The sequence below is a fragment of the Perna viridis genome, chromosome 14, assembly GCF_037379345.1.
Source record: "Perna viridis isolate PV_CMFRI_1.1 ecotype Kerala chromosome 14, ASM3737934v1, whole genome shotgun sequence".
NCBI lineage: Eukaryota > Metazoa > Mollusca > Bivalvia > Mytilida > Mytilidae > Perna > Perna viridis.
Window position 1 is genome coordinate 2,581,630 of NC_142458.1, and position 144,179 is coordinate 2,725,808.

The 144,179-nt window shown below is 33.3% G+C and overlaps 1 protein-coding gene, 2 long non-coding RNA genes and 1 pseudogene across 7 annotated transcripts; 1 reads left to right on the plus strand and 3 right to left on the minus strand.

The window, feature by feature from the left end:
- Positions 1-8,202: 8,202 nt before the first annotated feature.
- LOC148597735 (uncharacterized) lies at positions 8,203-12,649 on the minus strand. The gene is made up of 2 exons (XR_015918294.1): positions 12,422-12,649; positions 8,203-8,456 (listed from the first exon to the last, which is right to left on the minus strand). It is a non-coding gene; the product is annotated as an uncharacterized LOC148597735 (long non-coding RNA).
- A 1,886-nt stretch (positions 12,650-14,535) lies between these two features.
- LOC148597736 (cadherin EGF LAG seven-pass G-type receptor 2-like) lies at positions 14,536-44,413 on the minus strand (annotated as a pseudogene). The gene is made up of 12 exons (XR_015918293.1): positions 43,183-44,413; positions 40,566-40,739; positions 39,659-39,810; positions 37,393-37,542; positions 36,558-36,683; positions 26,760-26,945; positions 25,699-25,892; positions 24,434-24,791; positions 22,771-23,152; positions 19,363-19,403; positions 18,525-18,612; positions 14,536-17,152 (listed from the first exon to the last, which is right to left on the minus strand). The product of XR_015918293.1 is annotated as a cadherin EGF LAG seven-pass G-type receptor 2-like (transcript).
- On the plus strand, positions 25,775-34,167 carry LOC148597737 (uncharacterized). Of its 2 annotated transcripts, none has more exons than XR_015918295.1 (4): positions 25,775-25,914; positions 31,478-31,549; positions 32,091-32,489; positions 34,075-34,167. It is a non-coding gene; the product is annotated as an uncharacterized LOC148597737 (long non-coding RNA). The 2 variants fall into 2 exon arrangements; XR_015918296.1 differs by having other exon boundaries at positions 32,393-32,489.
- A 3,973-nt stretch (positions 44,414-48,386) lies between the features above and the next one.
- On the minus strand, positions 48,387-68,747 carry LOC148597738 (uncharacterized). Of its 3 annotated transcripts, XM_088559895.1 has the most exons (9): positions 68,659-68,747; positions 64,820-66,377; positions 63,725-63,820; positions 62,724-63,026; positions 59,846-59,961; positions 58,104-58,278; positions 54,543-54,677; positions 54,108-54,164; positions 48,387-51,797 (listed from the first exon to the last, which is right to left on the minus strand). In XM_088559895.1, exons 2-9 carry the CDS (start codon positions 66,351-66,353, stop codon positions 51,736-51,738), a joined length of 2,478 nt encoding a protein of 825 aa, XP_088416021.1. In that variant the 5' UTR covers positions 66,354-66,377; positions 68,659-68,747; the 3' UTR covers positions 48,387-51,735. The 3 variants fall into 3 exon arrangements, with proteins under 3 accessions (XP_088416021.1, XP_088416022.1, XP_088416023.1); XM_088559896.1 differs by lacking the exon at positions 54,108-54,164; XM_088559897.1 differs by lacking the exons at positions 54,108-54,164; positions 54,543-54,677.
- Between the last annotated feature and the right edge of the window lie 75,432 nt (positions 68,748-144,179).

Sequence of the window (144,179 nt, forward strand, 5' to 3'; positions counted from 1 at the left end):
TTTTGTGGTGTTACGTTGTAAACAAAGCCATCTGTTTTGTGGTGTTACGTTGTAAACAAAGCCATCTGTTTTGTGGTGTTACGTTGTAAACAAAGCCATCTGTTTTGTGGTGTTACGTTGTAAACAAAGCCATCTGTTTTGTGGTGTTACGTTGTAAACAAAGCCATCTGTTTTGTGGTGTTACGTTGTAAACAAAGCCATCTGTTTTGTGGTGTTACGTTGTAAACAAAGCCATCTGTTTTGTGGTGTTACGTTGTAAACAAAGCCATCTGTTTTGTGGTGATACGTTGTAAACAAAGCCATCTGTTTTGTGGTGTTACGTTGTAAACAAAGCCATCTGTTTTGTGGTGTTACGTTGTAAACAAAGCCATCTGTTTTGTGGTGATACGTTGTAAACAAAGCCATCTGTTTTGTGGTGTTACGTTGTAAACAAAGCCATCTGTTTTGTGGTGTTACGTTGTAAACAAAGCCATCTGTTTTGTGGTGTTACGTTGTAAACAAAGCCATCTGTTTTGTGGTGTTACGTTGTAAACAAAGCCATCTGTTTTGTGGTGTTACGTTGTAAACAAAGCCATCTGTTTTGTGGTGTTACGTTGTAAACAAAGCCATCTGTTTTGTGGTGTTACGTTGTAAACAAAGCCATCTGTTTTGTGGTGTTACGTTGTAAACAAAGCCATCTGTTTTGTGGTGATACGTTGTAAACAAAGCCATCTGTTTTGTGGTGTTACGTTGTAAACAAAGCCATCTGTATTGTGGTGTTACGTTGTAAACAAAGCCATCTGTTTTGTGGTGTTACGTTGTAAACAAAGCCATCTGTTTTGTGGTGTTACGTTGTAAACAAAGCCATCTGTTTTGTGGTGTTACGTTGTAAACAAAGCCATCTGTTTTGTGGTGTTACGTTGTAAACAAAGCCATCTGTTTTGTGGTGTTACGTTGTAAACAAAGCCATCTGTTTTGTGGTGTTACGTTGTAAACAAAGCCATCTGTATTGTGGTGTTACGTTGTAAACAAAGCCATCTGTTTTGTGGTGTTACGTTGTAAACAAAGCCATCTGTTTTGTGGTGTTACGTTGTAAACAAAGCCATCTGTTTTGTGGTGTTACGTTGTAAACAAAGCCATCTGTTTTGTGGTGTTACGTTGTAAACAAAGCCATCTGTATTGTGGTGTTACGTTGTAAACAAAGCCATCTGTTTTGTGGTGTTACGTTGTAAACAAAGCCATCTGTTTTGTGGTGTTACGTTGTAAACAAAGCCATCTGTATTGTGGTGTTACGTTGTAAACAAAGCCATCTGTTTTGTGGTGTTACGTTGTAAACAAAGCCATCTGTTTTGTGGTGTTACGTTGTAAACAAAGCCATCTGTTTTGTGGTGTTACGTTGTAAACAAAGCCATCTGTTTTGTGGTGTTACGTTGTAAACAAAGCCATCTGTTTTGTGGTGTTACGTTGTAAACAAAGCCATCTGTTTTGTGGTGTTACGTTGTAAACAAAGCCATCTGTATTGTGGTGTTACGTTGTAAACAAAGCCATCTGTTTTGTGGTGTTACGTTGTAAACAAAGCCATCTGTTTTGTGGTGTTACGTTGTAAACAAAGCCATCTGTTTTGTGGTGTTACGTTGTAAACAAAGCCATCTGTTTTGTGGTGTTACGTTGTAAACAAAGCCATCTGTATTGTGGTGTTACGTTGTAAACAAAGCCATCTGTTTTGTGGTGTTACGTTGTAAACAAAGCCATCTGTTTTGTGGTGTTACGTTGTAAACAAAGCCATCTGTATTGTGGTGTTACGTTGTAAACAAAGCCATCTGTTTTGTGGTGTTACGTTGTAAACAAAGCCATCTGTATTGTGGTGTTACGTTGTAAACAAAGCCATCTGTTTTGTGGTGTTACGTTGTAAACAAAGCCATCTGTTTTGTGGTGTTACGTTGTAAACAAAGCCATCTGTTTTGTGGTGTTACGTTGTAAACAAAGCCATCTGTTTTGTGGTGTTACGTTGTAAACAAAGCCATCTGTTTTGTGGTGTTACGTTGTAAACAAAGCCATCTGTTTTGTGGTGTTACGTTGTAAACAAAGCCATCTGTATTGTGGTGTTACGTTGTAAACAAAGCCATCTGTTTTGTGGTGTTACGTTGTAAACAAAGCCATCTGTTTTGTGGTGTTACGTTGTAAACAAAGCCATCTGTTTTGTGGTGTTACGTTGTAAACAAAGCCATCTGTATTGTGGTGTTACGTTGTAAACAAAGCCATCTGTTTTGTGGTGTTACGTTGTAAACAAAGCCATCTGTTTTGTGGTGTTACGTTGTAAACAAAGCCATCTGTATTGTGGTGTTACGTTGTAAACAAAGCCATCTGTATTGTGGTGTTACGTTGTAAACAAAGCCATCTGTTTTGTGGTGTTACGTTGTAAACAAAGCCATCTGTTTTGTGGTGTTACGTTGTAAACAAAGCCATCTGTTTTGTGGTGTTACGTTGTAAACAAAGCCATCTGTTTTGTGGTGTTACGTTGTAAACAAAGCCATCTGTATTGTGGTGTTACGTTGTAAACAAAGCCATCTGTTTTGTGGTGTTACGTTGTAAACAAAGCCATCTGTTTTGTGGTGTTACGTTGTAAACAAAGCCATCTGTATTGTGGTGTTACGTTGTAAACAAAGCCATCTGTTTTGTGGTGTTACGTTGTAAACAAAGCCATCTGTTTTGTGGTGTTACGTTGTAAACAAAGCCATCTGTTTTGTGGTGTTACGTTGTAAACAAAGCCATCTGTATTGTGGTGTTACGTTGTAAACAAAGCCATCTGTTTTGAATGCGGTTGGAAGACATATTGATGGTTTATAGAAAGTAAAGTGAAAACTGATTAAACCGAACCGATATCAAACTTTTGTTTGCTTTAAGCACGTGTTCGGATAATATAGCATTTAATTGAAGTATAGAACTGACACAAAGGATAATGTCTTTTTAGACCAGTTTACAATTTGTTCAGGTCTTAGTCTTCACTGTATTTCATGTAGAAAAGATGCCAAAAAAATGAAAGACAAAAACCTATTGAATTACATCAAGATCTCCAACGTGAGTTGATAGTTGACTTCCTTGGAATAAAACAAGCAACATAGCATGTATCCGTTCCTTGCACTAATTAAAGGCAGTTGTATACTTAAATGACAAAACAATAACTGTGTAACGGAGACAGCTTTTCCGGAGTTGTGCACGTAGAAGTAACTAAATGACGTATGAATTAAATTAATTCGTTAATTTTAAGCAATAAATCATCAACTTTGTCAGAGAAAGATATAAATCGCTCGCAGAAAATACAGTAAGGAGTTTAGCTATAGAACATAACTAAATACGGTCAACTTCTATCATAAAACCATTAAATAGATCCATGTATAGTTGGTTGTGTCTTGTGTGTCTTCTAGACACCATGGGTACTGTTATCATATAGAAATGATTAAGCAATAACCAACAAAGTTAAATTAACGTCTACACTCATAGAAAAAATAACAATTCGGTGTAAACGGATTTAAATGTTAACTTGAGCTGAAAAATTGTTGTCCTTTGAATGTCTTTGTCAGATATTGTGGAAAAAATTATTTCACAGACATGATTTGACAATTACTAATGAAATGAATTATAATCGTAAAAAAACATGACGGATTCTTTCTAAATAAAAAGATACCAATCATATAGTATTGCACATTTCGATATACTGTACAATTGTTACAAGGAGTAACTTGTCATCAGCAGCGATATACTGTACACTTGTTACAAGGAGTAACCTTTCGTCAACAGCAGTATTTAGAATCAACATGGGCTAAGATCGGTCAAAGACAAAGAATTAAAAGTGGACTATAATTATCCGCGGAGTGAAACAATGAACGTTTATTTTATTAACGTTGCAAATTAATAGTTACGTATTTCATCATTACTGAGGCAACATATTTGAACTCGTAACAAAATATTGTTATCATATGAGAACAATAAAACAGCACAAGATCCAGAAAATTACTTTGATTGGAAAGGTTTTAAGAAGAAGTAGACACAACCTTTGTGATATGCGAAGTTTACTGTTGGTACATGTAATATCACTTTGAAATAGTTTAAAAATAGATTGTTTGAATATTTCTTTATTTCATTTGAGTTAAAATGAGATGGATAGTAATAGCAGCGCTCTGTGCCATACTTTTTGGAGTTCACGTTTGTGCCATTCTAGTTCTCGCAAAAAATAAATCTCTTTTCCAAAACAAGTTCATACGGTTGGCTCTCTATTTAAGCTTTAGCGATGCTTGTATGCTAGTGGAATACATATGGCACATGTCAGTTTTTAACTTGAAAGGAGAGGATGATCGCAACGAGTTTCAGTATCAGTGCATCATTCTAAAATATCTACTTGGAGGAACTATTGTATTTTCAGCGCTACAAATGTTTTTGATATGTTTAGAGAGATTGAAATCAACGTTTGCTGCTCCTCATAAAATTTTCCGGATTTTGACCGGTAATGTATCGGTCCTTATTTGTCTGGCAGGTACCCACAGCATTGCAGTTACAATGGCAATAGTTGACATCCTCCAAGGAAAGGGAGAAGATGAGCCAAAAGGGTGTAGCCCTGATTTCTCCCTTCAGGGGCACTTTTTGTTGACATTTGATGTACCAATTATCCTGTTCGTCTTACTTATTGTGATCTGTTACTCATACACAATGCTTAAAATTTATAAACAGATAAAAAAGGTGCGTGTGGAAAATTTGACAGAGATCCAAAAAGCTCAACGAAAAAGTGCAAATCGAAAAATGAAAAGAAACATGATTACACTAACGAGTATAATCGTTGTTAACTTGCTTGCCATATTGCCTAGAAGTGTGTATGGTCTCTATATAAATATGACAGGATTTAGTGAGAATTCTAAAGACATTATTAGAGTAACAAGTAATTTCTTACTCTTAAACGCGCTTGTCGATCCTTTCATTTACATTTTCCATATTCAAAGATTTCGAACAACGTTATTTAACATTATCTGCAGGAACAGACGTAATAGAATACACGTTGTAAACGTAGCAACAGTTCAAGAAGATGTTAGCTATCTCACCACCGTCAGATCTCTTTAAAATCTCGCGTGAATAACTGATGCACACCGTTATTTGAAGGTGTTTTAATTTAGCATTGCATGCATCCGGTTTTTTTGTACTAATTACATGTAGAAGCATGTTTACTAAAATGACAAATCATTGCCTGTGTAAAGTGGAAAGCTGTTCCGGATTTTTGAACGTAGGAGTAATTTAATGACGTGTGAATTGATTTCAAGCTTGAGTTTTAGGCAATACATCATTAACATGCATTGACTACTAGAGAAACCTATGAATCGTCTCGGAATAATAATGTAAAGGCAGAATATATACCGTAGTATATGTTTTCCAGCGTATTTAGATGATGTACATTTTCTTTTGAAAACGTTTTTGAAATTTATTTGTATATTTTTGTACCATATACAGAACTTCCCATTCTATAGTATAAGGGATGAGGAGTGTGGATGGTGTATTGGGGTGGGGAGTTTGAACGAGGAAGATGGGAATTTAAGATTTGATTTGAACAGTATATTAAATAAAATTAAGAATAATAGTTTAAATGTCAAAAAATGTAAAAATATAAGATTCAGTTGGATAATTTGAATACTTGATAAAGAAAAATACCATGCAGATTCTATAGGGAGTGGGTATTTTGGGCGAATGGGGATTTTTCTTTGGGGATGGAGGCATGGGGAGTGGTACATGGTATTAATGGAAAGTTTATACCATTCAAGAGCTGTTGTCAAAAATCATTTTGATATTGCAGATAACCTTTTGGTCCCTTAATAGCATTGTGTTTAATGAGAATGTGTTAATCGTGCTCAAAATTGACAAGTACAGCGAAACATACCTGAGGAAAACCCCTTTGTTTTTTAAATAGCACTCCAGGCAAGAATCATGCAAAATGTAATTCATGGTAACAAGCGTACATACTTTTATTTTTGATATTTTGTTTCAAATGTGGCTTTTCATACAACCCTTGTTCTTAGGGGATAACAATTATATAGAATGTACTGTATAACTCAAATTAAGGGAGATAACTCTGTAAATGACGCTAAATACAATAGAAACTGTTGGATTTTCAATATGGATTATTTCCTAAGAGCTGACAGGTTGGAATGAATAATTATACATTTTATCATATAGCCTTACATGCATAAAGCAACTTAATAACAAAAATAAAAAATTGCCTTTTTGGGGGGTATATCGCATATTACAGAATTTGCATAATTTTTTACAGACTACTATCTAAAAGATGCTGTTAAGATTAAAAAATATTTGCTATAAAGGGAGTGTAGAAAGTGTCTGGTTTAGACAGGGTTTAATTTAGACAGGTTTGGACCATTCAAGGTTTGGTTTGGACATTTCTTTGGATCATTCAGGGTTTGGTTTAGGAAGGTTTTGGATTATTCAGGATTTGGTTTAGACCGGTTCTGGATCATTCAGTGTTTGGTTTAGACAGGTTTATTCGGTCGTTCAAGGCGTGGTCTTAACAGATTTCATTCTATAGTTACAAATATTTCTTGTGTTCGTTCATTGTTTATGGTAATTTACGTCAATATAAGGAAATAAACATTTACAATGTATATTTACTATTTGAGTATAATACAAACATAATCATTTTCGATGTTATTTTCCAGCCTACTTTAATACCAATTTCAGGTTGGTTGTCTGTGGTTTTGTATGTTTGTTATATGCCTCTCGACGAATGGTCGGTATATTGTAATCACCTTGTCCGTCCGTCTACTATAAGTCACTTAAAAAATATTTAAGCGTATTTTTCTTTAAAATTGAATATTAGGACGTATAAAAGTAAATAAAATAACGTCATATTCGCTCAGCCAATCAAAAGACAAAAGACGTCAATGGTGCTTAAAATCATAAACGAAGCTAAGATCGGGAAAATGATAAAGGGCTATTATCTCAATAATAATAATAATATATATACTATGATTTATCTACGTTAGTATCCGTAGATGTAGAGATTGTAAACACCTGAAGTACGTTAGTACATCCTGAGGCGAAGCAACACAGCAACTAGGTTGTGTGCCCCAGGTGATGGAATGGGGTACCCCTGGCGTGTTACATACTGGGGTTGTCAGGCTATAATACGGAAAACCTGGCCGTAAACCATAGTGGTGCACCGTGTTGGGAAAGATGCCACGTTCCTCGCACGTTAAAGAACGCTGCTGTAGTATTCGATAGGAGTAGGAATTTAGCGCTCCGCCACAGGAGGCTAAATTGCCCGACCCTACCCACCTTTCCCTATTTCTAGTGGCAATCAAAATTTGTCGATCCCATTATCCTTGTGTCCCATCCAATTTTTCATGTCATCATCATTTCATGTTCATTTTATCATCTATGTTATGTTCATCGCCTGAATATAGCTGAAACATTGCTGCTCGGGCGTTTAACCCCAATAATCAATCAATTAATCTATCAACACTCCATTCTACTTTCGGTTCAGATGACCTTTTCGGAATCCTCGGGGTTTTCCCCTTGAATAATGTTTTAAAAATTACGACAGATGAAATCTGGTCGGCTCATCAAATAAGAATATCATCTGAACAGTAAGTAGAATGGCGTGTTGTAAGATTCTACGTGCAGTGACTATCAGATTGACTAGACTATCGCATGAAGAAAGATTATTGTTTCAGACGAGGTCGAGGGAAATATTCTTTTCTGAGTGTAGGGATCTGGAAAACCACCTGCAACTTCAGTCCGCATGTTTATTTTATACTGAATGTACCTACATGTAAGTTCATGTTACATGTAGATAAATCCTCTGAACTATATGATGCACCGCTTAAAGCAGAAACTAGCGGAACAATATCACCCCTCTTTTTAAGTACAATGTAGAAACAAAATAACCTCTCTTTTTGCACAATTGCTGTCTTCTTTGCGCCCCTATTTGCGACAACTACTGATAATACTGAAAAGAATATACAAAATTAAATTCCGGTTCGACGATGGTGCGTTTTGCATTCTTGACGAAAGGGAGGTATATCCTGAATTTGTTGAGGAAGAGATCGAGGTATACATAATAATTTATCTTTGTAAACCAATGAAACACGTAGAATTGTATATGAAGTTTGATAATATTATATGCTCATTGGTTGAAACTAAGTCAGTAAACCATAGGTTATGGCAGAAAAGTCAAGACTTCGAAAAATTTAATCAATGCAGTTCTTCATGCACGTTAGCATCTCCATATCACAAAAGTCAGCTTTTACTTTTATGAATACAGCATCCATTGCTTCATTCATTTGTGGAACTGTATTTTGGATACATGTCAATTTGGCATCTTCACATGCACAGAAACATGGTTTGTCTTGGTTCCATCCGCTACAGGCGTAAACTGTTGTTACCAGGCAACAAATGAGAGAGACAAGTGCTATTCTGGATGTCATCTATAATGAAAAACAACAAAAAACGAAAATTATAGAAATATCAATATCTTACAGAGGAGAAATTCATTGTGATCCCGATGTGAAGCAAAGGTGACAAGTGGTAACAAACTCTCTATCATCCTCTTACATGTAGCTATAAGATACTGAATGTTCCATTTTCTTTAAAAAGAAAAAAAAACAATAAGCTTTGTTAAGCTTTTTTTTTAATGATTTGTCTTTTGTTTTATTGATATTGGTTTGCATTCAAATATTTGTTAGCGATTATTTCTTTAAAGGCATTACACTAGTTTTACACAAAGAAGACAAGAAAAATCTGAGTTTTTCATATTATAATAAGTTTCCTTTGAAAACCTGTCAAATTCCAAATCCTGGGTTTCGAATCTTCACCTAGAAATTTCTAAAACAATTTACACCTCGTGTTACTCTTCGTTTCGTTGATTTTGAATCTTTAAAAGATCATTTATTTCGTCCTCATTGATTTCTGCTACATTTTGTTAATTGTACGTCTCCTGTTTCGTGTTAATGGTACGTGTGTTACATTTTGTTAATTGTACGTCTCCTGTTTCGTGTTAATGGTACGTGTGTTACATTTTGTTAATTAAACGTCTGCTGTTTCGTGTTAATGGTACGTCTGTTACATTTTGTTAATTGTACGTCTGCTGTTTCGATCACTGTAATTCCATTTATTTAAATGGAAAATTCTCATATGCATTCATTCAAGCTCAAAACTGACTCAAATTGAGCTTGTATCTAATGTTAACGGTACCACCTTAGGGTCTTTACTAGCTATAGGGGGATAATTTGTGCTAACTGTAGACTGCTCGATGAGCATTCTCAAGACACACTTCCGCGAGGAAACTTCATTTTCAGGAGCTGAAAACAGCAAAATGGCAGCTTCATTTGCGTATACTTGTATATGTGCGATTGAGAACCAAACCAGTCTCAGAAAATATTTGATAGTTTAGATAATTAAATACAAATCGAATCATAGCTTTTCCAAGATAGGTTTGGCCGTAATAGTCTGCAGTATGGCGCCAAGATGTTTACGAATAGTACGTAATCAATATTACCAATACTTCTCGGGTCATAAAAATTACGAAACGAAAACCAAACGAAACGAAAGTAATTGATAAAAGAAAGAATCAAAACAAAACAATTCGATAAATTGAATCAAATCTTAATTATACGATACAAATCAAAACAAAATGAAGCAAAATTAAATTGTATAAAAAAAATTTTTTTGAAGACTTTCGCAAATTATAAGAACCATAATGTTTACCAGTGCCAGACAATTCGACCCAAAGACATTTCGGACCATGACAACCAATAATGCCTAACGAATGCCGGTCATTTCGGCCAGAAGACATCAGACCATAGGCCACTTCTATCAAATGTTGTTTCGGTTTAAGGAGGTAGACTAAGGGTAAGGGTAAGGGGCATAACTCATGAAATCAGTGATATGTGTTTATTGTATTCAATTTCACCAAAGCCTCTCAAGCTTTCGTTTGAAGCAGAATAAAATGAATCCAAGTTAATAAGATGCTTACTTAAGATTGATGTAAAATGCTGAATACAAACGTTCCAATGATTTTTAAGAATTGTGTCCCTTACCCTAGGTTTACCTCCTTAAATGAAACGCAGATTTGTTTTCGAACACAACGTAAACTACGGGAAAATTCAAACATTTAATTTATATTTTCACGTGTCGTTCCTAAACACAATTTAGCGTTATTTTGCCTTGAAACTTTATCCAGTGTACACAAATATTGTAAAAGAATTTCTCCGATTTCTGATTTGATAAAAAATAAACGTAAGAAATGTAGTTGCGAAAGTAGAAAAAAATATTGAAAAAAATCAATGAGATTCGTTCGACAGTTTATTTCAGACTTGGTACGTGCATGCCTCTCTGTACATGTATGTATACTTTTAAATCAATGCCAGTACTAATGCTCATCCACTCTCCATCTGCAATATAGTCCAATTGCCGTCTTGGGACGCTAATTTTTATTTTGATTGGTCGCCTCCTTTCGTTTTATACCTGATATTTGCTACCAACCTCCTTAATCGGACATAATAACCGCTTCCTTGATTACTGCGTAACCCTTGGCCAACTAATTATCACTATCCCTCTCTGCACTGCAGATAATCATCATGACGTTCGCTGGTCAAGGTATTTTTCTAAATCTGACATCAGTAAGGCATAAACGACAGGTCTAAAAATATGTCCTGTTCAAAATAGTTTTCGACCGACTGAACCGTTTTTGTTTTTGCATGGTTCTGAGATGAACCTGTATTTTAGCGACCTTGTACATGCACATGTATAGATTGCATGAATGCTATAAATACCATTCTGTGTAAGAATCAAGCAATGGGTAGCACATCATATTTCTCAGTTTGGTCTTTTTTTTGCCTCAAATACATGAAATACATCTAAAAAAAGAACTGAAAAGCTGAAGCATCTGTGTCGTAGATATTTTACTGCTTATATAGGGAGGAAGCGTGGGAAAGTTTTTCCCCCCATTTTTCCATAAAACATTTCAACTCAATTTGATCTCTCAATATCTTAAAAAGGCAAACTTTACAGACAGCTTGACAGATACTTCTAGAGGTTATGAGGTATACAGTCAAACCAGTATTAGCGACCACCTGTATTCAGCAATAACCTGATTTAGATATCCTTGTATATCGATGTATCCATCTGCACCAAGATGATAGTTTTCATTTCCTATATCTTCTACCTCGGACTTTTTATAAGCAACTCGGTGAGTGTTTCTAGAAAAGCAGAGGACACTTAATATCCTACCGGTGCAACTGTTCAATGCTCCCAGTTTTTAGTGGAGTCCGAGTTCCTCATTTACTTCTGTTACTTTGTATGTTTTATTTTAGTATATGTTCTTCGTTTCATTCCTGATCTTTGTCCCTGGATTACCTTATTTTGATTTCTAGAATCTTGGTGCCCTTGATTACTCTTTGAGAGGAAAAATAGTTGTGCCTGTACAAAAGTCAAAGTACTGTGTAACAGCTTTTGAATGATATAAACAACCTCTTTTACACTATATTCCCCATTGTGAATTTCCCATTCCCCATAGAAAAAATCCCATCCCCCACAGAATCCCCATTGCATTTTTCTTTATCAAGTTTAATTTGATATTTATGAATTCTTCAACATTAAAAATGTTAATTTAATTATATTGAATGCATTTTTTTTATCAATAAATAATTTTTAAAATGATTTCCCCATCCTCCCAATCAAAATCCAAATGCCCCATGCACTATTCCCATCCCCTATATGCCATAGAATGGAGAGTTTTCCCCATACAAGTACTATAATGTATATAACTAAAAAGTACCGTCTATTTTATGTAATTATGATTTAACTCCTCCCACTGAGGGTCACTCGGGAAAGGTTTGACTGTATTTATAATCATACTATATGAACGTAGTTATTTGTTATTAGTTGTACCTGAAAACTATGATATTGATACCTTTATCTTGTAAGCAATCACTACAGTGTAAATGCACCCAGTTTGCCCCATATATGTACATGTATAATTTGATGGCAAATGAAGTATTTGGCAGGGTCGAGGAAGGAGAGAAACAAATCGACTTGTTATATATAACTGAATTGTAGCAATGGACATTAACGGGGTTGACCTTCTCTCCCTTTTCTTGGAAATATTTTGCTAATATAATCGATATTTGAGGATGAATTAACAATGATAGCCGGGGCCCGTTTTTTTTCCAAAATCTCTGGATCACCCCGATCTCTGCATAGTTTAGAAGAAACATTGGCCACAAATTATTAAGAGTAGCATTCTATCAGTTTTGTCTCCTTTCATTTCACTTTCAAAAACTGTAATCATAATGCTTTAGAAAAAAAATGGATTTGGTGATACAAATATACATGTCAAAACTGAAACGCTTATGTAGAAATTGATTATGGCACAGTAAAACTATAAACTTACCTTGAGGTATGACTGTGTATTTCTGTCAGTGATTTCTGTGCTGATAAGGCGCACCTTATCATTAAATGGACCACCTCGTTTGTTCTAAGGTTAGACGGTTATATAGTATGCCCTTGTGAACAGGAACTGCGTAGATTATCAAACAATTTTACTAGAAAAACTATGAGCAAGTCTCTCTATGTGATACTCCTGCTCCTCTGACAAACCGTCAAGGAAACACCAAAACTCATTCTAATTGAAAAAATAAAACGATAGGAGCGGGAAGGCGCTATGTGATAAAGAATTGTAAAAACAATCATCAATACCAATTCATAGAACTGTTTAGGAGTTTGCGATCGGAAATGAGGGCGGACAGACAGACGAAGTTACGGACGAATGGACAGCTTGTTCATTCTATAAATACCTCCTAAGTTGCGGAAGTGGGGTATAACAATTTGTGACCCAAGTAGGATAAATTTGTAAGCATGATTTATGCATGTATCGCGGATGGATACTACAGTAGTTTGTAAGCATGATTTATGCATATATCGCGGATGGATACTGCAGGAGTTTGTAAGCATGATGTATGCATATATCGCGGTTGGATACTACAGTAGTTGTTTTTATTTGTTTTGTTTTAACTGTAGAAAAATAGAACAAACAAATAAATAGTGAATAGTTAAATAATTTGATAAAATCCAGATAACTATTTTCTCTTTAATTACTTTTATTTTACTATTTATTTGTTTTGTTTTTTTTTCTTCATCTATTTCTGTGACAGTACATGTAGTCATAAACTAAAATTAAAAAAAAAAACTTTATTATTAAGCCCTAATAACTGGGTCGTCCGTGCGAGACTGGTAAGAATAATCACGGACGTTAAAAACCCTTATATTCGGCGTCACATAGATAAGCTACTTTTAAAATTTGAATAAAAATACTTTCTACGACTTGCTCATTCGTTTAGCCAAACGGCTTCTCCCTAAACATTGAATCGTTAAATTCCGGTGAGATTTTAATTCTCGGTCCCGATATTTACATTGTCAAAAGTCGGCCATGTTTACAGTGATTGGGTTCCTAGGAGAAGTTGTTTAGTTTAAATGGTTTGTTCAAAAAACCGAAGAACCCAGAATGCATATCGGCGTAAGTTCGGATATTTCGGATTTATTATATGCGAACAAAGTACAATACGAGAAGTTTATCAAGCAGACGAATGTCACCGGAGTTCGACGGGAACTAACGAACTTCGTTTGCAAACAAATCGTCCCGTAGAAACCAATATGGCGGATATTAGTACGGGATTTTCCCGTAAGGATTTGTTACGCACGATTTAAGCCAATAAGCGACTCGTTGGTGCTAATACGTCATGCATATATATACGAACTATCTTCAGAATAAATAAAAGAGAGACAACTCTAGCGGTAAGTCCCGACAGTTTAAAAAATAGGGCTTCAATTTGAAAATGTGCTGTTTGTGACGTCGAGTATAGTAGTAGTTTGTTTGTTTTGTGTTTTTAACTCTTAAATTGTTTTTCTTTTCAGAAATTGTATAAATTGCCAATATTTGATTCTATAATGATGGTTTCCACTTTGATTTGCTGTTCGTGTTGAATCGTTTTGACTTCGATTCAATTTTCGTGTTGGATCATTTTCACCTCGATTCAATGTTTGTGTTGGATCGTCTTAACTTCGATTCAATGTGTTAGTTGGATTATTTTGACTGGACTTGCTGTTCGTGTTTGATTATCTTGACTTCGATTCAATGTTCGTGTTGGATTGTTTTCAATTCGAATCAATGTTTGTTTTGGATTATTTTGACGTCGATTCAATGCTCGAGTTGGATCGTTATGACTTCGATTCAATGTTCGTGTTGGATCGTTTTGACTTCGATCCAATGTGTTAGTTTGATTATTTTGACCTGATTTGCTGTTCTTGTTGGATCTTTTTGACTTCGATTCAATGTTCGTGTTGGATCGTTTTCACTTCGATCCAATGTGTTAGTTGAATTATTTTGAGTTGATTTGTTGTTCGTGCTAGATCGTTTGGACTTCGATTTGATATTCGTGTTAGACACATGGAGTATGTAAGGGGACTCTTACAGTAAAACCAAATCTGAAATTCAAAAACCAGGGAACAATAGAACATCAATACATAAAAATTTTTTTTTAAAAAAACCTGATACATATAGAATCATACCTAGAGTCCATTGTCAAGTAGTAAAATGACCCAGAGGTGCTTGAGTAGTAAAAGATGGTGAAATTCGAGATTGATTCTAAGACAGAAGTATGTTACATATTCGCAAAAGCGCGCATGTCGTAGAATGCTAATTTAAGGTTCATCATTACTTAATATGGCCTAAATTTTACCACAAAATTCACTCTGACTATACACAAACCTGAGAACTTTTTTTGTTGCATGCCCTTGATATGGCTACAGCAATGTGATGTAAGATCAACAACTGATCTAACTTTTGTTATTTATTTTTTTATCAATTCTGTAGAGAGTTCCATGATAAATTAATTTAAAACTAAAGTAACATATAATGCAATAACTACATGTACCTTGAACCATGCGCCTTTTGATGAGCGAGTTGCACCGGAAGAGTCATTCATACATTATATTATTTAATATTTCTGTCATCCAATTGATACTAAACGTATAGTCTTGTTATATTGTATATGGACAATGAATGTATTTTCACAAATAAAACCAAGAACAGCAATCATCGAAGTATTTATTTGTGCAAAATCAAGTCAACAACAAGAGACACAGATCAAACAGGGATAAAAAGACGAACATACTAGGATAAAGGGGCCCAAAAAAACTACACGTAATTTATCAACCTACAGTCCATCACAAAATAGAAAAAACCAGGTGCATGGGTAGGACAAGAAAACTGAGAGCAGCCATGTGAATTTAAGAATATTTCTTTGAACAATATGCGTTTCTAATTCTATATTCGGTATGTTAATGTATTATATAATAGGCAACACATTATGAATCTTTACTTAAAATGGCATTCATCGTCGAACTACAGTATATATGTATATCTACAGCTCATAATAGCAACTTATCATTGTGACAATACATGTACATGTACCATATTCCCCCATTAACCGTGCCCTATCAGATTCGCAATTTTTTCATTAAAACCCATTAAAGGGAAAGACCACCTTTGCATTAAGTTAGGCTCTTATGATAAATCATACCTACGTAAACAAAAATAAATAACCTTTAATGCAAAATGCGCTTTTATAAAATGCTCAAGGCTACGCAAAGTTCGAAATCCTTGAAATATAAGTTGAATGCCATCTTGCAGAACTCTCCTATCTGAAAGAAGATCATAGCCAGATTTTATTGATTTTTACCGATAGCTTTCGATTGGCTCGTGACGTCACTAAGTCGGTTTGGTACTGATACAAGTACCGTTTAACTGCAAATGATATGTAAACAAAGAATATTCCGTAAATATTTCTATGATCCTGTTTATTTAATCACCAAAACACGATGACTTATCAAGCTGACGATTGCACGAATGATAAAAGAGAAATGTTCTAAAAGTTTTGTTTTTACCAGCAACACGAACATTCTTCGTTAGTCATGGAAGTAGCCATAAGATTATCTTTACAAAAACTAGCCATCTGGCTGCAAATCCCGTTGTTCGTCAATGATGTCTGACATTTGCTTACATGTTGTGCCTTAATCTCTTCTTCTGTATTTAATTTGTGTTGAATATATAGGAAAAAGTCCCAAATTTGTGATTTCTTCGGACATCGTAATCAATTACCTATTTACTTCCACTTTACAAACCGACTTCGTAACGTCACAGTTCAACCGATCATGATGGCACTCATAGGCGCGGAAAATTCATATTTCCTAATAATAAATCTCGATTAATTAATTAAGAAAAGGAAATTATTTTGTTTCAATTTAATTTTCGTGAATATTTAACAGATTAGTTTCGATATTTATGACTTGCACAATAACATGGTCTTCTCCTTTAACTCTTAAAGATTCCTCGTTGCAATTTTCACTTTTTGCAATTTCGTGTCCTGAACATTTCTTCGTATTGATTTCATATGTTTTTAACTTTCAAAAATATTTAATGCCAAACCTGTAGGTCAAAAATATACCCAATCCTTATTGTACGGAGGCCAAGAAAAGAGGTACAGAATTAATATCGTTATCTCGCCGTAATTATAATATCCCTATAGGAAGCCTGGTGTCCTGCCCAGCTCATCGTACATGTATCATAGTGCAGAGCTATCCATATAGGGTGTGTAGATCGCGTCACCTAACTCCATCATATCATGCCAATTACGGGGTATTAAGTTCAATATTTAAAGCAAACATCTTTCTGTGTAAAAATACCGAATTTGATTTATACAAAATGGTCAATATCTGTTTCTACATGATAACATCGTTAATAAAGGAAATAAATAGCAGATTTTACATTATAATGCATCGTTTCGACATCACAGAAATAAACACTAAAAAGAGGATAAGTCTTCGGATTTCAATACGTTCCGGTTAGAAATGAAACTAAAACAAGACTTACAAACCCTACCTTTGTATTTCAAAATAACTAAATCAAAATAATGCGACAGTTGCTATCTGGGCTTCTGTACATTTATGTCACCAAGGTATAAGACGTTTGCCAGCATTCAAATGATATAACATGTAGTAAAATAAAATAATACACAGAATAGGTTGAATTAATTCGGAATCGACGATCGACTGTTGCTAGAACATCCTGAAACAAAGGAATTATTCAACTTTAATAACAATGATATTGACTAAGATTAAGCAAAATCAAATTACATGCAACAAGAAACATGTATTATACATGACTGCACATGTATAGGCAGGAGCGGATCCAGACACTTTGAAAAGGAGGAGTGACAGCCGGGTTCCAAAGAATAAAGGGGGGGGTGCTGAGGCATTACAAATAAAAATGACATATATATGACAAATGATAAACAAGGGTTACCTCCCCCTGTATCCCTCCCCTAGATCCTCCACTGTACTAACCCCCTGTATCCTTCCCCTAGATCCTCCACTGTACCAACCCCCTGTATCCTTCCCCTAGATCCTCCACTGTACCAACCCCCTGTATCCCTCCCCTAGATCCTCCACTGTACCAACCCCCTGTATCCTTCCCCTAGATCCTCCACTGTGTGCCATTTATTAGTACCTTTTTGTATAGGTGTGAATTTAACGAGTTCATGGTTAGAAACAATTGCCTTTTTTAAAAATCCACGGTTTTACACGTTTTCTGTTAGTACGGTTTGATTGATTGAATCATTGACTTTTGATTTACGTCCTACAAATATAGTTTCTGTCTGTCATGATGTGTGTAGTTTTTCTACACGCTGATCCGAATTATGCTGCAGTATACTTATACAAAACATGTACATGTACATGTGTGTGCATGATGGCGACATGAAATCGAATCAACAGTCTACAGGAAGAGTAATCAAGGGAACAAAAGTTATAGCGGTAATCAAAAGAATGTGATCCAGGGACAAAGACCAGACATGGAAAACAGACATACACAACAAAGAACATAAAGTAACTAAAATCATACATACAAAAATAACAAAAGCAAATGAGCAACTCAGACTCCACTAAAAACTCGGAGCATGGACCAGGTGCACCGGTAGGGTAAGCGTCAAGTAAACACCCGCCAAGTTGCTCATAAAAAGTCAAGTCCGGGTTAGACAAACGAGGAAAGGAAAACTATGACCCGTTGAATAAATCAGTATTCATAGTGCAGATGGATACACCATAACGATCCACGAGTTCATGATGAGGACCATAAAACTTCTGTAGTGATGACTTCAATCTTGTAGCAACATAACCTTGTCCTAGAAGCCTATTTGTTAGAGTTCTAGCGCGATAGCGCGTTTCGGCAAGCTCTGGCATAAGGAAGGCTTATGACCTCACTCCAGTACATCATTCTGTCACAAAGACATGCATCAGCGGCTCCTCAATTTCATATTTGCCGTGCGCTACATCGTAAAAGCAATGATAACCAGTTTAAATGTCAGGTGTGGCGTGGTCGAAGGTCGAACCAAGGACCAGGTGTGTACAGGATCAACGCATACAAAGTTACGTGGACTTACCCTTTTTGGCTGGTGTTCCATGCCTCCCATCCAAGGTCAGCATTCGCACTTTTCACGGGAGAAGGCAGGGGTGTCTTAGGAAGTGATTCTAAAAAAATACATGTACATCTACATGCAGCGTTATACTGTAGAGTTAGGGTCCTAAATACTTGTCAATTAATATTTCACGTACATTTGTTCATGTATCAATTATTTTAAGTTTTTGTTTTATTTTTTCAGGTATTATTATTAAGTACTACTCCATTTAAGAATCATGCAAAATGTGATACATAGTCGGAAAGCCTACATATTTTCAATGGGGTGTATCGCATATTTCAGAATTTGCTTGATTCTGTCTCCATGGTTTTGGTGTTTAAAGTTCAATAAAATGACAATAGTAAGAAAAGTGTGACAAGAAAAATGATGCTTTCATCCGATGTAGAACAATTAAATATGGGCATAAAAAATATCGAAGCCTCAGCAAATTAGTCAAAATAAAAACAAGAACAAAAAAACATGACATAAACGTGAACACATGGAAAAGAGACGACCTACACACGATGTACACAATGTAGCGACCGAATAAAAAAGATTACACATAAAAACTGAAGATAAGGAAAACAAGACGTCACACAAAAAATCTATTTAGTTAGCACTATCAATATGAACTCCTACAAAAAAACGGGGTGACATAAGGGGCCCCAAAAGTGTAAGCATGTCTTAATCTTACCGTCTTCGTAGTCGTCAACAGTGTAAGCATGTCTAAATCTTACTGTCTTCATAGTCGTCAACAGTGTAAGCATGTCTTAATCTTACCGTCTTCGTAGTCGTCAACAGTGTAAGCATGTCTTAATCTTACCGTCTTCGTAGTCGTCAAAATCCTGTTCATCGTCATACTGTCTGAAATTAAAATAAATAATAAATGAATATTATATCAACAAAATATCACTAAAATGACAATAAGAGGCTCCTAGGAGCCTGAATTGCTCACCTGGTTAAATTTGCAATGCAATGAATTTAACAATAAGTTTCCTAATAATTTTGACTCAAGAAGACTTTGGTAGGACTTATCATAAGAATCATTTCAACAATCGAAAGTTTCGTTCTTTCTATTATAGTTTCCAAGATATTGGCTGAAAACTGTAAAAAGAAGAAAACAAGAGGCTCCCAGGAGCCTGAATCGCTCACCTCGTCGAATTTTGCCGTTCAAAGGCAATAAATTAAACAAGAAGTTGTCCAACAATTTTGATTCAAGTAGTATTTGATAGGACTTATCACAAGATCTTTTCAAAAATTGAAAGTTTCTTTTAATCTGTCATAGTTTTCAAGATATTGACTGAAAACTATTAAAAAAGTCATTTTCCCCTTTCAAGGGCAATAATTCTTACAAGGAGTCTGAAGACTTTTGTAGTCCTAATAATATGGATCATTTCAGCTATTGAAAGAATTTGGATAAACCTAACGGTTTTGGTGATATAAGTGAAAAACTACTGTCTGACCCCTATGTTCTATTTTTAGTAACGGCTGCCATGTTTTTCGACGAATCAAAAATCCCCACATCAGTTCTATGCAGTATACACCAAAAAATATTCATACCAAGTTTGGTTTCAATTGGTCAAGCAGTGTCAGAGGAGAAGATTTTTGAAAGAAATAACATTAAAAATAGCAAAAATCGTTGAAAAAAGGCAATAACTCTAACATGGCTTAACGGATTAAAACCAAAAGAGATAGATCTGATCATGCTGAACACTTTTACCATGTCAAAATTCAGCTAAACCTAGCGATTTAGGAGATATAAGTGAAAAACTACTGTCTGACCCCTATGTTCTGTTTTTAGTAATGGCTGCCAATTTTTCGACGAATCAAAAATCCCCACATCAGTTCTATGCAGTATACCCCAAGAAACATTCATACCAAGTTTGGTTTCAATTGGTCAAGTAGTGTCAGAGGAGAAGATGTTTGAACGAAATAACATTAAATATAGCAACAACAAAAAAGAAAAAATATACGTAAGGGAACATTCATCATCCATACCAAGTTAAGTTCCAATTGGTCTAGTAGTGTTAGACGAGTAGATTTTTTAAAGAAATAACATTAAAAATAGCAACAACAAAAAAGAAAAAAAAACGTCGAAAAGGGGCAATAACTCCATCATAACAGATTAAAATGAAATATGACCACAGACAGATATCATCATGTTGAACCCTATTTTTTCCCTTTTCAGTATTTGGCTAAACCTAACGGTTTAAGAGATATATGCGAATACCTACTGTCTTACCCCTATGTTTTATTTTTAGTAATGGGGGAGGGGTGGGGGTGGGTAAGTTTTTTGACGGATCAAATATCTAAATATATTTTTTGCAAGAAACCCGAAGGAACATCTGTGCAAAGTTTCATATAATTCCGCTTAGTAGTTTAAGAGGAGAATTTTTTTTAAAAAGATTGTTAACGGAACACGACGACGGACGTCAAGTGATGGCAATAGCTCACCTGGCCTTCCACCAGGTGAGCTTAACAGTATAAAACTTTTGAGACAACAAAGAACAAATCACACGAGCTTATTCATGAACATGTACAGAATTGTACAGTATTAATTTTTTTATCGCTTGAAGAAATACACACGTGAAGGCCTAAATGTCTCTTTGAGAAACTCTAAATGTAAATTTCTATACATGTACATTCTCTACAGCAAATACTATATAGCCAGTCTATATAGGAAATGGACAATCACAGAAACACAATCAGGGAAGTAACATCACGGAAGTAATAAAAATCAAAAGCAGAACTTAAGTAACAGTCTTTTTATAAAAATTAAATTGGAGGCGATTCATGAATCTAAAAAATAAGGATAAATTGACTTCTGTTTCAGAAAGTTACAGACCACATAACTAGTCTCAAAATATATAGTTGGCACTTCGCAAGAGTTATCGTTCTTGATTTCGCTTGTTTTGGTTAATGCTAAAGAGAGATGTAAATGTATGCAAGGTTTTTCTCAAAAATACAGGTCTAAATGCAGATATCAAATCTCACGTAAAAATATAGCATTGCTTATTTGGTGTTTTTTTTACCATGATTCACCTCTTACTAATTAAAAGCAGATCTAAATTTGTAAACGACTAATACATAAATGTGTTTTGTCATATGTATAAATTATATAGTAGTTGTTGACAAACTGGCCAATATCGTGGTATTTAGCCTGCCCACAGGACAGTGCTATTGACTTACACAGCGATAATGACCGAGCTGCAGGCGAGGTCATTATCGCTGTCGCAGTCAATACCACTGTCCTACGGGCTGTCTAAATATCACGATATTGTCCAGTTTATCAACAACTGTTACGTTTATTTCATTGAGGTTCCGTGCAGGTCCGGAGGTCAGAAGAATATGCCTGCAGCAGCGCTAAGATTGTCGTAAAAGGCGACTAAATGGTGCTCAGAAACCTAGCCGGGGGCTATAGGCGCTCTGCCCACAGAGCAACTTGGATGTATGCCCCAGGTGGTAGAATGGGTTATCCCTGGCGTGTTACATGCTGGGGTTGTCAGGCTATAATACGGAAAACCTGACCGCAAACCATAGTGGAGCACCGTGTTGGGAAAGATGCCACGTTCCGCGCACGTTAAAGAACCTTGCTGTGATATTCGATAGGAGTAGAAACCTTTGCGCTCCGCCACAGGAGGTTAAATTGCCCGACCCTACCCATCCCCCCTTTCATCTTGTGGCAATCAAAAATTCTCGACCTTATCATCAATGTGTCCCATCCCATTTTATATTTCATGTTCATTTTATCGTCCATTTCATGTTCATCGTCTGAATAAAGCTGGAATATTGCTGCTCGGATGTGAAACCCCAACAATTAATCAATCAATCATATTTCATTGAGGAATCATATCCTTGATTTTATTTTTCCTTTTTTTTTGTTTTGTTTCAGAAAGCGATGCAAATCGTGTTTCTAAGTCAGGAGCAGACATGCGGCTCGCCATATTTACATTGATAACTGCTTGATCACGAATGCGTTTCAATAAGGGGGATTAAATTCTAAATTGGTAACCGGGCATTATCACATCATGGTATTGACTAGAAAACTTTTTACTGCAGGTTAATTATTACCAAGTGAAAAAGGTTTTTCCCAATTGAAATTACTGATTTTTCACTGATATGAAAAAAAAATGATATGTTCGGCTTGGGTGTCACATGTATCTTTCAGTGTACTTTGCGGTTTAAAGAAATAATTATGATATGTTATAAATGCATACACATGTGTTTGTACCTTTTTGGACATTTACAGTCATTGCAAGATGAACACATTGTAAAGAAGAATTTCGATCTGTACATCTCGATCGCCAAGAACACTGCTAGTCCAGCCATTATCACCATAAGTGTCGAGAACCAGGCTACGTTTGCTGGGGCATCGAAGAACGACATTGATCGATCGGTTGTTGTCGTTGTCGAAACTGTCGTCGTCATCGAAATCAACAGATTGACATTCGCTGTGTCGGCTTGATTAGCCTCGTCATACGCTCTCAGTGTCATAGTTGTTGTTAGACCAGATATCGTCCCATTTATCGATCTTTTGACGTAGATGTTCCCGGATGTGTCAATTCCAAAATAATCCATGTAGGTCCCAGATGTAATGGAATAGGAAACAGTTCCTGGTAATATAATCTAAACGTACATACATTTGTAATTGCACACGTACACGTAAGTCTGTAATATTCAATCCGCCCTTTCCATTTACGGAATGACTTCTATATTTTTTTCGGTTTATGTGGAAATTACCTCATTCTCGTGGTGCACACTAAAAAACCTGCGTAGCAGGTTATTTTCAAGTGTGCATCATCTCATTGGCCAAATTTTGTAATGCGACTATGACGTCATCAACATTTTTTTGTAATCGGAACACCTTGAGCAGCCTTCCTAGTTACACAAAAAGGAGGAATAAGGCGGATGGATCTGTCCGGAATTTGACCGATCCGATTCTATAGTTATAGTTAAACAGGTTGAATTTTTTACCGTTACTTTTTTCTTAGCTCCTCGCTTCGCGCCAAACATTTTGGAAAGTTGTTGTTCTTTATTTCTAGTACTATCCAACCAAACTTTTTAGCGTCACCTGGTGGAAAGAACTACTTTGATTCGCGTAAGACTACAATGCCGGCAAATTTTTTAGGAAGAAATTCTTCTTTCTGCATCCGAGATTATTTTTTTAGTGTAGCGGAAATGGCCGAGTAGTTCCGATTGCATTTTTTGCTGGTTTAGTCCTTAAATTTTGATACTAAAATTAACTTATAAGGAATGACTTTTATATCTTTTTGGTCTACTTGGAATAACCTCAGTACCCGTGGTGTATACATGAAAATAACCTGCCACGCAGGTGACCTGATGACGTCACAGTCGCATTACAAAATATGCTACGGAGAAGGAAGGTTATTTAGTGTGCACCACGGGGCCCGGCACTGAGGTTATTTCAAATCGACCGAAAAGATATAGAAGTTATTCCTTATAATTTAATCCTCTATCCTGTACCCAAACGACGCGGTGAAAAATTTTTGTGACGAACCGCCACATTCGACACAAACATACATCTACATGTATATTGGGGCCGGACAATTTTAGCATAGTGTTTACTTATGTGTGTATTGATGTGCATGTTCTGGCGTAACCAGTTTCAGGACTGAGTAATCTTATTTGATATTTTTTTTCCTTTCGAGAAGCAGATGAACTGACAACGAATATTTATATCATTGTACACTTAAAAACTCTCATGCATCAATCATCGCAGACGATACATGACTATACTCGAATTCACCTCAGCCAGTTCTCAGTTTTTTTACTCGAATAAACTTGTTACTTTTAAAAAACTGAAAACAGGCTGAGGTGAACTCGAGTATACATTTGTACACTGAACAATTCATTTTTCTCATTTTTGTTCTTACCATGATATCCCAGATCCCCGTCCGTCGCAGAAACCGTTCCTACGATAGTCCCGACGTCAGTGTAAGGCGACAAATTGTAAGAATAAAAGTTCTGGGTAAACGCTGGAGTGTTGTCATTAATTTCATAGATAAATACTTGTAGCATTGCAGTTGACGTCAATATTCCGTCGGTAACAGTTACGTCACATGTAAAGGTAGACGCTGAAGATGCGTCATCTCTATCGAAATTCACGGAGAGACTGACTTCTCCCGTGCCAGAATTTATGTTCAGTGAGGGACAACTGACTCCGTATGTTTTAGTGTCCCCAGTGTCGGGGTCAGTGACGCCATAGTTTGGTGTTCCAAGACTTGTACCAGCCTGAAATAGAATTTGTCAAGTTATATAAGCATTGATATTTAAGGTATGGGTTTCATTTTTTTATGGTAAGTTGAGAATTTCTTCAAATTCTGAGTTTTTCTCACAACTTTAATTTTAAGTGGTCAGATTGGTCGAAAGTCGAGTGGGGGGAGCCGAAGGACTTCAGGAAATATTGCTAAAATATTGCTATGAAACCGGGCACAGAAGACCTAATCATCACGTGCATGGCCTTATGATTGATTGATTGATTGATTGATTGATTGTTGGGATTTAACGCCCGAGCAGCAATATTTCAGCTATATTCAGGCGATGAACATGAAATGGATGATAAAATGAACATGAATGATGATGAAACGAAACAAGGGATGGGACACAAGGACAATAGGGACAAATTTTGGTTGCCACTAGAAAAAGGGGGGGGTTGGGTTGGGTCGGGCAATTTAGCCTCCTGTGGTGGAGCACAAAGGTTCCTACTCATATCGAGTACCACAGCAAGGTTCTTTAACGTGCGCGGAACGTGCCATCTTTCCCAATTACAGAATTAAATAAATTAAATACTTACGTGTGTCATATAATGTAGCAATGATAATTTTGCATGTATATGTATACATGTTACATAACTGTTGAATGAACATGATAGTGAATGTATAACATTAATTGAAATTCTACATTTAAAAAAAACTAGTTTATATTTTAAAAGGTTATATTTAAATGTATGATAATACAACTACAGGTTGATTCATGTATAAATGTACGTAACTTTGTACACTTCACGGCATACGGCACTTACATGTATACATGTGTACGTGTCAATCCTGAACGTTTATCTTACTTACATTGATGAATTTTACATTGACTTCCTGCCATTGCGCATCAGACAGATGACGTCATATATATGCATACTTACAGCGGCTTCGGGTCCACGCAACGAGTACATAGATTTGGAGAACACGGGAGCCTCGTTATCATTTACAATATTGATCGTCAAGGCTTTGGTGTCGGATGCCTCTCCATCAGACACTGTGACATTGGCGATTAAAGACGTTATAGCTAGACTGTCGTAATCGATATTCGTAGTCGTCGAAGTACTTATCAGGCCAGCTAAATAAAATATACAAAAACGGTAAGTCATGTATTAACAATCATCCGTAGTTTGCTTTGTTTGTGCGAAAATAGTTCGTGCGAAAATAAATTAATTTTCACTTTACCAAAGACTTTTTATACCCAGCCTCACGAAGTGGTGAGGTATTTTGTGATACCATCAGAAAAGTTGCTTGTACCCGGCGTTTTTCAAATGTAGTTTTAACAGTATTTTTCGTCATCCCTCTTTTTTCACCTTTATACGGCGCGGCGTTACAAAATATTCCATTTATGACCACTTTTAGTATTTGTCACGGGAAGCAAATGGAGGTTTTCCTACACTTACAGCGTCTACGAAAAAGGCTAATATGACTATTTTTGTCTGTTTAATAGTGCGGTTCATTAAAGGCTTGTTTGTTTTCTTTATCATGTATTGTTTTTAAAGGCATACAAGTACCAACACAACATGTACATCTAGTCTCAGTGTCTCAAAACAAGACTGCTAGTGGCTGATCCAGGGGGAGGATTCTCATTGTTGGAATGTATCCCTTAATTGGAATGTTTTGTTAATCGTGTGCAATGTTTTTTTTTAAATTAGACAAAATTAATTATAGTCTCCCCGGCCATTTTATTAGCTTTTGGGTGGAAATACCCGCTTTTTATAACTTAATTTCTCGATCTGCCTCTAACTGTTAAAAAACGAGAAAACGAGTTTTAAAATGAAATTACCATTAATTCAAAATACGTACTACATTCAAGAACGATCATTAATTTAGAAAGTTTATTCAGCAATGTAAGGGAGTGATCGACAAGTTAACAAAATGTAATGTATCATGTAAATTTGCACGAAATTCAAACAAAGCTCAATTAAAGTTTGATTAAATGTACTTTTTGAATTGATCCAGAAGAAGTTGACAAATGACGTCGGCTCGAATGTTGCCATATATGTCCACGTGTCTACATCCGGGTCTGATATCGTTACTTGGTAAACGGAAGAACCAAGTGGACTGTTTTCTTGCACAACCGGAATGAAAGTCTGTATGCTGCTATCGATAACTGGTGCTGTATTCAAGTCTATAGAAGAAAGTTACAAGTCGAACATTTAAAAAAAAAAAGATGCATGATTAAGAGCACATTGGGTGTCGCCTAAATATGTTTTGTACTATATGTTGATAAATATGTAATTTCATATTAACCTTGTTATAGGTGTAAAGTCTGTCATATTGGTCGAGGCGGTCGTGTTGGTCCCGAGGTATCGCCGAGGGCCAATACGGCTGTCGAGGCCAATATAATTGACCGAAACCTATAACAGGGCCAATATGAAATTACATATTTATTGACAATTTTATTAACCAACTCAACTAGATGATTTGTAGAACAGTTGTTTTCGTGTTTTACCAAGAACATGTACGTTTATTTGCATTAATCAGTCTTACACTGCATTAGCTGTCAAATTGGTTCAGTTTTGATTCCACTGAATTTTGCTGATTCATTGCGATATGTTTGTAGTAATGCAATTGAAGCAATAAATGGCGATAATACCTACAGAATATTGTGAAAACAAGGTTTTTTTTCAATTAGAGAAGAGCGATAGCTCTGATCTAATTATTTTTCGTCATCACTTCCGAAGATTGCCGACAGGACATTCACCTGGGTTAAACATACTTTAACCTTGGTGAAAAAAAAAAAACAATAACGAATACACGTGTCATTTCATCTATTTTTTTTTATTAGTTTTGAAATAAATAATGACCATATTTGAACCACATTATATCACAATACGTAAATTTCAAAATGATCCTTGCATTACATTCAAAGGTTTTTTCCTTTACGTCGGTCTTCCTTACCGTTGAATAACTACTTTCGCTTTGCAATCAGATTTATTATTAAATTAGCAACCCTTACAGCACTTGCGCGGATTAAGGTCACGAAAAGTCACATGCATACGAATATATCTAGGTCGATTTTTTTGTCTTGCAAGACGATAAATACACAGACACCTATTTCATGTATTTAGTGCGTTTTATTTGTGGATATCAAATGAAATTATACAAGAAAAGTACAATTTAGTAGAAATAATTCAAAGTTAAGGTATATTTCAGCAGAATTTTTTTACGAAAAGACAGCTTATGCAGCTTTAAATATCCTTTTTGTATAAAATTGAAGATTCTTTTGTGTTTCTGCAGCTTTTAGATTCGGGCATCAATTAAAATTCATAAATACCAATTCTAACTCAAAATGGCGGTCAAACAACCGGAAGTTATGGTGCGGTATTGGCCCTGGTTTGATCCATATTGGTCCCGTACAGATGCCCGGTTTGAATTCATACCAATTGTTCAGATTTTGACATATTTTAACGTATTTTGGGTAGTTGGTTAATAAAAAGCCATATAACTCTGGATCTATAATGATACGAGTTAAGTTTTTCACAATGTGTATATTTTTTTCTCTCGCTGGCTGTACATGTATGGACGGACTCAATGCGCCAGTTTTGCGTAGACACTAAAGGGTGTTAAAGGAATTTCAAGTATTTTTGTATTGATTCGCATCAATAGATTGGCTTTCACGTGGCAAATGATGAATAATTTGTCTTTAACGGCTTGCTATACAAACCGGGACGGTCTAAAACTAATTAACGATTACATCTACGTACTTTAAACTCAATAACGATCACATTTAGTGTAAACATATTTAATTTAGAAATTCAAATAATAGTATAATAACATAAATACAATGCAAGCAAAGGATTCGGAAACAAGCTTTAAGCTTTTATAAATCCGTTTCCTAGGTAAATATATGACAATTTTGTATAAATAGTGCATGCTCGTACTCTAATATTTACGAACAATTAAATAAAATATGATGAAAACTTAGATTTTTGGTATACAATATGGAATTGAAAATGAAGATGAAAAAAAGAGAGAAAATGACTTGCTGTGCAAAAGTACAGTGAATATTAGCTTTAAAATATACATAACAGTGAAGTAAATCTCTTACTTTTGATAATAAACAACTGCGTGGAGTTGAAAATTGCAATGTTTGATCATCATTCAGTTGGTTAGATCCAAAGATTAGAAGATTTGTATTGATATCAACAGGGATTTCAGCTAGCGAGGCTAGAAGTTCAGTTCTTAGAGTTCGATATTTTGAACAGTGGAATAGACAGTGATTAGTGGTTTCTATTCGCTACAAGTACAAGTAGGTGAATTGACAAGATTTTAAAAAAATAAATGGGAATTAAGGGCGCTAGAATGCAATGGCAGTTGTGAATGTAGTATTTGTCCTAAACTTGTACCGGTATAATAGTAAGCTGGTACTTTATCATTTTGACTATGGATTAGGCGCTTAAAGATTGCAGTAGAATCTACTGTCTTGACATTCACATCTAATTCGTTCCACAATTTTACTGTTGAAGGTAAAAAATAGTCTGCGTAAAGATTAGTGCGAGTAAAAATGTTAGCGATATTATTTGTTTGTCTAGTATTATGATCGTGGCGATTTGCAATTGTATCAGGGACAAGATCTGATAGGTAATTGGGTGTTTTTGTTATTTAAAATTTTATGGAAAAGAACAAGTTTATGAATTTTACGTCCAGAGGCCAAAGTTTCCCATTTAGTTTCTTCATAAAGTTTTTGTAAAGAAGTGTCCCATCAATTACAATTCTTGCTGCATCAATTTGAACATTTTCTGACTTATCTATCAAAGTTGGATTTTGAGTATCCCAAATGATTGCGGCATATTCTAAAGTGGGTCGAATGAAAGGCATACATAACTTTCCCAAAGTAAATTTATCAAGAATCATTCTACATTTCCTTAGAACATTTAATCGGTTATATGCTTTTTTGATAATGTAATCGGTATGATCATGCCAAGAGCCATTGTTCGAAATCATTAGACCAAGACGCTTATGATTGTCTACAGACTGAATAGGCTGATTATTCAAATATAACGTGGGGTGAACATGTTGTTTTTTTTCCCGAGAAATAGAAATAGTCTCTGTTTTTCTGGCGTTGAAGTTTATTAACCATTGTTTAGACCATTTATGAATTTTATATAAGTCGTCATTAAGTATGGAGGCTGTGTCGTTAGGGGAATCGACTACCAGGAAGTATGGAGGTTGTGTCGTTAGGGGAATCGACTACCAGGAAGTATGGAGGCTGTGTCGTTAGGGGAATCGACTACCAGGAAGTATGGGGGTTGTGTCGTTAGGGGAATCGACTACCAGGAAGTATGGAGGCTGTGTCGTTAGGGGAATCGACTACCAGGAAGAGACTGGTATCATCCGCAAATAATCTGATGTTTGCTTTTATATCAGTTACTATATCATTGATAAATAAGATAAATAACAGGGGACCAAGAATTACAGAACCCGGAGGAACTCCAGCGTCAATGGTAACCATTCCGAAGAACCATTTACGACTACCCTTTGAGACCTTCCCTCTAGATAATTTGTTTAACCAATTTAGAAGATTACCCTCAATTCCAGCCTGTTTTAATTTAAATAATAAACCCTCATGCCAGACCCTCTCGAAAGCTTTGCTAATTTCGCAGAAGATCACTCTAATTTCTTTGCCGCTGTCTAATGCTTGTCCACATTCGTTGGTCATGCTTACTAATTAACCGCGGAGTCTCCTTTGGTAAAACCCGATTGTTTATTAGTTATGATATTATTCTCAAGTAAATGATTATGTACATGTTTATAAACACAGCGCCCCGTGACCTTAGAAATTACACTTAAGAGTGAAATAGGACGATAATTTTTAACATCATTGGAATTATTACTTTTAAATATGGGGGTAAAATTAGCCCTTTTCCATTTGTTAGGATATACTGCATTTTCTAGTGATAAATTAAAGTCTACACAATGGATATTTCAAGATTCCAGCTGATACGGCTAATCATATCTGGGCCAGATGACTTCGACGGATTTAATATTTTAAGAACATCTTCTACTTCTGATTCCTGAAGAACTAAGTGGTCTAAATTGTTATTAAATAAATACGAATTAGAATTAGGAAGCTGAGCCTCAGTTTCATCAACGTTGGCCTGTGAAACAAAATATTTATTAAAGTCGTTCGCTTTGGCGCATTCGTCAAAGATAAGATTATCACTGACTAAAAGCGGGAGAATGCTATTTTCATCATCTTTAATCCCTGTCAACTGTTTTGCAATTTTCCACCAATTAGTAGTCGAACAATTTTCATTAACAAGCTTTTTTATTATATCATTGTAATCATCTCTTGCTTTACGTATAGGGCATTCGTATTATGTATTAGGAAATACATCGGTTCGTATTTTCCTAAATCTATCCCAGTGCGCAGGTGTATTGAGACATATAACTTTAGTATGTAGACTATTTTTTACTCCTAATTTCTCGACGAATATGAGCTGATAACCAACGAGGACCTCCCTTACGAAATGTCACTATTCTACTTGGTATAGATTTATCAGCAGCAAGTTAAATTAATTCGGTTATCTTATCCGTTATTACTATGAAATATTTGATCCCAATTACTTTCAGATAATAATCTATTGAATTCATTATAATCACCCCGGTCATATATCCATACTTTTCTTTTAAATGATGTGCTTTTTGATTTTGAAGCATTCACACCAATAACTGGGCAGTGATAAGGACCAATAACTGGGCAGTGATAAAGATTTTGATCTAAAAGAGGTAGGCCTACACCGGTATATAATCAGCTGTTGGCATGGTTAGTAATACACGACGACGACATTTCAGTGAAGTGAGTTGGTTCATCTATCGATTGAAGAAGACTGAACTGGGTCAACAATTATTTAACCTTCCTACATTTATTATCAAGTTAATTATCATTAAAATCCCCGTTAATTAATATGTAATCAGGATGATTGTCATTTTCAAGTCAGCCCATGTATCCTGGTTACTATTAGGGGGAATGTTGAATGTACCATACAGTATTTTTTATTGTTAATTTTCAGTTGGATCCAGATACACTTTAAATTATTCAACTCTAGGTCGACTGCATGTAAACTCTCCTTTACATTGACAATAACCCCTCCACCCAATTTCTCCGGACCACGATCTTTACGATTGAGAGTTATTATTATTTAACCAAGTTTCCGAAAAAGAAAGAATATCAAAATCTTCATACTCTGCGGCAGTAAGTTTTAGTTTAGGTAATAAACTTTGGACAATTAAATGTAGGAATGAAACAGACTTATTAAACTTTTCACAGGGGGAGTACGTAACTAACTGATGATAGATCACTTCGATTCAATTGACAATCAAAAGTTGAACCAGGATTTGAGTCTACACAACCTATGTGCAATAATATTCAGAGAACATAGCATCAAAACATTTAAACATATACAAATCAATTAATGACTGTTTGTCTATACTATGTTCATGTTACAATTGTTCGTTGTATAATTTTCTTGTAAAATGCGCTTGGGAGTATCAACCAATGGAGTATTATTCAATACAAAGTATAAAAATACCATTAATCTAAAACCAACTATCTTGTCTTTGGATGAAAAGTTGCCGAAGTTGTCGGAGCACGGAATTTGGGTTCAAGTGAATCTATCTGAAGGGTTCAAGGTAACGTCATCTTTAGCCTTCCAATACAGTTTTTCAAGTAAGTTATATAATTACACTGAATTAAGATTCAAATTGCTCTATGAGAATATTTTACGTTCATCTTAAGTTAGTTTAGAATCTATAAATAACTGAGGCAAGAACAAAAACTTTAAACGCTAAAAAGTGAAATGTCTAATAAATACCTCGTTTAGGTAATAAACTTTGGACAATTACCTTATTTTTCCAAAAAAGATGGTACACCTAGATACAAACATATAGTTCTTGGTAGAGATTCCTCATACTTTGTAAGAAATAATTCCAAATCATCTTCTAAATATACAGAGGAAGATGTTTACAAAATGCTGGAATTTTTAATCGACAACATATTTGTCCAGTGTGGTGGACGTGTTTTTCAACAAACGGTCGGCATTCCAATGGGAACAAATTGTGCTCCTTTACTTGCTGACCTATTTCTCCACTCTTATGAGGCTGACTTATAGCTGATTTGATCAGAAAGAAAGAATATCGTTTGGCTAGATCCTTCAATCTCAGTTTCCGCTATATAAATGAAGTATTATCTTTGAACAATCCTGATTTCGGGGATTTGATACATCGCATCTACCCAAAAGAACTTGAGATAAAGGATATTACAGACACTATGAAGTCAGCCTCATATCTTGACCTACAATCAGAAATCGATGGTAGAGGAAAACTTTTGACCAAACTTTACGACAAACGTGATGACTTTTCATTCAGAATTGTCAACTTTCCTTTCATCTGTGGCAACATACCTTCGACTCCTGCGTATGGAGTGTTCATATCACAACTCGTATGTAATAGGCTTCTGGAACAGGGTTATGTTGCTACAAGATTGAAGTCATCACTGCAGAAGTTTTATGTTCGTCATCGTGAACTCGTGGATCGTTATGATGTATCCATCAGCACCATGAAAACTGATTTATTCAACGGGTCATAGTTTACCTTTCCTCGTTTGTCTACTCCGGACTTGACTTGTTATGAGCATCTCGGTGGGTGTTTCTAGAAAAGCAGAGGACGCTTACCCTACCGGTGCACCTGGTCCATGCTCCCAGTTTTCAGTGGAGTCCGAGTTGCTCATTTACTTTTGTTACTTTGTATGTATGATTTTAGTTACTTTGTTTTTTGTTGTGTATGTCTGTTTTCCATGTCTGGCCTTTGTCCCTGGATTACATTCTTTTGATTACCGCTATAACCTTGGTTCCATTGAATACTCCTTCGTGACAGTGAACTGTCTCCGATACGGTAGAGTAATTACAAATACTATCGGGAATATATAGTAGGGTTGTAGTAGGCGTAAAAAATTCCAGAGTTATCACGTGATTACTGAGGCAAGAACATATATGCAAGTACGGTCGATCGCGGAAGAATTTTCCCGCTTTATTTGAACACGGTTGAATTATGAGTGATTAGTCTAACGAGGTATAAAAGCAGTGTGCATGATTTTAATCACATCGAGTAGGCCGGTGACCTAGGTCTGTGTAGGTACACGTTGTACCAAGAAGCCATTACTGAATTTATATTTCTTTTGATTGTATATTTGTATTATGATTTTGTATTTAGTGGTCCTTTTCTGTCCCTTACGATTGTTTTTTTTTCTTTTGTAGATTGAGTTGCCTGCAGTTTGGGCATGAACTGTTTATAAATCTTGATACATAATAAATTTAATAAAATCGGTCACTGTGCCTGATGGAACCTTCATAGTATTGTTTATTTATTAGTATTTAAGGCATATATGGATCACTTGCGGTGTAATTTGGAAAATTACTAGCATGGAGTACTTAAATATTTTATTAACGTTTAAACGAAGTTTATGACATAATAAATAAAACTTATAACACAAAAAGTAAAATGTCTAATAAATACCACGTGACAGTGAACTGTCTCCGATACGGTAGAGTAATTACAAATACTGTCAGGGCATATATAGTAGGATTGTAGAAGGCGTGAAAATTTCAGAGTTATCACGTGAGATACGGTAGAGCAATTCTATTTACTATCATGACTTGGACTTTGAAATTAAAGTAAACAAACAAATTAGTTAACATAAAAATATAAACATGTATAGTTATAAGATCGTTAAAGTGTTATTGAGGTGATTCCATCATACATCTTTTTGATCCATGCCTATTCTATAAATCTACTGAGGGATAGTTCACTTGTGACGATAGAAATACGATCTTTCCGATTTTTTATCAAGATGTTTCCGTCGGCAGTCCAAGTATGTTTTACATGTCCTGCAGTTTTCAGTTGCCGTGCCATAAATGCTAAGGTGTTTCTGGTCTTCATTAGGTCTTCATGTATGTTCACCATAGCATAATTTGAACTATCCTTTAAATGTTTTGTACATTTTAGGATCCTCGTTTTCACAAGAGGGTCTTTCACACGAACAATAATCTGCCTCGGTTGAAGTTTCCGCCCATTTTCGTTTACTCTTTTTGGATTGCTTACCCTATGTGACCGAATAATATCTGACTATTTGATAGTATACGTCAATTTCATCTACTATCTTCGTGACGATATCGGTTGTATCTTCACCAGGGATTTCCTCAATTCCACCAAACCTCATCAAGTCCCGCCTACCATACTGTTCCAGAGAATCTGAGCAAAGCATTTTCAGCTTTCAGATTTTTCATTCCATTTGAAAGGGATTGGAAGGCTCCTTGAACTGTTTTTTCTATTTCAACCTTAAAGACTGTCTGTATGGTAGAATGTATCTCCTCCCTCAAAATAACTCTAAGTTGTAGTACAATACTGTTTATATCAGCTGGTTGTAGAGAGAAGGATGGTTGTAGTAGTGGTGGTGTAGAGGAGGGTATACTATGCTGAGGAGGGTGGTGTAGAGGAGGGTATACTATGCTGAGGAGGGTTAGGATTAATTGGCGAATGTTGAATGTAGTACTGGATTCTGGGGTCTGCATATCCATGATGTGGACCTGAGTTCAATGTACAGCTATCAATACGAGATGGAGACGACGACATATTGTTTTTTTTTTTATTTGGCCCTCTCTGTAAGGAGATGGTTTGGCCCTCTCTGTCAGGAGATGGTTTGCTGTATCTACGGTATCGGCCGAAGGATTAATTTGGTGTATTGGATTCATATAGAACATGAAGTACAAAAAGCTCAATGTTGATGTTGATGTCATGTAATGTAAATGTCTAGTACCCGAAACGTATTGTTTACACACACATACATCTGAGAACAGCTCACTCATTGTTATCCCACAATAATCGTTAGTTGATGTAAGATCTTCATACTTTAAATACACATTAAAGTTTTATAATTTATATAGTCACTTGGAAGGCAAAACTTCACATGAACCCATTTCCCACAGAAAATTCCTTATATTTCCATTATATATCCGTTATTTTTCAAGAAATGTAGCAGAATAATATTTTGTCGTCCATACTTTACGAGCATGCGCCCTAAGTAACGATTACATATATGTTCTTTTAACTCAATAATGATTACATTTCGGTTCATATGGTGGGAAATGTAATTCAAAATGCATACTGAAATACTAAAAGTACTGTACATATATCACTTGAGAGGTTACTCCTTGAAACACGTGTGCCGCAGTACAGCATATCGAAAGCAATGTACATAATTGGTATTTTTTTTTTGTATTTGATACTTTATATACATTACTAAACTGTTGACCAAATACTATGAAATATAACAGATGATTTACACAGCATTTATCATTACCCTTTCTGACACATGTAAAATTTCAGATGATTAAGAGGGTATTTATCGACGGAATAGAGAGGGAAGTACATGGACAGTGCCAGGAACACACCGTCCACATAAACAAACGAAAATAAACAAAAAAGAGAAGGGCCAAATTGTATTGTACAACACAAAGAATTAAAGCAAAAAATCAAAGAGAGAAACGAACTGCACGAGATTCTTTATTCTAAATGGGCGTGAACACATACATGTGCTTCTGAAGGATGATCCATTTTTCCCTCCTTGCAGGACACCCGCAATTAAGGTAAAAAAGAAGAATCCACATGTCTACTTCAGATGGGGTGGTTCGAGGATCATAATAACAAGATTGAGACCACCATACATTTACATAGATATTACCTGTGACTGTGATGGTCAGGTCGTAAGGTCCGATTTGATTGCTTCGTTCATCAGCAATTGTAATCTCCAAGCTGTAGGTCGACACCGAGTAGGCGTTGAATTCATTGGTAACCATTACGTCACCAGCTTTTTAAATAAACAAAATGGTGACTTTAATTCAAATTACCTTCATTGGCAAATACAATGATCAAAATGTAGTATCAGGCGCGGATTCGTATGGAAGCAGACTTGACATAGCCCCCCCTCCCCTACCACCCTGTCTGAAAAATATTTTGTTTCCATCTATTTTTGCTACCCTAACCTGAATACCTGGATTCACCCATGGTTATCTGAATCAAGGAAGACAAGTTAGTGAACGCGATGTCCTGAATAGGGAGGTTTTTCCCTACTCCAACCGATCCAATTATATTCACAGTATAGAAAAAAATATGGAATATTTTTTTCTGAAAACTGCTGCATGTAATTTCAGACACATCTTATGAAATTTATCGTAAGAAAGACATCTATATCCCAAAAACCCTGAGTTGTTGTATAAGTTACATGTGTATGTACTTTAAATTTTCCATCTGTATTTGACAGAAGAGAAAATCACGTCTTCACATCCAGTGCACGTATTTTTGTAATGAAAAATTTTCCGAACGAAATATGGCATACATAAACTTCAGTGGTTACTTAAGGTATTCGTATACTAATATTAAGCGTACTTTTATCAAAATGTATCGTCTCATACAATATGCAATAAAATTGTATAACTGTCAAAAGTAAAAAAACGAGATTAACAATATAACTCTGTAGAGAGACTTCTCCGTTACATTAGTGCTGTGAATAAACATACAATTAAAGATCTGGAACGGACATGTAGAAATTACATTAACGATCTTGCACATCATACTGAAGGTCAACTGATCATTGTCTGGGTCAGAAGCTAGAACGGAGAACACCACCATTCCAGTTGTCGTCGTCGTAGTAGATATTGATGTATAGTCTGTGAAAAAAAAAATCATTCATGGAAAGGGAAGCTACTCAAAAAAAAAAAAAAAAACACTAACTATATAATTTTTCCTAACAGATTGTCGCTTAGTTTACTCATCACTAGCAGGCACGCAAAGTTAAATCAATGTTGAATTTAAGTTTAACTAAGGCGCTGAGACGTTGATACACATTGTTTCAACATTGATTTAACGTTGGCTTTTCAACGTTGAAATCCCAACGTTGGTTCAACGTTGAATATATGTTGCATTGAATTGTTTACATTGAAACAACGTTAAACACAACAGCTTAGTGAAACTACACTCTTTAAAAGCTTCGCACTGCTGTAGTACTTTGTTTTCCGTTATATACATTTATAATACATGTATATTACCGGAAAATTTCAAATTTATTTGACGAGCTTTAGGAACAGTCAGATCGTGAGGGTTTCCCGAGCTAATATGACTGTTTTGGTGCGAGTACAAATAAATATATTGATATTTTCGGCAATGTCATGTAGTGTTTTTTCTGTAACCACATTTTCTAAATAAACATGCGAAGTTTGCCCAAAATAACTGATTTTTTCAGCAATTTTTTGATCGCAGCAGTCGACGCGTGCACCTTTAAACGTGTTACATGTACATGTTTCCTGTTTTCGACGTTGCTTATCACTGAAAAGGTAACCAGGAGACATTATTATGCAGTGGCGGAATAAAGCTTTGCGTTATTTTACGCCCTTTAATTGCACCGTAGGAAGACTAGTTGAAGGAAAAATTGACATATTAAATCAATTTAGAGTAACTGAAGTTAACAAAACGTGCTGTTTGATCCATCATCACACCAACCAGGAGCAGATCTAAGACTTCGATCACGTTAGGAGCATCAAAGCAACGAGCCAAAAACAATTGGAGGTAGAATATGTGAAAAATCCAGATTTCATGTAAACTAATGTTGTTTCCATGTCTTAAGGGGACGTACGCCCGGCACACCCACCTTGGATCACCAACGTACGTTTACCAATTTGGAGTCAAATCGAAATCGGGAAGAAGTATAGCAGATCAAAAGACATTGACTTCTTATATGTACATTGTGTATAAGAAAACAAAGATAAAGTGTCTGTTTAAGAGCTAGTTTCGTAAATAAATAAAACCATGTTCCGAGGATCGAAATATAATAAATATTTCAAACGGAAATTTCAAAAGTTACCAAAGAGTGCATCTTTTTTTTTTTGTAAGACTTGAAGAAGCCCGACTTGCTACTCATGGAAAACAAAAATCTGCAAGAACGATTTACACGTAGATGCTACTCTTTGCATAGAACATTAAGAATCGGTTATTAACAATTTCGGAAATTTAAAATTCTACACAGGCGCATATGATTTTTTATATTGATCGATTGGTGTTTAACTCCCAAGCAGCATTATTTCAGCTATGAACATGAAATGGATGATAAAATGAGCATAAAATGATGATGAAATGATAAATGGGATGGGAAACAAGGATATGGGGTCGACGAATTCCGATGTGAGAGGTGGGTAGGGTCTGGCAATTTAGCCAGCTGTAGCGAAGCTGAGGCTGCTTCTCTTGTCGAATACCACAGCATGGTCCTCTACCGCGCGAGTAATGATGCATTTTTTCCAACACGGTGCACTACTATGGTTAGTAAAGTTTACCGTAGTATGGCCTGACAACACCAGAATGTAGCATGCCAAGAATACACCAACTCAACTACCTGGGGTACACAACCCATTTACTCTGTGGACAGAGCGCCCGTCCCCCGGCCAGGGTTCTGAGCGCTTTTAAGTCACCATTTACGACTGCTGCAGGAATGTTCTTATAATACCCGGACTTGCACGGGGCTTAGTTTTATACTATCTATATAACAATGAGCGGGACCCAACCACTCATGCTTGTGCATACACATGTCGAGGTACATCATACATTGTAAGACTGCGGTGGTGCATGTACCTGTTTTTTTTTTGTTTTTTGGTATTCGATCAAATCTATTTTTTTTCCGAAGACGTTGAACCTGTTTTATCATCATCTACTAAAATAGTTTTTTAAATGTTCTTATAACTGGCTTAACAAAACAGGGTATTAGTACTGTGTTTTACTACACAATGATTGGCTTACTGTTAAGATTTGATACTGTGGGTGCTTTATTCTTCTCGAGGTTTACAGTAAATGTTTCCACCACCGTACTGACGCCATCTGTACATTTAAATTGTAGGAAGCCTGTGTGTCAAAACTCAGCACGGGTACTGCTTTAAGGTATACACCGTATTCTGAAATAATTATAATTGCTTTATTCTAATTATGGTCACATAGGAAGAAGAGGGCCAAAGCCATTCGATTCAGCTACCACAAACATGTACATTTTGTTCAAACAATATAGTCATTTTTATTATTCATATGCATTGGAGTATTTATCGCTATGACGTCATATATATGCTCTGAAGGAATATTTGTGTGTAGGAGAAGTACTTTTTAAAGGTAAACAAGAAAGTGGGGGAAATCATTCGGCAAAACAAGAAGTAACTCCGGAAACACCAAATTTAACAAACGCACAATACAAAGGAAACAAAAGGACAAAGAAAAACGAACGCACCGAACCCAAATATAACCATGAGTGAAAAGAGTGAGAAGTTCCTGCATGTTTTCAATAAATTAAAGCACTAGAGAGGAGAAAAACAATCTACGACCGCTGGGAGTAAAGCTGATCATTATAGAAAAAACATGCATAGATATTATATTTGATATAACTTTACGGGACATCTGCGCAGAATAATTTTGATTTCTTCTTGTGAAATTTTTAAATCGCCATCTACCTGATTGTTTAGAAACGTTTTCATTTAAAAGTTCATCTAACATGTAACTTACATGTATTTCAACTGACAGAACAAATAATGAATTATCTGTATTCTCAGATAACGAATTTTTGAAGCGGTAGAGACCTGTGAATTATACAGATTTCGACTCATTTTAAGCAAAATCTGTTGTAACTGTATCTAAAGTGTCCCTAAATTTGTTCTCTACTTACTTCCAGACGATGGATCAAGTTTCACCCAAAAGTTAGTTTCGGATGGGTTCAGGTCACATGATTCTGAACTTCCGGTAACCCCTGTCAGAGTCATTGACGTCAGCAAGGTTTCATTTGTAGCGTCTTCAGATACAGTTGTGGCAGACAGACCACCTGTAAACGTTATGGCTAGTCCTGAAAAATTGGAAATAAAATTAAATTTAGAAAAAAGGCCAGTAAAACTATGGCGACTGATTTTTCAATTCTGAAGGGGGTTGACTTGATCAATTGGATAAAATTTTAAAAAACAGTTTAAACAGTTTCAGGATTGCAAATGAAAAGACATGTCAGAAGTACAAATACTAAAGACATGAAGTAAATCCGAAACTTCGGAGCTGCTTTTCCCCTCTATCGGTCAAAATTCAAGAAATACTTGACATGTACACGTACATGCAAACTTAAACATGTGTATCTATACCCGATGACGAATACTTACCGATACCGAAAAAATAAAACTATCACAATGTTTGCAATTAACTGAGCATTGTAAAAATAATATAATTATTGTCTCCCTTTGTTGAAAAGAAAAAAAAAGTTTTAGAAAATTCCATATTTATGTCCTCGATTTAAAGTTATCACGGTTAATGAATAATTCCTCTTTTCAGACAACCGACCGAAACCTTTGCGTCTCGGTCCACTCGAAGCAACTTTCCGCGTTTTTGTTTAAAAAAATGGACGATTCTCACGAGTGATGCTTGAAACCATGTTATCATTCGCATGTCATTGGAATAATCGATTGTATCTCAAATAATTTACTACATATGCATTGCATATATATTGCTAGCAATTATGACCATATCAATTTGTGTTTTTTTTTAATTCATGCATTACTCATAACGACTAACAGTACATGTACATGTGTACGTTCGTATGCAATAGCTAATGGGAAAGATTACATTGCCCATAGATTGATAGATTCCAATTTGTATACAAGTATGGATTCAGACACTTTGAAAAGGAGGGGTGCAAGCTAGGATTCCTCAGAATAAAAGGTGCTTGGACATTACAGTATTTACCAATAAATTTTCCAATAAAAAGGAGGGATGCCAATGTACACCCTGCATCCCCGGGTCAGCCATTGTGTATAATTATGGGGAAATTTATTCACTAGTTGCTACAACTCCTTGAGACATACGATACCTAAACGCACGCTAAACGCTCACCAAATGTACAATAAACGAACGCTTCTATCGTGCGTTTAAACGAACGCCCCTATCGTGCGTTTAAACGCACAATAAACGAACGCTCCCAGCCTGCGTTCAAACGCACGATAAATGAACGCTCCCAGCGTGCGTTTAAACGCGCGATAGATGAACGCTCACAGTGCGTGTTTTACGCACGAGACGAACGATGAAAATTGATAATATTTACAAATAATGACGAAAGAAAAAGTAGAAAATAGAATTAATGAAAATATATAAATTAACAAAAAAAATAATAAAATAAATAAATAACAGTTGAACCAAGGAAATAATCAAAGTATAAAAATAAACAAAAGCTTCTATCGTGCGTTTAAACGAACGCTCCTGTCGTGCGTTCACACTGCGTTTAAACGAACGCAAAACGATGCATGAACGCTAAAATGAGAAACGTGAACGTTTCAAGGAGTGTAAATGTTCTTCCACGGTGTTGTATGGACACAAGAAAAGCTTGATAATATGATGAAGGTGAAACCTTTTAACGCTCCCGAGGAAACATTAATGAAAAAAACAACTTTGATAATTTTTGTCAGCTCTGATTTGATGATTTAAACGTTTTATTCAATAAATAAATTGAATCGGATTGGATAACAGGCAAGGCCTAGATATATCCTCTCCAGACAAGGCAACTTATACAACATGCAGATAGAAGATATTCACACGACTAAAAATGAGTGCATTGATTGATAGTGATTATATTCAAGCACTTTTGTACTTTTGTAAAAAATAATAATAGTAATTATCTGTGCAATTTAAATTATAATGCATAACTTTTCCATTATCTTCAAATTAAACTCCTTTTTTTTTCTTTTTTTTTATTTTAGAATATTATCAATATACATTTTTGTAAACATTGATGGATAAAGTTCAAAGATTGAAAAGTTATTAACTCGATCTTGACAAAAGAGGTATTTTCATGCACCAATCCCTTCATTAAGGAAGACGGAATCGATTTGAAATGCTTTTTAAATCTAGCTAGCAATAATTAAATTAAGGTGCATGATAAATATATCATTTATAATCATAAATGCTGATGAATAGATCAATAAATTATTATTTTTTTTAAATCAATATTTTATGAAAAATTTAATGTCAGTCAGCAATATAATGTTAAGGTCTAAGCAGACAGACTGCAGTGACCTCCTGTGGTGAGCATAATAATTGCAAGATAACAAGAAATGATGATTATCTTCAATGTGGTTCCTACAGCGTGGACAGTTTTGGTTATCAGTCAAGTGATGAAGATTCCTTGCTTCATTCCTCAAGCTCTGATTTGATATGCTATACTTATAACCTTCATTTATTGTAAAGTTCACGGTGCTATTAAAATTTCAATGTTAATTTCGTGAAATCGATGCAGAATGTGACTTTGTACTTACCAAAAGATGTTGAAATTGAAAATCCCAAGAAAACCCATAAATATATGATCAATCTCATGCTAGATATTTTTATTAAATACTGGGTACATTTAGACTTTTCTGCTTTAGGAAAGTACGTACGTAAGAAATTGATTTTAACATAGAAAAGAATACAATGACTTTATTGTATATGTTCTAAACAAACAAATCATTTGTATAAATCTGAAATTTCTAAAATGTTAAATGTTTCTTCTGTGGCACGCATTTGTTCGAATAATAAATTTACGTTATATGTTGTGAAGTGTCAACATTTGAATCCGAAGACAAAAATTGAAAGAGTTTTACTGATTTTATTTGTCAAGTTAATACAAAAAGACAGTGGAGTTGACTTGTTTGTACCTTATACGAATTTTGCGGCTTTATGACCTTTAAATCAATCTTTAATTTGTATAATTTTGATGTTTCATTGATTCTTTTTGGCAACTTCTATATTTTCCTTTGAAAAGTAATTTCTTTATACACGATACGTCATTGCGAAGACATATTATGGACCTCTGTGGTAGGAATTGACAGTTTTCTCGTCAAAAATTTTTGCCCCGAAATTTTGGGCTCATATTTCTATTTTTTTTTTTAAATTTTATTCATATTTTATTTGTATTTAGATTCTTTCTACCTTTTAAACGTGGTTATTATTCACTAATTCATTATTCATATTTAGGACCGACTCCTTAGACAAGTAAATACCCCCATTTAACATTAATATGAGGCAGGTGTAACGAAGTTGAATATATTGATGATAATTATTTTTTACGTCTCTTATAGCTTTATATCAACTAAGATTAATTTTTCAGACTCAGTCTGTTGTTTAAGATACGAAACTACAAAAAATATCCTTTCCAGGGTACGGTTTAATCGGGTTTTACGATTATTCAGGATTAGGTTTAAGTAGGTTTTCGGATTATGAAAGGTTCGATTTAGACAAGATTTTGGATTATGCAGGGTTTGATTTAGACAGGTTTTCGGATTACGCAGGGTTCGATTTAGACAAGATTTTGGATTATACAGGGTTCGATTTAGACAGGTTTTTGGATTATGCAGGGTACAATTTAGACAGGTTTTGGGATTATTCTGGGTTCGGTTTAGCCAGATTCACTGCAATACTGCACGTGTACGTTTGTATATATTTCACAAATTTTAGTATTTCATGGCAACGCAATGTATTTATGAGAACCAAGAATTCAAGGGTGATTAATGATTTTAAAAAAAAAACAAGCGATTTTGGGTTGGAATTAAACAACAAGAACAATTGGTCAATTGATTCTGTTTTAGATTCGAATTGGACACGGCGATAGATTATACAGGAAGTATAATGTAGGGATCAAAAGTACATGTATATAGTAAAGAATAATCAAGGGAACCAAGGTTATAGCGGTAATCAAAAGAATGTAATCCAGGGACAAAGACCAGACATGGAAAACAGACATACACAACAAAGAACATAAAGTAACTAAAATCATACATACAAAGTAACAAAAGTAAATGAGCAACTCGGACTCCACTAAAAACTGGGAGCATGGCCAGGTGCACCGGTAGGGTAAGCGTCCTCTGCTTTTCTAGAAACACCCGCCGAGTTGCTCATAAAAGGTCAAGTCCGGGGTAGACAAACGAGGAAAGGAAAACTATGACACGTTGAATAAATCAGTTTTCATGGTGCTGATGGATACACCATAACGATCCACGAGTTCATGATGACGACCATAAAACTTCTGTAGTGATGACTTCAATCTTGTAGCAACATAACCCTGTTCCAGAAGCCTATCTGTTAAGAGTTCTAGCGCGATACAAAAAGTCTGCGTAGTTTCGGCGAGCTCTGGCATAACGTATGAGTTGTGATATGAACACTACACGCAGGAGCCGAAGGGATGTTGCCACAGATGAAAGGAAAGTTGACAATTCTGAATGAAAAGTCATCACGTTTGTCGTAAAGTTTGGTCAATAGTTTTACAATCACATACATGTATATATTACGTAACTGAATATCTCTTTTGTGCCAAAGTTAGATGCAAATTTTAAAGGAAAATAAAACTGAGATATTGTTTCAGTGAACCACTTTTATATGGACCTTCTTTTTCTAGAAATCACTGTTCTTTTAAGGGTAACCGTATCGTTGGTTTCAGGGCAGCGTGCTCTCTTTGGGTGTAAAAGTTGTGGGTTCGATCTCCAACCGATTTACACCAAAGACTAAAATTGGTAGCCACTACGGCTCCCCCAAGGATGCGGTATTTAAGGGTATAGAGTGACGACTGGTTGGCTCGGAGTCGGAATAATGTGTCCGAGTGGGATTGCATGCCTACTTACGGGTTGTTGCTTCTGTTAGCTAACACAATGAAGACCTGGCTTAGAATATCGGACTAGTACAAACCAGGATGTGTTTGATTGGTCAATCGTTCTCGTCATTTTATCTGTCATAGGACGTCTAGCCAATCTTTAATAGTTCTGTCGAATTATTCATAAATAATACAAAAAATAAAATGTATTTAAAGGGTTTTTTTTTTAATTTTGCCGATATTCTAGCTGTCGTGAGATGCTTTTCTTAAGCTGGCCAAAAAATAACCTTGGCAATCATGATAGATTCTTAAAATTAAAAAAAAAATATTTTCAACACTGAAAGTTGGGTTTAGTAGCTACATACTGTTACATACAATTTTGAATTCAGTCGGAGCATACTATGTTAAAGTGTTAAAGCACCGGAAATCTTCCTCCTAATTACCATATAACTAGTCAAAGTTCTCTCATTTACAGATCAGTTCTAACCTTTCAGGGAACTGTCAGAAGAGCCGCCCTAGATCAGTTCTAACCTTTCAGGGGAACTGTCAGAAGAGCCGCCCTAGATCAGTTCTAACCTTTCAGGGAACTGTCAGAAGAGCTGCCCTAGATCAATTCTAACCTTTCAGGGAACTGTCAGAAGAGCCGCCCTAGATCAGATCTAACCTTTCAGGGAACTGTTAGAAGAGCCGCCCTATAACAGTTCTAACCTTTCAGGGGAAAAGTCAGAAGAGCCGCCCTAGAACAGTTCTAACCTTTCAGGGGAAATGTCAGAAGAGCCGCCCTAGAACAGTTCTAACCTTCCAGGGAACTGTCAGAAGAGCCGCCCTAGATCAGTTCTAACCTTTCAGGGAACTGTCAGAAGAGCCGCCCTAGATCAGTTCTAACCTTTCAGGGAACTGTCAGAAGAGCCGCCTTAGATCAGTTCTAACCTTTCAGGGAACTGTCAGAAGAGCCGCCCTATAACAGTTCTAACCTTTCAGGGGAAATGTCAGAAGAGCCGCCCTAGAACAGTTCTAACCTTTCAGGGGAAATGTCAGAAGAGCCGCCCTAGAACAGTTCTAACCTTTCAGGGAACTGTCAGAAGAGCCGCCCTAGAACAGTTCTAACCTTTCAGGGAACTGTCAGAAGAGCCGCCCTAGATCAGTTCTAACCTTTCAGGGAATTGTCAGAAGAGCCGCCCTAGAACAGTTCTAATCTTTCAGGGAACTGTCAGAAGAGCCTAGGGCGGCTCCTGAAAGTTTAGAACTGTTCTAGGGCGGCTTCTAGTTCTAGTTCTAACCTTTCAGGGAACTGTCAGAAGAGCCGCCCTAGATCAGTTCTAACCTTTCAGGGAACTGTCAGAAGAGCCGCCCTAGAACAGTTCTAAAAGTGTCATAGAACAGTTCTAGAACCTGCCCTTGTGATAGTACTACAAACAGAACCGGCTCTACGAGAACAGTTTTACTACTACAACCAGCTCTTCTGGCAGTTGTGGCAAGGCTGGCTCGACCAAAACAGTTCTACTACTAAAGCCGGCTCAGCTAGAACTGTCAGAAGAGCTGACTCTAAAACTGTCCGAGAACTGTTCTAAATTTGTCATAGTTTTTCGTGGAGTCCGAGTTGCTCATTTGCTTTAAAATTCACTTTGTATGTATGATTTTAGTTACTTTACGTTATTTGTTGTGTATGTCTGTTGTCCGTGTCTAGTCTTTGTCCCCGGATTACATTCTTTTTATTACCGCTATAACCTTGGTTTCCTTGATTACTCTTTCTGACAGTTCTAGGACATTTTTGTGAGAGGTTAGAGATTATCTCATCTGTACATGTACATGTACTTGTATATACAGCATTCATAGGGTAATTGCACGGATTTTTTACATGGTCTATTAAAAAGATTAAATATCAAATTGGTGATGAAATACCCACTACATGACTTTTAAACGAACCGATACTTTTTTTCTAAAGCGGACAAAATTTCATCCGCAAGTTACTGAAAGGATGTTTTCTATGTTTGCTACATGTACATGTATAAAGATAACAATTTTTACCACACATCTTATCGATGCTTTATCAAAGTTGCATATGTGACGATATTTTTAAGCCAATGATTAACGACATCTAATAGCTGTTGATACATGTACATGTATTAAATACAAAAATACCTTTTTTTCATATAAATATAAAAAAAATTGGTATACAGTACATGCAACTGTACATTGTACATGAATATTTTGAGGAGTAATCTATCACCGACAGCATTCTAACTAAATTAACTGATGTTGGGTTTATTTAATGGAAAAATTCAAGTACCTGTAAAATTATATATAACATATATGATTTTATTAACATGTTCGGCTCTGAATTCCCTTGATATTGTCCAGTTAAATTTTCAACTATCTGATAGCTTTTGTGTTTAGAAAGAGACTCAGGAGCCTATATCGCCTCAGTCACTAGGATACTGGGCAATATACAAGTTATTCTCTACAGCTATGAAGCACATGGACAAGCAGTTTCATCGGAATTGTGACAACAATTCAACATCTATAATTTCAAAATCGATGTGTTATAATAGAAGTCCTCTAATTCACCATTTCTGCCAATATTGGTCACCATTAGCTCAATTTTAGCCAAGTTACATTTGAATTTATGAGCCATAACTAATTTACTCATGACAGTGTTGCCTTTGAAACCTCAGCTGCACAAAAAAGATTGTGGAACGTATTCAGATCAACAATACTCTTTAGTTCCAAAATATAAGCCTCAGTAGTTTGAAAGAAGACGACGTGTGAAAACTAGTCAATAAGATGATTATATGGTACAAGTCTTCGTGCCTACACAGTTGATATTTATATACAAGTACCACATAATTTCTGACGATTTGACAGCAGACGACATGTGAATAAAAAGAAGACTGTAAAAAGAGGGTAATTTTTATTTCAAATCAGCAATACAGATCTAAAACATTTTAAAATTTACAGATTTTCTTTTTCAGTTTTAATGAAGGCACCAATCATTTTATTTGTGGGGAGTGTACGATTTGAAAAAAAAAATCAAGTTTTAACCCAAAAAAAAAAAGGCTTTTTTTCATTCGTCCATTGACAGAAACAATATCATGATTAAAAAAATTCCACAATAACTAAACAATGAAGATTTTCGTTTAAATGTATATATATATTTTCAATCAACAAAAAATCCAGAAAGCTCCTTCCCTAGAAGAAAATGGTCTCTGCCTTCATAATCAGAAGTAATGACATTATAAACAATTCAAATACCGTTCTGTGTAAGAATCAGGCAATGGGTGAAATTCATTTTTCTCAATTTTGTCTTTTTGTCATTAACATATTCAATACGTTTTGGAGGGTATCACATACTATTTCTACACTAGAAGTAGAGGGTATAAAATCTTACATATTGGAATTGAACTTGACATAATGACTTTTTTACCAGGGGTTTCATGCAAAATGTTTAATCTCAGTTACAAAGCATGTCTTCTTCATATGACACATTGAAACATTGGACATAAATAATAAATAAAAAAAGTGAATTAAGGAGGTATCCCTAAGAGAAGGGAAATAATTCTTGAAATCAGTGATATGTTTGCATCATATTCATTTTCATCAAAGCCTATCAAGCTTTCATTTGAAACAGAATGAAATCAGTCCAAATTGTTTTGATGCTTACATGACATTGATGTAAAATGCTTTAAACAAACGTTCCAGTGATTTGTAAGAGTTATGTCCCTTACCCAAGGTCTACCTCCTTAAAACAGTGCAAAATGAAAAAAAAATCTATGTATTTTTTAAGGGCTATTCCATTTAAATTTACATGGGGAAGGGATGCAACTTGCAAAAGACCAACCCCCCACCAATATAAAAAAAATTTGCCTACCCTTACCCCCAACATATAGTAGATTATTTAGATACCCCCAACAAAAAAATAAATAAATAAAAATGATCAATCTACTGAAAAATGCACTTGTAGTACTAAATTTTGGGAAATCAGAGCATCAAAATCTCCCAACCCCCAGGTGCATTGAATTAAAGAGATGAAATTTCACCCTACCGACAATATTAAATTTATCAAACATACCCCTACCAATATATAAAGAACATTTTTTACCCCCAACTAAGAAAAAAAATAAATAAATAATCGCATGCCTACAGATCTTGAATGGGTATAAATTTTCCATTAACACCATCCACCATCCTCCATAGAATTCCCATTGCATTTTCTGTTATCAAATACTTAAAATATCAAAATAAAAAAAAACTGACATTTAAACTGCTATTCTTTTTTTTTAATCTAATATACTTTATATACAGATTAATACTTTAAAAAACTTATTTCCCCATCCTCTCTATTCCAACATAATCAACAGAAGTTTACCCCATTCAAGTACTGTACTTCATGGTAAAATTTTGTACAGTTATGTCGAGTGGTATGCACTCTATCAATACATCAGACCATCTATTGTCATAGACGGGCGAGTGGTCCTCCATAAGTTAAGTGGTCAGGGCTCCTCGTTTAATGATAAGATATGCTGCTTCAATATTATATTAAATGAAGTTTATTTGTATTCATACAAGTACATGTAATTCTGTAAGTTAACAAAGATGATGATGGCCTTTCGAATTCTCCAAATATATATATAACTATAGAGTATAAGGCGGGGAGCGTTAGTGTGGTGGGATATCGCATCCTATCAAATTATTTTTATATATAATGTCAGGGAACAAATTTAACTTAAAAACTTTCTCCTTATTTTGCAACTGCTTGATTTCTTAGGATCTTAATGTAGAACTTATGAAAATCAAATTGAAAGTAAATAGTCGCCATTGTTGTTTGTATTGTAGAGGCATCTATAAATAGTTACTGTGCCTGGAATATATGTACTGCTTATACGCGACAGCACACAGTTATTATAGCTTGTATCTTTATTTTGAATTGCTTTTACGACTTTTAGTCAGCTAAAGATCCATTTCTGATGATTATAACGGCTATGTACCTATTGTCTTGTCTTCAGTAAGCTCAGGTCTTAAAGTTGACAGGTCTACTGACTGATGCGATATGAAATGATGCTTCAGCTTCCCGCCTTATATATTCTCAGATGCCGGCAGAAATATTCATACCTGGCCGGCATCTCAAAATACTAAAAAAGGAGTACATATATTCTAGCCGGCCCAATACCAAAACTTTTACAACTATAAATGAAACCTTCGTTCAAATTTTACCGGCATAAAACTTTGAATAAAGATAACTAATTACGTATGCGTTACCTCATCACAATGTTGCTAAGGATGCTAAATACACGAACGCTGATTGAAAACGTGGTTCCTTAAAAAATAGTAAAAGTTAATTGACTTTACAGATTGAAACTATCAGATAAATAATTAAAAACTTTTAAACTTCAACTGAGATGCGAAACATGTCTGTTTCTTAATAAAATAGAGATAATAAATATGTCCAAAAATAAAAACTTCCGATTTTCCAGTGTGCCGACAAAATGAAAGTAATCAATGAAATCTTAACTTTTAAAGATAGCGGAAAAAAATAGCAAAAGTATGACGATTCTACTGAAGCTGCAAATAGCTTGCATCTTTTGAAAGGTAAACATTCATCCTTAAACACACAAAATTCCTTAATTTCAACAAAAATAGCCCATATTACTCCATCCCATAAATCTCATTACTTTTGTTTTGAACTTTTATTAAATGAAATCTTTCTCAAATTATAACAACTTTAAGACAATGAAAGCAATTTGATGTTAATCAAATATAAAAAGACATTAAAAGAACAAGAAATGCCTTCCTTGTGGTTATTACACTATTAATAATACAGATATAAAATTGTTAGGCAGGACACAGCTTGATAAGACTACAACATTTAAGCCTGAAAAAGCTCTGAATTTTGATTGTGATTAAATATTTGACATGGGATAGGAACTTGACCAGGATAAAAAATACTTACAACCCCAGCCTTCCTTTTCTGGTATGGCACTTTGTAAAATTTAAAAGAGATCCATTCATTGATAGTCAAGTTTTAGTCAAGAAGTCACAAACATGCCTGTTTTGGCCCCTAATTTCTAAAGGGTTTAAGTCATAATCCCAAAAATTAACCACAACATTCATTTTGAGGCAATAGTTATTGTCTAGAAATGAAATGTCTACAGATGACCACAAAAACTATAAATGTATAGCAGCATAATACCATTAGATGGCCCCCAATTTTTTTTGAGGACATATAAAAACTATTAACTGTTACTGAGCTTCACTTTAGAAGATTGTCATCAGATCTGTCCAAATCTTTGCTATCAACATCCATTCCTTCTTCTGAAATTAAATTTTTACTTTTCTGCAAAATATGCTAAAATATTATAAATATGTTAAGAAAAATTGTTCCAATTACAATGAAAAAAAAATGTCTGAAGAGCTAAGCTGCATAAACACATAAACATTACAAGGGAAATCAAACTCCTCTGAAACCAAAATCAAATTTTCTTCAAAAATTCAGATCACAAGACAATTATAAAAACATTTGAGTAAACTTTGAAGTTTACACAAGTCACATATCACTCAGAAACTAAAAATCCTATTCTCCTAAAATAGATACTTATCATTTGACCATCAAGAAAAACAATTATGTAAAGTTTAAAGAAATATTAATAAGTAACTCTGAATTAACGGTGTAACATGTTGAGTTGATGGATCAGCATTTGTACACTATACAACAAGTCTTTAAGGGCAGAACTAACTTTCACAATTCAATAACAATTTCTTCCAAGAAAAATTATTCACATTCATTGACTTTTGGTTTGACAGAGGGAGGGGTAAAGACAACTTACAATGGCAGCAGCATTTGAATTAATTAATACTCAAACTGATATTCAAACTCGGTCTGTGTTTTATTATATTAAAAACAATGTTTTCACGTTCTACAAGAAAACCATATATGAAAATCAGAAAACTTTGAAAACAAACAGGAGCTTCATTCTATAAAGACAAATATTGTAGTCTAAAAAAATATTAAATTCTGTCTAAAGTGTTTTTTGTGTTTTTGTAAACATGTGAAGGTAATTATGGGTATCCGTAAAAGTTTTAATTTTCATGGTGTACTAATTTTTTTCTATTTTCACGGTGGACAGAGAAGCGTGGAAAACAAAACCCACAAATTTGAGTTTTAACACTATAGAATGCTTGTCTTTTTTTAAACCATGAAAATTGATAAACGTTAATATGTTCACATAACAGAATCTGCGTGAACTGCTCAAATGTCTCAGGCCTTAACCCCCAAAATTCAATAGCAGCTTTCCTAATGTGGTTTATGGCACTTTGTACAATTTCAAAGACATCCATTCAATCCTAGTCAAGTTACTGTTTTCGGCCATATAATGTTTGCACTAATTCCTACAATACTTATAGAGGTAGACCTAGGATAAGGGACACAACTCTTAAAAATCATTGGAACGTTTGTATTCACCACTTTACAACAATCTTTCATATAAACATCTAATTAACTTGGATTCATTTTATTCTGCTTCAAAAGAAAGCTTGAAAGGCTTTGGTGAAAATGAATATGATACAAACTTATTACCAATTTCATGAGTTATGTCCCTGACCATAAGTCTATCTCCTTAAATCATAACCACCAATATCAATCACCGCCTTTTTTTATGGTGAATGGCTTCATGTGGTACAAAAAAAAATCAGAATACCTACACTTAACTTACTGACCAAAGGTTGACGACAGATGACTGTGATACACTCAACTTACTGACCAAAGGTCAACGACAAGGATGACTGTGATACACTCAACTTACTGACCAAAGGTCAACGACAAGGATGACCGTGATATACTCAACTTACTGAACCAAAGTCGATGACAAAGATGACTGTGGTACACTCAAATTACTGACCAAAGGACGACGACAAAGATCACCGTGATATACTCAACTTACTGACCAAAGGTCGACGACAAAGATGACTGTGATACACTCAACTTATTGACCAAAGGATGACGACAAAGATCACTGTGATACACTCAAATTACTGACCAAAGGACGACGACAAAGATGACTGTGATACACTCAAATTACTGACCAAAGGTCGACGACAAAGATGACTGTGATACACTCAACTTACTGACCAAAGGACGACGACAAAGATGACTGTGATACACTTAAATTACTGACCAAAGGACGACGACAAAGATGACTGTGATACACTCAAATTACTGACCAAAGGTCGACGACAAAGATGACTGTAATACACTTAAATTACTGATCAAAGGACGACGAAAAGGACGACTGTGATACACTCAACTTACTGACCAAAGATTGCCAACAAAGATGATTGTGATGGTTGACGACAAAGATGACTGTGATGGTCGACGACAAAGATGACTGTGATACCATGATAATTTTTTTGTGGTTGTATAAGATGTTTTAAGAAGATAAAATTCAGACAGATCTTCAAAAAACATGCAGGTAGTGGATGCATATTACTAAGCCAAATGTCATGCACACATTACAACCTGATCATGCTGACACTTCATTATCATTTCAAATAACAAATTCACATGACAAGTTTTCAAAGTATTATCTGGTACTGTATATCAATGTTTAAGTTGTTGACATTCATTACCTGCTGTTCCACTGGACAATGCCACAATATCACCACTACTTGTCTGTATTCCATTCTCTAAAAGAAAAAAAAGATCCTTTCAGTGAATGTCCTTGCAAAATTCAGGCAGTGGGTTGCAAATGACAATTTTTTTTTTCAAAATTTCTTATCCATTTCATATCAGAAATGAATCCTTTCTGAAAGTTGAAAGATGTTTTTTTTTTATCAACTTCATCCATTAAAGAGAAATAAATTACATAGAAAGCATTGAAGAAAGGGAGATAACCCCTTTTCTCTGAACCATCCGTTAACTTTATACTATTTGACATCTATTATATACACACGTTACATTGAAACAAACAAAAAAAATCAGCGGGACAAATTTACATAGTGCCACCCATAAAATAGGATTTTTGTTTATTTTTACAGAGACAGCCTCTTAAATACAATACTGACTATTCTTTCTCCTGATCCTATAAACGATGACCACAATCAGTACAGCAATACCAACAACAACAACACCAACACCAACAACCCAGCCAATCCATTGGTCATTATCATGCACTTCTTGACCATACGGCAGCTCAACACCTACAATCATTAATAACATGAGGCATGGTATCCAAAAACAACTGTTACCAAAAATGAAATAAAGTATAAGTTTTTAAAAGAATGGGGCAAAACGGAACAAATCTGAAACATAGCATTACATGTCAAAACCTGACAATTTAATTGACACAACAAAGCTTTCTCTATATGAAAAGTCATTTTTTTTTATCACTGCATCACTGGATATGCTCAGAAATTTTTCAATAGAATGTTAGAAAAATGAAGTTTTTAACAGAGTTATATTCAAATTAAAGTTTCAAAATGGTGGTTTCTTCCATAACGTGTTTCACCCACTGCATGATTCTTACAGAGACAGATGCTTAAGTCTACTCTAGATGTTAGTCTTCTTATCACCTAGGAAGATGAGGCTGACAGTTTACTTTAAACATATTGTTCATTGCTCATGATCGGATGGATCGGACAAAAGTAAATCATACTTATCGAATCCTTTCCTAAGTAAAAATACATGTGTTTCTGGGAATATTTTGTGTCTACACATAAGATTTGTTTGCCCTTCCAGACAAGTACTATTGATGTCTGCACGTGACAACAACACCAACCAGTCAAAAACTAATATTTTAACTTCCTGCCAACTTTAATTTTTAGGGTATGTTAGCAGAAACACAAGTATTTTTTTCTTTGTCAAAATTATAAAAAAAAATGCTTTACTGATGTTACTTTAGCCCATTCTTCCCTAATACCATAGGTCTAATACCATAGGGTTAATACCATAGGGCTAATACCATAGGGCTACTACCATAGGGTTACTACCATAGGGCTAATACCATAGGGTTAATACCATAGGGTTAATATCATAGGACTAATACCATAGGGTTAATACCATAGGGTTACTACCATAGGGCTAATACCATAGGGTTACTACCATAGGGTTAATACCATAGGGCTAATACCATAGAGTTAATACCATAGGGTTACTACCATAGGGCTACTACCATAGGGTTACTACCATAGGGCTACTACCATAGGGCTACTACCATAAGGCTAATACCATAGGGCTAATACCATAGGGTTAATACCATAGGGTTAATACCATAGGGTACTACCATAGGGTTACTACCATAGGGTTAATACCATAGGGCTACTACCGTAGGGTTAATACCATAGGGCTAATACCATGGGGTTACTACCATAGGGCTAATACCATAGGGTTACTACCATAGGGCTAATACCATAGGGTTACTACCATAGGGTTAATACCATAGGGCTACTACCATAGGGCTAATACCATAGGGTTACTACCATAGGGCTAATACCATAGGGTTACTACCATAGGGCTACTACCATAGGGCTAATACCATAGGGTTACTACCATAGGGTTAATACCATAGGGCTAATACCATAGGGTTACTACCATAGGGTTACTACCATAGGGCTAATACCATAGGGTTACTACCATAGGGCTAATACCATAGGGTTAATACCATAGGGCTAATACCATAGGGTTACTACCATAGGGCTAATACCATAGGGTTACTACCATAGGGTTACTACCATAGGGCTAATACCATAGGGCTACTACCATAGGGTTACTACCATAGGGCTAATACCATAGGGTTACTACCATAGGGTTAATACCATAGGGTTACTACCATAGGGCTAATACCATAGGGCTAATACCATAGGGTTACTACCATAGGGCTAATACCATAGGGTTACTACCATAGGGCTAAATCATAGGGTTAATACCATAGGGTTACTACCATAGGGCTAATACCATAGGGTTACTACCATAGGGTTAATACCATAGGGTTACTACCAAAGGGCTAATACCATAGGGCTAATACCATAGGGCTAAATCCTAGGGTTAATACCATAGGGTTACTACCATAGGGCTAATACCATGGGGCTAATACCATAGGGTTAATACCATAGGGCTAATACCATAGAGTTAATACCATAGGGTTACTACCATAGGGCTAATACCATAGGGTTACTACCATAGGGTTAATACCATAGGGCTAATACCAAAGGGTTACTACCATAGGGTTAATACCATAGGGTTACTACCATAGGGCTAATACCATAGGGTTAATACCATAGGGTTAATACCATAGGGTTACTACCATACGGCTACTACCATAGGGTTACTACCATAGGGTTAATACCATAGGGCTAATACCATAGGGTTACTACCATAGGTTAATACCATAGGGTTACTACCATAGGGCTAATACCATAGGGTTAATACCATAGGGCTAATACCATAGGGTTAATACCATAGGGTTACTACCATAGGGCTACTACCATAGGGTTACTACCATAGGGTTAATACCACAGGGTTACTACCATAGGGCTAAAACCATAGGGTTACTACCATAGGGTTAATACCATAGGGCTACTACCATAGGGTTCATACCATAGGGCTAATACCATGGGGCTACTACCATAGGGCTAATACCATAGGGTTACTACCATAGGGCTAATACCATAGGGCTACTACCATAGGGCTAAATCAAAGGGTTACTACCATAGGGTTAATACCATAGGGCTACTACCATAGGGCTAATACCATAGGGTTACTACCATAGGGCTAATACCATAGGGTTACTACCATAGGGCTAATACCATGGGGTTACTACCATAGGGTTACTAGCATAGGGCTAATACCATAGGGTTAATACCATAGGACTAATACCATAGGGTTAATACCATAGAGTTAATACCTCCACAACCAAATTTGACTATTATTATAATATTTGTTATATTATATAAAAAACAAAGAGATCTCCTGGTCCATGGTCCCAGTTTTAATGGAGTCTGTGTTGTTCATTTACTCTGTTTCTTTGTATGTATTATTTTTAGTATTTCATATTCTTTGTTGTGTGTGTCTGTTTTCCCTGTCTGGTTTTTATCCCTGGATAACTTTCTTTCGATTTCCACAAGAATCTTGGCTATCTTGATTACTCTTCCACATCCAATCCCTACCTGGTATTTTTGTATTAGTAAATCTTGTGGTTTCAATAATTTTTTTCAATTTCTTTGTGTAAGTTTGTTTGTTTTAATTTTACATGAACATGGAGGCTCCCATTGGATAGTGTAGGTGTCAGCTGCCAGACTCCTATTAGATACAGTGTAATTGTTACCAGTGCCAGGCTCCCTTCTGGCATATAATCATCTTGAAATTCATGGACATATTATTGGTATAATTGTGTGATTTTCATTGAAGCGATTGAATAACGATACAAAAAGTATGCATTTAATGAACTTGACATAATTTACTATCCCACCCCCTACAACTGGGAATTTTTTTGCAAGAAATCTCAAATTTTTACATATGTACCCTCCAAAAAATGTCTTGTCACACTTCACTTGACACTTTTTTTTACCCCCCCCCCCACAAACCTGAAATCCTGGATCCACCCCTTGCATGTGTGTTAAATAACTTACTAGAACAGTTAGGCACCCCCTTGTAAATAATTATCTTTTCACCACGAAACAAACTCTGGTAGAATACTTTAACTGAGGAAATATTGGTCTTGCTGATACTGATTTTTAGCACACTTTGATGAAGAATTCCAACTTTTTCTCTCTTTTCCACATCAACAGAAACCATTTCTCCATTCTACAATAAATACAAGACTGTTTCAGTTTTATAGCCACATGACCCTTACATGTACTACAAGTAAAAATGCAAAATGTATAAAAATGCCAAATTCATATTAACACAACATACAACATAATTTTAAAGTGTAAGTCCCTGTAAGAATCAGGCAGTACGTGAAGCATGGTATGAAAAGACACATCATTTTGACAGTGTAATTTAACTATCTGCACCATCAACATCAAGGAAAACAGACCATATTTTCCTTCTCATGTTTCCCTTCATTGAAATGCACTGAAAATAAACATTTCAAGGGCAAATAACTCTGTCAAAAACCTATTTTTTATAAGATCCTATTGCAAAATTTCTGAATGAATTCAATGATGCCGACATCAAATAATGGTCTTTTCAAATAAAGAAAGCATCCTTGAGTGAAATCATATCATCAGATCAGTGGGGTTTTGACATTCATGTTTCTGATCTTTCTAATTTTGCCTGATTCTTACAAACACTTCCACTTAATACCAATATAGTACTGGACAAAATCTATACATGCAATGACTACTTATGCAAAATGTCATTGGACATAAATCAGTTACAGACCAATCATGGATCCACCAAATCAGTAACTGCTTGGTTTTTATACATTGTATCTTCATGAATTTATATATTTTACTGATCAGTTTGGTCTCTTTTGGCTATAATAAAAAAAAATCCTAGATTCTCATCCAGTTTTTTTTTTAAATTTTAGGGTGGATGGGTGGCAAAATTTGATGTTTTCATTTTTTATTAATTTTCTTGAAAAATGTTGTCATTATGAAAAGGGCGAAAAAATCAGGTCAGGAAGGAATGGGAAACTAGGACGTTTTTCGGACACAGTTGGTATTGAATAACCTTTAACATCATGTAACATCCATGATGCTTAACCATGGTAACCTAACCAATGAAGCTTACAATCTCCTATTTCATTTGACAAATGTGATTGCAACCATGAAATTAAAGGCTTCATTGGGTGGCATTGGTGTTTTTGGGAAATTTTCCATTTAAGTTCTATATATTGAATAATCTTTAATATCTTGAAAAATTGGAATTAGACTACTAGTTGAATCAATAAAATTACTGAAATTTGAAACATAATATGTATTCAAGCCCCTGTGATAAGTACTTCATGATAAAACTAATACAAACAAGAGGAAACACAGAAACATGGACAAGGGTAAAACAGTATATCCCCTTATATTTTTGGAGCAAAGATATAAATGTAAATTTTCATACTAAAGTAAATGTAAAACAAAAGTCATTATATTGATTCACTAGGTAAAGAAGTGTATAAATGGAAGAATGGAAGAAACCAATCAGTAAAATGTATAACTGGTAACACCAGCCATCACATGATTTAAAATGGAAGCAATCACCAGTTTAGCGGATCTCACTGACAGATCTATGATGAATTAGAAACTGATCAATGATCAATGAACGATTGTAATTATAGTTACATAAGCATTGGTTCCAGTTCATGTTCTGTACAAGAATCACTTAACCAGTACCATGTTATTGCCTGAATTGTAAAGAAAATATAATTGCCTACCACCACAGCTGAAAATGTAAAATTTTCAGGCACATGCAAAACTGCCATTTCAAGCTGAGTTATCTTTGAAATGTATCTACAGGATAGCTGGTTGTCTTGATCATGAGAGACAAAAACTGAAAAATTAACAGAATATGTGTAGGCATATTGAAACTTAATCAGAACAAATCAAGTTTTCTTCATAGTAATTGGTTCACAGTTAATAAACTCCATAAAAGGTGGATTGATTGTGATTAAACGTCCTATGGCAGATATTTCCAGCATTTTAGGATGAGAAATTTTGACAGATGGAACACATCAAGCCACCCACTAGTGCAACACAATGAGTTCATTATTAAAAAATGTTGGTTTTCTGTTTGTCAACTTGCAACTTTAGAAGTAAGTAGGTAGGTAGGAGATTTTCTTTCTCCTAGAAAAGTCAAAAAGTGAAGCCAATGTGCTTAAAATAGAATAAAAAAAATTACTTGGAAAGGATGAAAAACAAATAGATCAGGTAGGTTATTAATAAGTAGGTCATTAACAGCAAACCAACATTTTTTTTAAGTTGGCCTGAACCAGATTTGTATTGCGTAGGCTCACAGAAGTAACAGCTAGCAGACAAGCATATTACCCTAATATTTCACTCTGAGCCAACTGTCACTCTACATCTGGCTGGGTGGTGGAGAAGCAGTGATTGCCAATTTTAAAGCAAGGTGCGACTTACATTGTAGTTGGGAGTCCCATACTCAATACAACCACACTAAATCATACCACTAAGGAGGTCATGAAGACTCCATGTGGTAGAAATACTGCTTTGGTCTATACATGTTTCCAGATTCATCCAATTTTACCTATTGTTAAACAGACTGTAGACATTACTGAAAATATTAAGGGACTCACACTTGACAATATCATTTCCTGCTCACATATTTGTTTGACTTTGATATGGAATTGTATTTTATATCAAAATATAAATTCATACAGAATGTAACTTGATAGAAGACAATGTCCTCAATATGAATCTAAGATATAAACAAGAAAGGAAGGAGAGTCTGACATGAAGTTAATTCCTGTGAAACTTTTAAGGATTTCTGGATTAAGTGAAGCCAAAATGGCCAATTAGTACCAAATGAGAAAACAACGGTTATACATATTCAAGTAGCCCTTCCGATAAGATTCATTAATGCTGGAAAGTCTACACATCTTTATTTTTGAGATTTTGTTTTAAATGTTGTTGGAAACAGGTGGTGACATGTAACTTTTTATATAACCCTTATTCTTCAGAGATAAAAATCATATAGAATATATTGTAAAATTCAAAATTAAGGGAGATAACTTTGTAAATGACACAAAATACAATAGAAACCATTGGATTTTCAATGTGAATTATCTCCTAAGAGCAGACAAATTTGAACAAATAATTATCCATTTCATTACATACACCTAAAAAGCAACTAACAGTAATAATAAAAATGAAAAAAGTATAGCCTTTTTTGGGCTGTATCACATATTACAGAATTTGCACGATTCTTACAAAGACTGTGTTTCAGTACAGTTTTATTTACGCTATTTTCAAAGTTAGGCTGTAACACGAAAATATAATTGTTGTAAATATTTTCCTTGAGAAATATTATAATACATCTGAGGAAGTATCATGAATTTAAAATTGTGTGAAAGCAGATGAATTGCAAAAACTGAAATAAATAGACGACAGCACTGAATACCAAACAAAGTGTTGTTAGCACAAGGGGTTTTTGAATATTGCAAAAATTGTAGCATGAACAAAATTTAAAAGATTACTGTTTACACGATCATCACATTCAAAAGTATTTCAACATTGTTATCCTACACTGTAAACATATACTCAAATAGCAACAATCTTTACTTTCTTTGGTCAACATAAAAAAAAAACATTTCAAAGCTTTTTATCGATGTGAAATTTCCACCAATTTTACTTGGTTAAAACTATTGCTCTTCACTTCCTGTTTATAATCTTAAAATATCAATGATATGATTGATACTCCTTGAGACATTTAGGTTCCCTGCACGCATGATACTGAAACACCCTAAACACGCACCATGCGCACCATAAACAAATGCTTCTATTGTGTGTTGAACGCGAGATAAACAAATGCTCTCAGCATGTATAAATGCACAATAAATGGTAGCTCCTAGCGGGCCTTTAAATGCACGATAGATGAATGCTCATTTAAATGCATGATAGATGGATAATAATAACAATAACAAATAATTAACAAAGAAAACATAAATGAATGCTTGTATCATGCATTTGAACGAACGCTCCCAGCGTGCATATAAACAACATTTCTATATGATTTTAAACGAACACCAAACGATGTGTAAATGCATGATAAACAATGCACAAATGCTAAAATGGGAAACATGAATGTTTCAAGGAGTGTAAATTGTATTAAATTGAACATGCTTAGCACTTCTAATGCTTCTTGACACATTTCTGCAAGACTTATGTCCCTAAATGAAAATTTATGACTTAATATCTTTCAAGGCAAAAAAGGGTGTCTCTCAAATCTTCAGTTCATTTAAATTTCTGGTAGATACACATGTCTGATTCTGATGATATACATGTATAATTCTGATAGATATACATGTATGTTTCCAATAGATATACATGTCTGATTCTGATAGATATACATGTAATATTCTGATCAATATATGTGTATGATTCTGATAGATATACATGCATGATAGAGATAAATAGAGGTGTATAATTCTGATAGATATATGTGTATGATTTCGATAGACATACATGTATAATTCTGATAGATATACATGTATGATTTCTATAGATATGCATCTATAATGCGAGAATCAAACTAATGGTATTAAACAGCAAGAACTAAGTTGAATATATACTTACTCGGATCTTTAGAAGGATAAAAGTTAGCTCTCTGGTAAAACCCAAGACGGAAACTGTAGTTAGCTAAGAAATCTTGTTCTGTACAGTTTTCTAAAAGAATTGTACAACAATCACGTGATCCTCTAAGTTGGTACTTTTTGCTCCTGTTTTCCTCATAAATATCACCAGTGTTATTTTCAGCAGCAGCAATATCCTGACCATTTCTATGCCAAAAACCATTCCCAATACAGCCATAAAGTTTGTAGCTGCATGCTGCCAACATTAAATCACTGTTTGTTACCATGCTCATTCTCGTTTCATAATCTTGAAAGAAAACCAAAAAAATCAACATACACAGGCAAATGTAATAATTATATGGTGCTCGATTCTCATGTGTGGCATATTTGCCTACATACATGTACATGACGCCAGATTAAATAAGATATGCGTTTCCTATTATTATACCAATTTCTTTTAAGATAAAAACAGTGTACCATGAAGTTTTTTTGACATTTTTCAATAAACACTGTTGATGTCACAATGTTTCTTCTCTAGGCTCAATGGAAAAAAATATAAAATATTGCTACCTATCAACCATATATATGTTCTAAGAGGAAACACACATTTGTTTTTATTTTTTTTATTTTTTGCCTTCTCTCATTTGTTTGCAATAACATTTGATAATAGTTGGTTGATAGTCACTTACACAGACAAATGTGATACACATGAGAATCAGATGGTTTGCACCATATGATTATCATATGAGGCACATTTTGGTGTGTAATACTGTGAAGGTACTTTTATTTATGGGTAGAAATTTTTGTAATCAGTTCATGGATTCTCAAATTCATGGATTTGACCATTCTATCAAACAAATGAATGGGAAATTTCCTTTTCATTGAGAATTCAAAATTCAAAAATTGGTGCCCAACAAACACTAGTACTTTCCCAGTAGCACTTGTATTTTTTTAACAACATAATGTTTTGTCTTTATTTCAGCATGTAGTAAGAATGATACTTACTGGTGTAATTAGTCTGACCAGTAGCGATAGTATGTTGGATGTTTAACAAGAACAGAACCAATATGGGTAACCAGCAGATACTGATATATTTGTTTACTGAAAAAGAAATGAAAACAAAGACTAGTAATGCTTTTAAACCTAGAATATAGAAATGACTCAACAATCCAACAGCAGTATCACAAGAGCACAATGACTTCACATATTTCCCCATCCTGGAAATAATCTATAAGTCAATGTGCTCTTATAATATTACTGAATTTGAAAGCCATTTTAAAGAATTCTTCAAGCCGTTAATCTATAAAACCTTTTATTTATCAATCAGATTCTGGTAGCATGCTTGTCTTGAGTGCTGGAGGTCATGGTTCGACCCCAGGCCGAGTCACACAAAAGACTTTAAATTGGTAGTCACTGCTTCTCTGCCAAGCAAGAAGTACTAAGGGATTAGAGTGATGACTGGTTTGCTGTTGGTTTGACGAACTACAAAACTGTTCAGCCTGTCCGTCTAGTACAAAGCATGGTCATTTTGATCCTCCTAAAATCCATGAAATATCTGCCATACGATGTTAAACCATGATCAATCAATCAAATCACAACCACATGAAGTGCAACTAGATATGCCCACGTATAGATGGGGCAAATAAAGACAAAAAATATTCATGCTTCAAAAGCCCTGAATTTGATTAAATATTTGAACAAAATATACAAATATCCCAAACATGCATAGTCTTTGGGGTTAATTTTTTGAAATTAAATGCACAAATAAGATGCTCCAAGCATACAAAATGAGCATTTTATGTATTTTTTTTTCGTTTTCATTGCAGTACAAAATGTATTAAAAAAACATGTCAGAATATTCATTTTGCATCAGAAAAGACCAGTAGTTTTGTTTGGTAATCAAAATCTTAGGATCAGCAGAAATTATAAAGTACTTTTCTTCAACGTAGAAGAAAGATTTTATTCACTACTTCCTTATAATTTTAAGATTTCTATATTCTGAGATTCATTCTGATCCACATGAGTAGCATATTGAATACAAAAATGCTGTAGATTATAGGAAAAAAATATGCACCTCACAAAATTTCTTAAACTACTTACAATCAAAACCATGACAACTTCTACTACCATCTTGCCTCTTTGGAGTGCCCTCTACATGTCTACTCCCATTGCCACCATCCTGCCTCTTTGGATTACCCTCTACATGTCTACTCCAATTGCCACCATCCTGCCTCTTTGGATTACCCTCTACATGTCTACTCCCATTGCCACCATCCTGCCTCTTTGGATTACCCTCTACATGTCTACTCCCATTGCCACCATTCTGCCTCTTTGGACTGCCCCCTACATGTTTACTCCCATTGCCACCATTTTGCCTCTTTGGATTACCCTCTATATGTCTACTCCCAATGCCACCATTCTGCCTCTTTGGAGTGCCCTCTACATGGCTACTCCCACTGCCACCATACTGCTTCTTTGGATTACCCTCTACATGTCTACTCCCATTGCCACCATCCTGCCTCTTTGGGTTACCATCTACATGCCTACTCCAATTGCCACCATCCTGCCACTTTGGACCAGCCTGTGCTTGTCTACTCCCACTGCCATCATTCTGCCTCTTTGGAGTGCCCTCTACATGTCTCCTCCCATTGCCACCATCCTGCATCTTTGGATTATCCTCTTCATGTCTACTCCCAATACTCTCATTTTGCCTTTTTGGATTACCCTCTACATGTCTACTCTCATTGCCACCATTGCCACCATTCTGCCTCTTTGGAGTGCCCTCTACATGTCTACTCCCATTGCCACCATCCTGCCTCTTTGGATTACCCTCTACATGTCTACTCCAATTGCCACCATCCTGCCTCTTTGGATTACCCTCTACATGTCTACTCCCATTGCCACCATCTTGCCTCTTTGGATTACCTTCTACATGTCTACTCCCAATACTCTCATTTTGCCTTTTTGGATTATCCTCTAGATGTCTATTCAAATTGCCACCATCCTGCCTCTTTGGACCACCCTCTGCATGTCTACTCCCACTGACACCATCTTGCCTATTTGGACTTTTCTCTGCATGTCTATTTCCATTGCCATCATCTCCTCTATTTTGACTGCCCTCTACATGTATATTTACACTTCCACCATCTTGCCTATTTGGACTGCCCTCTGCATGTCTCCTACCATTGCCATTACCTTGCCTAATTTGAATGCCCTCTGCTTGTCTACTCCCACTACCATTATCTTGCCTCTTTGAACTACCATCTTCCAGCCAACTTAGATTATCACCTTTGTGCCTACTTGGACTACCATTTCCATATCCACTTGGACTTTCATCTTCATGTCCACTAAGACTACCATCTCCGTCACATCTCTGACTACTGTATTTATGTTCCAGTAACCACTGACTGCCACAATCTTCATGTAAACTTGGACTAACATCTTCACATGAGACTGTTTTAGTGGATAAAACAACAGAGGACTGATGATACTCATCATAAAGGTTTCTATGCATTGAACTGCCGTTTTCAAATTCCTTTTGTGGGCATTCCTGGACAATTTTTTGCACTTGAAATGTTGATCCAAATCCAAAGTAAGAGTCTATACAATCACTGTGAGGGGCATAATCAGCCATTATACCTCTTTTTCAATGAAATGTCTAAAAGCAGAAAAATAATATTTACATTATGTGCAAATGCAACAATATTAATCTAGCGGCAAAAATGTCACTAATCTATTCTAAGAAATATCAAGATACTCAAACATTTTAATGAAGGCACAACATAAATTATCAATAAGCATTGTTCTCACAGGGCTATCCTAATGACGTGCTTGAAACTGCTATCATAACTTTTATCACTGTACTTATTAAATAACACACATGGATATCTGAAATCGATTTTCGTTACAATGTAGAATAGGCAATGTGCTTACAATCATGTGGTAAAGTCAAGAGGGTAATGCAATAAAAATGTACACTAAAGAAAGCACTATATGTCACAATATAATATGTATGCAGAGAATCCCTGAACATTTGGGTAATCGGTGAAAAACTGGACAGGCTAACCTAAAATCAATCACAAACCTTCAAGACCTTGAAGCATGAAACTGCAAGCATTGTAATAAATTCTAGTTTAATTAAGCCAATACTTGTTGAAGAGTAATCAAGGGAATCAAGTTTATAGCAGTAATCAGAAGAATGTAATCCAGGGACAAAGACCAGCAGAATTTTTCACAAAATATCGTAGGTGTAAAATTAGTTGTAAGTTATGATATCATAATAGAATTAAGTATAGGGTATGTAAGTCTTGTCACGTGACTCAGTGATTTCATGAAAATGGGTCCTCATCTCCCATTCAAATGCATAGAGATTCGTCATTAACAGAGCAATGAGTTCAATGTTAAAAGCAAAATATATTTTTGTGAAAAAATACTGATAAAAAATGACAAATATCTAGTTCTGAATACAAAGGTTAAGAAAAGCATAGAAACAGAAGATTTTGCATAGTGATGGTACAAGACTACAATTATCTGCCCTTAGCTTTTCGTTGTATACAAATATAGTTCCTATAATAGGGGATTTTTCAAAAAAATTTTAGAAACACTTCCTTTCAGAACTTCTCATACTTTTTGTGCTCAAATGGAAGAGGAATAATGAAATTATTTTAGATGTGTTGAAATGAGAAATTTGACATTTAGGTGGTGATTTGGTGAGGTAAAAAAAGGTCAAGTTTGTGACATCCGGAAGCCATTTTGGGTCATTTTTTTGGGTATCTCTGTGTTTATGGATATAAATTGAAAAAATAATGGTAAATTTCTTTATTTTTTTTATATAAGTTGTTGGAAGGTTCATATTAACATCCCTGAAAATCTTAATTGAATTGCGCCGGTGAAATTTTTTTTAAATTACAGAAAGGCTATAAAGAAGATAATGGGAAAATTAATTGTGGTTTCATGCCTGATACAGCGTTTTCATTTCCCGTTAATTTTATGTTAAATTTTAGTTATTGTTTGGAGGCTTTTTTTAGCCCCACAATGCAATTTTTTTTAACTCTCTATGCAATCTAACATGGCTGCCACAAATTCTGTATCTGGAAATGAACAAAAAAAGAGCGAAATAGAAAACCTAATTTTACTCTGGAGGCAACTTCCATAATGCAAGATGAGGTTGAAAGAAACTACGCCATCCTCAATTAAAAAAAAAAGCTATCTGAGGAAGGATTGCCATACTAAATTGTTCTGCCCCTAGAATACATGTATTGCAGCGGGGCAAATAAATCAATGCAGACAGTTAACTCGATATTCTTTATGGTGTTCATAAACAAATGGTAAAAAGCTACGAAGAGAAAAATTTAACAAATTTTACAATACAATCTTTGACTTCACTGATTTAAACATACAATGTACATTGTACATCAACACATGTGTAATTGAGTGCATAAAAATATTTGTAATGTCAATAAAAAAGTCTCACTGAGAATGCTTTAGTGTTAAGTTACATCCATGTTTTTTTAGTAAAATTAAAGAAAGCCAAATCAACAAATTGCTGAGAAATACATGATAAAAATCGTCATTTTGAAAATCTAACATTATAATAAAGAATTGAAATGGGAAAAATGTCAGAGACAACCACCTGCCAAGGAATGGGAAATTGACAGCCTACACCAAAAATGACTAGTATCATGTATCATTAAACATAATAAAAAAATAATTATAAAAATTACAAATGATTGTCATTAGAACAAAATATAGTTCAACAATCCTATACACGAATAATAGGCAACGAGGTCGGGATCGCACACCAAATCGTAGGTAAACCTTAAAATCGTACCTACATGTAAAAGTTAATAAATGAAGGTATTATAAGAATTACTGAAACAGGACTTAATAAACACTTGCAGTTATACAAATATATGCTGAGGATTCATAAAATGACTTACACTGTGCTTATTTATGGCTAGGAACAACAAAAATAATTGCTTGACTTAGATACTTCAGGTGACCGACCACCTTCCGAATTGAAGAACGTAGTAAAGGCTAAAAACCACTAATTCCACTTTCCATAGGCTTCTATGCTAATTTCACAATATTCAATGACTTCTCTGGACTCTACCTTAACTTTAACCTGCAGAGGACTATATATCAGCATGATTCTACATATGTCAGCTCACAATCCTCAGAATGGCATGTGGGGTTAGCAGACTTGCAGTGCAGTACTGGTCACCGGAAGTGAAGGGTCTATAAATAGCATGGGAAATCCCAGTGTTTTCACAAGATAAGGGTATATTTAAAAATCATTATGGAGATTAGGCTTCACATCACAAGAAGCAAAATGCACCTATAAAATGTACAGAAATGTTTTTCCTGTCAGAAACTGTTTAATTTTTTTAAATAAGATGAGAACTTTTTTCACAGCACTATGAGGAACAGGGGTAATTTCTGCGTAGGACTATTTTTGCGTACGTTCCAAATGCTCATTGGTTGAATTGGTGGTCTGTAACCTAAACAGTCACTTTTTGTCTTAGAAAAAATAAATAACTATACAGGTATCTTCCTACACACATACTGAATGCATTTGCAAAGTTTCAGTGAAATGTGACAAGCACTTTTTTAAATATTTGATTTTTAAATATAGGGTAACCAAGTTGTGCGAGCAAAAAAGTGACAATATTCTACCATACTTAAATGCATTAAATATTTGCAAAGAACTTTTTCTGACTTTTCAAATAAAAAATGTCAATCACAACTTGTTTTTTAACAATATTAATGAAGAAATAGTTTTAAAAGTAATCATTTTCTGAGAAATTGGTCTATTTTAAAAAAAATATTTCTGACATGCCTCCCCCTTTTTCTTGATCACATGTCAAAAATCCTAAATCTTTAAATTTTCACAAAAGGTGATATATTTGGCTTTAAATTTGTAAATACAGTGTTTTCACATTAAAACATGACCAGTAAAGGGCACCTAAAGCAAAAAAAGTACTCAATAATGGATTTTCCATGTTGCCATAGGGGAATGCTGATATGGCCTTAACCGCAGTAATGAGAGTGAGTTTTTCCTCATTTCTAACCTAATTTTTGCTCAAATCTACACAAAACTTGATTTCAAGTGCTTATTACCACCATATTTAGGTAAATATAGCCCTCAAAGTTTAATATTTGATATTTTTACAAAATTTTCTACACTTTTTACAAGATAGGACATAAAAATCAGCCAAAAAGACCAATTTTCCATAATTTGGACCTATAACTTAAAAAAATGCATATTTTAAAGGATTTTTGTAGTGTATTCCTCTCATGGCAAAGTTAACAAGATCTTCAAGTAGTTTAAAACTATTTCAAGAAACTTTTCATTTTGCCATAGCTTCTTCTTAAGGCTAAAAACCACTAATTCCACTTTCCATAGGCTTCTATGCTAATTTCACAATATTCAATGACTTCTCTGGACTCTACCTTAACTTTAACCTGCAGAGGACTATATATCAGCATGATTCTACATATGTCAGCTCACAATCCTCAGAATGGCATGTGGGGTTAGCAGACTTGCAGTGCAGTACTGGTCACCGGAAGTGAAGGGTCTATAAATAGCATGGGAAATCCCAGTGTTTTCACAAGATAAGGGTATATTTAAAAATCATTATGGAGATTAGGCTTCACATCACAAGAAGCAAAATGCACCTATAAAATGTACAGAAATGTTTTTCCTGTCAGAAACTGTTTAATTTTTTTAAATAAGATGAGAACTTTTTTCACAGCACTATGAGGAACAGGGGTAATTTCTGCGTAGGACTATTTTTGCGTACGTTCCAAATGCTCATTGGTTGAATTGGTGGTCTGTAACCTAAACAGTCACTTTTTGTCTTAGAAAAAATAAATAACTATACAGGTATCTTCCTACACACATACTGAATGCATTTGCAAAGTTTCAGTGAAATGTGACAAGCACTTTTTTAAATATTTGATTTTTAAATATAGGGTAACCAAGTTGTGCGAGCAAAAAAGTGACAATATTCTACCATACTTAAATGCATTAAATATTTGCAAAGAACTTTTTCTGACTTTTCAAATAAAAAATATCAATCACAACTTGTTTTTTAACAATATTAATGAAGAAATAGTTTTAAAAGTAATCATTTTCTGAGAAATTGGTCTATTTTAAAAAAATTATTTCTGACATGCCTCCCCCTTTTTCTTGATCACATGTCAAAAATCCTAAATCTTTAAATTTTCACAAAAGGTGATATATTTGGCTTTAAATTTGTAAATACAGTGTTTTCACATTAAAACATGACCAGTAAAGGGCACCTAAAGCAAAAAAAGTACTCAATAATGGATTTTCCATGTTGCCATAGGGGAATGCTGATATGGCCTTAACCGCAGTAATGAGAGTGAGTTTTTCCTCATTTCTAACCTAATTTTTGCTCAAATCTACACAAAACTTGATTTCAAGTGCTTATTACCACCATATTTAGGTAAATATAGCCCTCAAAGTTTAATATTTGATATTTTTACAAAATTTTCTACACTTTTTACAAGATAGGACATAAAAATCAGCCAAAAAGACCAATTTTCCATAATTTGGACCTATAACTTAAAAAAATGCATATTTTAAAGGATTTTTGTAGTGTATTCCTCTCATGGCAAAGTTAACAAGATCTTCAAGTAGTTTAAAACTATTTCAAGAAACTTTTCATTTTGCCATAGCTTCTTCTTAAGGCTAAAAACCACTAATTCCACTTTCCATAGGCTTCTATGCTAATTTCACAATATTCAATGACTTCTCTGGACTCTACCTTAACTTTAACCTGCAGAGGACTATATATCAGCATGATTCTACATATGTCAGCTCACAATCCTCAGAATGGCATGTGGGGTTAGCAGACTTGCAGTGCAGTACTGGTCACCGGAAGTGAAGGGTCTATAAATAGCATGGGAAATCCCAGTGTTTTCACAAGATAAGGGTATATTTAAAAATCATTATGGAGATTAGGCTTCACATCACAAGAAGCAAAATGCACCTATAAAATGTACAGAAATGTTTTTCCTGTCAGAAACTGTTTAATTTTTTTTAAATAAGATGAGAACTTTTTTCACAGCACTATGAGGAACAGGGGTAATTTCTGCGTAGGACTATTTTTGCGTACGTTCCAAATGCTCATTGGTTGAATTGGTGGTCTGTAACCTAAACAGTCACTTTTTGTCTTAGAAAAAATAAATAACTATACAGGTATCTTCCTACACACATACTGAATGCATTTGCAAAGTTTCAGTGAAATGTGACAAGCACTTTTTTAAATATTTGATTTTTAAATATAGGGTAACCAAGTTGTGCGAGCAAAAAAGTGACAATATTCTACCATACTTAAATGCATTAAATATTTGCAAAGAACTTTTTCTGACTTTTCAAATAAAAAATGTCAATCACAACTTGTTTTTTAACAATATTAATGAAGAAATAGTTTTAAAAGTAATCATTTTCTGAGAAATTGGTCTATTTTAAAAAAATTATTTCTGACATGCCTCCCCCTTTTTCTTGATCACATGTCAAAAATACTAAATCTTTAAATTTTCACAAAAGGTGATATATTTGGCTTTAAATTTGTAAATACAGTGTTTTCACATTAAAACATGACCAGTAAAGGGCACCTAAAGCAAAAAAAGTACTCAATAATGGATTTTCCATGTTGCCATAGGGGAATGCTGATATGGCCTTAACCGCAGTAATGAGAGTGAGTTTTTCCTCATTTCTAACCTAATTTTTGCTCAAATCTACACAAAACTTGATTTCAAGTGCTTATTACCACCATATTTAGGTAAATATAGCCCTCAAAGTTTAATATTTGATATTTTTACAAAATTTTCTACACTTTTTACAAGATAGGACATAAAAATCAGCCAAAAAGACCAATTTTCCATAATTTGGACCTATAACTTAAAAAAATGCATATTTTAAAGGATTTTTGTAGTGTATTCCTCTCATGGCAAAGTTAACAAGATCTTCAAGTAGTTTAAAACTATTTCAAGAAACTTTTCATTTTGCCATAGCTTCTTCTTAAGGCTAAAAACCACTAATTCCACTTTCCATAGGCTTCTATGCTAATTTCACAATATTCAATGACTTCTCTGGACTCTACCTTAACTTTAACCTGCAGAGGACTATATATCAGCATGATTCTACATATGTCAGCTCACAATCCTCAGAATGGCATGTGGGGTTAGCAGACTTGCAGTGCAGTACTGGTCACCGGAAGTGAAGGGTCTATAAATAGCATGGGAAATCCCAGTGTTTTCACAAGATAAGGGTATATTTAAAAATCATTATGGAGATTAGGCTTCACATCACAAGAAGCAAAATGCACCTATAAAATGTACAGAAATGTTTTTCCTGTCAGAAACTGTTTAATTTTTTTTAAATAAGATGATAACTTTTTTCACAGCACTATGAGGAACAGGGGTAATTTCTGCGTAGGACTATTTTTGCGTACGTTCCAAATGCTCATTGGTTGAATTGGTGGTCTGTAACCTAAACAGTCACTTTTTGTCTTAGAAAAAATAAATAACTATACAGGTATCTTCCTACACACATACTGAATGCATTTGCAAAGTTTCAGTGAAATGTGACAAGCACTTTTTTAAATATTTGATTTTTAAATATAGGGTAACCAAGTTGTGCGAGCAAAAAAGTGACAATATTCTACCATACTTAAATGCATTAAATATTTGCAAAGAACTTTTTCTGACTTTTCAAATAAAAAATGTCAATCACAACTTGTTTTTTAACAATATTAATGAAGAAATAGTTTTAAAAGTAATCATTTTCTGAGAAATTGGTCTATTTTAAAAAAATTATTTCTGACATGCCTCCCCCTTTTTCTTGATCACATGTCAAAAATACTAAATCTTTAAATTTTCACAAAAGGTGATATATTTGGCTTTAAATTTGTAAATACAGTGTTTTCACATTAAAACATGACCAGTAAAGGGCACCTAAAGCAAAAAAAGTACTCAATAATGGATTTTCCATGTTGCCATAGGGGAATGCTGATATGGCCTTAACCGCAGTAATGAGAGTGAGTTTTTCCTCATTTCTAACCTAATTTTTGCTCAAATCTACACAAAACTTGATTTCAAGTGCTTATTACCACCATATTTAGGTAAATATAGCCCTCAAAGTTTAATATTTGATATTTTTACAAAATTTTCTACACTTTTTACAAGATAGGACATAAAAATCAGCCAAAAAGACCAATTTTCCATAATTTGGACCTATAACTTAAAAAAATGCATATTTTAAAGGATTTTTGTAGTGTATTCCTCTCATGGCAAAGTTAACAAGATCTTCAAGTAGTTTAAAACTATTTCAAGAAACTTTTCATTTTGCCATAGCTTCTTCTTAAGGCTAAAAACCACTAATTCCACTTTCCATAGGCTTCTATGCTAATTTCACAATATTCAATGACTTCTCTGGACTCTACCTTAACTTTAACCTGCAGAGGACTATATATCAGCATGATTCTACATATGTCAGCTCACAATCCTCAGAATGGCATGTGGGGTTAGCAGACTTGCAGTGCAGTACTGGTCACCGGAAGTGAAGGGTCTATAAATAGCATGGGAAATCCCAGTGTTTTCACAAGATAAGGGTATATTTAAAAATCATTATGGAGATTAGGCTTCACATCACAAGAAGCAAAATGCACCTAGAAAATGTACAGAAATGTTTTTCCTGTCAGAAACTGTTTAATTTTTTTAAATAAGATGAGAACTTTTTTCACAGCACTATGAGGAACAGGGGTAATTTCTGCGTAGGACTATTTTTGCGTACGTTCCAAATGCTCATTGGTTGAATTGGTGGTCTGTAACCTAAACAGTCACTTTTTGTCTTAGAAAAAATAAATAACTATACAGGTATCTTCCTACACACATACTGAATGCATTTGCAAAGTTTCAGTGAAATGTGACAAGCACTTTTTTAAATATTTGATTTTTAAATATAGGGTAACCAAGTTGTGCGAGCAAAAAAGTGACAATATTCTACCATACTTAAATGCATTAAATATTTGCAAAGAACTTTTTCTGACTTTTCAAATAAAAAATATCAATCACAACTTGTTTTTTAACAATATTAATGAAGAAATAGTTTTAAAAGTAATCATTTTCTGAGAAATTGGTCTATTTTAAAAAAATTATTTCTGACATGCCTCCCCCTTTTTCTTGATCACATGTCAAAAATCCTAAATCTTTAAATTTTCACAAAAGGTGATATATTTGGCTTTAAATTTGTAAATACAGTGTTTTCACATTAAAACATGACCAGTAAAGGGCACCTAAAGCAAAAAAAGTACTCAATAATGGATTTTCCATGTTGCCATAGGGGAATGCTGATATGGCCTTAACCGCAGTAATGAGAGTGAGTTTTTCCTCATTTCTAACCTAATTTTTGCTCAAATCTACACAAAACTTGATTTCAAGTGCTTATTACCACCATATTTAGGTAAATATAGCCCTCAAAGTTTAATATTTGATATTTTTACAAAATTTTCTACACTTTTTACAAGATAGGACATAAAAATCAGCCAAAAAGACCAATTTTCCATAATTTGGACCTATAACTTAAAAAAATGCATATTTTAAAGGATTTTTGTAGTGTATTCCTCTCATGGCAAAGTTAACAAGATCTTCAAGTAGTTTAAAACTATTTCAAGAAACTTTTCATTTTGCCATAGCTTCTTCTTAAGGCTAAAAACCACTAATTCCACTTTCCATAGGCTTCTATGCTAATTTCACAATATTCAATGACTTCTCTGGACTCTACCTTAACTTTAACCTGCAGAGGACTATATATCAGCATGATTCTACATATGTCAGCTCACAATCCTCAGAATGGCATGTGGGGTTAGCAGACTTGCAGTGCAGTACTGGTCACCGGAAGTGAAGGGTCTATAAATAGCATGGGAAATCCCAGTGTTTTCACAAGATAAGGGTATATTTAAAAATCATTATGGAGATTAGGCTTCACATCACAAGAAGCAAAATGCACCTATAAAATGTACAGAAATGTTTTTCCTGTCAGAAACTGTTTAATTTTTTTAAATAAGATGAGAACTTTTTTCACAGCACTATGAGGAACAGGGGTAATTTCTGCGTAGGACTATTTTTGCGTACGTTCCAAATGCTCATTGGTTGAATTGGTGGTCTGTAACCTAAACAGTCACTTTTTGTCTTAGAAAAAATAAATAACTATACAGGTATCTTCCTACACACATACTGAATGCATTTGCAAAGTTTCAGTGAAATGTGACAAGCACTTTTTTAAATATTTGATTTTTAAATATAGGGTAACCAAGTTGTGCGAGCAAAAAAGTGACAATATTCTACCATACTTAAATGCATTAAATATTTGCAAAGAACTTTTTCTGACTTTTCAAATAAAAAATGTCAATCACAACTTGTTTTTTAACAATATTAATGAAGAAATAGTTTTAAAAGTAATCATTTTCTGAGAAATTGGTCTATTTTAAAAAAATTATTTCTGACATGCCTCCCCCTTTTTCTTGATCACATGTCAAAAATACTAAATCTTTAAATTTTCACAAAAGGTGATATATTTGGCTTTAAATTTGTAAATACAGTGTTTTCACATTAAAACATGACCAGTAAAGGGCACCTAAAGCAAAAAAAGTACTCAATAATGGATTTTCCATGTTGCCATAGGGGAATGCTGATATGGCCTTAACCGCAGTAATGAGAGTGAGTTTTTCCTCATTTCTAACCTAATTTTTGCTCAAATCTACACAAAACTTGATTTCAAGTGCTTATTACCACCATATTTAGGTAAATATAGCCCTCAAAGTTTAATATTTGATATTTTTACAAAATTTTCTACACTTTTTACAAGATAGGACATAAAAATCAGCCAAAAAGACCAATTTTCCATAATTTGGACCTATAACTTAAAAAAATGCATATTTTAAAGGATTTTTGTAGTGTATTCCTCTCATGGCAAAGTTAACAAGATCTTCAAGTAGTTTAAAACTATTTCAAGAAACTTTTCATTTTGCCATAGCTTCTTCTTAAGGCTAAAAACCACTAATTCCACTTTCCATAGGCTTCTATGCTAATTTCACAATATTCAATGACTTCTCTGGACTCTACCTTAACTTTAACCTGCAGAGGACTATATATCAGCATGATTCTACATATGTCAGCTCACAATCCTCAGAATGGCATGTGGGGTTAGCAGACTTGCAGTGCAGTACTGGTCACCGGAAGTGAAGGGTCTATAAATAGCATGGGAAATCCCAGTGTTTTCACAAGATAAGGGTATATTTAAAAATCATTATGGAGATTAGGCTTCACATCACAAGAAGCAAAATGCACCTATAAAATGTACAGAAATGTTTTTCCTGTCAGAAACTGTTTAATTGTTTTAAATAAGATGAGAACTTTTTTCACAGCACTATGAGGAACAGGGGTAATTTCTGCGTAGGACTATTTTTGCGTACGTTCCAAATGCTCATTGGTTGAATTGGTGGTCTGTAACCTAAACAGTCACTTTTTGTCTTAGAAAAAATAAATAACTATACAGGTATCTTCCTACACACATACTGAATGCATTTGCAAAGTTTCAGTGAAATGTGACAAGCACTTTTTTAAATATTTGATTTTTAAATATAGGGTAACCAAGTTGTGCGAGCAAAAAAGTGACAATATTCTACTATACTTAAATGCATTAAATATTTGCAAAGAACTTTTTCTGACTTTTCAAATAAAAAATATCAATCACAACTTGTTTTTTAACAATATTAATGAAGAAATAGTTTTAAAAGTAATCATTTTCTGAGAAATTGGTCTATTTTAAAAAAATTATTTCTGACATGCCTCCCCCTTTTTCTTGATCACATGTCAAAAATCCTAAATCTTTAAATTTTCACAAAAGGTGATATATTTGGCTTTAAATTTGTAAATACAGTGTTTTCACATTAAAACATGACCAGTAAAGGGCACCTAAAGCAAAAAAAGTACTCAATAATGGATTTTCCATGTTGCCATAGGGGAATGCTGATATGGCCTTAACCGCAGTAATGAGAGTGAGTTTTTCCTCATTTCTAACCTAATTTTTGCTCAAATCTACACAAAACTTGATTTCAAGTGCTTATTACCACCATATTTAGGTAAATATAGCCCTCAAAGTTTAATATTTGATATTTTTACAAAATTTTCTACACTTTTTACAAGATAGGACATAAAATTCAGCCAAAAAGACCAATTTTCCATAATTTGGACCTATAACTTAAAAAAATGCATATTTTAAAGGATTTTTGTAGTGTATTCCTCTCATGGCAAAGTTAACAAGATCTTCAAGTAGTTTAAAACTATTTCAAGAAACTTTTCATTTTGCCATAGCTTCTTCTTAAGGCTAAAAACCACTAATTCCACTTTCCATAGGCTTCTATGCTAATTTCACAATATTCAATGACTTCTCTGGACTCTACCTTAACTTTAACCTGCAGAGGACTATATATCAGCATGATTCTACATATGTCAGCTCACAATCCTCAGAATGGCATGTGGGGTTAGCAGACTTGCAGTGCAGTACTGGTCACCGGAAGTGAAGGGTCTATAAATAGCATGGGAAATCCCAGTGTTTTCACAAGATAAGGGTATATTTAAAAATCATTATGGAGATTAGGCTTCACATCACAAGAAGCAAAATGCACCTATAAAATGTACAGAAATGTTTTTCCTGTCAGAAACTGTTGAATTTTTTTAAATAAGATGAGAACTTTTTTCACAGCACTATGAGGAACAGGGGTAATTTCTGCGTAGGACTATTTTTGCGTACGTTCCAAATGCTCATTGGTTGAATTGGTGGTCTGTAACCTAAACAGTCACTTTTTGTCTTAGAAAAAATAAATAACTATACAGGTATCTTCCTACACACATACTGAATGCATTTGCAAAGTTTCAGTGAAATGTGACAAGCACTTTTTTAAATATTTGATTTTTAAATATAGGGTAACCAAGTTGTGCGAGCAAAAAAGTGACAATATTCTACCATACTTAAATGCATTAAATATTTGCAAAGAACTTTTTCTGACTTTTCAAATAAAAAATATCAATCACAACTTGTTTTTTAACAATATTAATGAAGAAATAGTTTTAAAAGTAATCATTTTCTGAGAAATTGGTCTATTTTAAAAAAATTATTTCTGACATGCCTCCCCCTTTTTCTTGATCACATGTCAAAAATCCTAAATCTTTAAATTTTCACAAAAGGTGATATATTTGGCTTTAAATTTGTAAATACAGTGTTTTCACATTAAAACATGACCAGTAAAGGGCACCTAAAGCAAAAAAAGTACTCAATAATGGATTTTCCATGTTGCCATAGGGGAATGCTGATATGGCCTTAACCGCAGTAATGAGAGTGAGTTTTTCCTCATTTCTAACCTAATTTTTGCTCAAATCTACACAAAACTTGATTTCAAGTGCTTATTACCACCATATTTAGGTAAATATAGCCCTCAAAGTTTAATATTTGATATTTTTACAAAATTTTCTACACTTTTTACAAGATAGGACATAAAAATCAGCCAAAAAGACCAATTTTCCATAATTTGGACCTATAACTTAAAAAAATGCATATTTTAAAGGATTTTTGTAGTGTATTCCTCTCATGGCAAAGTTAACAAGATCTTCAAGTAGTTTAAAACTATTTCAAGAAACTTTTCATTTTGCCATAGCTTCTTCTTAAGGCTAAAAACCACTAATTCCACTTTCCATAGGCTTCTATGCTAATTTCACAATATTCAATGACTTCTCTGGACTCTACCTTAACTTTAACCTGCAGAGGACTATATATCAGCATGATTCTACATATGTCAGCTCACAATCCTCAGAATGGCATGTGGGGTTAGCAGACTTGCAGTGCAGTACTGGTCACCGGAAGTGAAGGGTCTATAAATAGCATGGGAAATCCCAGTGTTTTCACAAGATAAGGGTATATTTAAAAATCATTATGGAGATTAGGCTTCACATCACAAGAAGCAAAATGCACCTATAAAATGTACAGAAATGTTTTTCCTGTCAGAAACTGTTTAATTTTTTTAAATAAGATGAGAACTTTTTTCACAGCACTATGAGGAACAGGGGTAATTTCTGCGTAGGACTATTTTTGCGTACGTTCCAAATGCTCATTGGTTGAATTGGTGGTCTGTAACCTAAACAGTCACTTTTTGTCTTAGAAAAAATAAATAACTATACAGGTATCTTCCTACACACATACTGAATGCATTTGCAAAGTTTCAGTGAAATGTGACAAGCACTTTTTTAAATATTTGATTTTTAAATATAGGGTAACCAAGTTGTGCGAGCAAAAAAGTGACAATATTCTACCATACTTAAATGCATTAAATATTTGCAAAGAACTTTTTCTGACTTTTCAAATAAAAAATATCAATCACAACTTGTTTTTTAACAATATTAATGAAGAAATAGTTTTAAAAGTAATCATTTTCTGAGAAATTGGTCTATTTTAAAAAAATTATTTCTGACATGCCTCCCCCTTTTTCTTGATCACATGTCAAAAATCCTAAATCTTTAAATTTTCACAAAAGGTGATATATTTGGCTTTAAATTTGTAAATACAGTGTTTTCACATTAAAACATGACCAGTAAAGGGCACCTAAAGCAAAAAAAGTACTCAATAATGGATTTTCCATGTTGCCATAGGGGAATGCTGATATGGCCTTAACCGCAGTAATGAGAGTGAGTTTTTCCTCATTTCTAACCTAATTTTTGCTCAAATCTACACAAAACTTGATTTCAAGTGCTTATTACCACCATATTTAGGTAAATATAGCCCTCAAAGTTTAATATTTGATATTTTTACAAAATTTTCTACACTTTTTACAAGATAGGACATAAAAATCAGCCAAAAAGACCAATTTTCCATAATTTGGACCTATAACTTAAAAAAATGCATATTTTAAAGGATTTTTGTAGTGTATTCCTCTCATGGCAAAGTTAACAAGATCTTCAAGTAGTTTAAAACTATTTCAAGAAACTTTTCATTTTGCCATAGCTTCTTCTTAAGGCTAAAAACCACTAATTCCACTTTCCATAGGCTTCTATGCTAATTTCACAATATTCAATGACTTCTCTGGACTCTACCTTAACTTTAACCTGCAGAGGACTATATATCAGCATGATTCTACATATGTCAGCTCACAATCCTCAGAATGGCATGTGGGGTTAGCAGACTTGCAGTGCAGTACTGGTCACCGGAAGTGAAGGGTCTATAAATAGCATGGGAAATCCCAGTGTTTTCACAAGATAAGGGTATATTTAAAAATCATTATGGAGATTAGGCTTCACATCACAAGAAGCAAAATGCACCTATAAAATGTACAGAAATGTTTTTCCTGTCAGAAACTGTTGAATTTTTTTAAATAAGATGAGAAATTTTTTCACAGCACTATGAGGAACAGGGGTAATTTCTGCGTAGGACTATTTTGCGTACGTTCCAAATGCTCATTGGTTGAATTGGTGGTCTGTAACCTAAACAGTCACTTTTTGTCTTAGAAAAAATAAATAACTATACAGATATCTTCCTACACACATACTGAATGCATTTGCAAAGTTTCAGTGAAATGTGACAAGCACTTTTTTAAATATTTGATTTTTAAATATAGGGTAACCAAGTTGTGCGAGCAAAAAAGTGACAATATTCTACCATACTTAAATGCATTAAATATTTGCAAAGAACTTTTTCTGACTTTTCAAATAAAAAATATCAATCACAACTTGTTTTTTAACAATATTAATGAAGAAATAGTTTTAAAAGTAATCATTTTCTGAGAAATTGGTCTATTTTAAAAAAATTATTTCTGACATGCCTCCCCCTTTTTCTTGATCACATGTCAAAAATCCTAAATCTTTAAATTTTCACAAAAGGTGATATATTTGGCTTTAAATTTGTAAATACAGTGTTTTCACATTAAAACATGACCAGTAAAGGGCACCTAAAGCAAAAAAAGTACTCAATAATGGATTTTCCATGTTGCCATAGGGGAATGCTGATATGGCCTTAACCGCAGTAATGAGAGTGAGTTTTTCCTCATTTCTAACCTAATTTTTGCTCAAATCTACACAAAACTTGATTTCAAGTGCTTATTACCACCATATTTAGGTAAATATAGCCCTCAAAGTTTAATATTTGATATTTTTACAAAATTTTCTACACTTTTTACAAGATAGGACATAAAAATCAGCCAAAAAGACCAATTTTCCATAATTTGGACCTATAACTTAAAAAAATGCATATTTTAAAGGATTTTTGTAGTGTATTCCTCTCATGGCAAAGTTAACAAGATCTTCAAGTAGTTTAAAACTATTTCAAGAAACTTTTCATTTTGCCATAGCTTCTTCTTAAGGCTAAAAACCACTAATTCCACTTTCCATAGGCTTCTATGCTAATTTCACAATATTCAATGACTTCTCTGGACTCTACCTTAACTTTAACCTGCAGAGGACTATATATCAGCATGATTCTACATATGTCAGCTCACAATCCTCAGAATGGCATGTGGGGTTAGCAGACTTGCAGTGCAGTACTGGTCACCGGAAGTGAAGGGTCTATAAATAGCATGGGAAATCCCAGTGTTTTCACAAGATAAGGGTATATTTAAAAATCATTATGGAGATTAGGCTTCACATCACAAGAAGCAAAATGCACCTATAAAATGTACAGAAATGTTTTTCCTGTCAGAAACTGTTTAATTTTTTTAAATAAGATGAGAACTTTTTTCACAGCACTATGAGGAACAGGGGTAATTTCTGCGTAGGACTATTTTGCGTACATTCCAAATGCTCATTGGTTGAATTGGTGGTCTGTAACCTAAACAGTCACTTTTTGTCTTAGAAAAAATAAATAACTATACAGATATCTTCCTACACACATACTGAATGCATTTGCAAAGTTTCAGTGAAATGTGACAAGCACTTTTTTAAATATTTGATTTTTAAATATAGGGTAACCAAGTTGTGCGAGCAAAAAAGTGACAATATTCTACCATACTTAAATGCATTAAATATTTGCAAAGAACTTTTTCTGACTTTTCAAATAAAAAATATCAATCACAACTTGTTTTTTAACAATATTAATGAAGAAATAGTTTTAAAAGTAATCATTTTCTGAGAAATTGGTCTATTTTAAAAAAATTATTTCTGACATGCCTCCCCCTTTTTCTTGATCACATGTCAAAAATCCTAAATCTTTAAATTTTCACAAAAGGTGATATATTTGGCTTTAAATTTGTAAATACAGTGTTTTCACATTAAAACATGACCAGTAAAGGGCACCTAAAGCAAAAAAAGTACTCAATAATGGATTTTCCATGTTGCCATAGGGGAATGCTGATATGGCCTTAACCGCAGTAATGAGAGTGAGTTTTTCCTCATTTCTAACCTAATTTTTGCTCAAATCTACACAAAACTTGATTTCAAGTGCTTATTACCACCATATTTAGGTAAATATAGCCCTCAAAGTTTAATATTTGATATTTTTACAAAATTTTCTACACTTTTTACAAGATAGGACATAAAAATCAGCCAAAAAGACCAATTTTCCATAATTTGGACCTATAACTTAAAAAAATGCATATTTTAAAGGATTTTTGTAGTGTATTCCTCTCATGGCAAAGTTAACAAGATCTTCAAGTAGTTTAAAACTATTTCAAGAAACTTTTCATTTTGCCATAGCTTCTTCTTAAGGCTAAAAACCACTAATTCCACTTTCCATAGGCTTCTATGCTAATTTCACAATATTCAATGACTTCTCTGGACTCTACCTTAACTTTAACCTGCAGAGGACTATATATCAGCATGATTCTACATATGTCAGCTCACAATCCTCAGAATGGCATGTGGGGTTAGCAGACTTGCAGTGCAGTACTGGTCACCGGAAGTGAAGGGTCTATAAATAGCATGGGAAATCCCAGTGTTTTCACAAGATAAGGGTATATTTAAAAATCATTATGGAGATTAGGCTTCACATCACAAGAAGCAAAATGCACCTATAAAATGTACAGAAATGTTTTTCCTGTCAGAAACTGTTTAATTTTTTTAAATAAGATGAGAACTTTTTTCACAGCACTATGAGGAACAGGGGTAATTTCTGCGTAGGACTATTTTTGCGTACGTTCCAAATGCTCATTGGTTGAATTGGTGGTCTGTAACCTAAACAGTCACTTTTTGTCTTAGAAAAAATAAATAACTATACAGGTATCTTCCTACACACATACTGAATGCATTTGCAAAGTTTCAGTGAAATGTGACAAGCACTTTTTTAAATATTTGATTTTTAAATATAGGGTAACCAAGTTGTGCGAGCAAAAAAGTGACAATATTCTACCATACTTAAATGCATTAAATATTTGCAAAGAACTTTTTCTGACTTTTCAAATAAAAAATATCAATCACAACTTGTTTTTTAACAATATTAATGAAGAAATAGTTTTAAAAGTAATCATTTTCTGAGAAATTGGTCTATTTTAAAAAAATTATTTCTGACATGCCTCCCCCTTTTTCTTGATCACATGTCAAAAATCCTAAATCTTTAAATTTTCACAAAAGGTGATATATTTGGCTTTAAATTTGTAAATACAGTGTTTTCACATTAAAACATGACCAGTAAAGGGCACCTAAAGCAAAAAAAGTACTCAATAATGGATTTTCCATGTTGCCATAGGGGAATGCTGATATGGCCTTAACCGCAGTAATGAGAGTGAGTTTTTCCTCATTTCTAACCTAATTTTTGCTCAAATCTACACAAAACTTGATTTCAAGTGCTTATTACCACCATATTTAGGTAAATATAGCCCTCAAAGTTTAATATTTGATATTTTTACAAAATTTTCTACACTTTTTACAAGATAGGACATAAAAATCAGCCAAAAAGACCAATTTTCCATAATTTGGACCTATAACTTAAAAAAATGCATATTTTAAAGGATTTTTGTAGTGTATTCCTCTCATGGCAAAGTTAACAAGATCTTCAAGTAGTTTAAAACTATTTCAAGAAACTTTTCATTTTGCCATAGCTTCTTCTTAAGGCTAAAAACCACTAATTCCACTTTCCATAGGCTTCTATGCTAATTTCACAATATTCAATGACTTCTCTGGACTCTACCTTAACTTTAACCTGCAGAGGACTATATATCAGCATGATTCTACATATGTCAGCTCACAATCCTCAGAATGGCATGTGGGGTTAGCAGACTTGCAGTGCAGTACTGGTCACCGGAAGTGAAGGGTCTATAAATAGCATGGGAAATCCCAGTGTTTTCACAAGATAAGGGTATATTTAAAAATCATTATGGAGATTAGGCTTCACATCACAAGAAGCAAAATGCACCTATAAAATGTACAGAAATGTTTTTCCTGTCAGAAACTGTTTAATTTTTTTAAATAAGATGAGAACTTTTTTCACAGCACTATGAGGAACAGGGGTAATTTCTGCGTAGGACTATTTTTGCGTACGTTCCAAATGCTCATTGGTTGAATTGGTGGTCTGTAACCTAAACAGTCACTTTTTGTCTTAGAAAAAATAAATAACTATACAGATATCTTCCTACACACATACTGAATGCATTTGCAAAGTTTCAGTGAAATGTGACAAGCACTTTTTTAAATATTTGATTTTTAAATATAGGGTAACCAAGTTGTGCGAGCAAAAAAGTGACAATATTCTACCATACTTAAATGCATTAAATATTTGCAAAGAACTTTTTCTGACTTTTCAAATAAAAAATATCAATCACAACTTGTTTTTTAACAATATTAATGAAGAAATAGTTTTAAAAGTAATCATTTTCTGAGAAATTGGTCTATTTTAAAAAAAATATTTCTGACATGCCTCCCCCTTTTTCTTGATCACATGTCAAAAATCCTAAATCTTTAAATTTTCACAAAAGGTGATATATTTGGCTTTAAATTTGTAAATACAGTGTTTTCACATTAAAACATGACCAGTAAAGGGCACCTAAAGCAAAAAAAGTACTCAATAATGGATTTTCCATGTTGCCATAGGGGAATGCTGATATGGCCTTAACCGCAGTAATGAGAGTGAGTTTTTCCTCATTTCTAACCTAATTTTTGCTCAAATCTACACAAAACTTGATTTCAAGTGCTTATTACCACCATATTTAGGTAAATATAGCCCTCAAAGTTTAATATTTGATATTTTTACAAAATTTTCTACACTTTTTACAAGATAGGACATAAAAATCAGCCAAAAAGACCAATTTTCCATAATTTGGACCTATAACTTAAAAAAATGCATATTTTAAAGGATTTTTGTAGTGTATTCCTCTCATGGCAAAGTTAACAAGATCTTCAAGTAGTTTAAAACTATTTCAAGAAACTTTTCATTTTGCCATAGCTTCTTCTTAAGGCTAAAAACCACTAATTCCACTTTCCATAGGCTTCTATGCTAATTTCACAATATTCAATGACTTCTCTGGACTCTACCTTAACTTTAACCTGCAGAGGACTATATATCAGCATGATTCTACATATGTCAGCTCACAATCCTCAGAATGGCATGTGGGGTTAGCAGACTTGCAGTGCAGTACTGGTCACCGGAAGTGAAGGGTCTATAAATAGCATGGGAAATCCCAGTGTTTTCACAAGATAAGGGTATATTTAAAAATCATTATGGAGATTAGGCTTCACATCACAAGAAGCAAAATGCACCTATAAAATGTACAGAAATGTTTTTCCTGTCAGAAACTGTTTAATTTTTTTAAATAAGATGAGAACTTTTTTCACAGCACTATGAGGAACAGGGGTAATTTCTGCGTAGGACTATTTTTGCGTACGTTCCAAATGCTCATTGGTTGAATTGGTGGTCTGTAACCTAAACAGTCACTTTTTGTCTTAGAAAAAATAAATAACTATACAGGTATCTTCCTACACACATACTGAATGCATTTGCAAAGTTTCAGTGAAATGTGACAAGCACTTTTTTAAATATTTGATTTTTAAATATAGGGTAACCAAGTTGTGCGAGCAAAAAAGTGACAATATTCTACCATACTTAAATGCATTAAATATTTGCAAAGAACTTTTTCTGACTTTTCAAATAAAAAATATCAATCACAACTTGTTTTTTAACAATATTAATGAAGAAATAGTTTTAAAAGTAATCATTTTCTGAGAAATTGGTCTATTTTAAAAAAAATATTTCTGACATGCCTCCCCCTTTTTCTTGATCACATGTCAAAAATCCTAAATCTTTAAATTTTCACAAAAGGTGATATATTTGGCTTTAAATTTGTAAATACAGTGTTTTCACATTAAAACATGACCAGTAAAGGGCACCTAAAGCAAAAAAAGTACTCAATAATGGATTTTCCATGTTGCCATAGGGGAATGCTGATATGGCCTTAACCGCAGTAATGAGAGTGAGTTTTTCCTCATTTCTAACCTAATTTTTGCTCAAATCTACACAAAACTTGATTTCAAGTGCTTATTACCACCATATTTAGGTAAATATAGCCCTCAAAGTTTAATATTTGATATTTTTACAAAATTTTCTACACTTTTTACAAGATAGGACATAAAAATCAGCCAAAAAGACCAATTTTCCATAATTTGGACCTATAACTTAAAAAAATGCATATTTTAAAGGATTTTTGTAGTGTATTCCTCTCATGGCAAAGTTAACAAGATCTTCAAGTAGTTTAAAACTATTTCAAGAAACTTTTCATTTTGCCATAGCTTCTTCTTAAGGCTAAAAACCACTAATTCCACTTTCCATAGGCTTCTATGCTAATTTCACAATATTCAATGACTTCTCTGGACTCTACCTTAACTTTAACCTGCAGAGGACTATATATCAGCATGATTCTACATATGTCAGCTCACAATCCTCAGAATGGCATGTGGGGTTAGCAGACTTGCAGTGCAGTACTGGTCACCGGAAGTGAAGGGTCTATAAATAGCATGGGAAATCCCAGTGTTTTCACAAGATAAGGGTATATTTAAAAATCATTATGGAGATTAGGCTTCACATCACAAGAAGCAAAATGCACCTATAAAATGTACAGAAATGTTTTTCCTGTCAGAAACTGTTTATTTTTTTTAAATAAGATGAGAACTTTTTTCACAGCACTATGAGGAACAGGGGTAATTTCTGCGTAGGACTATTTTTGCGTACGTTCCAAATGCTCATTGGTTGAATTGGTGGTCTGTAACCTAAACAGTCACTTTTTGTCTTAGAAAAAATAAATAACTATACAGGTATCTTCCTACACACATACTGAATGCATTTGCAAAGTTTCAGTGAAATGTGACAAGCACTTTTTTAAATATTTGATTTTTAAATATAGGGTAACCAAGTTGTGCGAGCAAAAAAGTGACAATATTCTACCATACTTAAATGCATTAAATATTTGCAAAGAACTTTTTCTGACTTTTCAAATAAAAAATATCAATCACAACTTGTTTTTTAACAATATTAATGAAGAAATAGTTTTAAAAGTAATCATTTTCTGAGAAATTGGTCTATTTTAAAAAAATTATTTCTGACATGCCTCCCCCTTTTTCTTGATCACATGTCAAAAATCCTAAATCTTTAAATTTTCACAAAAGGTGATATATTTGGCTTTAAATTTGTAAATACAGTGTTTTCACATTAAAACATGACCAGTAAAGGGCACCTAAAGCAAAAAAAGTACTCAATAATGGATTTTCCATGTTGCCATAGGGGAATGCTGATATGGCCTTAACCGCAGTAATGAGAGTGAGTTTTTCCTCATTTCTAACCTAATTTTTGCTCAAATCTACACAAAACTTGATTTCAAGTGCTTATTACCACCATATTTAGGTAAATATAGCCCTCAAAGTTTAATATTTGATATTTTTACAAAATTTTCTACACTTTTTACAAGATAGGACATAAAAATCAGCCAAAAAGACCAATTTTCCATAATTTGGACCTATAACTTAAAAAAATGCATATTTTAAAGGTTTTTGTAGTGTATTCCTCTCATGGCAAAGTTAACAAGATCTTCAAGTAGTTTAAAACTATTTCAAGAAACTTTTCATTTTGCCATAGCTTCTTCTTAAGGCTAAAAACCACTAATTCCACTTTCCATAGGCTTCTATGCTAATTTCACAATATTCAATGACTTCTCTGGACTCTACCTTAACTTTAACCTGCAGAGGACTATATATCAGCATGATTCTACATATGTCAGCTCACAATCCTCAGAATGGCATGTGGGGTTAGCAGACTTGCAGTGCAGTACTGGTCACCGGAAGTGAAGGGTCTATAAATAGCATGGGAAATCCCAGTGTTTTCACAAGATAAGGGTATATTTAAAAATCATTATGGAGATTAGGCTTCACATCACAAGAAGCAAAATGCACCTATAAAATGTACAGAAATGTTTTTCCTGTCAGAAACTGTTTAATTTTTTTAAATAAGATGAGAACTTTTTTCACAGCACTATGAGGAACAGGGGTAATTTCTGCGTAGGACTATTTTTGCGTACGTTCCAAATGCTCATTGGTTGAATTGGTGGTCTGTAACCTAAACAGTCACTTTTTGTCTTAGAAAAAATAAATAACTATACAGGTATCTTCCTACACACATACTGAATGCATTTGCAAAGTTTCAGTGAAATGTGACAAGCACTTTTTTAAATATTTGATTTTTAAATATAGGGTAACCAAGTTGTGCGAGCAAAAAAGTGACAATATTCTACCATACTTAAATGCATTAAATATTTGCAAAGAACTTTTTCTGACTTTTCAAATAAAAAATATCAATCACAACTTGTTTTTTAACAATATTAATGAAGAAATAGTTTTAAAAGTAATCATTTTCTGAGAAATTGGTCTATTTTAAAAAAATTATTTCTGACATGCCTCCCCCTTTTTCTTGATCACATGTCAAAAATCCTAAATCTTTAAATTTTCACAAAAGGTGATATATTTGGCTTTAAATTTGTAAATACAGTGTTTTCACATTAAAACATGACCAGTAAAGGGCACCTAAAGCAAAAAAAGTACTCAATAATGGATTTTCCATGTTGCCATAGGGGAATGCTGATATGGCCTTAACCGCAGTAATGAGAGTGAGTTTTTCCTCATTTCTAACCTAATTTTTGCTCAAATCTACACAAAACTTGATTTCAAGTGCTTATTACCACCATATTTAGGTCAATATAGCCCTCAAAGTTTAATATTTGATATTTTTACAAAATTTTCTACACTTTTTACAAGATAGGACATAAAAATCAGCCAAAAAGACCAATTTTCCATAATTTGGACCTATAACTTAAAAAAATGCATATTTTAAAGGATTTTTGTAGTGTATTCCTCTCATGGCAAAGTTAACAAGATCTTCAAGTAGTTTAAAACTATTTCAAGAAACTTTTCATTTTGCCATAGCTTCTTCTTAAGGCTAAAAACCACTAATTCCACTTTCCATAGGCTTCTATGCTAATTTCACAATATTCAATGACTTCTCTGGACTCTACCTTAACTTTAACCTGCAGAGGACTATATATCAGCATGATTCTACATATGTCAGCTCACAATCCTCAGAATGGCATGTGGGGTTAGCAGACTTGCAGTGCAGTACTGGTCACCGGAAGTGAAGGGTCTATAAATAGCATGGGAAATCCCAGTGTTTTCACAAGATAAGGGTATATTTAAAAATCATTATGGAGATTAGGCTTCACATCACAAGAAGCAAAATGCACCTATAAAATGTACAGAAATGTTTTTCCTGTCAGAAACTGTTTAATTTTTTTAAATAAGATGAGAACTTTTTTCACAGCACTATGAGGAACAGGGGTAATTTCTGCGTAGGACTATTTTTGCGTACGTTCCAAATGCTCATTGGTTGAATTGGTGGTCTGTAACCTAAACAGTCACTTTTTGTCTTAGAAAAAATAAATAACTATACAGGTATCTTCCTACACACATACTGAATGCATTTGCAAAGTTTCAGTGAAATGTGACAAGCACTTTTTTAAATATTTGATTTTTAAATATAGGGTAACCAAGTTGTGCGAGCAAAAAAGTGACAATATTCTACCATACTTAAATGCATTAAATATTTGCAAAGAACTTTTTCTGACTTTTCAAATAAAAAATATCAATCACAACTTGTTTTTTAACAATATTAATGAAGAAATAGTTTTAAAAGTAATCATTTTCTGAGAAATTGGTCTATTTTAAAAAAATTATTTCTGACATGCCTCCCCCTTTTTCTTGATCACATGTCAAAAATCCTAAATCTTTAAATTTTCACAAAAGGTGATATATTTGGCTTTAAATTTGTAAATACAGTGTTTTCACATTAAAACATGACCAGTAAAGGGCACCTAAAGCAAAAAAAGTACTCAATAATGGATTTTCCATGTTGCCATAGGGGAATGCTGATATGGCCTTAACCGCAGTAATGAGAGTGAGTTTTTCCTCATTTCTAACCTAATTTTTGCTCAAATCTACACAAAACTTGATTTCAAGTGCTTATTACCACCATATTTAGGTAAATATAGCCCTCAAAGTTTAATATTTGATATTTTTACAAAATTTTCTACACTTTTTACAAGATAGGACATAAAAATCAGCCAAAAAGACCAATTTTCCATAATTTGGACCTATAACTTAAAAAAATGCATATTTTAAAGGATTTTTGTAGTGTATTCCTCTCATGGCAAAGTTAACAAGATCTTCAAGTAGTTTAAAACTATTTCAAGAAACTTTTCATTTTGCCATAGCTTCTTCTTAAGGCTAAAAACCACTAATTCCACTTTCCATAGGCTTCTATGCTAATTTCACAATATTCAATGACTTCTCTGGACTCTACCTGAACTTTAACCTGCAGAGGACTATATATCAGCATGATTCTACATATGTCAGCTCACAATCCTCAGAATGGCATGTGGGGTTAGCAGACTTGCAGTGCAGTACTGGTCACCGGAAGTGAAGGGTCTATAAATAGCATGGGAAATCCCAGTGTTTTCACAAGATAAGGGTATATTTAAAAATCATTATGGAGATTAGGCTTCACATCACAAGAAGCAAAATGCACCTAGAAAATGTACAGAAATGTTTTTCCTGTCAGAAACTGTTTAATTTTTTTAAATAAGATGAGAACTTTTTTCACAGCACTATGAGGAACAGGGGTAATTTCTGCGTAGGACTATTTTTGCGTACGTTCCAAATGCTCATTGGTTGAATTGGTGGTCTGTAACCTAAACAGTCACTTTTTGTCTTAGAAAAAATAAATAACTATACAGGTATCTTCCTACACACATACTGAATGCATTTGCAAAGTTTCAGTGAAATGTGACAAGCACTTTTTTAAATATTTGATTTTTAAATATAGGGTAACCAAGTTGTGCGAGCAAAAAAGTGACAATATTCTACCATACTTAAATGCATTAAATATTTGCAAAGAACTTTTTCTGACTTTTCAAATAAAAAATATCAATCACAACTTGTTTTTTAACAATATTAATGAAGAAATAGTTTTAAAAGTAATCATTTTCTGAGAAATTGGTCTATTTTAAAAAAATTATTTCTGACATGCCTCCCCCTTTTTCTTGATCACATGTCAAAAATCCTAAATCTTTAAATTTTCACAAAAGGTGATATATTTGGCTTTAAATTTGTAAATACAGTGTTTTCACATTAAAACATGACCAGTAAAGGGCACCTAAAGCAAAAAAAGTACTCAATAATGGATTTTCCATGTTGCCATAGGGGAATGCTGATATGGCCTTAACCGCAGTAATGAGAGTGAGTTTTTCCTCATTTCTAACCTAATTTTTGCTCAAATCTACACAAAACTTGATTTCAAGTGCTTATTACCACCATATTTAGGTAAATATAGCCCTCAAAGTTTAATATTTGATATTTTTACAAAATTTTCTACACTTTTTACAAGATAGGACATAAAAATCAGCCAAAAAGACCAATTTTCCATAATTTGGACCTATAACTTAAAAAAATGCATATTTTAAAGGATTTTTGTAGTGTATTCCTCTCATGGCAAAGTTAACAAGATCTTCAAGTAGTTTAAAACTATTTCAAGAAACTTTTCATTTTGCCATAGCTTCTTCTTAAGGCTAAAAACCACTAATTCCACTTTCCATAGGCTTCTATGCTAATTTCACAATATTCAATGACTTCTCTGGACTCTACCTTAACTTTAACCTGCAGAGGACTATATATCAGCATGATTCTACATATGTCAGCTCACAATCCTCAGAATGGCATGTGGGGTTAGCAGACTTGCAGTGCAGTACTGGTCACCGGAAGTGAAGGGTCTATAAATAGCATGGGAAATCCCAGTGTTTTCACAAGATAAGGGTATATTTAAAAATCATTATGGAGATTAGGCTTCACATCACAAGAAGCAAAATGCACCTATAAAATGTACAGAAATGTTTTTCCTGTCAGAAACTGTTTAATTTTTTTAAATAAGATGAGAACTTTTTTCACAGCACTATGAGGAACAGGGGTAATTTCTGCGTAGGACTATTTTTGCGTACGTTCCAAATGCTCATTGGTTGAATTGGTGGTCTGTAACCTAAACAGTCACTTTTTGTCTTAGAAAAAATAAATAACTATACAGGTATCTTCCTACACACATACTGAATGCATTTGCAAAGTTTCAGTGAAATGTGACAAGCACTTTTTTAAATATTTGATTTTTAAATATAGGGTAACCAAGTTGTGCGAGCAAAAAAGTGACAATATTCTACCATACTTAAATGCATTAAATATTTGCAAAGAACTTTTTCTGACTTTTCAAATAAAAAATATCAATCACAACTTGTTTTTTAACAATATTAATGAAGAAATAGTTTTAAAAGTAATCATTTTCTGAGAAATTGGTCTATTTTAAAAAAATTATTTCTGACATGCCTCCCCCTTTTTCTTGATCACATGTCAAAAATCCTAAATCTTTAAATTTTCACAAAAGGTGATATATTTGGCTTTAAATTTGTAAATACAGTGTTTTCACATTAAAACATGACCAGTAAAGGGCACCTAAAGCAAAAAAAGTACTCAATAATGGATTTTCCATGTTGCCATAGGGGAATGCTGATATGGCCTTAACCGCAGTAATGAGAGTGAGTTTTTCCTCATTTCTAACCTAATTTTTGCTCAAATCTACACAAAACTTGATTTCAAGTGCTTATTACCACCATATTTAGGTAAATATAGCCCTCAAAGTTTAATATTTGATATTTTTACAAAATTTTCTACACTTTTTACAAGATAGGACATAAAAATCAGCCAAAAAGACCAATTTTCCATAATTTGGACCTATAACTTAAAAAAATGCATATTTTAAAGGATTTTTGTAGTGTATTCCTCTCATGGCAAAGTTAACAAGATCTTCAAGTAGTTTAAAACTATTTCAAGAAACTTTTCATTTTGCCATAGCTTCTTCTTAAGGCTAAAAACCACTAATTCCACTTTCCATAGGCTTCTATGCTAATTTCACAATATTCAATGACTTCTCTGGACTCTACCTTAACTTTAACCTGCAGAGGACTATATATCAGCATGATTCTACATATGTCAGCTCACAATCCTCAGAATGGCATGTGGGGTTAGCAGACTTGCAGTGCAGTACTGGTCACCGGAAGTGAAGGGTCTATAAATAGCATGGGAAATCCCAGTGTTTTCACAAGATAAGGGTATATTTAAAAATCATTATGGAGATTAGGCTTCACATCACAAGAAGCAAAATGCACCTATAAAATGTACAGAAATGTTTTTCCTGTCAGAAACTGTTTACTTTTTTTAAATAAGATGAGAACTTTTTTCACAGCACTATGAGGAACAGGGGTAATTTCTGCGTAGGACTATTTTTGCGTACGTTCCAAATGCTCGTTGGTTGAATTGGTGGTCTGTAACCTAAACAGTCACTTTTTGTCTTAGAAAAAATAAATAACTATACAGGTATCTTCCTACACACATACTGAATGCATTTGCAAAGTTTCAGTGAAATGTGACAAGCACTTTTTTAAATATTTGATTTTTAAATATAGGGTAACCAAGTTGTGCGAGCAAAAAAGTGACAATATTCTACCATACTTAAATGCATTAAATATTTGCAAAGAACTTTTTCTGACTTTTCAAATAAAAAATATCAATCACAACTTGTTTTTTAACAATATTAATGAAGAAATAGTTTTAAAAGTAATCATTTTCTGAGAAATTGGTCTATTTTAAAAAAATTATTTCTGACATGCCTCCCCCTTTTTCTTGATCACATGTCAAAAATCCTAAATCTTTAAATTTTCACAAAAGGTGATATATTTGGCTTTAAATTTGTAAATACAGTGTTTTCACATTAAAACATGACCAGTAAAGGGCACCTAAAGCAAAAAAAGTACTCAATAATGGATTTTCCATGTTGCCATAGGGGAATGCTGATATGGCCTTAACCGCAGTAATGAGAGTGAGTTTTTCCTCATTTCTAACCTAATTTTTGCTCAAATCTACACAAAACTTGATTTCAAGTGCTTATTACCACCATATTTAGGTAAATATAGCCCTCAAAGTTTAATATTTGATATTTTTACAAAATTTTCTACACTTTTTACAAGATAGGACATAAAAATCAGCCAAAAAGACCAATTTTCCATAATTTGGACCTATAACTTAAAAAAATGCATATTTTAAAGGATTTTTGTAGTGTATTCCTCTCATGGCAAAGTTAACAAGATCTTCAAGTAGTTTAAAACTATTTCAAGAAACTTTTCATTTTGCCATAGCTTCTTCTTAAGGCTAAAAACCACTAATTCCACTTTCCATAGGCTTCTATGCTAATTTCACAATATTCAATGACTTCTCTGGACTCTACCTTAACTTTAACCTGCAGAGGACTATATATCAGCATGATTCTACATATGTCAGCTCACAATCCTCAGAATGGCATGTGGGGTTAGCAGACTTGCAGTGCAGTACTGGTCACCGGAAGTGAAGGGTCTATAAATAGCATGGGAAATCCCAGTGTTTTCACAAGATAAGGGTATATTTAAAAATCATTATGGAGATTAGGCTTCACATCACAAGAAGCAAAATGCACCTATAAAATGTACAGAAATGTTTTTCCTGTCAGAAACTGTTTAATTTTTTTAAATAAGATGAGAACTTTTTTCACAGCACTATGAGGAACAGGGGTAATTTCTGCGTAGGACTATTTTTGCGTACGTTCCAAATGCTCATTGGTTGAATTGGTGGTCTGTAACCTAAACAGTCACTTTTTGTCTTAGAAAAAATAAATAACTATACAGGTATCTTCCTACACACATACTGAATGCATTTGCAAAGTTTCAGTGAAATGTGACAAGCACTTTTTTAAATATTTGATTTTTAAATATAGGGTAACCAAGTTGTGCGAGCAAAAAAGTGACAATATTCTACCATACTTAAATGCATTAAATATTTGCAAAGAACTTTTTCTGACTTTTCAAATAAAAAATATCAATCACAACTTGTTTTTTAACAATATTAATGAAGAAATAGTTTTAAAAGTAATCATTTTCTGAGAAATTGGTCTATTTTAAAAAAAATTATTTCTGACATGCCTCCCCCTTTTTCTTGATCACATGTCAAAAATCCTAAATCTTTAAATTTTCACAAAAGGTGATATATTTGGCTTTAAATTTGTAAATACAGTGTTTTCACATTAAAACATGACCAGTAAAGGGCACCTAAAGCAAAAAATGTACTCAATAATGGATTTTCCATGTTGCCATAGGGGAATGCTGATATGGCCTTAACCGCAGTAATGAGAGTGAGTTTTTCCTCATTTCTAACCTAATTTTTGCTCAAATCTACACAAAACTTGATTTCAAGTGCTTATTACCACCATATTTAGGTAAATATAGCCCTCAAAGTTTAATATTTGATATTTTTACAAAATTTTCTACACTTTTTACAAGATAGGACATAAAAATCAGCCAAAAAGACCAATTTTCCATAATTTGGACCTATAACTTAAAAAAATGCATATTTTAAAGGATTTTTGTAGTGTATTCCTCTCATGGCAAAGTTAACAAGATCTTCAAGTAGTTTAAAACTATTTCAAGAAACTTTTCATTTTGCCATAGCTTCTTCTTAAGGCTAAAAACCACTAATTCCACTTTCCATAGGCTTCTATGCTAATTTCACAATATTCAATGACTTCTCTGGACTCTACCTTAACTTTAACCTGCAGAGGACTATATATCAGCATGATTCTACATATGTCAGCTCACAATCCTCAGAATGGCATGTGGGGTTAGCAGACTTGCAGTGCAGTACTGGTCACCGGAAGTGAAGGGTCTATAAATAGCATGGGAAATCCCAGTGTTTTCACAAGATAGGGGTATATTTAAAAATCATTATGGAGATTAGGCTTCACATCACAAGAAGCAAAATGCACCTATAAAATGTACAGAAATGTTTTTCCTTTCAGAAACTGTTTAAATTTTTTAAATAAGATGAGAACTTTTTTCACAGCACTATGAGGAACAGGGGTAATTTCTGCGTAGGACTATTTTTGCGTACGTTCCAAATGCTCATTGGTTGAATTGGTGGTCTGTAACCTAAATAGTCACTTTTTGTCTTAGAAAAAATAAATAACTATACAGGTATCTTCCTACACACATACTGAATGCATTTGCAAAGTTTCAGTGAAATGTGACAAGCACTTTTTTAAATATTTGATTTTTAAATATAGGGTAACCAAGTTGGGCGAGCAAAAAAGTGACCATATTCTACCATTCTTAAATGCATTAAATATTTGCAAAGAACTTTTTCTGACTTTTCAAATAAAAAATATCAATCACAACTTGTTTTTTAACAATATTAATGAAGAAATAGTTTTAAAAGTAATCATTTTCTGAGAAATTGGTCTATTTTTAAAAATTTATTTCTGACATGCCTCCCCCTTTTTCTTGATCACATGTCAAAAATCCTAAATCTTTAAATTTTCACAAAAGGTGATATATTTGGCTTTAAATTGGTAAATACAGTGTTTTCACATTAAAACATGACCAGTAAAGGGCACCTAAAGCAAAAAAAGTACTCAATAATGAATTTTCCATGTTTTTATAGGGGAATGCTGATATGGCCTTAACCGCAGTAATGAAAGTGAGTTTTTCCTCATTTCTAACCTAATTTTTGCTCAAATCTACACAAAACTTGATTTCAAGTGCTTATTACCACCATATTTAGGTAAATATAGCCCTCAAAGTTTAATATTTGATATTTTTACAAAATTTTCTACACTTTTTACAAGATAGGACATAAAAATCAGCCAAAAAGACCAATTTTCCATAATTTGGACCTATAACTTAAAAAAATGCATATTTTAAAGGATTTTTGTAGTGTATTCCTCTCATGGCAAAGTTAACAAGATCTTCAAGTAGTTTAAAACTATTTCAAGAAACTTTTCATTTTGCCATAGCTTCTTCTTAAGGCTAAAAACCACTAATTCCACTTTCCATAGGCTTCTATGCTAATTTCACAATATTCAATGACTTCTCTGGACTCTACCTTAACTTTAACCTGCAGAGGACTATATATCAGCATGATTCTACATATGTCAGCTCACAATCCTCAGAATGGCATGTGGGGTTAGCAGACTTGCAGTGCAGTACTGGTCACCGGAAGTGAAGGGTCTATAAATAGCATGGGAAATCCCAGTGTTTTCACAAGATAAGGGTATATTTAAAAATCATTATGGAGATTAGGCTTCACATCACAAGAAGCAAAATGCACCTATAAAATGTACAGAAATGTTTTTCCTGTCAGAAACTGTTTAATTTTTTTAAATAAGATGAGAACTTTTTTCACAGCACTATGAGGAACAGGGGTAATTTCTGCGTAGGACTATTTTTGCGTACGTTCCAAATGCTCATTGGTTGAATTGGTGGTCTGTAACCTAAACAGTCACTTTTTGTCTTAGAAAAAATAAATAACTATACAGGTATCTTCCTACACACATACTGAATGCATTTGCAAAGCTTCAGTGAAATGTGACAAGCACTTTTTTAAATATTTGATTTTTAAATATAGGGTAACCAAGTTGTGCGAGCAAAAAAGTGACAATATTCTACCATACTTAAATGCATTAAATATTTGCAAAGAACTTTTTCTGACTTTTCAAATAAAAAATATCAATCACAACTTGTTTTTTAACAATATTAATGAAGAAATAGTTTTAAAAGTAATCATTTTCTGAGAAATTGGTCTATTTTAAAAAAATTATTTCTGACATGCCTCCCCCTTTTTCTTGATCACATGTCAAAAATCCTAAATCTTTAAATTTTCACAAAAGGTGATATATTTGGCTTTAAATTTGTAAATACAGTGTTTTCACATTAAAACATGACCAGTAAAGGGCACCTAAAGCAAAAAAAGTACTCAATAATGGATTTTCCATGTTGCCATAGGGGAATGCTGATATGGCCTTAACAGCAGTAATGAGAGTGAGTTTTTCCTCATTTCTAACCTAATTTTTGCTCAAATCTACACAAAACTTGATTTCAAGTGCTTATTACCACCATATTTAGGTAAATATAGCCCTCAAAGTTTAATATTTGATATTTTTACAAAATTTTCTACACTTTTTACAAGATAGGACATAAAAATCAGCCAAAAAGACCAATTTTCCATAATTTGGACCTATAACTTAAAAAAATGCATATTTTAAAGGATTTTTGTAGTGTATTCCTCTCATGGCAAAGTTAACAAGATCTTCAAGTAGTTTAAAACTATTTCAAGAAACTTTTCATTTTGCCATAGCTTCTTCTTAAGGCTAAAAACCACTAATTCCACTTTCCATAGGCTTCTATGCTAATTTCACAATATTCAATGACTTCTCTGGACTCTACCTTAACTTTAACCTGCAGAGGACTATATATCAGCATGATTCTACATATGTCAGCTCACAATCCTCAGAATGGCATGTGGGGTTAGCAGACTTGCAGTGCAGTACTGGTCACCGGAAGTGAAGGGTCTATAAATAGCATGGGAAATCCCAGTGTTTTCACAAGATAAGGGTATATTTAAAAATCATTATGGAGATTAGGCTTCACATCACAAGAAGCAAAATGCACCTATAAAATGTACAGAAATGTTTTTCCTGTCAGAAACTGTTTAATTTTTTTAAATAAGATGAGAACTTTTTTCACAGCACTATGAGGAACAGGGGTAATTTCTGCGTAGGACTATTTTTGCGTACGTTCCAAATGCTCATTGGTTGAATTGGTGGTCTGTAACCTAAACAGTCACTTTTTGTCTTAGAAAAAATAAATAACTATACAGGTATCTTCCTACACACATACTGAATGCATTTGCAAAGTTTCAGTGAAATGTGACAAGCACTTTTTTAAATATTTGATTTTTAAATATAGGGTAACCAAGTTGTGCGAGCAAAAAAGTGACAATATTCTACCATACTTAAATGCATTAAATATTTGCAAAGAACTTTTTCTGACTTTTCAAATAAAAAATATCAATCACAACTTGTTTTTTAACAATATTAATGAAGAAATAGTTTTAAAAGTAATCATTTTCTGAGAAATTGGTCTATTTTAAAAAAAATATTTCTGACATGCCTCCCCCTTTTTCTTGATCACATGTCAAAAATCCTAAATCTTTAAATTTTCACAAAAGGTGATATATTTGGCTTTAAATTTGTAAATACAGTGTTTTCACATTAAAACATGACCAGTAAAGGGCACCTAAAGCAAAAAAAGTACTCAATAATGGATTTTCCATGTTGCCATAGGGGAATGCTGATATGGCCTTAACCGCAGTAATGAGAGTGAGTTTTTCCTCATTTCTAACCTAATTTTTGCTCAAATCTACACAAAACTTGATTTCAAGTGCTTATTACCACCATATTTAGGTAAATATAGCCCTCAAAGTTTAATATTTGATATTTTTACAAAATTTTCTACACTTTTTACAAGATAGGACATAAAAATCAGCCAAAAAGACCAATTTTCCATAATTTGGACCTATAACTTAAAAAAATGCATATTTTAAAGGATTTTTGTAGTGTATTCCTCTCATGGCAAAGTTAACAAGATCTTCAAGTAGTTTAAAACTATTTCAAGAAACTTTTCATTTTGCCATAGCTTCTTCTTAAGGCTAAAAACCACTAATTCCACTTTCCATAGGCTTCTATGCTAATTTCACAATATTCAATGACTTCTCTGGACTCTACCTTAACTTTAACCTGCAGAGGACTATATATCAGCATGATTCTACATATGTCAGCTCACAATCCTCAGAATGGCATGTGGGGTTAGCAGACTTGCAGTGCAGTACTGGTCACCGGAAGTGAAGGGTCTATAAATAGCATGGGAAATCCCAGTGTTTTCACAAGATAAGGGTATATTTAAAAATCATTATGGAGATTAGGCTTCACATCACAAGAAGCAAAATGCACCTATAAAATGTACAGAAATGTTTTTCCTGTCAGAAACTGTTTAATTTTTTTAAATAAGATGAGAACTTTTTTCACAGCACTATGAGGAACAGGGGTAATTTCTGCGTAGGACTATTTTTGCGTACGTTCCAAATGCTCATTGGTTGAATTGGTGGTCTGTAACCTAAACAGTCACTTTTTGTCTTAGAAAAAATAAATAACTATACAGGTATCTTCCTACACACATACTGAATGCATTTGCAAAGTTTCAGTGAAATGTGACAAGCACTTTTTTAAATATTTGATTTTTAAATATAGGGTAACCAAGTTGTGCGAGCAAAAAAGTGACAATATTCTACCATACTTAAATGCATTAAATATTTGCAAAGAACTTTTTCTGACTTTTCAAATAAAAAATATCAATCACAACTTGTTTTTTAACAATATTAATGAAGAAATAGTTTTAAAAGTAATCATTTTCTGAGAAATTGGTCTATTTTAAAAAAATTATTTCTGACATGCCTCCTCCTTTTTCTTGATCACATGTCAAAAATCCTAAATCTTTAAATTTTCACAAAAGGTGATATATTTGGCTTTAAATTTGTAAATACAGTGTTTTCACATTAAAACATGACCAGTAAAGGGCACCTAAAGCAAAAAAAGTACTCAATAATGGATTTTCCATGTTGCCATAGGGGAATGCTGATATGGCCTTAACCGCAGTAATGAGAGTGAGTTTTTCCTCATTTCTAACCTAATTTTTGCTCAAATCTACACAAAACTTGATTTCAAGTGCTTATTACCACCATATTTAGGTAAATATAGCCCTCAAAGTTTAATATTTGATATTTTTACAAAATTTTCTACACTTTTTACAAGATAGGACATAAAAATCAGCCAAAAAGACCAATTTTCCATAATTTGGACCTATAACTTAAAAAAATGCATATTTTAAAGGATTTTTGTAGTGTATTCCTCTCATGGCAAAGTTAACAAGATCTTCAAGTAGTTTAAAACTATTTCAAGAAACTTTTCATTTTGCCATAGCTTCTTCTTAAGGCTAAAAACCACTAATTCCACTTTCCATAGGCTTCTATGCTAATTTCACAATATTCAATGACTTCTCTGGACTCTACCTTAACTTTAACCTGCAGAGGACTATATATCAGCATGATTCTACATATGTCAGCTCACAATCCTCAGAATGGCATGTGGGGTTAGCAGACTTGCAGTGCAGTACTGGTCACCGGAAGTGAAGGGTCTATAAATAGCATGGGAAATCCCAGTGTTTTCACAAGATAAGGGTATATTTAAAAATCATTATGGAGATTAGGCTTCACATCACAAGAAGCAAAATGCACCTATAAAATGTACAGAAATGTTTTTCCTGTCAGAAACTGTTTAATTTTTTTAAATAAGATGAGAACTTTTTTCACAGCACTATGAGGAACAGGGGTAATTTCTGCGTAGGACTATTTTTGCGTACGTTCCAAATGCTCATTGGTTGAATTGGTGGTCTGTAACCTAAACAGTCACTTTTTGTCTTAGAAAAAATAAATAACTATACAGGTATCTTCCTACACACATACTGAATGCATTTGCAAAGTTTCAGTGAAATGTGACAAGCACTTTTTTAAATATTTGATTTTTAAATATAGGGTAACCAAGTTGTGCGAGCAAAAAAGTGACAATATTCTACCATACTTAAATGCATTAAATATTTGCAAAGAACTTTTTCTGACTTTTCAAATAAAAAATATCAATCACAACTTGTTTTTTAACAATATTAATGAAGAAATAGTTTTAAAAGTAATCATTTTCTGAGAAATTGGTCTATTTTAAAAAAAATATTTCTGACATGCCTCCCCCTTTTTCTTGATCACATGTCAAAAATCCTAAATCTTTAAATTTTCACAAAAGGTGATATATTTGGCTTTAAATTTGTAAATACAGTGTTTTCACATTAAAACATGACCAGTAAAGGGCACCTAAAGCAAAAAAAGTACTCAATAATGGATTTTCCATGTTGCCATAGGGGAATGCTGATATGGCCTTAACCGCAGTAATGAGAGTGAGTTTTTCCTCATTTCTAACCTAATTTTTGCTCAAATCTACACAAAACTTGATTTCAAGTGCTTATTACCACCATATTTAGGTAAATATAGCCCTCAAAGTTTAATATTTCATATTTTTACAAAATTTTCTACACTTTTTACAAGATAGGACATAAAAATCAGCCAAAAAGACCAATTTTCCATAATTTGGACCTATAACTTAAAAAAATGCATATTTTAAAGGATTTTTGTAGTGTATTCCTCTCATGGCAAAGTTAACAAGATCTTCAAGTAGTTTAAAACTATTTCAAGAAACTTTTCATTTTGCCATAGCTTCTTCTTAAGGCTAAAAACCACTAATTCCACTTTCCATAGGCTTCTATGCTAATTTCACAATATTCAATGACTTCTCTGGACTCTACCTTAACTTTAACCTGCAGAGGACTATATATCAGCATGATTCTACATATGTCAGCTCACAATCCTCAGAATGGCATGTGGGGTTAGCAGACTTGCAGTGCAGTACTGGTCACCGGAAGTGAAGGGTCTATAAATAGCATGGGAAATCCCAGTGTTTTCACAAGATAAGGGTATATTTAAAAATCATTATGGAGATTAGGCTTCACATCACAAGAAGCAAAATGCACCTATAAAATGTACAGAAATGTTTTTCCTGTCAGAAACTGTTTAATTTTTTTAAATAAGATGAGAACTTTTTTCACAGCACTATGAGGAACAGGGGTAATTTCTGCGTAGGACTATTTTTGCGTACGTTCCAAATGCTCATTGGTTGAATTGGTGGTCTGTAACCTAAACAGTCACTTTTTGTCTTAGAAAAAATAAATAACTATACAGGTATCTTCCTACACACATACTGAATGCATTTGCAAAGTTTCAGTGAAATGTGACAAGCACTTTTTTAAATATTTGATTTTTAAATATAGGGTAACCAAGTTGTGCGAGCAAAAAAGTGACAATATTCTACCATACTTAAATGCATTAAATATTTGCAAAGAACTTTTTCTGACTTTTCAAATAAAAAATATCAATCACAACTTGTTTTTTAACAATATTAATGAAGAAATAGTTTTAAAAGTAATCATTTTCTGAGAAATTGGTCTATTTTAAAAAAATTATTTCTGACATGCCTCCCCCTTTTTCTTGATCACATGTCAAAAATCCTAAATCTTTAAATTTTCACAAAAGGTGATATATTTGGCTTTAAATTTGTAAATACAGTGTTTTCACATTAAAACATGACCAGTAAAGGGCACCTAAAGCAAAAAAAGTACTCAATAATGGATTTTCCATGTTGCCATAGGGGAATGCTGATATGGCCTTAACCGCAGTAATGAGAGTGAGTTTTTCCTCATTTCTAACCTAATTTTTGCTCAAATCTACACAAAACTTGATTTCAAGTGCTTATTACCACCATATTTAGGTAAATATAGCCCTCAAAGTTTAATATTTCATATTTTTACAAAATTTTCTACACTTTTTACAAGATAGGACATAAAAATCAGCCAAAAAGACCAATTTTCCATAATTTGGACCTATAACTTAAAAAAATGCATATTTTAAAGGATTTTTGTAGTGTATTCCTCTCATGGCAAAGTTAACAAGATCTTCAAGTAGTTTAAAACTATTTCAAGAAACTTTTCATTTTGCCATAGCTTCTTCTTAAGGCTAAAAACCACTAATTCCACTTTCCATAGGCTTCTATGCTAATTTCACAATATTCAATGACTTCTCTGGACTCTACCTTAACTTTAACCTGCAGAGGACTATATATCAGCATGATTCTACATATGTCAGCTCACAATCCTCAGAATGGCATGTGGGGTTAGCAGACTTGCAGTGCAGTACTGGTCACCGGAAGTGAAGGGTCTATAAATAGCATGGGAAATCCCAGTGTTTTCACAAGATAAGGGTATATTTAAAAATCATTATGGAGATTAGGCTTCACATCACAAGAAGCAAAATGCACCTAGAAAATGTACAGAAATGTTTTTCCTGTCAGAAACTGTTTAATTTTTTTAAATAAGATGAGAACTTTTTTCACAGCACTATGAGGAACAGGGGTAATTTCTGCGTAGGACTATTTTTGCGTACGTTCCAAATGCTCATTGGTTGAATTGGTGGTCTGTAACCTAAACAGTCACTTTTTGTCTTAGAAAAAATAAATAACTATACAGGTATCTTCCTACACACATACTGAATGCATTTGCAAAGTTTCAGTGAAATGTGACAAGCACTTTTTTAAATATTTGATTTTTAAATATAGGGTAACCAAGTTGTGCGAGCAAAAAAGTGACAATATTCTACCATACTTAAATGCATTAAATATTTGCAAAGAACTTTTTCTGACTTTTCAAATAAAAAATATCAATCACAACTTGTTTTTTAACAATATTAATGAAGAAATAGTTTTAAAAGTAATCATTTTCTGAGAAATTGGTCTATTTTAAAAAAATTATTTCTGACATGCCTCCCCCTTTTTCTTGATCACATGTCAAAAATCCTAAATCTTTAAATTTTCACAAAAGGTGATATATTTGGCTTTAAATTTGTAAATACAGTGTTTTCACATTAAAACATGACCAGTAAAGGGCACCTAAAGCAAAAAAAGTACTCAATAATGGATTTTCCATGTTGCCATAGGGGAATGCTGATATGGCCTTAACCGCAGTAATGAGAGTGAGTTTTTCCTCATTTCTAACCTAATTTTTGCTCAAATCTACACAAAACTTGATTTCAAGTGCTTATTACCACCATATTTAGGTAAATATAGCCCTCAAAGTTTAATATTTCATATTTTTACAAAATTTTCTACACTTTTTACAAGATAGGACATAAAAATCAGCCAAAAAGACCAATTTTCCATAATTTGGACCTATAACTTAAAAAAATGCATATTTTAAAGGATTTTTGTAGTGTATTCCTCTCATGGCAAAGTTAACAAGATCTTCAAGTAGTTTAAAACTATTTCAAGAAACTTTTCATTTTGCCATAGCTTCTTCTTAAGGCTAAAAACCACTAATTCCACTTTCCATAGGCTTCTATGCTAATTTCACAATATTCAATGACTTCTCTGGACTCTACCTTAACTTTAACCTGCAGAGGACTATATATCAGCATGATTCTACATATGTCAGCTCACAATCCTCAGAATGGCATGTGGGGTTAGCAGACTTGCAGTGCAGTACTGGTCACCGGAAGTGAAGGGTCTATAAATAGCATGGGAAATCCCAGTGTTTTCACAAGATAAGGGTATATTTAAAAATCATTATGGAGATTAGGCTTCACATCACAAGAAGCAAAATGCACCTAGAAAATGTACAGAAATGTTTTTCCTGTCAGAAACTGTTTAATTTTTTTAAATAAGATGAGAACTTTTTTCACAGCACTATGAGGAACAGGGGTAATTTCTGCGTAGGACTATTTTTGCGTACGTTCCAAATGCTCATTGGTTGAATTGGTGGTCTGTAACCTAAACAGTCACTTTTTGTCTTAGAAAAAATAAATAACTATACAGGTATCTTCCTACACACATACTGAATGCATTTGCAAAGTTTCAGTGAAATGTGACAAGCACTTTTTTAAATATTTGATTTTTAAATATAGGGTAACCAAGTTGTGCGAGCAAAAAAGTGACAATATTCTACCATACTTAAATGCATTAAATATTTGCAAAGAACTTTTTCTGACTTTTCAAATAAAAAATATCAATCACAACTTGTTTTTTAACAATATTAATGAAGAAATAGTTTTAAAAGTAATCATTTTCTGAGAAATTGGTCTATTTTAAAAAAATTATTTCTGACATGCCTCCCCCTTTTTCTTGATCACATGTCAAAAATCCTAAATCTTTAAATTTTCACAAAAGGTGATATATTTGGCTTTAAATTTGTAAATACAGTGTTTTCACATTAAAACATGACCAGTAAAGGGCACCTAAAGCAAAAAAAGTACTCAATAATGGATTTTCCATGTTGCCATAGGGGAATGCTGATATGGCCTTAACCGCAGTAATGAGAGTGAGTTTTTCCTCATTTCTAACCTAATTTTTGCTCAAATCTACACAAAACTTGATTTCAAGTGCTTATTACCACCATATTTAGGTAAATATAGCCCTCAAAGTTTAATATTTGATATTTTTACAAAATTTTCTACACTTTTTACAAGATAGGACATAAAAATCAGCCAAAAAGACCAATTTTCCATAATTTGGACCTATAACTTAAAAAAATGCATATTTTAAAGGATTTTTGTAGTGTATTCCTCTCATGGCAAAGTTAACAAGATCTTCAAGTAGTTTAAAACTATTTCAAGAAACTTTTCATTTTGCCATAGCTTCTTCTTAAGGCTAAAAACCACTAATTCCACTTTCCATAGGCTTCTATGCTAATTTCACAATATTCAATGACTTCTCTGGACTCTACCTTAACTTTAACCTGCAGAGGACTATATATCAGCATGATTCTACATATGTCAGCTCACAATCCTCAGAATGGCATGTGGGGTTAGCAGACTTGCAGTGCAGTACTGGTCACCGGAAGTGAAGGGTCTATAAATAGCATGGGAAATCCCAGTGTTTTCACAAGATAAGGGTATATTTAAAAATCATTATGGAGATTAGGCTTCACATCACAAGAAGCAAAATGCACCTATAAAATGTACAGAAATGTTTTTCCTGTCAGAAACTGTTTAATTTTTTTAAATAAGATGAGAACTTTTTTCACAGCACTATGAGGAACAGGGGTAATTTCTGCGTAGGACTATTTTTGCGTACGTTCCAAATGCTCATTGGTTGAATTGGTGGTCTGTAACCTAAACAGTCACTTTTTGTCTTAGAAAAAATAAATAACTATACAGGTATCTTCCTACACACATACTGAATGCATTTGCAAAGTTTCAGTGAAATGTGACAAGCACTTTTTTAAATATTTGATTTTTAAATATAGGGTAACCAAGTTGTGCGAGCAAAAAAGTGACAATATTCTACCATACTTAAATGCATTAAATATTTGCAAAGAACTTTTTCTGACTTTTCAAATAAAAAATATCAATCACAACTTGTTTTTTAACAATATTAATGAAGAAATAGTTTTAAAAGTAATCATTTTCTGAGAAATTGGTCTATTTTAAAAAAAATATTTCTGACATGCCTCCCCCTTTTTCTTGATCACATGTCAAAAATCCTAAATCTTTAAATTTTCACAAAAGGTGATATATTTGGCTTTAAATTTGTAAATACAGTGTTTTCACATTAAAACATGACCAGTAAAGGGCACCTAAAGCAAAAAAAGTACTCAATAATGGATTTTCCATGTTGCCATAGGGGAATGCTGATATGGCCTTAACCGCAGTAATGAGAGTGAGTTTTTCCTCATTTCTAACCTAATTTTTGCTCAAATCTACACAAAACTTGATTTCAAGTGCTTATTACCACCATATTTAGGTAAATATAGCCCTCAAAGTTTAATATTTCATATTTTTACAAAATTTTCTACACTTTTTACAAGATAGGACATAAAAATCAGCCAAAAAGACCAATTTTCCATAATTTGGACCTATAACTTAAAAAAATGCATATTTTAAAGGATTTTTGTAGTGTATTCCTCTCATGGCAAAGTTAACAAGATCTTCAAGTAGTTTAAAACTATTTCAAGAAACTTTTCATTTTGCCATAGCTTCTTCTTAAGGCTAAAAACCACTAATTCCACTTTCCATAGGCTTCTATGCTAATTTCACAATATTCAATGACTTCTCTGGACTCTACCTTAACTTTAACCTGCAGAGGACTATATATCAGCATGATTCTACATATGTCAGCTCACAATCCTCAGAATGGCATGTGGGGTTAGCAGACTTGCAGTGCAGTACTGGTCACCGGAAGTGAAGGGTCTATAAATAGCATGGGAAATCCCAGTGTTTTCACAAGATAAGGGTATATTTAAAAATCATTATGGAGATTAGGCTTCACATCACAAGAAGCAAAATGCACCTATAAAATGTACAGAAATGTTTTTCCTGTCAGAAACTGTTTAATTTTTTTAAATAAGATGAGAACTTTTTTCACAGCACTATGAGGAACAGGGGTAATTTCTGCGTAGGACTATTTTTGCGTACGTTCCAAATGCTCATTGGTTGAATTGGTGGTCTGTAACCTAAACAGTCACTTTTTGTCTTAGAAAAAATAAATAACTATACAGGTATCTTCCTACACACATACTGAATGCATTTGCAAAGCTTCAGTGAAATGTGACAAGCACTTTTTTAAATATTTGATTTTTAAATATAGGGTAACCAAGTTGTGCGAGCAAAAAAGTGACAATATTCTACCATACTTAAATGCATTAAATATTTGCAAAGAACTTTTTCTGACTTTTCAAATAAAAAATATCAATCACAACTTGTTTTTTAACAATATTAATGAAGAAATAGTTTTAAAAGTAATCATTTTCTGAGAAATTGGTCTATTTTAAAAAAATTATTTCTGACATGCCTCCCCCTTTTTCTTGATCACATGTCAAAAATCCTAAATCTTTAAATTTTCACAAAAGGTGATATATTTGGCTTTAAATTTGTAAATACAGTGTTTTCACATTAAAACATGACCAGTAAAGGGCACCTAAAGCAAAAAAAGTACTCAATAATGGATTTTCCATGTTGCCATAGGGGAATGCTGATATGGCCTTAACCGCAGTAATGAGAGTGAGTTTTTCCTCATTTCTAACCTAATTTTTGCTCAAATCTACACAAAACTTGATTTCAAGTGCTTATTACCACCATATTTAGGTAAATATAGCCCTCAAAGTTTAATATTTGATATTTTTACAAAATTTTCTACACTTTTTACAAGATAGGACATAAAAATCAGCCAAAAAGACCAATTTTCCATAATTTGGACCTATAACTTAAAAAAATGCATATTTTAAAGGATTTTTGTAGTGTATTCCTCTCATGGCAAAGTTAACAAGATCTTCAAGTAGTTTAAAACTATTTCAAGAAACTTTTCATTTTGCCATAGCTTCTTCTTAAGGCTAAAAACCACTAATTCCACTTTCCATAGGCTTCTATGCTAATTTCACAATATTCAATGACTTCTCTGGACTCTACCTTAACTTTAACCTGCAGAGGACTATATATCAGCATGATTCTACATATGTCAGCTCACAATCCTCAGAATGGCATGTGGGGTTAGCAGACTTGCAGTGCAGTACTGGTCACCGGAAGTGAAGGGTCTATAAATAGCATGGGAAATCCCAGTGTTTTCACAAGATAAGGGTATATTTAAAAATCATTATGGAGATTAGGCTTCACATCACAAGAAGCAAAATGCACCTATAAAATGTACAGAAATGTTTTTCCTGTCAGAAACTGTTTAATTTTTTTAAATAAGATGAGAACTTTTTTCACAGCACTATGAGGAACAGGGGTAATTTCTGCGTAGGACTATTTTTGCGTACGTTCCAAATGCTCATTGGTTGAATTGGTGGTCTGTAACCTAAACAGTCACTTTTTGTCTTAGAAAAAATAAATAACTATACAGGTATCTTCCTACACACATACTGAATGCATTTGCAAAGTTTCAGTGAAATGTGACAAGCACTTTTTTAAATATTTGATTTTTAAATATAGGGTAACCAAGTTGTGCGAGCAAAAAAGTGACAATATTCTACCATACTTAAATGCATTAAATATTTGCAAAGAACTTTTTCTGACTTTTCAAATAAAAAATATCAATCACAACTTGTTTTTTAACAATATTAATGAAGAAATAGTTTTAAAAGTAATCATTTTCTGAGAAATTGGTCTATTTTAAAAAAAATATTTCTGACATGCCTCCCCCTTTTTCTTGATCACATGTCAAAAATCCTAAATCTTTAAATTTTCACAAAAGGTGATATATTTGGCTTTAAATTTGTAAATACAGTGTTTTCACATTAAAACATGACCAGTAAAGGGCACCTAAAGCAAAAAAAGTACTCAATAATGGATTTTCCATGTTGCCATAGGGGAATGCTGATATGGCCTTAACCGCAGTAATGAGAGTGAGTTTTTCCTCATTTCTAACCTAATTTTTGCTCAAATCTACACAAAACTTGATTTCAAGTGCTTATTACCACCATATTTAGGTAAATATAGCCCTCAAAGTTTAATATTTCATATTTTTACAAAATTTTCTACACTTTTTACAAGATAGGACATAAAAATCAGCCAAAAAGACCAATTTTCCATAATTTGGACCTATAACTTAAAAAAATGCATATTTTAAAGGATTTTTGTAGTGTATTCCTCTCATGGCAAAGTTAACAAGATCTTCAAGTAGTTTAAAACTATTTCAAGAAACTTTTCATTTTGCCATAGCTTCTTCTTAAGGCTAAAAACCACTAATTCCACTTTCCATAGGCTTCTATGCTAATTTCACAATATTCAATGACTTCTCTGGACTCTACCTTAACTTTAACCTGCAGAGGACTATATATCAGCATGATTCTACATATGTCAGCTCACAATCCTCAGAATGGCATGTGGGGTTAGCAGACTTGCAGTGCAGTACTGGTCACCGGAAGTGAAGGGTCTATAAATAGCATGGGAAATCCCAGTGTTTTCACAAGATAAGGGTATATTTAAAAATCATTATGGAGATTAGGCTTCACATCACAAGAAGCACAATGCACCTATAAAATGTACAGAAATGTTTTTCCTGTCAGAAACTGTTTAATTTTTTTAAATAAGATGAGAACTTTTTTCACAGCACTATGAGGAACAGGGGTAATTTCTGCGTAGGACTATTTTTGCGTACGTTCCAAATGCTCATTGGTTGAATTGGTGGTCTGTAACCTAAACAGTCACTTTTTGTCTTAGAAAAAATAAATAACTATACAGGTATCTTCCTACACACATACTGAATGCATTTGCAAAGTTTCAGTGAAATGTGACAAGCACTTTTTTAAATATTTGATTTTTAAATATAGGGTAACCAAGTTGTGCGAGCAAAAAAGTGACAATATTCTACCATACTTAAATGCATTAAATATTTGCAAAGAACTTTTTCTGACTTTTCAAATAAAAAATATCAATCACAACTTGTTTTTTAACAATATTAATGAAGAAATAGTTTTAAAAGTAATCATTTTCTGAGAAATTGGTCTATTTTAAAAAAATTATTTCTGACATGCCTCCCCCTTTTTCTTGATCACATGTCAAAAATCCTAAATCTTTAAATTTTCACAAAAGGTGATATATTTGGCTTTAAATTTGTAAATACAGTGTTTTCACATTAAAACATGACCAGTAAAGGGCACCTAAAGCAAAAAAAGTACTCAATAATGGATTTTCCATGTTGCCATAGGGGAATGCTGATATGGCCTTAACCGCAGTAATGAGAGTGAGTTTTTCCTCATTTCTAACCTAATTTTTGCTCAAATCTACACAAAACTTGATTTCAAGTGCTTATTACCACCATATTTAGGTCAATATAGCCCTCAAAGTTTAATATTTGATATTTTTACAAAATTTTCTACACTTTTTACAAGATAGGACATAAAAATCAGCCAAAAAGACCAATTTTCCATAATTTGGACCTATAACTTAAAAAAATGCATATTTTAAAGGATTTTTGTAGTGTATTCCTCTCATGGCAAAGTTAACAAGATCTTCAAGTAGTTTAAAACTATTTCAAGAAACTTTTCATTTTGCCATAGCTTCTTCTTAAGGCTAAAAACCACTAATTCCACTTTCCATAGGCTTCTATGCTAATTTCACAATATTCAATGACTTCTCTGGACTCTACCTTAACTTTAACCTGCAGAGGACTATATATCAGCATGATTCTACATATGTCAGCTCACAATCCTCAGAATGGCATGTGGGGTTAGCAGACTTGCAGTGCAGTACTGGTCACCGGAAGTGAAGGGTCTATAAATAGCATGGGAAATCCCAGTGTTTTCACAAGATAAGGGTATATTTAAAAATCATTATGGAGATTAGGCTTCACATCACAAGAAGCAAAATGCACCTATAAAATGTACAGAAATGTTTTTCCTGTCAGAAACTGTTTAATTTTTTTAAATAAGATGAGAACTTTTTTCACAGCACTATGAGGAACAGGGGTAATTTCTGCGTAGGACTATTTTTGCGTACGTTCCAAATGCTCATTGGTTGAATTGGTGGTCTGTAACCTAAACAGTCACTTTTTGTCTTAGAAAAAATAAATAACTATACAGGTATCTTCCTACACACATACTGAATGCATTTGCAAAGTTTCAGTGAAATGTGACAAGCACTTTTTTAAATATTTGATTTTTAAATATAGGGTAACCAAGTTGTGCGAGCAAAAAAGTGACAATATTCTACCATACTTAAATGCATTAAATATTTGCAAAGAACTTTTTCTGACTTTTCAAATAAAAAATATCAATCACAACTTGTTTTTTAACAATATTAATGAAGAAATAGTTTTAAAAGTAATCATTTTCTGAGAAATTGGTCTATTTTAAAAAAAATTATTTCTGACATGCCTCCCCCTTTTTCTTGATCACATGTCAAAAATCCTAAATCTTTAAATTTTCACAAAAGGTGATATATTTGGCTTTAAATTTGTAAATACAGTGTTTTCACATTAAAACATGACCAGTAAAGGGCACCTAAAGCAAAAAAAGTACTCAATAATGGATTTTCCATGTTGCCATAGGGGAATGCTGATATGGCCTTAACCGCAGTAATGAGAGTGAGTTTTTCCTCATTTCTAACCTAATTTTTGCTCAAATCTACACAAAACTTGATTTCAAGTGCTTATTACCACCATATTTAGGTAAATATAGCCCTCAAAGTTTAATATTTCATATTTTTACAAAATTTTCTACACTTTTTACAAGATAGGACATAAAAATCAGCCAAAAAGACCAATTTTCCATAATTTGGACCTATAACTTAAAAAAATGCATATTTTAAAGGATTTTTGTAGTGTATTCCTCTCATGGCAAAGTTAACAAGATCTTCAAGTAGTTTAAAACTATTTCAAGAAACTTTTCATTTTGCCATAGCTTCTTCTTAAGGCTAAAAACCACTAATTCCACTTTCCATAGGCTTCTATGCTAATTTCACAATATTCAATGACTTCTCTGGACTCTACCTTAACTTTAACCTGCAGAGGACTATATATCAGCATGATTCTACATATGTCAGCTCACAATCCTCAGAATGGCATGTGGGGTTAGCAGACTTGCAGTGCAGTACTGGTCACCGGAAGTGAAGGGTCTATAAATAGCATGGGAAATCCCAGTGTTTTCACAAGATAAGGGTATATTTAAAAATCATTATGGAGATTAGGCTTCACATCACAAGAAGCACAATGCACCTATAAAATGTACAGAAATGTTTTTCCTGTCAGAAACTGTTTAATTTTTTTAAATAAGATGAGAACTTTTTTCACAGCACTATGAGGAACAGGGGTAATTTCTGCGTAGGACTATTTTTGCGTACGTTCCAAATGCTCATTGGTTGAATTGGTGGTCTGTAACCTAAACAGTCACTTTTTGTCTTAGAAAAAATAAATAACTATACAGGTATCTTCCTACACACATACTGAATGCATTTGCAAAGTTTCAGTGAAATGTGACAAGCACTTTTTTAAATATTTGATTTTTAAATATAGGGTAACCAAGTTGTGCGAGCAAAAAAGTGACAATATTCTACCATACTTAAATGCATTAAATATTTGCAAAGAACTTTTTCTGACTTTTCAAATAAAAAATATCAATCACAACTTGTTTTTTAACAATATTAATGAAGAAATAGTTTTAAAAGTAATCATTTTCTGAGAAATTGGTCTATTTTAAAAAAATTATTTCTGACATGCCTCCCCCTTTTTCTTGATCACATGTCAAAAATCCTAAATCTTTAAATTTTCACAAAAGGTGATATATTTGGCTTTAAATTTGTAAATACAGTGTTTTCACATTAAAACATGACCAGTAAAGGGCACCTAAAGCAAAAAAAGTACTCAATAATGGATTTTCCATGTTGCCATAGGGGAATGCTGATATGGCCTTAACCGCAGTAATGAGAGTGAGTTTTTCCTCATTTCTAACCTAATTTTTGCTCAAATCTACACAAAACTTGATTTCAAGTGCTTATTACCACCATATTTAGGTAAATATAGCCCTCAAAGTTTAATATTTCATATTTTTACAAAATTTTCTACACTTTTTACAAGATAGGACATAAAAATCAGCCAAAAAGACCAATTTTCCATAATTTGGACCTATAACTTAAAAAAATGCATATTTTAAAGGATTTTTGTAGTGTATTCCTCTCATGGCAAAGTTAACAAGATCTTCAAGTAGTTTAAAACTATTTCAAGAAACTTTTCATTTTGCCATAGCTTCTTCTTAAGGCTAAAAACCACTAATTCCACTTTCCATAGGCTTCTATGCTAATTTCACAATATTCAATGACTTCTCTGGACTCTACCTTAACTTTAACCTGCAGAGGACTATATATCAGCATGATTCTACATATGTCAGCTCACAATCCTCAGAATGGCATGTGGGGTTAGCAGACTTGCAGTGCAGTACTGGTCACCGGAAGTGAAGGGTCTATAAATAGCATGGGAAATCCCAGTGTTTTCACAAGATAAGGGTATATTTAAAAATCATTATGGAGATTAGGCTTCACATCACAAGAAGCAAAATGCACCTATAAAATGTACAGAAATGTTTTTCCTGTCAGAAACTGTTTAATTTTTTTAAATAAGATGAGAACTTTTTTCACAGCACTATGAGGAACAGGGGTAATTTCTGCGTAGGACTATTTTTGCGTACGTTCCAAATGCTCATTGGTTGAATTGGTGGTCTGTAACCTAAACAGTCACTTTTTGTCTTAGAAAAAATAAATAACTATACAGGTATCTTCCTACACACATACTGAATGCATTTGCAAAGTTTCAGTGAAATGTGACAAGCACTTTTTTAAATATTTGATTTTTAAATATAGGGTAACCAAGTTGTGCGAGCAAAAAAGTGACAATATTCTACCATACTTAAATGCATTAAATATTTGCAAAGAACTTTTTCTGACTTTTCAAATAAAAAATATCAATCACAACTTGTTTTTTAACAATATTAATGAAGAAATAGTTTTAAAAGTAATCATTTTCTGAGAAATTGGTCTATTTTAAAAAAATTATTTCTGACATGCCTCCCCCTTTTTCTTGATCACATGTCAAAAATCCTAAATCTTTAAATTTTCACAAAAGGTGATATATTTGGCTTTAAATTTGTAAATACAGTGTTTTCACATTAAAACATGACCAGTAAAGGGCACCTAAAGCAAACAAAGTACTCAATAATGGATTTTCCATGTTGCCATAGGGGAATGCTGATATGGCCTTAACCGCAGTAATGAGAGTGAGTTTTTCCTCATTTCTAACCTAATTTTTGCTCAAATCTACACAAAACTTGATTTCAAGTGCTTATTACCACCATATTTAGGTAAATATAGCCCTCAAAGTTTAATATTTCATATTTTTACAAAATTTTCTACACTTTTTACAAGATAGGACATAAAAATCAGCCAAAAAGACCAATTTTCCATAATTTGGACCTATAACTTAAAAAAATGCATATTTTAAAGGATTGTTGTAGTGTATTCCTCTCATGGCAAAGTTAACAAGATCTTCAAGTAGTTTAAAACTATTTCAAGAAACTTTTCATTTTGCCATAGCTTCTTCTTAAGGCTAAAAACCACTAATTCCACTTTCCATAGGCTTCTATGCTAATTTCACAATATTCAATGACTTCTCTGGACTCTACCTTAACTTTAACCTGCAGAGGACTATATATCAGCATGATTCTACATATGTCAGCTCACAATCCTCAGAATGGCATGTGGGGTTAGCAGACTTGCAGTGCAGTACTGGTCACCGGAAGTGAAGGGTCTATAAATAGCATGGGAAATCCCAGTGTTTTCACAAGATAAGGGTATATTTAAAAATCATTATGGAGATTAGGCTTCACATCACAAGAAGCAAAATGCACCTATAAAATGTACAGAAATGTTTTTCCTGTCAGAAACTGTTTAATTTTTTTAAATAAGATGAGAACTTTTTTCACAGCACTATGAGGAACAGGGGTAATTTCTGCGTAGGACTATTTTTGCGTACGTTCCAAATGCTCATTGGTTGAATTGGTGGTCTGTAACCTAAACAGTCACTTTTTGTCTTAGAAAAAATAAATAACTATACAGGTATCTTCCTACACACATACTGAATGCATTTGCAAAGTTTCAGTGAAATGTGACAAGCACTTTTTTAAATATTTGATTTTTAAATATAGGGTAACCAAGTTGTGCGAGCAAAAAAGTGACAATATTCTACCATACTTAAATGCATTAAATATTTGCAAAGAACTTTTTCTGACTTTTCAAATAAAAAATATCAATCACAACTTGTTTTTTAACAATATTAATGAAGAAATAGTTTTAAAAGTAATCATTTTCTGAGAAATTGGTCTATTTTAAAAAAATTATTTCTGACATGCCTCCCCCTTTTTCTTGATCACATGTCAAAAATCCTAAATCTTTAAATTTTCACAAAAGGTGATATATTTGGCTTTAAATTTGTAAATACAGTGTTTTCACATTAAAACATGACCAGTAAAGGGCACCTAAAGCAAACAAAGTACTCAATAATGGATTTTCCATGTTGCCATAGGGGAATGCTGATATGGCCTTAACCGCAGTAATGAGAGTGAGTTTTTCCTCATTTCTAACCTAATTTTTGCTCAAATCTACACAAAACTTGATTTCAAGTGCTTATTACCACCATATTTAGGTAAATATAGCCCTCAAAGTTTAATATTTCATATTTTTACAAAATTTTCTACACTTTTTACAAGATAGGACATAAAAATCAGCCAAAAAGACCAATTTTCCATAATTTGGACCTATAACTTAAAAAAATGCATATTTTAAAGGATTGTTGTAGTGTATTCCTCTCATGGCAAAGTTAACAAGATCTTCAAGTAGTTTAAAACTATTTCAAGAAACTTTTCATTTTGCCATAGCTTCTTCTTAAGGCTAAAAACCACTAATTCCACTTTCCATAGGCTTCTATGCTAATTTCACAATATTCAATGACTTCTCTGGACTCTACCTTAACTTTAACCTGCAGAGGACTATATATCAGCATGATTCTACATATGTCAGCTCACAATCCTCAGAATGGCATGTGGGGTTAGCAGACTTGCAGTGCAGTACTGGTCACCGGAAGTGAAGGGTCTATAAATAGCATGGGAAATCCCAGTGTTTTCACAAGATAAGGGTATATTTAAAAATCATTATGGAGATTAGGCTTCACATCACAAGAAGCAAAATGCACCTATAAAATGTACAGAAATGTTTTTCCTGTCAGAAACTGTTTAATTTTTTTAAATAAGATGAGAACTTTTTTCACAGCACTATGAGGAACAGGGGTAATTTCTGCGTAGGACTATTTTTGCGTACGTTCCAAATGCTCATTGGTTGAATTGGTGGTCTGTAACCTAAACAGTCACTTTTTGTCTTAGAAAAAATAAATAACTATACAGGTATCTTCCTACACACATACTGAATGCATTTGCAAAGTTTCAGTGAAATGTGACAAGCACTTTTTTAAATATTTGATTTTTAAATATAGGGTAACCAAGTTGTGCGAGCAAAAAAGTGACAATATTCTACCATACTTAAATGCATTAAATATTTGCAAAGAACTTTTTCTGACTTTTCAAATAAAAAATATCAATCACAACTTGTTTTTTAACAATATTAATGAAGAAATAGTTTTAAAAGTAATCATTTTCTGAGAAATTGGTCTATTTTAAAAAAAATATTTCTGACATGCCTCCCCCTTTTTCTTGATCACATGTCAAAAATCCTAAATCTTTAAATTTTCACAAAAGGTGATATATTTGGCTTTAAATTTGTAAATACAGTGTTTTCACATTAAAACATGACCAGTAAAGGGCACCTAAAGCAAAAAAAGTACTCAATAATGGATTTTCCATGTTGCCATAGGGGAATGCTGATATGGCCTTAACCGCAGTAATGAGAGTGAGTTTTTCCTCATTTCTAACCTAATTTTTGCTCAAATCTACACAAAACTTGATTTCAAGTGCTTATTACCACCATATTTAGGTAAATATAGCCCTCAAAGTTTAATATTTGATATTTTTACAAAATTTTCTACACTTTTTACAAGATAGGACATAAAAATCAGCCAAAAAGACCAATTTTCCATAATTTGGACCTATAACTTAAAAAAATGCATATTTTAAAGGATTTTTGTAGTGTATTCCTCTCATGGCAAAGTTAACAAGATCTTCAAGTAGTTTAAAACTATTTCAAGAAACTTTTCATTTTGCCATAGCTTCTTCTTAAGGCTAAAAACCACTAATTCCACTTTCCATAGGCTTCTATGCTAATTTCACAATATTCAATGACTTCTCTGGACTCTACCTTAACTTTAACCTGCAGAGGACTATATATCAGCATGATTCTACATATGTCAGCTCACAATCCTCAGAATGGCATGTGGGGTTAGCAGACTTGCAGTGCAGTACTGGTCACCGGAAGTGAAGGGTCTATAAATAGCATGGGAAATCCCAGTGTTTTCACAAGATAAGGGTATATTTAAAAATCATTATGGAGATTAGGCTTCACATCACAAGAAGCAAAATGCACCTATAAAATGTACAGAAATGTTTTTCCTGTCAGAAACTGTTTAATTTTTTTAAATAAGATGAGAACTTTTTTCACAGCACTATGAGGAACAGGGGTAATTTCTGCGTAGGACTATTTTTGCGTACGTTCCAAATGCTCATTGGTTGAATTGGTGGTCTGTAACCTAAACAGTCACTTTTTGTCTTAGAAAAAATAAATAACTATACAGGTATCTTCCTACACACATACTGAATGCATTTGCAAAGTTTCAGTGAAATGTGACAAGCACTTTTTTAAATATTTGATTTTTAAATATAGGGTAACCAAGTTGTGCGAGCAAAAAAGTGACAATATTCTACCATACTTAAATGCATTAAATATTTGCAAAGAACTTTTTCTGACTTTTCAAATAAAAAATATCAATCACAACTTGTTTTTTAACAATATTAATGAAGAAATAGTTTTAAAAGTAATCATTTTCTGAGAAATTGGTCTATTTTAAAAAAAATATTTCTGACATGCCTCCCCCTTTTTCTTGATCACATGTCAAAAATCCTAAATCTTTAAATTTTCACAAAAGGTGATATATTTGGCTTTAAATTTGTAAATACAGTGTTTTCACATTAAAACATGACCAGTAAAGGGCACCTAAAGCAAAAAAAGTACTCAATAATGGATTTTCCATGTTGCCATAGGGGAATGCTGATATGGCCTTAACCGCAGTAATGAGAGTGAGTTTTTCCTCATTTCTAACCTAATTTTTGCTCAAATCTACACAAAACTTGATTTCAAGTGCTTATTACCACCATATTTAGGTAAATATAGCCCTCAAAGTTTAATATTTCATATTTTTACAAAATTTTCTACACTTTTTACAAGATAGGACATAAAAATCAGCCAAAAAGACCAATTTTCCATAATTTGGACCTATAACTTAAAAAAATGCATATTTTAAAGGATTTTTGTAGTGTATTCCTCTCATGGCAAAGTTAACAAGATCTTCAAGTAGTTTAAAACTATTTCAAGAAACTTTTCATTTTGCCATAGCTTCTTCTTAAGGCTAAAAACCACTAATTCCACTTTCCATAGGCTTCTATGCTAATTTCACAATATTCAATGACTTCTCTGGACTCTACCTTAACTTTAACCTGCAGAGGACTATATATCAGCATGATTCTACATATGTCAGCTCACAATCCTCAGAATGGCATGTGGGGTTAGCAGACTTGCAGTGCAGTACTGGTCACCGGAAGTGAAGGGTCTATAAATAGCATGGGAAATCCCAGTGTTTTCACAAGATAAGGGTATATTTAAAAATCATTATGGAGATTAGGCTTCACATCACAAGAAGCAAAATGCACCTATAAAATGTACAGAAATGTTTTTCCTGTCAGAAACTGTTTAATTTTTTTAAATAAGATGAGAACTTTTTTCACAGCACTATGAGGAACAGGGGTAATTTCTGCGTAGGACTATTTTTGCGTACGTTCCAAATGCTCATTGGTTGAATTGGTGGTCTGTAACCTAAACAGTCACTTTTTGTCTTAGAAAAAATAAATAACTATACAGGTATCTTCCTACACACATACTGAATGCATTTGCAAAGCTTCAGTGAAATGTGACAAGCACTTTTTTAAATATTTGATTTTTAAATATAGGGTAACCAAGTTGTGCGAGCAAAAAAGTGACAATATTCTACCATACTTAAATGCATTAAATATTTGCAAAGAACTTTTTCTGACTTTTCAAATAAAAAATATCAATCACAACTTGTTTTTTAACAATATTAATGAAGAAATAGTTTTAAAAGTAATCATTTTCTGAGAAATTGGTCTATTTTAAAAAAATTATTTCTGACATGCCTCCCCCTTTTTCTTGATCACATGTCAAAAATCCTAAATCTTTAAATTTTCACAAAAGGTGATATATTTGGCTTTAAATTTGTAAATACAGTGTTTTCACATTAAAACATGACCAGTAAAGGGCACCTAAAGCAAAAAAAGTACTCAATAATGGATTTTCCATGTTGCCATAGGGGAATGCTGATATGGCCTTAACCGCAGTAATGAGAGTGAGTTTTTCCTCATTTCTAACCTAATTTTTGCTCAAATCTACACAAAACTTGATTTCAAGTGCTTATTACCACCATATTTAGGTAAATATAGCCCTCAAAGTTTAATATTTGATATTTTTACAAAATTTTCTACACTTTTTACAAGATAGGACATAAAAATCAGCCAAAAAGACCAATTTTCCATAATTTGGACCTATAACTTAAAAAAATGCATATTTTAAAGGATTTTTGTAGTGTATTCCTCTCATGGCAAAGTTAACAAGATCTTCAAGTAGTTTAAAACTATTTCAAGAAACTTTTCATTTTGCCATAGCTTCTTCTTAAGGCTAAAAACCACTAATTCCACTTTCCATAGGCTTCTATGCTAATTTCACAATATTCAATGACTTCTCTGGACTCTACCTTAACTTTAACCTGCAGAGGACTATATATCAGCATGATTCTACATATGTCAGCTCACAATCCTCAGAATGGCATGTGGGGTTAGCAGACTTGCAGTGCAGTACTGGTCACCGGAAGTGAAGGGTCTATAAATAGCATGGGAAATCCCAGTGTTTTCACAAGATAAGGGTATATTTAAAAATCATTATGGAGATTAGGCTTCACATCACAAGAAGCAAAATGCACCTATAAAATGTACAGAAATGTTTTTCCTGTCAGAAACTGTTTAATTTTTTTAAATAAGATGAGAACTTTTTTCACAGCACTATGAGGAACAGGGGTAATTTCTGCGTAGGACTATTTTTGCGTACGTTCCAAATGCTCATTGGTTGAATTGGTGGTCTGTAACCTAAACAGTCACTTTTTGTCTTAGAAAAAATAAATAACTATACAGGTATCTTCCTACACACATACTGAATGCATTTGCAAAGCTTCAGTGAAATGTGACAAGCACTTTTTTAAATATTTGATTTTTAAATATAGGGTAACCAAGTTGTGCGAGCAAAAAAGTGACAATATTCTACCATACTTAAATGCATTAAATATTTGCAAAGAACTTTTTCTGACTTTTCAAATAAAAAATATCAATCACAACTTGTTTTTTAACAATATTAATGAAGAAATAGTTTTAAAAGTAATCATTTTCTGAGAAATTGGTCTATTTTAAAAAAATTATTTCTGACATGCCTCCCCCTTTTTCTTGATCACATGTCAAAAATCCTAAATCTTTAAATTTTCACAAAAGGTGATATATTTGGCTTTAAATTTGTAAATACAGTGTTTTCACATTAAAACATGACCAGTAAAGGGCACCTAAAGCAAAAAAAGTACTCAATAATGGATTTTCCATGTTGCCATAGGGGAATGCTGATATGGCCTTAACCGCAGTAATGAGAGTGAGTTTTTCCTCATTTCTAACCTAATTTTTGCTCAAATCTACACAAAACTTGATTTCAAGTGCTTATTACCACCATATTTAGGTAAATATAGCCCTCAAAGTTTAATATTTGATATTTTTACAAAATTTTCTACACTTTTTACAAGATAGGACATAAAAATCAGCCAAAAAGACCAATTTTCCATAATTTGGACCTATAACTTAAAAAAATGCATATTTTAAAGGATTTTTGTAGTGTATTCCTCTCATGGCAAAGTTAACAAGATCTTCAAGTAGTTTAAAACTATTTCAAGAAACTTTTCATTTTGCCATAGCTTCTTCTTAAGGCTAAAAACCACTAATTCCACTTTCCATAGGCTTCTATGCTAATTTCACAATATTCAATGACTTCTCTGGACTCTACCTTAACTTTAACCTGCAGAGGACTATATATCAGCATGATTCTACATATGTCAGCTCACAATCCTCAGAATGGCATGTGGGGTTAGCAGACTTGCAGTGCAGTACTGGTCACCGGAAGTGAAGGGTCTATAAATAGCATGGGAAATCCCAGTGTTTTCACAAGATAAGGGTATATTTAAAAATCATTATGGAGATTAGGCTTCACATCACAAGAAGCAAAATGCACCTATAAAATGTACAGAAATGTTTTTCCTGTCAGAAACTGTTTAATTTTTTTAAATAAGATGAGAACTTTTTTCACAGCACTATGAGGAACAGGGGTAATTTCTGCGTAGGACTATTTTTGCGTACGTTCCAAATGCTCATTGGTTGAATTGGTGGTCTGTAACCTAAACAGTCACTTTTTGTCTTAGAAAAAATAAATAACTATACAGGTATCTTCCTACACACATACTGAATGCATTTGCAAAGTTTCAGTGAAATGTGACAAGCACTTTTTTAAATATTTGATTTTTAAATATAGGGTAACCAAGTTGTGCGAGCAAAAAAGTGACAATATTCTACCATACTTAAATGCATTAAATATTTGCAAAGAACTTTTTCTGACTTTTCAAATAAAAAATATCAATCACAACTTGTTTTTTAACAATATTAATGAAGAAATAGTTTTAAAAGTAATCATTTTCTGAGAAATTGGTCTATTTTAAAAAAAATATTTCTGACATGCCTCCCCCTTTTTCTTGATCATATGTCAAAAATCCTAAATCTTTAAATTTTCACAAAAGGTGATATATTTGGCTTTAAATTTGTAAATACAGTGTTTTCACATTAAAACATGACCAGTAAAGGGCACCTAAAGCAAAAAAAGTACTCAATAATGGATTTTCCATGTTGCCATAGGGGAATGCTGATATGGCCTTAACCGCAGTAATGAGAGTGAGTTTTTCCTCATTTCTAACCTAATTTTTGCTCAAATCTACACAAAACTTGATTTCAAGTGCTTATTACCACCATATTTAGGTAAATATAGCCCTCAAAGTTTAATATTTGATATTTTTACAAAATTTTCTACACTTTTTACAAGATAGGACATAAAAATCAGCCAAAAAGACCAATTTTCCATAATTTGGACCTATAACTTAAAAAAATGCATATTTTAAAGGATTTTTGTAGTGTATTCCTCTCATGGCAAAGTTAACAAGATCTTCAAGTAGTTTAAAACTATTTCAAGAAACTTTTCATTTTGCCATAGCTTCTTCTTAAGGCTAAAAACCACTAATTCCACTTTCCATAGGCTTCTATGCTAATTTCACAATATTCAATGACTTCTCTGGACTCTACCTTAACTTTAACCTGCAGAGGACTATATATCAGCATGATTCTACATATGTCAGCTCACAATCCTCAGAATGGCATGTGGGGTTAGCAGACTTGCAGTGCAGTACTGGTCACCGGAAGTGAAGGGTCTATAAATAGCATGGGAAATCCCAGTGTTTTCACAAGATAAGGGTATATTTAAAAATCATTATGGAGATTAGGCTTCACATCACAAGAAGCAAAATGCACCTATAAAATGTACAGAAATGTTTTTCCTGTCAGAAACTGTTTAATTTTTTTAAATAAGATGAGAACTTTTTTCACAGCACTATGAGGAACAGGGGTAATTTCTGCGTAGGACTATTTTTGCGTACGTTCCAAATGCTCATTGGTTGAATTGGTGGTCTGTAACCTAAACAGTCACTTTTTGTCTTAGAAAAAATAAATAACTATACAGGTATCTTCCTACACACATACTGAATGCATTTGCAAAGTTTCAGTGAAATGTGACAAGCACTTTTTTAAATATTTGATTTTTAAATATAGGGTAACCAAGTTGTGCGAGCAAAAAAGTGACAATATTCTACCATACTTAAATGCATTAAATATTTGCAAAGAACTTTTTCTGACTTTTCAAATAAAAAATATCAATCACAACTTGTTTTTTAACAATATTAATGAAGAAATAGTTTTAAAAGTAATCATTTTCTGAGAAATTGGTCTATTTTAAAAAAAATATTTCTGACATGCCTCCCCCTTTTTCTTGATCATATGTCAAAAATCCTAAATCTTTAAATTTTCACAAAAGGTGATATATTTGGCTTTAAATTTGTAAATACAGTGTTTTCACATTAAAACATGACCAGTAAAGGGCACCTAAAGCAAAAAAAGTACTCAATAATGGATTTTCCATGTTGCCATAGGGGAATGCTGATATGGCCTTAACCGCAGTAATGAGAGTGAGTTTTTCCTCATTTCTAACCTAATTTTTGCTCAAATCTACACAAAACTTGATTTCAAGTGCTTATTACCACCATATTTAGGTAAATATAGCCCTCAAAGTTTAATATTTGATATTTTTACAAAATTTTCTACACTTTTTACAAGATAGGACATAAAAATCAGCCAAAAAGACCAATTTTCCATAATTTGGACCTATAACTTAAAAAAATGCATATTTTAAAGGATTTTTGTAGTGTATTCCTCTCATGGCAAAGTTAACAAGATCTTCAAGTAGTTTAAAACTATTTCAAGAAACTTTTCATTTTGCCATAGCTTCTTCTTAAGGCTAAAAACCACTAATTCCACTTTCCATAGGCTTCTATGCTAATTTCACAATATTCAATGACTTCTCTGGACTCTACCTTAACTTTAACCTGCAGAGGACTATATATCAGCATGATTCTACATATGTCAGCTCACAATCCTCAGAATGGCATGTGGGGTTAGCAGACTTGCAGTGCAGTACTGGTCACCGGAAGTGAAGGGTCTATAAATAGCATGGGAAATCCCAGTGTTTTCACAAGATAAGGGTATATTTAAAAATCATTATGGAGATTAGGCTTCACATCACAAGAAGCAAAATGCACCTATAAAATGTACAGAAATGTTTTTCCTGTCAGAAACTGTTTAATTTTTTTAAATAAGATGAGAACTTTTTTCACAGCACTATGAGGAACAGGGGTAATTTCTGCGTAGGACTATTTTTGCGTACGTTCCAAATGCTCATTGGTTGAATTGGTGGTCTGTAACCTAAACAGTCACTTTTTGTCTTAGAAAAAATAAATAACTATACAGGTATCTTCCTACACACATACTGAATGCATTTGCAAAGTTTCAGTGAAATGTGACAAGCACTTTTTTAAATATTTGATTTTTAAATATAGGGTAACCAAGTTGTGCGAGCAAAAAAGTGACAATATTCTACCATACTTAAATGCATTAAATATTTGCAAAGAACTTTTTCTGACTTTTCAAATAAAAAATATCAATCACAACTTGTTTTTTAACAATATTAATGAAGAAATAGTTTTAAAAGTAATCATTTTCTGAGAAATTGGTCTATTTTAAAAAAAATATTTCTGACATGCCTCCCCCTTTTTCTTGATCATATGTCAAAAATCCTAAATCTTTAAATTTTCACAAAAGGTGATATATTTGGCTTTAAATTTGTAAATACAGTGTTTTCACATTAAAACATGACCAGTAAAGGGCACCTAAAGCAAAAAAAGTACTCAATAATGGATTTTCCATGTTGCCATAGGGGAATGCTGATATGGCCTTAACCGCAGTAATGAGAGTGAGTTTTTCCTCATTTCTAACCTAATTTTTGCTCAAATCTACACAAAACTTGATTTCAAGTGCTTATTACCACCATATTTAGGTAAATATAGCCCTCAAAGTTTAATATTTCATATTTTTACAAAATTTTCTACACTTTTTACAAGATAGGACATAAAAATCAGCCAAAAAGACCAATTTTCCATAATTTGGACCTATAACTTAAAAAAATGCATATTTTAAAGGATTTTTGTAGTGTATTCCTCTCATGGCAAAGTTAACAAGATCTTCAAGTAGTTTAAAACTATTTCAAGAAACTTTTCATTTTGCCATAGCTTCTTCTTAAGGCTAAAAACCACTAATTCCACTTTCCATAGGCTTCTATGCTAATTTCACAATATTCAATGACTTCTCTGGACTCTACCTTAACTTTAACCTGCAGAGGACTATATATCAGCATGATTCTACATATGTCAGCTCACAATCCTCAGAATGGCATGTGGGGTTAGCAGACTTGCAGTGCAGTACTGGTCACCGGAAGTGAAGGGTCTATAAATAGCATGGGAAATCCCAGTGTTTTCACAAGATAAGGGTATATTTAAAAATCATTATGGAGATTAGGCTTCACATCACAAGAAGCAAAATGCACCTATAAAATGTACAGAAATGTTTTTCCTGTCAGAAACTGTTTAATTTTTTTAAATAAGATGAGAACTTTTTTCACAGCACTATGAGGAACAGGGGTAATTTCTGCGTAGGACTATTTTTGCGTACGTTCCAAATGCTCATTGGTTGAATTGGTGGTCTGTAACCTAAACAGTCACTTTTTGTCTTAGAAAAAATAAATAACTATACAGGTATCTTCCTACACACATACTGAATGCATTTGCAAAGTTTCAGTGAAATGTGACAAGCACTTTTTTAAATATTTGATTTTTAAATATAGGGTAACCAAGTTGTGCGAGCAAAAAAGTGACAATATTCTACCATACTTAAATGCATTAAATATTTGCAAAGAACTTTTTCTGACTTTTCAAATAAAAAATATCAATCACAACTTGTTTTTTAACAATATTAATGAAGAAATAGTTTTAAAAGTAATCATTTTCTGAGAAATTGGTCTATTTTAAAAAAAATATTTCTGACATGCCTCCCCCTTTTTCTTGATCATATGTCAAAAATCCTAAATCTTTAAATTTTCACAAAAGGTGATATATTTGGCTTTAAATTTGTAAATACAGTGTTTTCACATTAAAACATGACCAGTAAAGGGCACCTAAAGCAAAAAAAGTACTCAATAATGGATTTTCCATGTTGCCATAGGGGAATGCTGATATGGCCTTAACCGCAGTAATGAGAGTGAGTTTTTCCTCATTTCTAACCTAATTTTTGCTCAAATCTACACAAAACTTGATTTCAAGTGCTTATTACCACCATATTTAGGTAAATATAGCCCTCAAAGTTTAATATTTCATATTTTTACAAAATTTTCTACACTTTTTACAAGATAGGACATAAAAATCAGCCAAAAAGACCAATTTTCCATAATTTGGACCTATAACTTAAAAAAATGCATATTTTAAAGGATTTTTGTAGTGTATTCCTCTCATGGCAAAGTTAACAAGATCTTCAAGTAGTTTAAAACTATTTCAAGAAACTTTTCATTTTGCCATAGCTTCTTCTTAAGGCTAAAAACCACTAATTCCACTTTCCATAGGCTTCTATGCTAATTTCACAATATTCAATGACTTCTCTGGACTCTACCTTAACTTTAACCTGCAGAGGACTATATATCAGCATGATTCTACATATGTCAGCTCACAATCCTCAGAATGGCATGTGGGGTTAGCAGACTTGCAGTGCAGTACTGGTCACCGGAAGTGAAGGGTCTATAAATAGCATGGGAAATCCCAGTGTTTTCACAAGATAAGGGTATATTTAAAAATCATTATGGAGATTAGGCTTCACATCACAAGAAGCAAAATGCACCTATAAAATGTACAGAAATGTTTTTCCTGTCAGAAACTGTTTAATTTTTTTAAATAAGATGAGAACTTTTTTCACAGCACTATGAGGAACAGGGGTAATTTCTGCGTAGGACTATTTTTGCGTACGTTCCAAATGCTCATTGGTTGAATTGGTGGTCTGTAACCTAAACAGTCACTTTTTGTCTTAGAAAAAATAAATAACTATACAGGTATCTTCCTACACACATACTGAATGCATTTGCAAAGTTTCAGTGAAATGTGACAAGCACTTTTTTAAATATTTGATTTTTAAATATAGGGTAACCAAGTTGTGCGAGCAAAAAAGTGACAATATTCTACCATACTTAAATGCATTAAATATTTGCAAAGAACTTTTTCTGACTTTTCAAATAAAAAATATCAATCACAACTTGTTTTTTAACAATATTAATGAAGAAATAGTTTTAAAAGTAATCATTTTCTGAGAAATTGGTCTATTTTAAAAAAAATATTTCTGACATGCCTCCCCCTTTTTCTTGATCATATGTCAAAAATCCTAAATCTTTAAATTTTCACAAAAGGTGATATATTTGGCTTTAAATTTGTAAATACAGTGTTTTCACATTAAAACATGACCAGTAAAGGGCACCTAAAGCAAAAAAAGTACTCAATAATGGATTTTCCATGTTGCCATAGGGGAATGCTGATATGGCCTTAACCGCAGTAATGAGAGTGAGTTTTTCCTCATTTCTAACCTAATTTTTGCTCAAATCTACACAAAACTTGATTTCAAGTGCTTATTACCACCATATTTAGGTAAATATAGCCCTCAAAGTTTAATATTTGATATTTTTACAAAATTTTCTACACTTTTTACAAGATAGGACATAAAAATCAGCCAAAAAGACCAATTTTCCATAATTTGGACCTATAACTTAAAAAAATGCATATTTTAAAGGATTTTTGTAGTGTATTCCTCTCATGGCAAAGTTAACAAGATCTTCAAGTAGTTTAAAACTATTTCAAGAAACTTTTCATTTTGCCATAGCTTCTTCTTAAGGCTAAAAACCACTAATTCCACTTTCCATAGGCTTCTATGCTAATTTCACAATATTCAATGACTTCTCTGGACTCTACCTTAACTTTAACCTGCAGAGGACTATATATCAGCATGATTCTACATATGTCAGCTCACAATCCTCAGAATGGCATGTGGGGTTAGCAGACTTGCAGTGCAGTACTGGTCACCGGAAGTGAAGGGTCTATAAATAGCATGGGAAATCCCAGTGTTTTCACAAGATAAGGGTATATTTAAAAATCATTATGGAGATTAGGCTTCACATCACAAGAAGCAAAATGCACCTATAAAATGTACAGAAATGTTTTTCCTGTCAGAAACTGTTTAATTTTTTTAAATAAGATGAGAACTTTTTTCACAGCACTATGAGGAACAGGGGTAATTTCTGCGTAGGACTATTTTTGCGTACGTTCCAAATGCTCATTGGTTGAATTGGTGGTCTGTAACCTAAACAGTCACTTTTTGTCTTAGAAAAAATAAATAACTATACAGGTATCTTCCTACACACATACTGAATGCATTTGCAAAGTTTCAGTGAAATGTGACAAGCACTTTTTTAAATATTTGATTTTTAAATATAGGGTAACCAAGTTGTGCGAGCAAAAAAGTGACAATATTCTACCATACTTAAATGCATTAAATATTTGCAAAGAACTTTTTCTGACTTTTCAAATAAAAAATATCAATCACAACTTGTTTTTTAACAATATTAATGAAGAAATAGTTTTAAAAGTAATCATTTTCTGAGAAATTGGTCTATTTTAAAAAAAATATTTCTGACATGCCTCCCCCTTTTTCTTGATCATATGTCAAAAATCCTAAATCTTTAAATTTTCACAAAAGGTGATATATTTGGCTTTAAATTTGTAAATACAGTGTTTTCACATTAAAACATGACCAGTAAAGGGCACCTAAAGCAAAAAAAGTACTCAATAATGGATTTTCCATGTTGCCATAGGGGAATGCTGATATGGCCTTAACCGCAGTAATGAGAGTGAGTTTTTCCTCATTTCTAACCTAATTTTTGCTCAAATCTACACAAAACTTGATTTCAAGTGCTTATTACCACCATATTTAGGTAAATATAGCCCTCAAAGTTTAATATTTGATATTTTTACAAAATTTTCTACACTTTTTACAAGATAGGACATAAAAATCAGCCAAAAAGACCAATTTTCCATAATTTGGACCTATAACTTAAAAAAATGCATATTTTAAAGGATTTTTGTAGTGTATTCCTCTCATGGCAAAGTTAACAAGATCTTCAAGTAGTTTAAAACTATTTCAAGAAACTTTTCATTTTGCCATAGCTTCTTCTTAAGGCTAAAAACCACTAATTCCACTTTCCATAGGCTTCTATGCTAATTTCACAATATTCAATGACTTCTCTGGACTCTACCTTAACTTTAACCTGCAGAGGACTATATATCAGCATGATTCTACATATGTCAGCTCACAATCCTCAGAATGGCATGTGGGGTTAGCAGACTTGCAGTGCAGTACTGGTCACCGGAAGTGAAGGGTCTATAAATAGCATGGGAAATCCCAGTGTTTTCACAAGATAAGGGTATATTTAAAAATCATTATGGAGATTAGGCTTCACATCACAAGAAGCAAAATGCACCTATAAAATGTACAGAAATGTTTTTCCTGTCAGAAACTGTTTAATTTTTTTAAATAAGATGAGAACTTTTTTCACAGCACTATGAGGAACAGGGGTAATTTCTGCGTAGGACTATTTTTGCGTACGTTCCAAATGCTCATTGGTTGAATTGGTGGTCTGTAACCTAAACAGTCACTTTTTGTCTTAGAAAAAATAAATAACTATACAGGTATCTTCCTACACACATACTGAATGCATTTGCAAAGTTTCAGTGAAATGTGACAAGCACTTTTTTAAATATTTGATTTTTAAATATAGGGTAACCAAGTTGTGCGAGCAAAAAAGTGACAATATTCTACCATACTTAAATGCATTAAATATTTGCAAAGAACTTTTTCTGACTTTTCAAATAAAAAATATCAATCACAACTTGTTTTTTAACAATATTAATGAAGAAATAGTTTTAAAAGTAATCATTTTCTGAGAAATTGGTCTATTTTAAAAAAAATATTTCTGACATGCCTCCCCCTTTTTCTTGATCATATGTCAAAAATCCTAAATCTTTAAATTTTCACAAAAGGTGATATATTTGGCTTTAAATTTGTAAATACAGTGTTTTCACATTAAAACATGACCAGTAAAGGGCACCTAAAGCAAAAAAAGTACTCAATAATGGATTTTCCATGTTGCCATAGGGGAATGCTGATATGGCCTTAACCGCAGTAATGAGAGTGAGTTTTTCCTCATTTCTAACCTAATTTTTGCTCAAATCTACACAAAACTTGATTTCAAGTGCTTATTACCACCATATTTAGGTAAATATAGCCCTCAAAGTTTAATATTTGATATTTTTACAAAATTTTCTACACTTTTTACAAGATAGGACATAAAAATCAGCCAAAAAGACCAATTTTCCATAATTTGGACCTATAACTTAAAAAAATGCATATTTTAAAGGATTTTTGTAGTGTATTCCTCTCATGGCAAAGTTAACAAGATCTTCAAGTAGTTTAAAACTATTTCAAGAAACTTTTCATTTTGCCATAGCTTCTTCTTAAGGCTAAAAACCACTAATTCCACTTTCCATAGGCTTCTATGCTAATTTCACAATATTCAATGACTTCTCTGGACTCTACCTTAACTTTAACCTGCAGAGGACTATATATCAGCATGATTCTACATATGTCAGCTCACAATCCTCAGAATGGCATGTGGGGTTAGCAGACTTGCAGTGCAGTACTGGTCACCGGAAGTGAAGGGTCTATAAATAGCATGGGAAATCCCAGTGTTTTCACAAGATAAGGGTATATTTAAAAATCATTATGGAGATTAGGCTTCACATCACAAGAAGCAAAATGCACCTATAAAATGTACAGAAATGTTTTTCCTGTCAGAAACTGTTTAATTTTTTTAAATAAGATGAGAACTTTTTTCACAGCACTATGAGGAACAGGGGTAATTTCTGCGTAGGACTATTTTTGCGTACGTTCCAAATGCTCATTGGTTGAATTGGTGGTCTGTAACCTAAACAGTCACTTTTTGTCTTAGAAAAAATAAATAACTATACAGGTATCTTCCTACACACATACTGAATGCATTTGCAAAGTTTCAGTGAAATGTGACAAGCACTTTTTTAAATATTTGATTTTTAAATATAGGGTAACCAAGTTGTGCGAGCAAAAAAGTGACAATATTCTACCATACTTAAATGCATTAAATATTTGCAAAGAACTTTTTCTGACTTTTCAAATAAAAAATATCAATCACAACTTGTTTTTTAACAATATTAATGAAGAAATAGTTTTAAAAGTAATCATTTTCTGAGAAATTGGTCTATTTTAAAAAAAATATTTCTGACATGCCTCCCCCTTTTTCTTGATCATATGTCAAAAATCCTAAATCTTTAAATTTTCACAAAAGGTGATATATTTGGCTTTAAATTTGTAAATACAGTGTTTTCACATTAAAACATGACCAGTAAAGGGCACCTAAAGCAAAAAAAGTACTCAATAATGGATTTTCCATGTTGCCATAGGGGAATGCTGATATGGCCTTAACCGCAGTAATGAGAGTGAGTTTTTCCTCATTTCTAACCTAATTTTTGCTCAAATCTACACAAAACTTGATTTCAAGTGCTTATTACCACCATATTTAGGTAAATATAGCCCTCAAAGTTTAATATTTGATATTTTTACAAAATTTTCTACACTTTTTACAAGATAGGACATAAAAATCAGCCAAAAAGACCAATTTTCCATAATTTGGACCTATAACTTAAAAAAATGCATATTTTAAAGGATTTTTGTAGTGTATTCCTCTCATGGCAAAGTTAACAAGATCTTCAAGTAGTTTAAAACTATTTCAAGAAACTTTTCATTTTGCCATAGCTTCTTCTTAAGGCTAAAAACCACTAATTCCACTTTCCATAGGCTTCTATGCTAATTTCACAATATTCAATGACTTCTCTGGACTCTACCTTAACTTTAACCTGCAGAGGACTATATATCAGCATGATTCTACATATGTCAGCTCACAATCCTCAGAATGGCATGTGGGGTTAGCAGACTTGCAGTGCAGTACTGGTCACCGGAAGTGAAGGGTCTATAAATAGCATGGGAAATCCCAGTGTTTTCACAAGATAAGGGTATATTTAAAAATCATTATGGAGATTAGGCTTCACATCACAAGAAGCAAAATGCACCTATAAAATGTACAGAAATGTTTTTCCTGTCAGAAACTGTTTAATTTTTTTAAATAAGATGAGAACTTTTTTCACAGCACTATGAGGAACAGGGGTAATTTCTGCGTAGGACTATTTTTGCGTACGTTCCAAATGCTCATTGGTTGAATTGGTGGTCTGTAACCTAAACAGTCACTTTTTGTCTTAGAAAAAATAAATAACTATACAGGTATCTTCCTACACACATACTGAATGCATTTGCAAAGTTTCAGTGAAATGTGACAAGCACTTTTTTAAATATTTGATTTTTAAATATAGGGTAACCAAGTTGTGCGAGCAAAAAAGTGACAATATTCTACCATACTTAAATGCATTAAATATTTGCAAAGAACTTTTTCTGACTTTTCAAATAAAAAATATCAATCACAACTTGTTTTTTAACAATATTAATGAAGAAATAGTTTTAAAAGTAATCATTTTCTGAGAAATTGGTCTATTTTAAAAAAAATATTTCTGACATGCCTCCCCCTTTTTCTTGATCATATGTCAAAAATCCTAAATCTTTAAATTTTCACAAAAGGTGATATATTTGGCTTTAAATTTGTAAATACAGTGTTTTCACATTAAAACATGACCAGTAAAGGGCACCTAAAGCAAAAAAAGTACTCAATAATGGATTTTCCATGTTGCCATAGGGGAATGCTGATATGGCCTTAACCGCAGTAATGAGAGTGAGTTTTTCCTCATTTCTAACCTAATTTTTGCTCAAATCTACACAAAACTTGATTTCAAGTGCTTATTACCACCATATTTAGGTAAATATAGCCCTCAAAGTTTAATATTTCATATTTTTACAAAATTTTCTACACTTTTTACAAGATAGGACATAAAAATCAGCCAAAAAGACCAATTTTCCATAATTTGGACCTATAACTTAAAAAAATGCATATTTTAAAGGATTTTTGTAGTGTATTCCTCTCATGGCAAAGTTAACAAGATCTTCAAGTAGTTTAAAACTATTTCAAGAAACTTTTCATTTTGCCATAGCTTCTTCTTAAGGCTAAAAACCACTAATTCCACTTTCCATAGGCTTCTATGCTAATTTCACAATATTCAATGACTTCTCTGGACTCTACCTTAACTTTAACCTGCAGAGGACTATATATCAGCATGATTCTACATATGTCAGCTCACAATCCTCAGAATGGCATGTGGGGTTAGCAGACTTGCAGTGCAGTACTGGTCACCGGAAGTGAAGGGTCTATAAATAGCATGGGAAATCCCAGTGTTTTCACAAGATAAGGGTATATTTAAAAATCATTATGGAGATTAGGCTTCACATCACAAGAAGCAAAATGCACCTATAAAATGTACAGAAATGTTTTTCCTGTCAGAAACTGTTTAATTTTTTTAAATAAGATGAGAACTTTTTTCACAGCACTATGAGGAACAGGGGTAATTTCTGCGTAGGACTATTTTTGCGTACGTTCCAAATGCTCATTGGTTGAATTGGTGGTCTGTAACCTAAACAGTCACTTTTTGTCTTAGAAAAAATAAATAACTATACAGGTATCTTCCTACACACATACTGAATGCATTTGCAAAGTTTCAGTGAAATGTGACAAGCACTTTTTTAAATATTTGATTTTTAAATATAGGGTAACCAAGTTGTGCGAGCAAAAAAGTGACAATATTCTACCATACTTAAATGCATTAAATATTTGCAAAGAACTTTTTCTGACTTTTCAAATAAAAAATATCAATCACAACTTGTTTTTTAACAATATTAATGAAGAAATAGTTTTAAAAGTAATCATTTTCTGAGAAATTGGTCTATTTTAAAAAAAATATTTCTGACATGCCTCCCCCTTTTTCTTGATCATATGTCAAAAATCCTAAATCTTTAAATTTTCACAAAAGGTGATATATTTGGCTTTAAATTTGTAAATACAGTGTTTTCACATTAAAACATGACCAGTAAAGGGCACCTAAAGCAAAAAAAGTACTCAATAATGGATTTTCCATGTTGCCATAGGGGAATGCTGATATGGCCTTAACCGCAGTAATGAGAGTGAGTTTTTCCTCATTTCTAACCTAATTTTTGCTCAAATCTACACAAAACTTGATTTCAAGTGCTTATTACCACCATATTTAGGTAAATATAGCCCTCAAAGTTTAATATTTCATATTTTTACAAAATTTTCTACACTTTTTACAAGATAGGACATAAAAATCAGCCAAAAAGACCAATTTTCCATAATTTGGACCTATAACTTAAAAAAATGCATATTTTAAAGGATTTTTGTAGTGTATTCCTCTCATGGCAAAGTTAACAAGATCTTCAAGTAGTTTAAAACTATTTCAAGAAACTTTTCATTTTGCCATAGCTTCTTCTTAAGGCTAAAAACCACTAATTCCACTTTCCATAGGCTTCTATGCTAATTTCACAATATTCAATGACTTCTCTGGACTCTACCTTAACTTTAACCTGCAGAGGACTATATATCAGCATGATTCTACATATGTCAGCTCACAATCCTCAGAATGGCATGTGGGGTTAGCAGACTTGCAGTGCAGTACTGGTCACCGGAAGTGAAGGGTCTATAAATAGCATGGGAAATCCCAGTGTTTTCACAAGATAAGGGTATATTTAAAAATCATTATGGAGATTAGGCTTCACATCACAAGAAGCAAAATGCACCTATAAAATGTACAGAAATGTTTTTCCTGTCAGAAACTGTTTAATTTTTTTAAATAAGATGAGAACTTTTTTCACAGCACTATGAGGAACAGGGGTAATTTCTGCGTAGGACTATTTTTGCGTACGTTCCAAATGCTCATTGGTTGAATTGGTGGTCTGTAACCTAAACAGTCACTTTTTGTCTTAGAAAAAATAAATAACTATACAGGTATCTTCCTACACACATACTGAATGCATTTGCAAAGTTTCAGTGAAATGTGACAAGCACTTTTTTAAATATTTGATTTTTAAATATAGGGTAACCAAGTTGTGCGAGCAAAAAAGTGACAATATTCTACCATACTTAAATGCATTAAATATTTGCAAAGAACTTTTTCTGACTTTTCAAATAAAAAATATCAATCACAACTTGTTTTTTAACAATATTAATGAAGAAATAGTTTTAAAAGTAATCATTTTCTGAGAAATTGGTCTATTTTAAAAAAAATATTTCTGACATGCCTCCCCCTTTTTCTTGATCATATGTCAAAAATCCTAAATCTTTAAATTTTCACAAAAGGTGATATATTTGGCTTTAAATTTGTAAATACAGTGTTTTCACATTAAAACATGACCAGTAAAGGGCACCTAAAGCAAAAAAAGTACTCAATAATGGATTTTCCATGTTGCCATAGGGGAATGCTGATATGGCCTTAACCGCAGTAATGAGAGTGAGTTTTTCCTCATTTCTAACCTAATTTTTGCTCAAATCTACACAAAACTTGATTTCAAGTGCTTATTACCACCATATTTAGGTAAATATAGCCCTCAAAGTTTAATATTTCATATTTTTACAAAATTTTCTACACTTTTTACAAGATAGGACATAAAAATCAGCCAAAAAGACCAATTTTCCATAATTTGGACCTATGACTTAAAAAAATGCATATTTTAAAGGATTTTTGTAGTGTATTCCTCTCATGGCAAAGTTAACAAGATCTTCAAGTAGTTTAAAACTATTTCAAGAAACTTTTCATTTTGCCATAGCTTCTTCTTAAGGCTAAAAACCACTAATTCCACTTTCCATAGGCTTCTATGCTAATTTCACAATATTCAATGACTTCTCTGGACTCTACCTTAACTTTAACCTGCAGAGGACTATATATCAGCATGATTCTACATATGTCAGCTCACAATCCTCAGAATGGCATGTGGGGTTAGCAGACTTGCAGTGCAGTACTGGTCACCGGAAGTGAAGGGTCTATAAATAGCATGGGAAATCCCAGTGTTTTCACAAGATAAGGGTATATTTAAAAATCATTATGGAGATTAGGCTTCACATCACAAGAAGCAAAATGCACCTATAAAATGTACAGAAATGTTTTTCCTGTCAGAAACTGTTTAATTTTTTTAAATAAGATGAGAACTTTTTTCACAGCACTATGAGGAACAGGGGTAATTTCTGCGTAGGACTATTTTTGCGTACGTTCCAAATGCTCATTGGTTGAATTGGTGGTCTGTAACCTAAACAGTCACTTTTTGTCTTAGAAAAAATAAATAACTATACAGGTATCTTCCTACACACATACTGAATGCATTTGCAAAGTTTCAGTGAAATGTGACAAGCACTTTTTTAAATATTTGATTTTTAAATATAGGGTAACCAAGTTGTGCGAGCAAAAAAGTGACAATATTCTACCATACTTAAATGCATTAAATATTTGCAAAGAACTTTTTCTGACTTTTCAAATAAAAAATATCAATCACAACTTGTTTTTTAACAATATTAATGAAGAAATAGTTTTAAAAGTAATCATTTTCTGAGAAATTGGTCTATTTTAAAAAAAATATTTCTGACATGCCTCCCCCTTTTTCTTGATCATATGTCAAAAATCCTAAATCTTTAAATTTTCACAAAAGGTGATATATTTGGCTTTAAATTTGTAAATACAGTGTTTTCACATTAAAACATGACCAGTAAAGGGCACCTAAAGCAAAAAAAGTACTCAATAATGGATTTTCCATGTTGCCATAGGGGAATGCTGATATGGCCTTAACCGCAGTAATGAGAGTGAGTTTTTCCTCATTTCTAACCTAATTTTTGCTCAAATCTACACAAAACTTGATTTCAAGTGCTTATTACCACCATATTTAGGTAAATATAGCCCTCAAAGTTTAATATTTCATATTTTTACAAAATTTTCTACACTTTTTACAAGATAGGACATAAAAATCAGCCAAAAAGACCAATTTTCCATAATTTGGACCTATGACTTAAAAAAATGCATATTTTAAAGGATTTTTGTAGTGTATTCCTCTCATGGCAAAGTTAACAAGATCTTCAAGTAGTTTAAAACTATTTCAAGAAACTTTTCATTTTGCCATAGCTTCTTCTTAAGGCTAAAAACCACTAATTCCACTTTCCATAGGCTTCTATGCTAATTTCACAATATTCAATGACTTCTCTGGACTCTACCTTAACTTTAACCTGCAGAGGACTATATATCAGCATGATTCTACATATGTCAGCTCACAATCCTCAGAATGGCATGTGGGGTTAGCAGACTTGCAGTGCAGTACTGGTCACCGGAAGTGAAGGGTCTATAAATAGCATGGGAAATCCCAGTGTTTTCACAAGATAAGGGTATATTTAAAAATCATTATGGAGATTAGGCTTCACATCACAAGAAGCAAAATGCACCTATAAAATGTACAGAAATGTTTTTCCTGTCAGAAACTGTTTAATTTTTTTAAATAAGATGAGAACTTTTTTCACAGCACTATGAGGAACAGGGGTAATTTCTGCGTAGGACTATTTTTGCGTACGTTCCAAATGCTCATTGGTTGAATTGGTGGTCTGTAACCTAAACAGTCACTTTTTGTCTTAGAAAAAATAAATAACTATACAGGTATCTTCCTACACACATACTGAATGCATTTGCAAAGTTTCAGTGAAATGTGACAAGCACTTTTTTAAATATTTGATTTTTAAATATAGGGTAACCAAGTTGTGCGAGCAAAAAAGTGACAATATTCTACCATACTTAAATGCATTAAATATTTGCAAAGAACTTTTTCTGACTTTTCAAATAAAAAATATCAATCACAACTTGTTTTTTAACAATATTAATGAAGAAATAGTTTTAAAAGTAATCATTTTCTGAGAAATTGGTCTATTTTAAAAAAAATATTTCTGACATGCCTCCCCCTTTTTCTTGATCATATGTCAAAAATCCTAAATCTTTAAATTTTCACAAAAGGTGATATATTTGGCTTTAAATTTGTAAATACAGTGTTTTCACATTAAAACATGACCAGTAAAGGGCACCTAAAGCAAAAAAAGTACTCAATAATGGATTTTCCATGTTGCCATAGGGGAATGCTGATATGGCCTTAACCGCAGTAATGAGAGTGAGTTTTTCCTCATTTCTAACCTAATTTTTGCTCAAATCTACACAAAACTTGATTTCAAGTGCTTATTACCACCATATTTAGGTAAATATAGCCCTCAAAGTTTAATATTTCATATTTTTACAAAATTTTCTACACTTTTTACAAGATAGGACATAAAAATCAGCCAAAAAGACCAATTTTCCATAATTTGGACCTATAACTTAAAAAAATGCATATTTTAAAGGATTTTTGTAGTGTATTCCTCTCATGGCAAAGTTAACAAGATCTTCAAGTAGTTTAAAACTATTTCAAGAAACTTTTCATTTTGCCATAGCTTCTTCTTAAGGCTAAAAACCACTAATTCCACTTTCCATAGGCTTCTATGCTAATTTCACAATATTCAATGACTTCTCTGGACTCTACCTTAACTTTAACCTGCAGAGGACTATATATCAGCATGATTCTACATATGTCAGCTCACAATCCTCAGAATGGCATGTGGGGTTAGCAGACTTGCAGTGCAGTACTGGTCACCGGAAGTGAAGGGTCTATAAATAGCATGGGAAATCCCAGTGTTTTCACAAGATAAGGGTATATTTAAAAATCATTATGGAGATTAGGCTTCACATCACAAGAAGCAAAATGCACCTATAAAATGTACAGAAATGTTTTTCCTGTCAGAAACTGTTTAATTTTTTTAAATAAGATGAGAACTTTTTTCACAGCACTATGAGGAACAGGGGTAATTTCTGCGTAGGACTATTTTTGCGTACGTTCCAAATGCTCATTGGTTGAATTGGTGGTCTGTAACCTAAACAGTCACTTTTTGTCTTAGAAAAAATAAATAACTATACAGGTATCTTCCTACACACATACTGAATGCATTTGCAAAGTTTCAGTGAAATGTGACAAGCACTTTTTTAAATATTTGATTTTTAAATATAGGGTAACCAAGTTGTGCGAGCAAAAAAGTGACAATATTCTACCATACTTAAATGCATTAAATATTTGCAAAGAACTTTTTCTGACTTTTCAAATAAAAAATATCAATCACAACTTGTTTTTTAACAATATTAATGAAGAAATAGTTTTAAAAGTAATCATTTTCTGAGAAATTGGTCTATTTTAAAAAAAATATTTCTGACATGCCTCCCCCTTTTTCTTGATCATATGTCAAAAATCCTAAATCTTTAAATTTTCACAAAAGGTGATATATTTGGCTTTAAATTTGTAAATACAGTGTTTTCACATTAAAACATGACCAGTAAAGGGCACCTAAAGCAAAAAAAGTACTCAATAATGGATTTTCCATGTTGCCATAGGGGAATGCTGATATGGCCTTAACCGCAGTAATGAGAGTGAGTTTTTCCTCATTTCTAACCTAATTTTTGCTCAAATCTACACAAAACTTGATTTCAAGTGCTTATTACCACCATATTTAGGTAAATATAGCCCTCAAAGTTTAATATTTGATATTTTTACAAAATTTTCTACACTTTTTACAAGATAGGACATAAAAATCAGCCAAAAAGACCAATTTTCCATAATTTGGACCTATAACTTAAAAAAATGCATATTTTAAAGGATTTTTGTAGTGTATTCCTCTCATGGCAAAGTTAACAAGATCTTCAAGTAGTTTAAAACTATTTCAAGAAACTTTTCATTTTGCCATAGCTTCTTCTTAAGGCTAAAAACCACTAATTCCACTTTCCATAGGCTTCTATGCTAATTTCACAATATTCAATGACTTCTCTGGACTCTACCTTAACTTTAACCTGCAGAGGACTATATATCAGCATGATTCTACATATGTCAGCTCACAATCCTCAGAATGGCATGTGGGGTTAGCAGACTTGCAGTGCAGTACTGGTCACCGGAAGTGAAGGGTCTATAAATAGCATGGGAAATCCCAGTGTTTTCACAAGATAAGGGTATATTTAAAAATCATTATGGAGATTAGGCTTCACATCACAAGAAGCAAAATGCACCTATAAAATGTACAGAAATGTTTTTCCTGTCAGAAACTGTTTAATTTTTTTAAATAAGATGAGAACTTTTTTCACAGCACTATGAGGAACAGGGGTAATTTCTGCGTAGGACTATTTTTGCGTACGTTCCAAATGCTCATTGGTTGAATTGGTGGTCTGTAACCTAAACAGTCACTTTTTGTCTTAGAAAAAATAAATAACTATACAGGTATCTTCCTACACACATACTGAATGCATTTGCAAAGTTTCAGTGAAATGTGACAAGCACTTTTTTAAATATTTGATTTTTAAATATAGGGTAACCAAGTTGTGCGAGCAAAAAAGTGACAATATTCTACCATACTTAAATGCATTAAATATTTGCAAAGAACTTTTTCTGACTTTTCAAATAAAAAATATCAATCACAACTTGTTTTTTAACAATATTAATGAAGAAATAGTTTTAAAAGTAATCATTTTCTGAGAAATTGGTCTATTTTAAAAAAAATATTTCTGACATGCCTCCCCCTTTTTCTTGATCATATGTCAAAAATCCTAAATCTTTAAATTTTCACAAAAGGTGATATATTTGGCTTTAAATTTGTAAATACAGTGTTTTCACATTAAAACATGACCAGTAAAGGGCACCTAAAGCAAAAAAAGTACTCAATAATGGATTTTCCATGTTGCCATAGGGGAATGCTGATATGGCCTTAACCGCAGTAATGAGAGTGAGTTTTTCCTCATTTCTAACCTAATTTTTGCTCAAATCTACACAAAACTTGATTTCAAGTGCTTATTACCACCATATTTAGGTAAATATAGCCCTCAAAGTTTAATATTTCATATTTTTACAAAATTTTCTACACTTTTTACAAGATAGGACATAAAAATCAGCCAAAAAGACCAATTTTCCATAATTTGGACCTATAACTTAAAAAAATGCATATTTTAAAGGATTTTTGTAGTGTATTCCTCTCATGGCAAAGTTAACAAGATCTTCAAGTAGTTTAAAACTATTTCAAGAAACTTTTCATTTTGCCATAGCTTCTTCTTAAGGCTAAAAACCACTAATTCCACTTTCCATAGGCTTCTATGCTAATTTCACAATATTCAATGACTTCTCTGGACTCTACCTTAACTTTAACCTGCAGAGGACTATATATCAGCATGATTCTACATATGTCAGCTCACAATCCTCAGAATGGCATGTGGGGTTAGCAGACTTGCAGTGCAGTACTGGTCACCGGAAGTGAAGGGTCTATAAATAGCATGGGAAATCCCAGTGTTTTCACAAGATAAGGGTATATTTAAAAATCATTATGGAGATTAGGCTTCACATCACAAGAAGCAAAATGCACCTATAAAATGTACAGAAATGTTTTTCCTGTCAGAAACTGTTTAATTTTTTTAAATAAGATGAGAACTTTTTTCACAGCACTA

Excerpts from the sequence above, each read along its gene's own strand:
- LOC148597738 (XM_088559895.1), bottom strand. The coding sequence starts at position 66,353 with ATGGCTGATTATGCCCCTCACAGTGATTGTATAGACTCTTACTTTGGA. Across the intron at positions 59,962-62,723 it reads TTATCCTTCTAAAGATCCGA|TTTTTGTCTCTCATGATCAA; the intron begins GTAAGTATATAT and ends TTAATTTTTCAG. Across the intron at positions 54,165-54,542 it reads TAGGATCAGGAGAAAGAATA|AGAATGGAATACAGACAAGT; the intron begins GTCAGTATTGTA and ends TTTTTCTTTTAG.